The sequence below is a fragment of the Amphiprion ocellaris genome, chromosome 20, assembly GCF_022539595.1.
Source record: "Amphiprion ocellaris isolate individual 3 ecotype Okinawa chromosome 20, ASM2253959v1, whole genome shotgun sequence".
NCBI classification, from domain to species: Eukaryota; Metazoa; Chordata; class Actinopteri; family Pomacentridae; genus Amphiprion; species Amphiprion ocellaris.
In genome coordinates this window covers 11,055,009-11,181,119 of record NC_072785.1, presented here as the reverse complement: position 1 = coordinate 11,181,119, position 126,111 = coordinate 11,055,009, and the positions used below count along the sequence as shown (strand labels likewise).

Here is a 126,111-nt window from a genome sequence, read left to right as displayed (position 1 = left end):
GGCATGATGGGAAACGTATGGCTCTCACCTGATCTAACGGCTAATCAGTTTACATGTTGGCTTAACAATATGACTTTGATATAAAGCCTTCATTTTAGTTGAATTGGAAGAATTTAGATTTTGAACTTATTTTTGAAGGTGTAGTCTGTTTACGGAATAAAGCTTCAAAAACAAATCTAAAATCTAAATCCCTGCCAAGCAATATTAAACACTCAGCAAGACTAAATACATTTGGACCATAAACTGTAGACAATATATCAGTTTTTCTCTATTGCATATTAATGTTGGAAACACCAGAAGTTCTGACACATCAATGTGAGGATTCTTAAAATAACATATGAACAATATGAAGTCATGACAGTTTGACAATCTTGCAGATCAATAATGAAAGCTATTGTGTTCTATTTTTTTCCTCTGCATTTGACTATTTATTGATGTTTGCAAATTCTTTATGCAGTCTTAGAGAGACAGGTCTGCTCAACTGATTTCTACACAGTGACAAACTGATAAAATGCTGATTTTTATGACAATTCATAAATTGGAAAATGGATTCTGAACTATGAACAGAGAGCACAGATCACCTGTATGGCATTTTAAAAGGCTACCTTGTCAAAATCAAAACTGTCATAGACTTATACAGACTTATTTATCTTCACTCATGCTCCACTTTTCTTGCTCCTACTTGGCTTGGGTTTATAATTTTTGGAGTTACGTGGAGTTAAGCATTGCTGACAAGGTGAATACCCGAGCCACCACGTTTAATTTTAAAACTGTTCAGGAAACCTGTGGGGTGACGTTACGGAGGGTTCGCCTTTTTTTTTATTTTTATTTTTTTTATAAACAGTCAATGAGTAACATGGATGTAAGGAAGGAAATACAGTCAGCATGATTGTTAAGTCTAAATCATGGACACAGTGCGGTTTGATGGGAAACAATGAAGGTAAAATTACTTTGTTGGTTCACACGAAACTTACACAGAGCACTTTAAACTTGGTTTTTAAATATGTAGGCTTCCCTTCCTTGAGTGCTACTAGACATCAGTTTACCAAAAACATTATACTGGAGGTCACTGTACTTCAATTTATATGTTTAAGCATTTTTTTTTTAAAAAGCACTAATCTGACTGTGAAAACCAGATAAATTCCCCTTTACAATTCATCAGCTGCCACTTGGTAAACTCAAGTACCCCAGACTACACAATTCTATAAGTTTGTTAGCAGAATTAAGTGCCCTTTACTTTTATCTCCTCAAATCCCCTTATTTGGGTTTATATAAAAGCAAACTTGGAATCAGGCATTGCAGGGGGTTGTGGGAAGGGGTGGTGGGTGGTGTGGGGGGATGGGAGGCACTTAAAGAACTTAGTATTTAAATCCCTCAACATATGTAGTCTGGACCTCAGATCTGTGTCAGAGTTTGTTTGAATGTATTTAACTGATTAGCTCTTTTGTAATGTTATTAGCTCAGCATTACCATGTTGGCGGCTACAGTAAAGAGGTTTGGGTGCCCTTGTGTGCCCTAATGGTACAGTACATTCTATCCATATCCACCTGGAGCCGTCTGAGGTCAGCCGACTGGGACGGGTTTAGAGGAAAACCAGGACAAACACTTAAACAGAAAGACATTTTAATTACAGTTCAGGTTTCACTGTGCATCTGTCACTACAATATCAGGAAAAGCCTCTCTGGCGAACCAGTATAGCGTGGTGCATGTGAGGACGTGTGTTGGCATGTTATACTGTTGTTTGTTTCTTAATAGGAAGTCAATGAAGTCAACTAAGGTACTTTGGTGACCTCACTTTACCCTGTTCCTGTTCCTAGTATTAATACAGGTAATTATAGTCACTTAACCACAGTCTGACCACGTGGTTGTGGGGTATTATGTCGTACATGAAATAGGATTGCAGATTAAGATTTGCGGTCATGATTCTCACATTGAGCCCTAGAACAAAAATACTGATAAGGACGGATGTGGAAAACTGAAAAACAGCCACTCCAAATCTATAAATGACCTTGTCTGTGAAAGGAGAGAAGGTAATATTCAAATAGTGACGGGAAATGACAGAGTGGGAACAACAGGACATTTAAAGGAGGAACGAGATGGGAAAAAGTCGGGGGGTGTAAAGGGTGTGAGAGAAAGGCTTGCTTATTATCCCGATCATTGAGCGGAATAATAAGACAACAAAAAGCCTGAGTGTGCCCAAACCTACCAGCCAGCCTGCCTGCCTGCCAGTCGGCCCTGATGTGGTTAAAAAGAGTTTGGCTAATCGACTAAGCTCTTGCCGTTCCCACCCCAGTGACCCAGAACAGCCATCTTCCTCTCCCCGCGAGACCCCTACAGAGCAAACACTGCAGGGACATTAAACACTCATACACATTTTTAACCATTATCCTAAATGGCAAGGACTGTTCTTTTCTCCTTCCATAAGGTTTGAGCCATTGAATAAACTCAAATGATAATCCATCAATTTATTTCTACTTAGGTTGGTGAATAATGGCGCAATATCAGCCCTGGAAGGAGCGTTGGGGAGTACAGATAAGTTCCTGAAAAATTGACATCATTTGTTTCAGTAGGATTTTCTTTTTTAAACCTTTATAGCTTAAAAAAAAAAGAAAAACCAAGGATCTTAAATACTGTCTGGCAGCTACGTCTGCACCCTGGTTGTGTGTTTTCCTGCAGCCTCATTTCGCCCTCCTATAAACACTCACACATGGCTGCATGGCACTAACATGGGCAACATGCCAGACCCATTGTTAGAGTAAATACTCAAGGGCTAGTGTTTCCCCCAGAGGAATATCATTTGAATTGTAGCTATATCTTAACCACCTGTAACATGTGAACTAAGTTTGATCCCTCAAACACTTCCTGTCCCAGAAGAGAACATAAGCCTCGGTGGTGAAAGGAGGCTAAAATCCCCGTGTGTGGATTTCCTTCAATTACAATAACACTTGCAGTTAATTATATACAAAGTATTTTAACAGCACAGGTTGCTCGACCTTCTGTGTCATAAATTATTTAAGGACATGGAGCAAGTTAGAATAGAAAATGGAGATAAAACAGAACTGAATACACTACAGTAAAATAGATGTGACCATGAGGAAGTGTATCAAATAGGAAAGCCACCACCGTGTTACGTCTCCAAAAAGAAAAAAAAAACGCCACTATGAAGGTTTACTTGAGTATTTTCATTTTCTACTCACAACGTACCACATTTCAGATGTAAATACTGTGCTCTGTACCTCACTCCGGTTTTTTGTCAGTTATGTTGTTATTCTACACGTTAAGATTTTATGCATACACATAAAATAAGCTAACAATATGTACATCAATTAAACATCCACTGGCTACAACAATGTAACTCAGACACAAAATACCGTTTTCTATGTAAAAAGTATTTTTATATTGCAATATTGCTTAAGTTAAAGGATACATTGTGGATATTTGACCTCTGACAGTGTTGTTGAATAATGTTTATGCAAGTGGAGCCTGGACTGATTCTTGTTTAAAGCACAATTAATATAATTAATATTATTGACTTGTTTACAAGAAACAAAACAGACAAAATAACCAAAACCCCTACGTATCATTTAAGTAAAAAATAAAAATAAAATAAAATCTGTCAACCAACGGCTGCATGTCAGGTTGATGCATTTAACAACCCTGTTTCACCAAAATTAAGTTTCTGTACAACTAAATTGCATTCTCAGTTACATTTTTGAGGAAATGTATTTTTTGGACTACATTTGTTTCTGGTGTATCAAGTACAATCCAACATATATGTGCAATTTCTTTCATTGCTGTACTATTGTTCAATTTCAGCCAACTTATCATACGATAGACGGGGTGGGATTTGCTACCCTGATAGCCCAAGAAATGGATGAAAAGCTTTTGTGTCTTAACCCAACCTAAAGAATGAGTGAAAACAAGAATTAAATGAGTAAAAATTAAACTTAAGTCTAAAACTAATTGTCCCGTGCAGGACAGTAATCGTAGTCGTTTGGATGCCAATATTGTGCCAGCTTATGCCTCCATCCTCCCTTCCTGCCTAATTTCATGGATTTTTGTGATGCTTTCAAACTGGAAACCTTTCCCACAATGTCACAGGTGAGGAAATATGTTTCAGAACGTTATTTATTTTCAAATGTAAATAAGAATACAGTTTAGTTGGATAAGGATGTAATTTTTGGAGATGGGGTTGCATTCTAATCCATTAATCTCCTCTACGAGCTGATTGTTGTTGTGCGGGAACAAGTAAAATCTGTAAATCTGATCCACGGCAACTATCCACATTAGCTAACCAAATATTCTAGCTATCTGAATATCCATGGTTCTTCTCCAGAATCTAAAATTCCACCTTAAAATGCTGAAAGATCTTAAACTTAAAAGTTCTACCACGCAGCTAAGAAAGTGGCCCAATTTCATCAGATGCTCCTCTAATTCCCTATTGGCTCCAAGCAGGGGGAGCGAGTTGGCATGCCGACATCCTCCATGCATGTGTGTGAAAGAGTGTGTGTGCGAACAAGTTTGTGATAGCGAGGTGATTGTTAATTTACATCCGTTCATTGCCATCCCCTGGTTTTAATTCTGCCATTAGAGCATTAAAAGCGCGGCTGCCAGAGGCCCCATTACTCCGTTACGGGGGGATGTTGGAATGAAACAGTGTTATTATATAAATACCATTGCACTTTTGACTCCAGGAAGCTACTTCCTGAGGTGTAACCCTTAGTCATTCAGGGACCTGATTTACAGTAACTGGCCAGGGGTGGACATGCTTCTCTAACACTTTATTTCACCCCTCTGCGCTCCTTCCCTCCTTCTCCCTCCATCTCCTTCCCACCCTTCACAGACACCCAGGTTTCTCATCTAATTTTAGGAGTGGAAGTCTCACTCTTTGACATGTCCTGGGGTTGATTTTCACCTCGACCACCGGCACAGCTGTCCATCCATGTGACGTCCAGAGGCGAGATGTTCTGCTTTATTAAAAAGTGTGAATATATAAAAAAAAAAAACCTAGAGCAAGAGGAAAGCGAATGAGACATGCATCCACAAAAAGAGGTACGATGGCAGAGACTGTTAACATACATCTGCCCAATATGTGCGTGCAGAGACGCAGCCTTGCACAGGCTGGGGCCGAGTTGTGTTTGTTTGAATTATAACTGGCCGGCATGCGTGTTCTGTAGCGTACAAATCCATAGAAGAAAGGGTGCTGCTGTGGATCCATTCATCTGACAAACTTCTCAGGCAATTTGAGGTAAAAGACAATAACAATTTACATGACAGAGAGAGAGAGAGTGGAGGGAGAGAGAGAGTGGAGGGAGGGAAAAAAAAGATGCAAACTCCCCGCCAATCAAACTTGCTTTTGTGTACAGCGCAGCAGATAAAAAAAGAACCTGACTTTGGAATCAAAAGATTAAAACAAAAGCTCCCTTGTCGAGTGTCTGTAATAGCACCAACTCTCTGGCTACTGATTATATAGAAAACAACTGCAATTACATTTCTGGGCTCACAAGAGAGAGGCGAAGAAGCAAAACCAGACCCAAGAGAGATGATTAATATTCTTACTTTTATTCAGACGCAGCCAATGCACTGACAGCCACACCGTCTCACCAGTTCTCTCATCAGCTAAGCAGGGCTACAAGGAACACACCAAGAAAAAAAAAAAAGAAAAAAAGGCTGTGTTTTGCCTGGAACACAATCTCTAAAAAACACATAGGCATCACACTCTTTTTCGTCTAGTCTCACATTTGATGAGAGAGCAACAGTAGTGTTTTAATTTAAATGTGAAAATCCCAGTTCTCTGAAGGAGAATGATGCTATTTCCCCCCTAGTGAGTCTTTGGAGAAATCCTCAGCTCCCCTGCGCCTCTGTAACTCCTAATTTATTTCAAGAGTGTGTGTGATTAGAACCCCCCGCCCCCCCCTCAAATTACTGTATCGCATAAAACGGTATAATTAAATTAATATTGGATGTAATAATTACTTTGTGGATTCTCATTTTTCACACACACAGCTGCTTTGTTGCCTGAACCATTAGCATTTGTCTGCTGCAATTAACAAAGGCTCTAATGAGATTTCGGCGTATGCATGTGTGTGTACCTGAGCGTGACTTTATGGGGCCTTGTTTGAGTGTGTGCATGTCTGAGTGCTTATGCATGCAGATTTGACTGTACAGTGTGCCGGCGCACGTGCAAATATATAACAGCTCTGCATTTCATGACACGTTAAAAGGGTTTTGTCATCGCAGGTTTTTTACGAGTATCTCAGGACGGAGTAATTTAGCTTCAATGACAACATGAACTTTAAGGAAAAGGTGGAAAAGTTCCCACTTTTTAATGACTAAAGGTTGAAGAATCTCTGTGGTGCCAAGGAAGGTACATTACTCTCAATCTCAACTGTAATGTATTCCACTACTTGTGAAAAATAGCTACATTTGTCTAATGCATGTCATGGAACTGACTTAATTCTGAGTGATGACCCTGTCCACCGATTTCAGTCTCATTCTCACACTTACCAAGGACATGAGTCATTTTCTTTCAACTACGGAGCTAGAATTTTATATTAATGGCTACTTGTACAAAGAGTTTAACGCTAGTATTAAGGCTCAGTTTGGAGGTTCAAAATTCAGACACACTCTCAGAGTTTCAATTCTGCAACAAATAAATTCCATTACATTAATAAAACTTCTAAAAATGTCAGTTAGTCAATAACTGTCACATGCTGTTGGCAGGTTTGGGACCTGCTCAGTCTCCTCCAATGGTCTTTGAGATAACTCTGTCCATTTGTAATGACTTCAGCGGGTGTCACAGTTGTCTCTGTGTATTCTGACTGGCAGGTGAACCTCTCTTTTCTTCAAACAGGACAACAGTCTCCTTCTCCCTCCCTGTCTCTCTCTCTCTCTCTCTCTTCTTCTGTCTACTACAGACACACTTCTGTGCCAGTACTGTCACCACGGATGAAAATGTCCCCTAGTTATCTGCCTGTGTAATTGCTGTCTTGTTTGGTTAGGAGATTAGAGGGCTGAAACTCTTTGTGTGGTCTTGCAGATTGAACAAACAGGCACCAGTAAGAACCCCTGTCCAAAACCCACAAGACAGACTCTTGTCTGTGTGACGATAGCGAGCCAGATGGACTGGCGCAGGTGATAATTGTGGTGGTTGGTGTGTTGATGGGCCATGTTAGGATTTGACGATGTAGCCTCATTTGAAAGCCATTCTGCTTCGTGCTATAATGTTTCCAGATGAGAGCTGAAGTTTTTTTGTTTTTTTTTTCCCTGCAGGAGTGAGGAAGAGTATTTGGACAACTCTGCTCGTTAAAGCATACACAGTACACCTCCTGGTTTTGATCTGTTTAGGAAAAGAGGAAGAAATAGTGGCGTGGTTTAAATTTGTCAAACCATCTTTTGAGTTCCCACAGGGCCAAAGTGCCACTATTAACTGGCCTGCTCTCTTTAGGGTACCGTATACAACTGGTGCACCTCTGCAAGTGGTGAAGTCTGGTTTGGTCTTTTGTGCCCCGTCGCTAGTCAGAAGTGACAGCTTATATTTCAGCAGCCTGCACTTTTCCTCTCTGTCTCTGAGGGTGGTATCCCATCACCAGCACAGCCTCAGCCTCAGCCTCAGCCCTGTACAATACTACACTCAGGTCATCACTATTAAGGCAAATTTCCATCCCAAGCCCTCCAATCTTCTTTGGCCCGCACGCTTTTATTTCCCTCCTCTCGCTCCTTTTTTGCTTTTTCTTTTCGGCTGTCCTCCCTCCCATGAAAAGCGAAGGGAACGTCAGGCTCCTCTTGTCACGGTGGTTCCAATCAGTGGGGCAAAGCTCAGGGATCATGTTTGATACTGTCAGATGGCCTGGAAAATTAAAAACCCAATTAAAGTGGCAGTCCAGAGGTCAGCTCTTCTGCATATCAAAAGCTCTCCTCTGGCTATTCTGCACAAATTATATCCGTTAACAGCTCACTTTGCTTAGGCTGCAACAGCACAGCACTTAGGGAGTAATAAGTGCTTTCCCCTCTCTCTGTTCCATTTCAAATGTAAACCTCTGTGCCGGCACCGCCAGAGGAAATAGAGATGAACAAATCATTACCAAATAATTTTTCAATTTTTTTTCGTTTTCTTTGAGCAAGACACAAAGGTCTGTCACGGGTGTGTTATTAATGTAGCCAGAGAAAGAGAACTACAAGCAGGAGTTTATTTTTAGATATGTTGCCACCTTACTCTTTTTCTCCTCCTTTTGTCCACACATGACATGCTACGTTTCTGCTCATATTTATCTTTCGCTTTTGAGAAATAGCTACCAAGCAAGCTCCCCATTTCTCTTTCACTTTCTCTATCTCTCTTGTTCTTTTGTGTACCCTGTTTTACCCACGATTCATTAATTCCTGTACAGTGGTAGGGAAAGGACAGAGAGAAATGGCCAACCAAGCTTAATGGCATGCGTCTCGGGCCAGGCCATTAATATTCAGCTTAATGTTTCTGATAACAGGGCTGGGGGCCATGAGGAGCTGCTGGCCCAGACAGCCTTATTAAGCAGCTGGAGTGGAATGATGCTCGCTCACGTCGGGGATCAAATGCAAGAGTAAACACAAATGCACGCACACATTGATGCACACACACCCACTCGCAGTCAAGACGGTTGTCTTTGGGACTTCAGACAGCATCAGGATCTTCCCACTAATCGCTCCCACCATCCGCCCTCTCTTTATCTGCGTGTCAGTAGCAGCCTCAAAGGTTTGGTAAGTTACTGTTTGTAAATGTATCACAGCATCGTGTGACAGCGTTCTAGTTCATTGTCATAGGTTGGTCAGCTTATTAAATGTTTATATTCCAACAAATGAACATAGCCTTGATAGCCTTGACATTTTTCTTTTTTTTATCATAGTTTTTTTCTTTCTCTCCCCCTGCTCTCTCTTTGTACAGCAAGCCACAAGTCCTCCGCATTGGGTCTTTTAGCTCCATCTCATTTACATTTAATGACATGATAATACACATTAGCAGACTATTTCAAATAATTACAGCCTTTCAATCGCTTTTTACCCTCACCTCTCTCCCCCAAATGTTCTTCTACATCCTACATGCTGTTTTCTCTTTTTTTTTCCCTCTAATCTTTCATATTTCTAATGGAAATAAAAGAAAATGCTTTTGCTCAGAAACAATGTATAATAATATGTCACAGGGACAGGAGGAAAAAAGAAAGATTGGGCAATTTTCAAAGGGGTGCAGGGCAGAGGGGTGAATAGGCCATTAAGTTCTTTTCTCTAGGAGTCGTGGTGTTTCTTTTTTTTTCTTGTCATGGTGACAGCGTCTTGCATTGAAGCTAACAGCAGCCGGTTTGACAGGAAGGTATCAGCTTTCCTGTCAGGTTAGCCGTGGTCGATACTAACTAAAACCCACTGTAATTCTGTCTTAAGTTGGAAAAAAAATGCTAAAGATGCATTGTGTTGTGTTGTCTTATACCTTTCCTTGTTTCATAGTTGTCCTTAATTTGGTCACATAGTGTAAAGAAAGTCCTGCCTGCTTTGGACGGTTAGAGAGGCCAAAAAAAAACGAAGAATAAGATTCTGACTAGGAAACAGGTCTTATGAATTTACAAAATAAATAAATAGATAATGGTAAAATCCCCATGTAATTGAAATCTCAGAAACAATAAAGGAAAGTGTTTATGGTTCAATAAATACAATGTTGGACACTCACATCTCCCCTGAGACATTAATGAATGAGACCTCAAACACAGTTTTTATTACCAAAGTTTTTGCCAATTGAGATCCAAACACTCTCCTGTTCCCCATGATAATAATCCACTGTAGCTATCTATGATGACCCATGAGTTAAAGGTCAAGCACTATTTTAATTGATAATTAACGTTTGCAAGTTGTCCCAAATCACATTTTAATGGATACATTTAGCCTCAAGTTCAAGAAGTGCCATAAAGTAGATTGGAATATTCTGCAAAGAAACAAAAGAGAAGCTCTTTGATATTAAAATGATGGAGAGATAACTGATTGAAGCTTAATCTCCTCTCATTGTTCCTAAATGTCCAGTGTTTTTCATCATAAAACCCAAAATATCAGCATTCTTGGATCCAGAATTGTTAATCTTAAATTATGTTTTTCATCCTGGCATCGGTAAAACTGCCTTTAAATCCATTAAGCTGTGTGTTTGAGGGCCTTATCGGTTCTGGAAACATAATGAGGGAATAGTGTTGGCACCCACTGTTCCCCCTAGTCCTGTAAAATGGCCTCCAATTCCTTTGCAGTTATGGTACCCTGCAGAGTGATCACCGAACCTAATGACTCTGAAATGTTGGCTGACCATATCGTTCCACTCGTACACCCTGTTTAACAGATGACAACACTCACTGTGGGCCGAGCCACAAGTCCTTTGGATTTACATATAGTGCCTATAGACACAATACAGGTGGTTTCAGGCCATGTCACTTTTGTTTTTGTTTGGCAGATTTCATCATCATTTCTCAGACTGCTGCCTGTCACAGTGGAGTTAGTTTGCAGGCTTTTTTTTTTGACTTGACACGTCAGCGTTTTGGGATCAGGTGTGTTCAGGCTTTTGTTTCTTTGAAAGTGTGCAAATCAGAGTGATGATTGTCAGATGTTCTTGAGAGCTGACACATGAATAACTGACATTCGGTTTAATGCGACCCATCTGTGAAAGTGCCTTTTGTGATTGGGAAAGAGTTTTCATTTAACATGCACTGTTGTGTGCACCATCTCTGTAAATGTTCCAGCACCACATGTCACTTTGATCCAAAGACTTTCCAAACTACAAATCTGCACATGAAGCACATCTGATTGTTGATATTTTAATGCAAACCGTAGTCTGAACTCTCAACTTTATGTAGAACTACATCATCAAATACATTCATGTGAGCATCCTTGTAGTAATGTGCGCTGGAGTGGGGATGAAGAGAATGAAATCACGTTTTCTATAATGTCTCGATTGTTTTTTTTCGTAATATTGTGTGAAGGAATTAGCCATGTGGAAGAACAAGCAGAGCTCCCTCGTGGTGCCTGTATGAATCTATTCCTTGCAGTTGCACTGTACTGGTCAAACAAATTAAATTACTACACCAGTATGTAAGTAATTTTATGTAAATTATGATGTTAATGTTCTGTATCGTGCTGCTGATGATGGGCTGCTGTGTTCCTTGACTGGTGGCTCTTGTCTACAGGCCTGGCTGGAAATGAACATGTACATTTGCCAGGAAGAGTAAACAGTCTGCCCTATTTATTTTATAATTTTTTTTCTGTCGGTGCTTGTAAAAGAATTTAACATATCTTAGTTGGCTTGAGGCTAGAGCAGTAGTAGTTCTTTTAAAGAATAACTGACGAAGTGGTGATGATGCACATGCAGGCCTAGTTTTTATTAAAGGATATGTATATTTTGATAGTAATTTTATGACTAAGAAGAACATTTGTGTAGATGCATATACGTTGTCAGCATCCATCATATTGTAGATGTTTGTGGACAATAAATATTACATATAACACGTCATAATATAGAGCAGTATATCTTAATACCACATGTTTTCAAGACAGAACTTTTAATTCAGGAAATTTGCGATTGCAAAACACATTTTTGGACTTTTCAGACTGAGGTGCACCAAAGCTCCATCTCCGTTCTACCTCTACTCAAGTTCCTTCCTGCTGGCAACCACCCGCCTCCACTCCCTCCCTCCCTCCCTCCCTCCCTCCCTCCCTCCCTCATGTTTCCTCTCCTGGCTGCTACAATTTATGCCGCTACAGAGGAGTGCAGGATTTACACTGGATTTTTGTTTCAGCCATCTATGGAATTAAGAAGTGTATCCTTGCATTTCATTAAATCCTGCCTAATGAGATGACTGTCTCTCCCCAAAGAGCAGATGATAAAGTACCCTATGCCATGGTGCATAAATTAGAATGGTGAGGTTAAATGCTGGAACTGACTCATGTTTCACAAGAGGACCCTATCCAGCAGTTAAATCAACTCACATAAATACTGCCAACTGCAGGCTGAATTCACTTGCCTGCTCAGAGCTTCCATCCAAAATAATGGATCATTTGTTGGGTCATAATGAAATGAAAATGCAAAAGAATGAAGTTAAGTAGAAATTAGTAGCTTTCCCTGTGCACTACTTTGGAAACCCGCACAGTATTGCGTATTATGTTAGTAGATGTGTACTGTAAGGAGTAGAAACACACTTGCAACCTTACAGAATTTAAAAAAAAAAACAAATGTAACATCAAACACAATGTCTACTATTGTAAGAAATCAATTTTAACCACATGAAAAAAAGTACATTCAGGCAGGATTTGCAAGTAATTTTCACCTTTAACTTGATATCTTAAGAAACTGCTCTTCTAGTATCCCTAAACTGATACTTTGGCAGTTGTTTTTTGTTGGAAAATGTGTTGACATGATCTCAGTGCACTGGCAGATTTTGTCACCTCTTTGAAAAGAAAAAAATCTGACTCATAACTCCAAATTAAGAAGTGCTCGCTTAGATTGATAACTTTGCAACTTGTGCAGTTTTTTAAGTCTTAATGTGGCAAGTAGTTTCCATAACTGTCAGTTGAAAGCATAAAGAAGTAATTTTTCTTCGAGCTACAGATGTATTGTGTAGCATAAACTGGGAATGCCTCAATAAAGCACCTGAAAAATTCACTGATTACACTAATGTGTTCCTATAGGATCTAATATAAATATTATGCTAGTTCAATTTATTGTATTTTCCACTGTTACATCCCCTCTGCTTTTTCTGTGTATGTGGGCTTGAGAATACAGAAAGAGTGGTGATAATAACTTTGATATATTTCAGCCTAAATTATATTACTATAATGAGGTGCTCATGCACTTTGATGGAGGCATTTCGGATGTATTAGTATAATTACCAGTGATGAGAAAACTAACCAAATTTCCTTTCATGAGTTCATCTGAGCTGCAGCTACACAGCACACACACACACACACACACACACACACACACACACTCATTCACATACAGGTTTAAGGCAGAGAGAGGAAAACAGGGAGAACTGCTGGAGAAACTCAAGAGTGGTGCTCGTGTCTGATTTGATCATCACGTCTAATTGGAGGATAATTTTCATAAAGCCTTTCAAATAGCTGACAGCTTGTGCCCTCCGTTCCTGTCTATCTCTACAACTCTTTCACCATATTTTTCCATGCCTTCGGCAGAGGGAGAGTGATTTGAGGGGATGCTGGGAGTTTGCTGATATTCCAGGTATTTTAAGCTTTTGGGTCCACATGGGTGTAATGGACTTATTCTCAAGCAGTTCTTGTCTCTCTAATTAGTGGTCCCCCCTCGAGCCGTAACAAGGGCACTGACGAGAGAGGCTTTTTCCCAATGATAATGTGAATGGATACCTGCAGGGGGAGATTTCTGCACTGTTCCTCATCCTGTCAGCCACTCTGGGTAACACTGGGGCTTAATGAACCTGAAAACAAGACACTGTGTGTGGTGAGGAGAGTGTGTGTGTGTGTGTGTGTGTGTGTCTGCAAGTGCATGTGTCTGTGTGTGTGTGTGTATGTGCGCATAAATCCGCATGGATACAGAATAGTACCTCAGAGTTGGCTCTGGTACAGTATTTTTTTAAATTCAGGTGCATTTCTGGTGAGATACAGGCCGTCTGTGTTACGACGATGAAGTCAATTATTTGTCTGTGTGTTTTGGATTTAGGTCAACTGAAAAGGTGAAGCAGGCACTGGCACCTTGCCACCCTCGCAGAGACACAGTTTACCTTGTGTGAAAGTGCAAGAATCCGAGTCCAACCGTGCTGCAACACCAGAGCTGCTGAACATGTATTGTGATATGTATGTCCTGCCTGTGAGATGGCTTGACTGATAAGTTGACACCATGGAGATGCATATCTGGGATGCATGCAATGTCACAAATGTCACGTGTGATCGATCGGATGCCGCACTTGTCTGAGTGAGAGGTCATTGCTCTCCATATACAGCCGGGGGGAGGAACGGGACAGAGTGCCTGGTCAGCACATGGTCACATTTTGGATGCACCATTTTCCCCTCCGTGCCCTCCTGGGTGTGTAATGAGCTGAGTTGTTGTTGGTGGAGCACACGTCACTCCATGTGACATTAGGCTCAGTCAGGGCTGCCAGAGCAGACCCTGATGCTTTATCGTGGACACTCGGCCCTTCCAATGAGGGGCTGCAGCCACCCTCTCAAGCTTGCTGACATTGAATGATGTGTTTGTTTATTATGGCAGATAGGTGTCATGTTAGACATGCATTAAGTCCCTGCAAAGTCAGCCTTGCAATTTTTTTCTCCGGTAATAGCGCCGTCGACCAAAGTGAGGATGAAGTGATTGGGAAAGTCTATGACAGACTATAGACAATGGAAAAAAAAAATGAACGGAATAAAGGATGAGCTGGAGAATTATAGACAGGTTGCATTTGAAGAAGGCAGAAAAACAGAAAAGAGGGAAAGACGGAGAGACAGAGATGGAGGAAGGGAGCCACAGATGTGGCGGGGCCTCGGGCAATACAAGTCATTATGGTGTAAACTGCTCCAGTGGTGATGTTGTGGAGAGAGCATGGAGGTCACCATCTCAGGGTGTGTCAGACAATACATGCATACACATAAGTAGACACACATACACACACACACACACACACTTGCACACAGAGGAAATTGAGAGAACATCTGGATATGAGCCACCTGCCTAGAGGAAGTCATCTAGTTTACACGCAGTACAGGAGGGGGTTTGTCCCTTCCTGGATGTGCAACCTTCATGCTATCCTGCACCACTGGGAGAGGATGGAGGACAAAGTGGAGAGTGAAGAGCGTGCAAACCAAGTGACACACTTTGCGGGTATTAAGTGTTAAAGTAAACACGGATATCGTGAGTTTGGACAGGAAACGGGGAGAAATGCACACCGCCGTCTCCTCTGCAGACACGTATCATGTCACCGTAGTTGCTTGTTTTACTCAGCTGCAAATCCCTGGTCAGTGATGCCGGATGGATGCTTACTGACAGGTGACTACATCCACCAGCAAATCAGTTCAGAGATATGTTGAGAAAATTTTTTAATAAAACAGAAAAGGTAAAATTGCAATTAGAATATGGTTTCATTTGTAGGTTTTTCCTTTACTTCTGGAGCATAAAATCAAGAAAGAAAAGTAAGACAAGAGCCACAAAATCCAAAGCACTAAGTATTGACCATCTGGCTCTAGCCCAAGCTAGCGTGCCACAAAACAATTGCATTCATTAGCTTAATTTATCATGGTGGTAAGCTCAATTTACTTTTTGCTTGCGCGAGTGTGGCTCATTAAGATTCAGTCTGCCGTTTCCTCGGGCCGTCTTGTGATCATTCACACAGGGTTCACGCATTTTGGACCAGATAGGAAGCACTCCGGGGTTATCTGCCAGACCTAAACTGTTTAAATAAAGGCTGCAAAAGAAGAGGTGGAGAGAGGGATTATGGTGGCAAATGAGAGAATGAGAAAGGGATGGGGGGGAGTGTCAGCGGAGGAGTGATCTGAGGAAGAATGCCGTTGGAGAGAAGTGGGGAGAAAGAAAGGCTCAGCTCTCAGTTGACAGAATGGATGTTGCAGGGCCGTGATGGAAGAGGAATGGAGAAAGAGCGAGGGAAGGGAGGCACGTGACTAAATGTATTCTGATAACTGAACAGCAGATGTCTCGCATGGAGCTCCTTTGTTGCCTGAACAGCAGGACCCTGCACTTCAGTGGGCTCACTTCACACCGCATTCATTTGCCTGCCAGCTGCCAATTTAGGGTAGAGAGAGTGAAAAAGAAGGAGAAAGAGGGAGAGAGAGAGAGAGAAGGGAGGGTGGCTCACACCAGTCCGTCCCTCCCCTCCCTCGGCATGTCTTGCAGAGAGGCTGCCATTCCGTTCTCTCTTTCCCCGGTGGCCTGTACAATTAGTGATCTGCATAACCACCCACACCTCCACGCACTGCTCTCACAGAGCAGAGGGGGAGCTGCCTTTGTCTTTTGGCTGCTCTACAATGAGTCGCTTTGGACTTGGCTGGAAGCCAGAAGCCGTGGCACAAAACTGCATGTTCTTGATGGATGACGAATACTCCCGGAGTCTTGTTTCCTCATGCAGCTGATTTGGCAGGTCAGAGATGAACTGCAGCAGTGGCAACAGCCCTTTTGTTAAGACGCCGTCCAAGCTGTGGCGAGGGAGAAGTTTGTGAATTGCGAGCTCTTATTATACTCCGAGGTACCTTTTCTCAATAGAAGCACACTCTCATTAAGCCCGCAAAGCCCACAGTTCATTAACGCCTCGGTGAAAACAAATTCACACCCCTCTGCTAAGTGCTGCTGGCCAAGGCGCGATGGCACCTCCACTTAAAAAGTCTGCCCTTGATCCAGGTGTTTTAGCCACCTCTACACTTATATCCAACCTCGCCTTTACTTCTCTAGTGCTTGCAAACGCTGTCGCAAATCTAATACGTGACCGTTTGAACAGAAATGCTTTGTCTGAAGAGTTTCAGTCAGGATTTAGAAACACGAAAGCAGCTCTAGTGAAAGTTACCAACAATATTCCTGAACTCCTCTCCATCTCCACATGTTCTGCTAGATCTCAGTGCTTCACAACATTTTGCCATTGAGACTGAAGCATGTCTTTGGGATAAAAGGAAACACATTGGTCTAAAAAAACATTTATCAAACAGACCCCAGTTTGTTTCTTTCTGTGATGAATTTTCAAGTTCACAAAAGTTAGTCGCAGGGTTCCTCAGGCTTCCATGCTGAGCGATACTTTTCACCTTATGCATTCTTCTACTAAAAATGTGAGGAACCTTGATTTTTGACCCGAGTATGTTCTTTAACTCACACACACAAGCCACTGCTTTGTTTGACTAGGCCATGCATTTCAAGGCTCTAATATTGTAATGCGTTATTATCAGGAAATCCAAATAACTCTCTGCAAAGCCTCCAGTTGATCCACAATGCTGCAGCCAGAGCACAGACAGGCACTAGCAAGGGAGATCATGTTTCTCCCTTATTATCTTCTGTTCATTGGTTCCTTGTAAAATCCAGAATAAAATTTTAAATCCTTCTACTTACACGCAAAGACCTTAATGACCAGTCTTTGTCATATCTCAAAGACCTTGTAGCACCATTGTATCCCAATAGAAAACTTCTCTCTGAGATTTCAGGCTTACTTGTGGTTCCTAGAGTTTCCAGAAGTAGAATAGGAGGCAGAACTTTTAACTGTTCGGTTTCTCTGTGGAACCGGCACCCAGTTTGGGTTCAGGAGGCAGACATCGTCTCTGCTTTAAAGATTAGGTGACCCTGTAGCGTCCCATAGGTATGCAGCTCTAGCCGAGGCTGCTGGGGGATCTCACATGATGCACCGAGCACCTTTTCCTCTTCTCTCCTCTCTTTCAGTCACCATGGATTTATATGTCACTATTTCATGTCATTAACTTTGTGTTTTCTCTCTCCTGTAGTTTATAATTCTTTCTTTCTGTCCTCTTTCTACCTTTTTGAAGTTATTTTTGGCTCTGGAGCTGCAGGATCCTGATCTGCATTTGCTTGTCCCATCAACCTCTCAGTGTTTGTTGTTGCTCATCTTTTACCGTCTGCTTTCCCCCCACCCCAGCTGGTTGAGGCAGATTGCCACCCTTCCTGAGCCTGGTTGTGTACTGGATTACTTTCTTTTCTTTTCCCCACTGTCACCAAGTGTTGTTTCTCTCTATTATACTTTTAGGTCTTAACCTTAACATGTAAAGTGCCCCTAGATGACCTATGTTATGATTTGACAGTACGTAAATAGACTTGAATTGAGTTTAATGGAATTAGGGCTTTGGTGATCCTGGCTTTGTTAGGCGTGACTCAAGAGATTACAACTTCACAGTTCACCTGATGCTTGTGATCCCACTGAGAGCCAAATTACATCTCACTTTGTGCTTCATATTTCCACCTTATGAGCAAGAGTAATAAAAGCAATGGGAGTTCATGTTTAGGTAATATAATCAGTTCTGGACACCTGAGCCACAAAGCCTTATTTTCTATAAACTCCATTTATGCTGCAGGACCATGAACTTCTGCTCTGTTCGATGTTCACCGTGTTATTACCTTAATTTTAAAGGCCATTCAGAGATAAGGATGCTATGAGAGCTTTGTAGGGATTGCTAACCCCATTATTAAGCCTTGTGTGTTGCCCCATATATGAGATAATACATGTATTGATCGACGACCACCAGCTCATCTAAATTGTACTCAGTTGTTACAGTACAAAAGACAGCAAGAGCAGATCCCTCTCATCACCCACCTCAATGTCAATTCACAGGACGAGCAATGGAAAGAGCATTATCCCCACTTCCTGAGTTGGAGGAGGGAGATGATAAAAACTTTTTGATTAAGGGAAGAGAATCTTCTATTTCATTCTGATTCAGGAAGCAGGAAAAAGAGCGGAGGATTAATCTTAAGGCCGTCGTTTTACTGCCTATCCCCACTCCTGTCTCGGAGCTGAAGAAGCGCGAGTGAATAATGGGGTGTCCATCAGCCGTGGGCTCAAGCCCAGATTGGGATTTTCTCTGGGGATAATACAAAGCAGGGCGACAATTGATGATTCATAATGTACAGTTTTAGCCTGGCGATAGCGCCAGCTATTGTGGTGGGGCTGGCATTAGTATTACAGTATCTCCCAGTGAGGTGTTCCTGTCTGACAGCAATCTTTGCAAGTGTTCTGCTGAGGATGGGAGAATCGTGAGTTTATAAATATGGATATAGAAAATCATGTATTCTGTAATTCAGATGACAAATTGCACTTTTAAGTCGTCTGAAGAAACATCCTCATTCAGTCACACATGCACAGTGTAATATTTAAGAATCCTTTGAAAGAAAGAGAGGATCCAGCTATGGCAGGAACCAGTGACGAATAATGGCGCCTTGTTGCGTTCACTTGCTTTCTTCCCTTATTTTGTACACAGCAGCTTTTACACTGAACCAAGAATAATCCTGCTAACAAAGTTGTCTGGCTCTCCAGTCATGTGAGCAGCACCTGTCGTGTCAGGGAGTGGAGGCTGAGGCGGTGCTGGGGATCCATGGAAGGGACGCTATCCATCAGTGGTTCCATTTGGTATTTAATTTAGACTTTTATGAGCCTTAGAGGATGGGCCATGTCATTTTTCTCTCCCAGCCTCTCTCTATAGGGATGGAGGATAAATTCCTTCCATCCGTGCAGCAGCCTAACCAAGGCTCCTACAGATTTATAACTGTATGTGGTGCTGGTGATGCGGGTGGCGGGCAATGAGTGGCCTACATACTGCACGTGGCACACGGCTCTCTGTCCACGTCATACCTGCTCTAACTCCTGGAAAATCTGCTCCAACTTGAATAGAAAGTCTGCAAAAGTTGAGCTGATTCATAGAACAGTTTATTAGTTGCCATAAAAGTTGAGCATGGACATGATTACACTGGCATTATATTAGTACGAAGGAACTGTTATGATGATTTCATATGTGGCATCTTGAGAAGAACCATACTCCCGTTTTAAAGCAGCCGAACAAAATCAATTAATTTAGCATTAATCAACTCAGTTAGTGATATTATGCATACATGTTTTTTTCCATGAGTTATGGATGAGGTAAAATAGACGCTATTCTGAGAGGGTAATTTTACAGAGCAGCAACGAGTTTTATAAACTAATTCTCCCCTAATGGTCTGTTTTAACATAATTTATAGCTTCATTCATTACCCCTTTTGTATTAGTAATTATTTCTAAAATACCAAAGAGCCATCTTTTCATTCCTGCTTCTTCTCAGGCTCTGATTTATCGCCACAGCTCTGGCCTGATGCTGTCTTCCCAAGGTGTGACATTTCAAAATATTTATAGCTCTGGCACATTAAAGGCCTTCCTTTGAAGGTGACCGACCGCTCTTCCACACCAGTGTAATTAATAGAATCCCAGCTTGTTCGCCTTGTGTTATTTATCCACTGCATTCTGTTGAAACACTATGGAAAACGGCAAGGTGTTGGCTCAGCTACTTCAGCTCATAAACAGGCATTTTATACCCGCCGGTACCAGGATGCATTGCACCAGGGGTGACAGGGAGATCATTCCACGTCAAAGCCCCAAAAGTTTAATATTTTATTGATTACATCTAAACCCTCTGTCCAAGGCGGCAATTAAAATTCAATTGAACTGACTGAAAGCATCATATTAAATTTCATCTCTTTATGAGCTCCAAGATAATGCTGGAGGACAAGACTTGGAATATAATCACACCCTTTTTAGATTACATTATCCTGTTCGTTCACTATAAAAGTGACATTTTTAGGTATACTTTCAATATTTCTTAACTATAACCTTCTAATGAACACTTTTTATAGCCATTAAATCAACTGTTATTGGGCGTTGCAATAAAGAGAGATTGCTGATTTTTGTTCTTCACTCCGCATAGAAATGAGTGAATTGCGTCCACTTTTTGCATAGGTAAATTAAATGTCAACCGACCTGTAAAATATACACAATTTGATTTAGGTCATTTATTAAAACTTCCATAATGCTTACTACCATTACACACAGTGGTAATAAAGTATATTTAATATCGGTGTTCGTAGATCAATAATCAATGTTGTTCTAATGTACACATCAATATTATAAATAATATGCCATATTTGTCCAGTAATGTTTCATCTTCACATGCAAATTACTGTGCAGCCTGAACAAATGTGTTAAAAAGTCAGTTATGTGTTTAATTACATCTTGTGCAGGCAACCACGAAACAAGACAGGAGTCTACACCTATGTTTATCTTTAGCTGTGTAAAGTCCTACTTATACTGAATCCATCATGCTAACATGTGTGCTCATAGCAAGAGTCTCAACTTGTGGATTTTTAAAAGAATTTTTAAGTTGTTTTTTTTTTTTTTTGGCCATTTTGCCTCTTATTATATAGGACAGTGGAGAGAGAGACAGGAAACGCGGGCAGAAGAGTGGGGGAATGACATGCAGTAAATGGCCATGGGCTGGACTCAAACCCATGACCTCTGCATCATGGACTATAGCTGCTGTTTATAAGGGTCCTCCGCTCAGCCAGCTGAGCTTTCTGGGTGCCCCAACTCGCTGATTTTAAATGTTGGCAAAATTTACAGTGTGACTTTTGTGTGGTAGCACATTAACATTTGCTATTTTAGCACAAAATACTGATTTTAAAAAAGTCATTAGTGTTGTCAAGTGGTGGCACTGGAATTCACAGGAAAACCAAAATGGTTGCAATGTTTACCCTGAGGAAATATATTTTTAAAAAAATGTATACATCAAATATCATGGCAGTACATCTAATAGTTGTTGAAGTATTTTACTCTAAGGCAAAAATGTCTACCTCATCGCTGCACAAGAGGAAGAGACAAAGTATCACCCAAATCATCCCCTGAGGTACCATAAATTAATTTGCAATCCATACAGTTACTGTTGAGATATTTCACTTAAAAAAGCAAAAATGGCAACACCATAGTGATACCAAAAGACAAGTCATGGTACTACTAATGTCACTGGATGTTTGTACAAAATTTTATTGTAATCTCTCCAGTAGTTCTTGAAATATTTCTTTATGAACCAAAGTGGTGAACCGACAGACTTGAGGTGCTAATTGCAACAAAAACATTTGCACTTGTGTTTTATTTGTTGATCAAAAATAATTTCAGGGCTTGTCATCACTTCACTATATCCCTTCTCCTGTGTTCTCACCAAAGGTCTCAGGTCAGCAGTAAGCCACAGCAAAGCCATTGATCCCGCAGCATCCACGGCAGTAAGCAGGCTAGTAAGCAGGCTATTTAGATGTACACAGAGAGCAGTGTGAGAGACTGAGAGAGGTTGTTATTACTGAGTGCCTCTCTGTTTCCCCCAAGACTGTTTGCTCTGTGTGATTATTCTCTCCAGCTCCCCGAGCATCCCGGCTCCTGCCTCTGTGATAAAGATATTCATTTACCTGATATGAAAATCTTGTTCATGCCGATCCCAAATGACTCTCGATAGAAGAGGAGGAAAGTGGGGAGGTGAGAGACAGCGGAGGTGGATGGAGGAGGTGATAGGCTGGGAGGGAGGGTGGCTCAAAAGAATGACATGAAATATTAATATAATACGAGCCGATGTGACACCTAGAGTTTGCATGATAACAAAAATAAGGGTTTGCATCAAATGTGGACATTGATTTGTCGAGAAACTATTGCTAAATCATGCAAGTCGGTTAAAGTGGATGTCTGGTAGTGATTCTGGAAAATGCATGAATGAATGGAGGCAGTGTGTAGATGTGTGTTTGCACAGGCTTATATTTTAGGTGTGAATGTGCATTTCTGTGTTTTGCGTGTTCTTGATAACACCAAGGAGCGTCTCAGATTACCTCCCCTTTGTGCTAACGATGAGATTCATCTGAATGAGGATTCTTTGCATGTAGTGAGAGACTAGATATTGTAGTGAGAGAAAACTAAATGCGTCCTCGTGGTTAAAAGGGTAAAAATGAGATGTCGGGGTATGATAGTCACTTCCCCCTCATCATGTTGCCAGCCCATCTTCCCTTCCTTTATTTTGTTTGAGTATATGGCTCTCTCATCTCAGGTTTTATTGTCTCTATCTTGGGAGTGCTGCTTTTCCCTATAACACAGTCACCATCCGCAGCACATCAGGCAAGTTCTTGATTCTGTACTCAGTAATTTAAAGCCTTTATGGAATTGCAATTTCAGGGCTCAGTGCTTGTTTTTCTAAAATGTACTCAAGGAATTAGCTACTCCAGCCACAAATCAGTTGAATTTATGCCCAGTTGTAATACACTTTATGGGCTCATGGTACATTGCTTCAAAAACAGCAGATGTGAAATTATGATAAATATAATGAGGGTTTTTTTTTTCCTCCTCGCTTGCTTCTTTCTGTCCCTCACCCTCCTTCCTTCACTCTCTCCCTCCACTGCGAGAGAAGGATGTGAAGCGTGTTTACTTACCCCATACAATACATTTAATGTCTTAGTAAGGGCCGCCAACAAAACCTGATTAATGTCCTCATCTCTTTTATTAAAGATAAGAGTGGCACTGCAGTCAGGAGATAGAGAGAGTGCCATAAATCTCAGGCAAAATGAGCAGTCAAATAATCACTCATCAGAAATGAAATCTACATACATTAACACTCGCAGACATTCTGCTGTGAATATAAACACGGGGCTACGGGCGATGAAGCCGCCTCCATTTATCCACATACTCGCAGTTAGGGGGAGGTAAAGGTGTCTGAAGAGGGTAAGCTCTCAGCTGGTGATGATGTTTAAGGGGGTCCTGTCCTGCTAAGCTACAGTCCGCCAGACTAACCATGTGTCCACGGAAGCAGACACACAATCATTAGGGCAATGGATGAGTTGGATGGTGGAGGCAATTAAGCATCTCCCTGAATAGGACATAATGTTGATCCATCCCTGCGATTAATCAAGGCATGCATTAGACAGTGATGGGCGACCCTGTGCCTTTGTGACAAAATGATTCTTCATCCCGTGTTTGGGGATTGGGATCCTGAGGTCCCTAATGCGCCTTAGAGGTGCCCCAATGAAATCCCATCATCTATTTTGTTTCTGTCCCTGACAGCTATCAACCTGTCTTCTGCCAGCCAAGGAACATTATCTGAACTCCCAAGGCGGTTAGCGACAGGGACTAAGCTTATGAGTGGTGGTAGCAGACAGGCAGATATGTAAAGCAATGATAATGCTACCTTGCTTTTGTACTATCAGCATCAACCCAGGTACATGTTCCCATATGTACCGCTGACAGACATAAGGACCTCATAGACGCATGTATTTACATGTGCAGGCTGCTGTATGCACACATGCACAAAGCCATATATAAACACGCTGTTATGCATCCATCACAAACACAGCCACATGTGCGTTTTCCATCTGACTCATATCACAGAGGCCTCCCTGTGACAGATGTCATATGTTGTGATTAAAAACTTGCGGAAAATTAAAAACAAATGCACAATGCACTATGACTGCGCTTTGTTTTGGTGTCAATCATATCTTAATAATCAAAATGAGTTCCTTTTTTTCCTCTTCACTCATTCGCCACTACAGTGGCATCTGCTAGGGACAGGCTGACAAGGTGTCTTTACAGCGGAAATTACAAGAAATGGATTTTCAATGCCTGATAAAAGTCACACACAATTAGTGGGAGTGTCAAACCACTTCATATGGAGTTGTGCAAAGTACTGAAGCTCCACTCAAAATATTGACAGGGATGCGTAACAACGTCAGTGGTCTTACTGTGATAATGACTTGCTTGCAAGCTGATACTGTACATGTGCCTCATAGACACAATGACAAAGCACATTTATGATAGTTAATTACTTGCTATTAGTCACTCCTGATCTAAATGTCACGTCTTATGTGTTATTTTTAAATTTAACTTTGTAGTAGTTTTTTTGTTTAACTGAGCACCATTTAAAAAATATTTACCATATAAAAATCTTATACCATTTAATGCAATTTAGGACTATATCACTCAATTCCAATCAAAATGCACCTTTACACATTATTTGAATGCATTAAGTGTCCAATTGTTCTGCTGTGCACATTTTTTGCCCTTGTCTTTCCTCTTTGTCCATATGTCTACCTATTCACCTGTATTGCTGGATCATGAGATCATTACCTCCGTCATTGAGCCCAGGCATCTGAGAGCCTGTTAACCTGGAACAGACCTGGCTGTGGAGCCCTGCGCTGATGGTACAATATGCTCCTTGTTATTCTAGGATCATTGACGCTAAATCCCTGGCAATCAAGTCAGTTTTGTTGAAGCTCATTGGCTCAGTGGGGTCTCATCTCATCTGCGAGCTTGGAATGAAGAAAGGAGTGTTCGGGCTGGTTGGGTCGTTAGGTAGAAATTCTTTGATAATGGCGCATGTTACATTAGACCCTTACAAACCAAGGATAAGTGTTTCCGAGAGTCTGTGTAATGTAATTTACGGAATGGTTATGGTAGATAAGAAATACTCCTGAGGTGTGAAGTGTGGAGATGAATAGTTCCTTATTAATCTAAACTCATCACATGCCATACAGTCAATACACACTAGTTATAGATTAATCTGAGGCACTTTTATTGCAGATGATGCACGGCTTAAAGTGTCTTTTTAAACTGCAGATCCAACACAGTTAGGAGACGGCTGTGCTGGTTGGTGCTATCATCTTTTGGTTTAAAACAATAGTCTAAATAAATGGCCAATTTCATGTAGCATTAATAAGACATTCATAAATGGACATTAGCTGTGAGCAATCTTTCAGCATTAACAGCCTGATGAAATTTACACCCGTGATGAAATGGAAACAGCTGAAGCAGCCACAAGATTCTCCTCAGAATAAACAATGTGTCATGTGACAGTTTTTCATTTGTGCTCAGTCAGACCACCATCATGGGAAACTCTTTGGTGCAGCTTCCTGCAGCCAAAGTTGCACTGTAATATCATGCTATTGCAGGGATGCAATCATGCATTGCAATATTCATATTGTAATTTATATTTAAATATACATGTTTAAGATATTTATATAATAATGGCATTAATGTTTTTGTGACATTCAGTTTCTTTTTTTAAAATTTTGAGAATACTTGCTTTTCAGACTACCCTGAAAAGTTAAAGATATAGCTATTTTCCACAATATAGAATAGTATTTTAAAGCCTCTGTAGTATGTATTTGACTGTCTGTATTGTATTTTCCACTCCTACGTATAGATTACCTTAAATGTTACATGCATCTTAATTTTTCCATATTCGGAGTTTCCATATTCTTCCCACAATGGCACATTATATCACATTACTCCTATATACATTTATATAAATATGCATTTTTGTTATACTGCACATTTTAAATGATTCACAAATAAACCATAGCTTTCAGTTCCTGCATGTAACACTTACAGTGAAAGACAAGCAAAAAACAAACTACAATAACCTTTATCTTAGCCTACATAAAAATGTTGTTTTTAGTACTATGCTACTTGAAGTTGAATGTTTTTTGTACATCAGCTTCAAGCACCATGCAGCTAACCACCACCATCGGGTTGTTATACAGTGTTACCTTCTAACTAAAGCATATTATCAGCTCCATGCCATATCGCTCAGACTGTAATTACGAGGAACTGAGTTGGAAAAGTGTCCACGCCAGCTTCTGAGTTGCAATTCTGAGCCAGAGATATGTGGAATTTCTGACAGTGATGATGATATCTCCCACTTGGTGAGAAGAATTTGCAGAAGTGTCAACAAACCTGTAGCAAAAATGGCTGCAAAGCCACAATTGCTGGCCGGTAATCTAAATAAAATCCAACATTACCACTAACGTAATGGATTCAGCCAATCTGAAAGAAGGTGTACATAGTTGGGTTTTATCTGCTTTCACTTGCTAATGAACTACTTGAAATGTAACACAGCAAAAGTAGCTAATTTACAGAAATGATACACGAGAACAAATGCCGCATTTTATCAGCTTTTATGTTGGATATGCTGGCAAACCACAACTTTTACAAGTAAAATAAGGTCAGTACTCTACAGTGATTATTAGTATTCAGTGCTGGGCTGCCCTGAACTCTTGATCTTACACAATTTCCCCTCAGAAGATTCTCAGAAGCATCTCCAGTTTATCCCTCTCCCTTTGGGATGTCAGCCTTTCAGAGGAAGAGCAGGCCATGTTTGAGGAGGTGGCATCACACATCTGCCATAGCCCAGCAAAGCTCCTCCAGGAAAGACACGTTGTCAGTGCGCATTAATCATCGCGGCCCACCATCGGAAACAGATTCCCCTCATAAGCAATTTCACTCATTAGAGTTACGGTGCTGATTTGCTGATTGGAGTTGCGCTGAGGCTACTACACTGTGAGGGAAAGGAGAGGAGAGGGGAGGAGGGAGGAGAGGAGAGGAGGAGGAGGAGGAGGGGAGAGGGTCTGACACATTTACAGTGATGTGAAAGCTGAGATGTTGATTAATGTGCATTGTTCCTGTCACATAAACTGAATAAATAAATATCAAACAAAAGCAGAGGGAGAGACTCATTTACAAACCAGGAAATGAAAGTTCCATTTAGTTAGGGAGCGAGACAGACTGGGCTGACAGTCTGTAGGTAGACATGACTGTAAACAAGAAATCACCACGGTGCAAGTCAAGGCTGTGTGTGCCCACATAGTCAAAACACCTGGTGTGGCTGCTCCAAGCATTCCTTAAACCGATGCAGTTCACGTCTTGTGTCATAGACAAAACATTAGGAGGAGAGCCCCACAGCCCTGCCAGCTCCTCTGAAGTCCACCCCTGTGATAAGTGGCCTTCCTGGTTAGCATTACACGCTGCAGTCTGCTCTCCAAAGCCCCTCGGGCCGTGACTGGTCTCAAAACAATCTAACAGCTCACAGTTGTAGCGGGGTATAAAATAAATACATTTTACAGAATTTAAAAGCCCATCCTACACGCTGCAAGTGATGCATGATGATAACAGAATATTCCGCAGCGGCACATCCCTGTTTAGGTCATTTAGGAGAGGCTGTTTATATTGATCTCCATATCCCATCCACAAACATCCTTGTTTACATAAATAAACAATATTATGTTTGCTGCCATGGAAACGGAGTTTGCGCAGGCCACAAAATCATCGTTTAATGGAGTAAGATGTTTACATGCCTGGGAATGCTGGCTAATAATGGCATATCTCAGCTGTCATATTCTGTACTCTCATAACTGGGTATAGCCAAGCTGTTCAGAGTGGATTTTCAAGCCGAAACTCTTCAACTTAACACTAAGAATTTTCAGCATATTAATGTAAACATCACTTCTCTGTTAATCTTCTCGCAGGATTAAATTTTGATTTTCGAAGACTACATTTTTCATTTTTATTCTAAATTCTATTTCAGTTTATTTGGAGCAATATGTAGATACAGCAGTTGCAGAATCTCATTAATTTAAACTTTTTGAGAACCAATGACAGACTGGATCCATTGTTAAACGTTGCCAGCACTGCGCCGTGTTTTGATTTGATCCCATCCATTACACCCTCTCAGTCAGTTCTCTGCGTGACCCATTTACCAGTCATTAGATCATTACTTCGTTTTAGGGAGCAGCAAACATCCGAGGCCGTCTGAACTTTTCCCGTGGAGCGGAGCCAAGAACCACACAGCTTAATAAACGGTGACAAACATAAGCCAGCGCTCACATCACCAACATTACTTTATAAAAGAGACGTGAGGCGAGTTCAGCCAAATCAAGTCACTGCAGGTTTTGTATGTGTGTGTGTGTGTGTGTGTGTGTGTGTGTGTGTGTGTGTGTGTGTGTGTGTGTGTGTGTGTGTGTGTGGATATTAGCTCCTTCCTTTAAACTCAGCGTCATATTTGCACTTTATTAAATTTCAAGTCATCTTTGACACATGATTCTCCTCTGAACGTGTGCGGATGCGCTCTCGGTGCTAATTAGCAATTATTTTTGTCAGGTCAACGACGGCTCCTGAAACACCCCTCCGTCATTTTCTTCATGAGAAAACGCAGTCGTGCAGGAATTCCTCCGCTTGCTTCCCTCAGCTCCTTTTTTCTCCTTGCTTTTGCAGATTCCTCCCTTCTGCCCAGGCATCTTGGGAGAAGTCGTTTTACAGTTCAATCAGGAATTCTAATAAACTGACCTGTGCTTTAATGACTAATTCATTGTCTCCTTTACTACCTTCATGGATATAAAGCAGATTAATGACTTGAGCAAGGTTAAAAACAGTACCACTGTGCTTTTCCTTCAACTGTTATCAATCATCCTTTAGATTCTTAAGAGAGCAACGGAAATTGAAGGAAAATTAGTAATCCTTTTGATGGATGATAGCATAGGTAGGAGTGTACACGTAAGATATAAGTATGGCTATAGCATTAAATGGAAATCGGCTGATAGGTAGCATCAAACGAGGAGCTTGCATTTCAGGATATGCCATATATATATGGAACAAACTGTAATGCTGTATGACAGGAGAATTATCATTCTGTGACAACAAAGCCACCGCAGTTTTAGTTTAACCCAAGCGACGACAAGAAGCCACATTTTTGATTATCCTCTCAACAGTGGGCTCCTAAATACCTGTTATCAAAATGGACCAGAGGCATAATCTTATACATTGCACTGCACATTTTCTTCCCAATGTTTACAACAAAGGGCTTTTAGGAAAAACTCCAAGGAGAAACTCCACGGCTGTTTGGAGAGTGAAAGCTAAGAATTTCACGTGAGTTGCTAAACTTCTTTGACAGTTTCTTTACTTTTCCTCATACTGTACTTATTTTTTATTCGGAAATCCCATGGAAGAGGAAAGAAATGGAAAAAAAAAACAACAAAAAAACTAAACAAAGAGGAGGCAAAGGGGAATGGCAAGGAAAAGGGAAGACCGGGTATAAGGCTGTGTCTTTGTTTACCATTCTATATTCCCATCACACGTATGTACGCCTCTGCTGCGTCTCTGGGCTCTTCCCACTCTTGGCCCAGTCATTTCTGACAATGTTAATGATTTAGTGGAGAGCCCTCCACAACGGATGATTTGTGACATGTAGGAAGGCTGGAAACGGGGGAGGACTAGGCAGGTTTCTGTGGGGAGTGTTTGGGATCCAGGGATGCCTTGAAGATAGTGATTCATTATATTTAAGACAAGTGTGACATCCTACTTCAAGGAAGCAGCACACATATGTATGGAGGGGGAGATTTTCGGGTGGCCAAAGTGGGGAGGGGGTAGGTAAGTACAAAGGAATGCCTTAGTGTTTTTGGAGATGACATAGGAATAGGAGGCAGGCATATGGAGACGGCAGACTGGAAAATAATGGGTAATGGAGGAATTTAGCCTCAGGCTATATGCCTGCTTTGCCTACTTCTGTATAACTAGTATATTTATAATTCAAATACATACCTTTAATAATTAACCACCAGTGAATATTAAAGGACAATGTGGGATATCTTTTCTATGGATGGAGTCAGGTGAAAACAGTATTAAATTTCAAATTTGACAACAACACAGAACAAAGGACTGGAGAGCGAAAACAAAAAAAAAGTTGTCTGCCATTTTTGGGCCAATTTCTTATTTCGTGTTCACACAAAAAGCGATCTTGTATAAATGTGACTTTTATTTTTTATGCATGTTACTGGGTTTCTGTGTACATGATTTATATTAGTATTTCTGGGTTAAAAAATACTTTATTCACCACACTTACATTTTAGTTAAAGGGCTCTCAGTTGCCGTCTGCTTGTACAGCACAGTAGGCTTATTGTTTCTTGGTTTCGTACTGTAAGTTAGCCGAGGGGCAACTCCCTGGAAACGTAAGTGTACAGTTACACAAGCAAACATCGCACTGATTTTCCTGGAGTGTGTCATTCAGTGTTTGATTGTTGTCTGTAGTCGCTGTGAACTTTTGCTCTGCTCTAATCATCAGCATAACAGCGCCAGAAGTGTTGACACCCTTTTGTCTGGGCAAAATATGAAACTGCAGCCTGACAAACACACATCGTATATGACATCCATGTGACTGAGTGATAATAATCGCCTCGCATTAAACGCGCAGCCTGCTTTACATACAATTACATAATTTCACACACGTTTAAGCTGCTGCAATTTGGAAATGAGAAGTGCGTTACCGAGTGCACTGAAATTTGGTGTATTTATGCAGAGCTCTGAGTGTGCCTTTTAAAATAAAATATCCCAAAGGACAGTGTGTTTTGTAGTCTGTACACAAGTGGCACAGAAAAGCTCTCATAGACTGTGTCAACCGATGTTATGCAAACACCAGAGTTCAACAAGAACCGGCGCGTTTGCATATTCTGGATCCTAAATGTGTTCCGCTTTTGTGCAAGGCCCCATTTCTATCTGTGCTCTTTGATGTAGCTCATACATATTGACGAAGGCGCCGAAGAAACCAGCCACGTTAACTAAAGCAAGAGCTCAATTTGTGCATCCACTTTAAAAAGGGTGCATTATTTTGTCCCATTTATATTTCCAGGGTTAATTAGCAAGTGAGAGATTGGACAATTAGTTCATCCATGCTAATTGATTATAATACTACAACTTGATGATGATAGGATGAACATAGAGTCTCCGTTCCATATTCCTCCGAGGGATTTGATAATATATACAATGCTTTTGTGTAATGAGGGTTTTAAAAGAGCACATCAGCTAGGGGAAATTGTTAATTCAGTTCCACTCAGATGATACAGAGTTTTTCAGGGCACAAATGAATTGAATGGCAGGGATGTGGGGATCTTACAGAATGGCAGTGTCCTTTTTGATTTTGATGATACGGATCACTGGTTAATTTCTGTCAATGACGCAGTAGGATATGAACTCTCAAAGATTTGATCGTATCGAGGTCATTTTTTTCCTTCTGCTCATTATTGAAAAGCCCTTTGTTTCATATCTGCAGTGGAAATATATTCCTCATACTGGATTTTGCTTTATGCAACTAAATGTTTTTCTCCAGAAGCTAATGTATCTGTGGTGTGTGTAGAATTACTGTTTCTTTACTTCCTGCGTCTCTTCCCCAACCTCGCAGTCATACAGGACCAGCTCCCTCCTTAGTTGTCAAATGTCTGCAGTGTGAAGCTCGGGTATGGACCTCTAACCACCTCTCGTTGGTGGCCCCACTCGAGCTCCATCACAGTGTGACAGACTGTCATGAGCCGCAGGCCGCAAAGCCGTGCAGAGGGGAGAAAAAAAAAAAAGCTGCAGGAATGTGTGCCGATGTAGTTCACCTGGAAAGTTACACAGGAAGTGCTCAAACTTCCACGGTATTCATGAAATGCCAAATGAAAGTAACATTTACATTTTTTTAAGCCATTACTTTTGATATAAGCTTTTGTGCTCTGCTGTGATCATCAACTTCTCTTGCCTTTTACCTCTCATCTTAATTATGCATATTCTTGCATATTGCTCACGCTGTAGTCGATAATTATTCCTCTATTTTTTAAAAAGTCATCATTGAGATCATTTTTCAGCCTCGCCTTCCCAACCATTTTTCACCTCAAAATGTTCATCCTCAGGTGCGGCAAATAAAAAACAAGATTCATGCGTTAATGCTGAAGTATTACACTTCTTAACTGTGCTTAATAATTAATAGCCCGTCCCATCAGTCTATGAATATTTACATGCAAAGTGTCCCTGGGAGCCATCCATATGCCAGAGGGAGGGAAGTCTGTGTGTTTATAGCATTAAACACTCAAATATCGTGGCAAACCCCATTTCGCCTCCAACCATGAAAAACACTCACTAAAGCATCACAAGCATTTTATTTGTTGTTGCACAATGTAACCTATTCAACTTCCATTTAGACGTGGCAAGTCAAATTACAGGTAGTCTTTCTGTGCTGAACTGAAGTCCCAGGACGCCGCTTGTCTAGTTCGAACGTGAAGGGATCAGAAATGAGTTTTTTTTTTTTCTTCTTTTGGGTGTTGTTTCCAGAGCAGTGACATTGTTCACTGAGATCACCATCCACTTACTGTGTCAAGGTGTCAAAGGTCTTGTTGTCAGTGCCGCTCGAATCAAGGTGTCATTACGCAGGAGAAGAAGAAATTACACAGTGTATTAAATTATGTCAGAGAAGCTGAGTAGTGCAAGTGAAGTAGGAGGAAAAGAACGCGTTCTGATTTCAAAAGTTTATTCGAGACTGCACTTTAAGCAAGTGGAAAATCAAATGCAAACGCCGCACGTTATAAATGATCGTGTGGTTTGTGCAGCTAATTTGGCTAAAGACTTGTGCTGCCAAACAATAATGCGCTACTCAATTCTAATCCTAGCCTCTCTCTATTCCTCTCTTTGTGTTTCATCTACGAATATAGAATAAACGCTGCAGGAGAAGATTCGAAACGCTGCCTGCGACTCCTCCAGGCTGCAGTCACATTCATAAATTTCCAACCTTTGACCTTTGAGAGAGACTCAGCAGGAAGCACATCAGGAGGGTCCAGGAATCTAGCAAAAAATCCTTCTTGTTAAAGCTGCACTGTGGCCACTTTAAAGGATGCACAAGCTAATAATGGATAAGTAGGATATGTAATACAAATAAATATGTTGTTACTAGTGAACTTGGGCATGTTTGGCTCTGTTGCTCCCATTGGTGATATTTATCTAGGAAAGGAAGGCTGAGTGTTGTTGTTGCCTCCCTGCAGGTCCCCGAGCTCTCAGATCTCCTCTCTGTCTCCTGTGTGGATAAGTAGTGGCTGCAAAGGCAATGCTGGTCTTTGATATTTCACTCCTCATTTGAATCAGTGGTCGCTTTATTTGACAATGCAAGGTAATTACCTGGGTACCTTGCTTGATCATGTGAACTCCTGCAGAACCAGAGTAGAGGGAGAAAGGGAGGGAGTAAAAAAAAAAAAAAAAAGACGGAGGGGGGAGGAGAGAGAGGGAGAGAGAGTGAGTTGGGCTGTGGGTATCGGAGAGAAGATGGAAATGGGAGCACATAAGCAGCAAAAAAAAAAAAAAAAAACAAGCAGAGGGATGCAAACAAAACACACAAACAAAACCATCTACATTTGTTTACCTGCATTGTTTCCTGAGAGTATTTCAAACATGGGATGGGGGGAGTCGTGAGTAGCAGAGTGTTGTGTTGTGGTGTTTTTAAAATGCTCTGTGGTGGTTTTTCTGCTGGGACTGTCCCATGCTGTGGAGGGAGTAAAGCATGAGGTCACACAGTGAAGGTTAGCACAGAAATGCATGGACAGGAAAGGAGATACACTAAAGTGCACGTTTATTATAATTCAAATGAATAGCTTTTGTCTCCTGGGTTGAGTCATTTGATTAACTTATAGTCACTGGTGTGTGTGTGTGTGTGTGTGTGTGTGTGTGTGTGTGTGTGAGTGTGTGTGAGGGGAGAGAGAGAGAAATGGTTCAATGAAACCTTCCTAATGAGCTTGTGTGTTTCACTTGTGCCAAAAGCAGAAATAAATGAAAGAGAAGAAACCTAAAGACAGTTTTAAAAATGTTTTATTGCATTTACATTCAAGGATTACACAATTTTACAGTAAATTTTCAGAATTCAAAAAATAGAATTTCTTACAACATCCTCATGGTGCAGATTCTCTTAACTTTATGTTTAAACAGGCAAGAAAAAACAACTCTTCTTTCATTTACTTTTTTTTTTTTTTTTTTTAAAGAAAGTGCTGATCCTCAGTGGGGTTAGGTTCAGTATTTCAAATGGCTGGATATGTTTCCTTATCGATGATGTTTATTGAATAGGAGAGCAGTGTTTACTCTGTTGTGTGACTAGAATATCAAAATCCGTCGCTCCACGTGAATGCAGCTGCGTTCAGGCTGACTAACTGAGCTCTCCTTGGAGGAAACCAGCAGACAACTGAGGCATGGACCTGAAGTTTAATTGAAACACTGTGCCAGCATTTCTAAAATAAAAATAAAAAACATATTCCTCGTATGTAGCCAAAAATAAATCAGAATTCTACCGTTAAAAACTTATTTATAAAAGCATTTTTACGCACAAAAAACAACTTTAAACACTGACCTAATTAAGACAGCAGCTGATTTAATAGTCTGCCTATAAAGGAAGTGTATTAATTAATTAAAAGCAATCTACAAATAAGAAAGAAGTCACGTTTGATGAGCTAAATATAGCTTAAAATCTTCGCAGGGGAAGTTTCGCCTCTTTTTCCTCACCTGTGATTAAAACATTTCCCCCAATTAAAAAGCGTCCACTTGCACACATAGTTTGCGTGGTATCCTCAGCATAAGTTGGGGTTTAAAAAAAAAAAAAAAACAAGCTCTATTTTTACAGCCTCCCTGAATGCCTCTGACACTTTGAGTTTTAACGCTGCATGCATTATTCCGGATCTGGACAAGTGTGCAATCACTCGGAGGCAGCATTCTTGAACAATGCGCAATTTTTAGTCCCTTTTACTAATCACATTTGAAACCATGAAGACCTCCGCACTTCGATTTCTGCCGCTTTTCGCGATGGACAAACAACAGAAGAGCAGAATTTATTTTCAAAGTAGAGCGGGGGAATTAAGGCAGTTTAATAAAGGCTTAGAACCGCTGGGGTTGTCTCCGCAGCGCCTAAAGACATATTTCCTCTGATCAGCGGAGGAGGGCGACTTTATTGGACATGTTTCTATTTCCAAATCCGCATAACAGGCAACGATGCATGTATTTCCTATAATGTAGATAAGGGAGAGAGGGTTTGATATGTAATAAAAGGTGGGTCTGTGCTGCCTGTTTAAGCCCCTTAAGCCTGATAAATGATGAGCGACAGAAGCACAGCAAGAGGGTCACTGCTATTAACTCCTCGGTTTCCCGGCCTCCACTTAAACTTCTCTCAATTACATCTGGTAATGTGGCTGGATACGGGCCTTATAGGCTTCGACCTGTTCAATCTAACCGAAATAAAAAAAAGAAGAAAAAAAAAGAAACCATACTCAAAATCTGCGCAGTGCTTTAGGCTGTCCCTAAAGCCACGTGTTCAGGGGGGAAACACAGGGATTATAGTGTGTGGCGTTCCTAACGCATGCACACCAGGTATTCTGGGACAAACACCCAATGCAAGCTCATTAAATCAGCATTTGGTGTATCTGAGCAGGCGTTAACGACGGGCTGTAATCTCGGCGGTGACCTCAAACTGTGTCACACAGCCGAGCAGCGCTGAGACTCCGCGGAGAGCCAAGCAGGAAAAGTTTAATATCACAAATGCAAGACTTTTGGTGCTTTTACGCGCTAGAAAAATTCACTGGATGTTGGAATTGAATCGGAGAAAATTGCAGCAGCATGTAGTTTTGTTATTATTATTTATCAGAGAGGATTTTATCGATATTTAGAGCAATTTGAAATTAGTTTTTCACGCTTTAATTCGTCATTGTAATGAAGCTGATTATTTTTACGCGCTGATTTTCAAAATACAAATTAAACCAATGTAATGTTCTTTTGTTATTTTAGGCTTCGTTTGTATTAAAACTCTTAAAAAAAATTTCCAAAACGCTTCTGATAGACAATAAAACATTTTCACATTATATCAATATTAAAATAATCATATTAACATTAATCAGTTTTGGATTCGATATATAGCTGCTGTTTTAATTTTAAATAGATTTGTTTAAATGCAGATTTATATTCATAATAAAGTTTAAAAATTCGCACAAATTACCGAATTCAAAATGCATCTTGTACATTTAAATTAAAGACAAGCTACGACTAATAAAGGCCACGTTTTTCTCGTTTGTGTGACACACTCACAGTCTTGTAGCAACATCCACTGTGAAGGGTGTAAACAGTTAAAGCGAATTTATGGTCGAGGCACCGCCAGCAAATAAATTAAAAATGATAAACAAATTAGAGAGAGTCATTAAAAAAAACTAAATCTGCATTTTTAGAATAAAATCACTTTTTAGATTTGTATTTCTAGGTTGGGAAAAACGAAACAATTTGATTGCGAGGCGTTTCATCTTAATTTTAGAACACGTTTAGGTTGTTTTTTTATGGATATGTTTCGTGTGAATTTAGGTTTAGTGTATTTTTGCAGGCCTTTTCTTCATTTGTGCCAAAGCTCTCGACAGCTCGGCTTCTGCTGCGGCCGCCAGGTGTCGCTAGAGGGCCGCATATTCCCCAACGAGTGCATGAAAGGAAGGAAAAAAGCCACAGTTACATTTTCTGTTGGCCTCCCCTCTCCTCTCTCTCTCTCTCTGTCTCCCTCCTCCCTTTACTAACCCTCTGACACCAGACTCTGAGAATCGGTGGAGGGGAAAATGAGGCTTTGGAGCTGAAGAATTTACAGTTAGTCGCGAAACTTTTACAAGTATTTGAGTTGCTCACTCCACTTTCTGAAACCCTATAGTCACATTTCACTCGGGTCAAAAAGAGTTCAGATGCAGGGGACTGAGGTAATGCGTTCTGCAAGAGGAAAACACAGAAAAGCCAAATTCTTACAAACAAATCTCGAATAAAATAATCTAAAATTTTGTCAAGAAATAAAGAAACTAATTTGTGGAGCTGGTGGATAGGAATGAATTGTTTTTCTTCGTTGGCTGCATTGCTTTTGCTGCGCGTTAAACTAAGAATTTAAGTGAAATTACGCACCAACGCTTATTTTATTTTACATTTTTTGCGGAAAAAATGAACAAGCTGCAAGTTTGTTTTTTGTTTTTTTATTTTTTTTACTTCCAGCGCCTCTCTTCTGCAGTCAGTCTATGATCCAGTCTTATCTCTGCCTCTCTATACATTAGCTTTGCTAATTTACATAATCTCAAATACTGAAGAGGGCCAAAGAAGAACAAAGTTACAAACAAGATTAGGGCGATTTTATTTGTTCCTGCGGTTGAGCCCCAATTGTTTCTCCAGGAGTGTTTAAGGTCACTAAGAGGATTTGAAGCTCGTTTCATATCAGTGATCTTTTTGAGGGAATTAAATCAACAATGCATTTCTCTCCATATTTAGCAACAGGCTTGTGTGTGTGAACAACCGAGCCCTGGAGGGCAACAGAGGGAGAGAGATGGGGGGAGAGAGGAGAAGAAGGGGAATTGTAAGTCCTGCAAAGAGTAAACAGAGGAGTGGAAGTTCAGTTGCTGGTTGCTCATGCAGGCAGTCCTGGTGCACCTTTAGGATGTGACATGCTGTGGATCTTTAAGCCTGGTGACTGTCCCAGTAGTGTTTTCCTTGAAATGGATCCTCTCTCCCTCCCCTAATGAATCCAAACGCAGCTGGCCATGTCCCACACGGACACCGAGAGCTTTAACCCTAAACTGACCTCAATTTGACACCACCAGATGAAATTTTACCGCCTGTTAATGCCATCTACTGATTTTTTTTTCTTCTTCATACGCGCAAGAGTTGCACCTGAAAAGAGCCGCTATACGTGAAGAAATATAAAACTACTTTCAAAAATTGTCTCTGATAGGTGTCCCTCCTGGAATTGTCTTCCCTTGTAAACGCGGTCAGGTTATAAGCAGAGGGAGTTTAAGTTGGCACATGTCTTGTTTATGAGGAAAATTAATTTTAATTAACTATTGAATGAGTGATGATTAAAATGAAATTAGGAAATTAAACACCGATTTGGGGCTGCACAGTGGCGTAGTGGTTAGCACTTTCGCCTTGCAGCAAGAAGGTCCCTGGTTCGCGTCCCGGCTTTCCCGGGATCTTTCTGCATGGAGTTTGCATGTTCTCCCTGTGCATGCGTGGGTTCTCTCCGGGTACTCCGGCTTCCTCCCACAGTCCAAAAATATGCTGAGGTTGATTGATTATTCTAAATTGCCCGTAGGTGTGAATGTGAGAGTGCTTGTTTGTCTTTGTATGTAGCCCTGCGACAGACTGGCGACCTGTCCAGGGTGTCCCCTGCCTTCGCCCGAGTCAGCTGGGATAGGCTCCAGCCCCCCCCCGCGACCCTAGTGAGGATTAAGCGGTGTATAGATAATGGATGGATGGAAACACCGATTTGTGTAATGTCACATAAAAAAAGGCGGATTTAACCTAAATATTGTCACTTGTGAAGCCTCGTGTTTATTGCTTCCATTAATTACTCAAATAAATAGTTCACAAAAGAAAAAAAATCACGTCGTTAGGAGTCGTTGCTGGAAGTTTTATAGGGAAGGATATGTTTCTGTGGAGCCGTACATTGGACACGCATAATTAGCCTCTCCTGTTTTCACATGCTCTTCTGGTGTTTACATCACTCTCCTCCGGGGCAAGTCGCACATTTCCACCATAAAATGTTGGAAAAAATGTCGATATAATCGTTAAGATCTAGAAGTATATCAAATTAAAAAATTCGCTCGATCATCTGGATTTTTAGGACACTTCACTGCGCGCTGTAACGGAAGATTAACAATGCGTACGAAAATATTGTTTTCTTTTATTACAGACCAGCCTCAAAACTTTTCCCTCAGTGCGCAATGGAAGGACGCGCGTTCACAACAAAAGCGGTAGATACAGTATAAGGTTTATGCTACTTACCATGGTTGTCCAAAAGGAGGAGGATGAAAAAAAAAGTCAAGCGTTAGTGCACAAATCAATGGGAACGACAGTATTTAGCTTATGAAAATATCAGTCTTCAATAGCAGAGTCTGCCGGGCTGGTTGTGTTTACAGAGTGTAAGAGAGACTTGGAGACGGTGAATGCCTTGGCTCTCTGCGCACCGCTCTGCAGCTCCTTCCCGGGGTATTGCACGTTGAAATGTCCACACAGCCGTTTGTCAAACCCTGCAGTCCTACACTTCCCACCCCCCTTTATGCCAACAAACATAACTGTTGTCACGGTTTCATTTATTAAATCTATTTTTCCCCCTTAAAAAAAACAATAATAAAACCCTCTCTGCTGTTTCTGTAATCGACCCTCTTAGCAACTCTGCTTAGTATTTTGTTTGTTGGGAGAGTTTATTGACCCTCCAACGGTAGCCACAGCCCATCTCCCTGAGCGTGTCTACCTTAATCCTAACCTGTGAATAATTAATTTCCACCATCAAAAATGTCACGGAGCTGTAAAGGGAGCCTTTATGTGAGCACCTATCAATACAGCTATGATGCCATATTAGCACTGATGGAGCTAAATATTAAAGGGGATAGATGGCCTTGCTTCTGTTTTTGTGCGTAAAAATGCTCAGGCTCCAAAAAGGGCTTCACTGCAATCGATGGCCGGAGCGTTGCTCCTCCTCTAAACTTCAATCTCCTCACATGATTGATGATCTTGGGGAGCTTTGATAATTGACTACTCTGAGGTAAGGTACGGGTTTCTATCAAGAGAGGGGATTGGACGAAAGAAACGTACAAAATTACTTTCTCCACAAAAGCTTTTTTTCCCCTTGGAAAAGTTCATTCTGGGCTTAGAGGGGTGCTGCGCGCCGTTTAATTTGCTAAAAAAGACGAGAGCAATAATCAGCGGTGAGATTAGGAGGCATTACTGAGATATTAAGTATGCACACCGGCTTATAACCACAAACAGATAACAAGTAAGCGTCATGCTGACATATTAAACTCAGCATTCATAAGATGTCTTGTTAATTTTTGCTGAAGATGACTTATAATCTCTTGTTTTTCTCATGATACGTGCAAGTTAAAATATTGAGACATATTTATCGCAAACATTTCCCGTGCGTAAAAGTTTGGATGCGTAATGCGTAAATCTGCGTTAAAATGCACTTTTTAAAAAAAAACCTCTAAATCCTAATTCATGCAGTTTAGTTCAGTGCGGTGTTGTGTTTAATTCAACTCGGAGCGGTTGCAGCCGAAGTGTCCGCTCCGGTAAAACCTCGCTCATTCAACCCTTTCTGCTTTTTTTTTTTTTTCTTTAGGACTCTGCTCGGCGAAAAGGAATTGGGTGGGAGTTGGAGCTGTGTTGCTTAGGCTTTTTACCCCCAGTGTGGAGTAGAAGCCGTCCCTGTGCCTCGCATATACTCTGCATATCACAAGATTTGGTCTCTCCTCTCTCTTTTCTGGAGCTGCTGTAGGACTGGCTATGGCCACCACTACTTCCGGGATCCGTCATTTCATTCGCCCACCGCTCAGCGCTGCGAACTGACTCTGTTTCTATAAGCAAGCTAGCAGCCAACCTGCCAACACTCGCTGACACTCACTCATCTCAGTCTCGCCAGATAGACGAAATACCTACGGGGGAAAGAAAGGAAAGATCCGAATCGCAATCTCTTAATTTCTACTGCTTTTTTTCTTTTTTTTACAGTGATAATAAAACAAGATAGCGATCTGGAGGCATTAAAGGAGACGCGGACTTGCGGGATGAAAACGGACTAAAAAGATTCGCCCTTCTCTTGAACATCATCACCAACCGTCATTCATTCATTACCTTGACAACCTCTGGCTTTGATTGACAGCTGGAGTGGCAAAAAGCCATGAGACACGACAGTTTAGTTACATGCAGGTTGTTGATGGGCCGATTGTAACCTTCACTTTGGCGCATTTTTTTCTTTTTTTTTCCGTGGCAAGAGGGAAAACAAGAAAAATTGCAAAACTCCCTGATGCTACGATTTCAACTGAACCACACTGGCGAATAGGAGAATTCGCAAAGTTGGTTGAAACAGGAATCTTTGCCACTAAATCACTTTCTAACCGGGACTGGGATATTAAATATACGACAGATTCAGGAGTTTATTGGAGCGCAGCCTGATGGCGCAAAGGGTAGGTTTTAAATCTCCTACTCTTACCTGTTCAAATCCACTGTAGGGAGGCCCTCGTATCGCTAACCTCTTGTCGGGTGGTGGCAAATTTACAAAGTATTCCTATCAAAGCCGCTGTATTTGACATTTCTGCAGCGCTCTCACTCTTCAAGCAAAGTGACAGCCTCTGCTTTTACCGACAAGCCTCCTCGACAGTCGTGGAGCAGTTTCACAGGAGACTCCAAACTAATTCGCTCTTTTCAGCCACCAAACTCTTCTGTCGGGGAGCAGCCAAGTTATAATGTTTTTGGTAATGACAAACCGTGTAGCAAATATAATATATGACCCTTTTCTGCTCTGGCTGCAGCAGCAACAGCTTATTAGTTTCTCCTTTGCGTGTGTTCAGAATAAGACGGCATGCTCTTCTCTTTTTTTTGTACTTTTCACATTTGTTTCAAAAAAGTAACCGGGAATTCCGCTCACTTTTGCTCTAATCTTATTCCCAGTACGATGAGCTGGCCCATTACGGTGGGATGGACGGAGTCCCGGCGTCGATGTACGGGGTGTAATGTCACATAAAAAAAGGCGGATTTAACCTAAATATTGTCACTTGTGAAGCCTCGTGTTTATTGCTTCCATTAATTACTCAAATAAATAGTTCACAAAAGAAAAAAAATCACGTCGTTAGGAGTCGTTGCTGGAAGTTTTATAGGGAAGGATATGTTTCTGTGGAGCCGTACATTGGACACGCATAATTAGCCTCTCCTGTTTTCACATGCTCTTCTGGTGTTTACATCACTCTCCTCCGGGGCAAGTCGCACATTTCCACCATAAAATGTTGGAAAAAATGTCGATATAATCGTTAAGATCTAGAAGTATATCAAATTAAAAAATTCGCTCGATCATCTGGATTTTTAGGACACTTCACTGCGCGCTGTAACGGAAGATTAACAATGCGTACGAAAATATTGTTTTCTTTTATTACAGACCAGCCTCAAAACTTTTCCCTCAGTGCGCAATGGAAGGACGCGCGTTCACAACAAAAGCGGTAGATACAGTATAAGGTTTATGCTACTTACCATGGTTGTCCAAAAGGAGGAGGATGAAAAAAAAAAGTCAAGCGTTAGTGCACAAATCAATGGGAACGACAGTATTTAGCTTATGAAAATATCAGTCTTCAATAGCAGAGTCTGCCGGGCTGGTTGTGTTTACAGAGTGTAAGAGAGACTTGGAGACGGTGAATGCCTTGGCTCTCTGCGCACCGCTCTGCAGCTCCTTCCCGGGGTATTGCACGTTGAAATGTCCACACAGCCGTTTGTCAAACCCTGCAGTCCTACACTTCCCACCCCCCTTTATGCCAACAAACATAACTGTTGTCACGGTTTCATTTATTAAATCTATTTTTCCCCCTTAAAAAAAACAATAATAAAACCCTCTCTGCTGTTTCTGTAATCGACCCTCTTAGCAACTCTGCTTAGTATTTTGTTTGTTGGGAGAGTTTATTGACCCTCCAACGGTAGCCACAGCCCATCTCCCTGAGCGTGTCTACCTTAATCCTAACCTGTGAATAATTAATTTCCACCATCAAAAATGTCACGGAGCTGTAAAGGGAGCCTTTATGTGAGCACCTATCAATACAGCTATGATGCCATATTAGCACTGATGGAGCTAAATATTAAAGGGGATAGATGGCCTTGCTTCTGTTTTTGTGCGTAAAAATGCTCAGGCTCCAAAAAGGGCTTCACTGCAATCGATGGCCGGAGCGTTGCTCCTCCTCTAAACTTCAATCTCCTCACATGATTGATGATCTTGGGGAGCTTTGATAATTGACTACTCTGAGGTAAGGTACGGGTTTCTATCAAGAGAGGGGATTGGACGAAAGAAACGTACAAAATTACTTTCTCCACAAAAGCTTTTTTTCCCCTTGGAAAAGTTCATTCTGGGCTTAGAGGGGTGCTGCGCGCCGTTTAATTTGCTAAAAAAGACGAGAGCAATAATCAGCGGTGAGATTAGGAGGCATTACTGAGATATTAAGTATGCACACCGGCTTATAACCACAAACAGATAACAAGTAAGCGTCATGCTGACATATTAAACTCAGCATTCATAAGATGTCTTGTTAATTTTTGCTGAAGATGACTTATAATCTCTTGTTTTTCTCATGATACGTGCAAGTTAAAATATTGAGACATATTTATCGCAAACATTTCCCGTGCGTAAAAGTTTGGATGCGTAATGCGTAAATCTGCGTTAAAATGCACTTTTTAAAAAAAACCTCTAAATCCTAATTCATGCAGTTTAGTTCAGTGCGGTGTTGTGTTTAATTCAACTCGGAGCGGTTGCAGCCGAAGTGTCCGCTCCGGTAAAACCTCGCTCATTCAACCCTTTCTGCTTTTTTTTTTTTTCTTTAGGACTCTGCTCGGCGAAAAGGAATTGGGTGGGAGTTGGAGCTGTGTTGCTTAGGCTTTTTACCCCCAGTGTGGAGTAGAAGCCGTCCCTGTGCCTCGCATATACTCTGCATATCACAAGATTTGGTCTCTCCTCTCTCTTTTCTGGAGCTGCTGTAGGACTGGCTATGGCCACCACTACTTCCGGGATCCGTCATTTCATTCGCCCACCGCTCAGCGCTGCGAACTGACTCTGTTTCTATAAGCAAGCTAGCAGCCAACCTGCCAACACTCGCTGACACTCACTCATCTCAGTCTCGCCAGATAGACGAAATACCTACGGGGGAAAGAAAGGAAAGATCCGAATCGCAATCTCTTAATTTCTACTGCTTTTTTTCTTTTTTTTACAGTGATAATAAAACAAGATAGCGATCTGGAGGCATTAAAGGAGACGCGGACTTGCGGGATGAAAACGGACTAAAAAGATTCGCCCTTCTCTTGAACATCATCACCAACCGTCATTCATTCATTACCTTGACAACCTCTGGCTTTGATTGACAGCTGGAGTGGCAAAAAGCCATGAGACACGACAGTTTAGTTACATGCAGGTTGTTGATGGGCCGATTGTAACCTTCACTTTGGCGCATTTTTTTCTTTTTTTTTCCGTGGCAAGAGGGAAAACAAGAAAAATTGCAAAACTCCCTGATGCTACGATTTCAACTGAACCACACTGGCGAATAGGAGAATTCGCAAAGTTGGTTGAAACAGGAATCTTTGCCACTAAATCACTTTCTAACCGGGACTGGGATATTAAATATACGACAGATTCAGGAGTTTATTGGAGCGCAGCCTGATGGCGCAAAGGGTAGGTTTTAAATCTCCTACTCTTACCTGTTCAAATCCACTGTAGGGAGGCCCTCGTATCGCTAACCTCTTGTCGGGTGGTGGCAAATTTACAAAGTATTCCTATCAAAGCCGCTGTATTTGACATTTCTGCAGCGCTCTCACTCTTCAAGCAAAGTGACAGCCTCTGCTTTTACCGACAAGCCTCCTCGACAGTCGTGGAGCAGTTTCACAGGAGACTCCAAACTAATTCGCTCTTTTCAGCCACCAAACTCTTCTGTCGGGGAGCAGCCAAGTTATAATGTTTTTGGTAATGACAAACCGTGTAGCAAATATAATATATGACCCTTTTCTGCTCTGGCTGCAGCAGCAACAGCTTATTAGTTTCTCCTTTGCGTGTGTTCAGAATAAGACGGCATGCTCTTCTCTTTTTTTTGTACTTTTCACATTTGTTTCAAAAAAGTAACCGGGAATTCCGCTCACTTTTGCTCTAATCTTATTCCCAGTACGATGAGCTGGCCCATTACGGTGGGATGGACGGAGTCCCGGCGTCGATGTACGGGGACCCGCATGCTCCCCGGCCGCTTCCCCAGGTCCACCACCTGAACCACGGACCGCCGCTGCACGCCAGCCAGCACTACGGAGCCCACGCTCCTCATCCAAACGTTATGCCCACCAGCATGGGCTCTGCTGTCAACGACGTTTTAAAGAGGGATAAAGATCAAATTTATGGGTAAGGTTTTGCATGAAGCAAATACGCGCTCAAGTAGTTTTTAATTTTTCCAAGTTTTTTCAGCTTTTCTCCAGTGTGTTTTGTTGGAGTTTCTCTCCCACCACTTAATTTAAATAGTGTTTTGTGCAGGTTTGACCGCACTTTAGGAGCTCTATTGTAGGTTAGGGGAGTTTTGTTGATGTGTAATTTTACACTCATTGTACGAGGCATCGTCAAGCCTGCAGTAAATAAGAGTATGAACCTGAAATACAAGCTATAAAATAATATGGAAGCTCGCTGTTCACAGCTCAGCCTCGAACGATGCAGACTACGAGGAAGTATAATTTTTAAAAAAATAGATTTTCAACGTCATAATTCTTCCGTGTTGTCAAGCTTGTCTTAAAATGCTTTCCACTATTATTTATCCATCTTAAAAAAAAAATAGCCTTGACCCATTTAAACGCTCTTCTTGCCTTCAAAAACTTCTGAAATGTTTTCCAAAAAAATTGCTCTAACACACACACTCATATATACAACAGGCAGAGCGTGTTTAAACGCACCGTGTCTTTATTACTGTAGTTTTATTATATTATTCTCAAAAAATCTAAGAAAACGTATGATCTCGGTGATGAGTGCCAAACCAAAAATATAATTACGCATATTGCGCACTAATACGCACAGAGAAAGTGCTATAATCCACACATATAATCTGGGATGTGGTGCAGAGTAAATCCATCTCATCTCTTTTCTTCACGTTTTCATATGGAGTGAAGAGTTTAACCTCATTTTTAAACTGACACAAATCAAAATGTTACAAATCAAGACCCCAATGCCAGTTTTATGAAATGATCGCTTGGGATAGAAATAGACATTTTCCTGAAATTCTAACCCACTTTTCAAAATTATTTTAATGATTATCTCATGTTGTTGACAGTTTACTTATTTGATTCCCCTCTGATTTACTGTTCAAGCAATAGGGCCTATTAAAGAAGAAATCTAAAACTCCTCGGTGCCTCGGTCTGTAGTGTAAATATGCAAAGTAATTAATTTCATTTTTTTTCCGCCGTCTGTATAATTTCTAAAATTCCAGTGACATGTATCGACTGTGTCACTTTTGTTTTTTGCTTGAGTTTTGACAACTTCTCACTCGGGTTTTTGTTTGCACTGTAAGAAATGTCAGTCTCAACAAATTGATTTATATCCTATTAAGCTTGAAATGCTAAAACATCAGGATAAAGGAGTAAAATATCCCGGTAGTCTTAATTGTAAACTAAAAACAGCTGTTATAAGGAAAAAGCTTGACGCAAAAAAATGCAGTTTTAGTTGCTGTCTGGATTTTAAGAAGCTGCAAGTTGGTTAAACAGACGTGCGTAAAAACTACCCAGCGTCAGAAAAAGTAGAATTTTCTTGTGTGGGTGTGTTTTATTTTTTGTTTGCAGTAAGAAAGGAGTCATTGTAGGAGCAGGGTACCGACAGATATGCAGGTTGATTGGACATTTTTTGCAGTGGGCATTGTGGAGCCGGTGTGCTGCTTGTACTCAGGCTGTGTTTCTCCCCTTGCAGTCACCCTTTATTCCCACTGCTCGCACTGGTTTTTGAGAAGTGCGAGTTGGCGACGTGTACTCCGAGGGAGCCCGGCGTAGCAGGCGGCGATGTCTGCTCCTCTGACTCCTTCAATGAGGACATTGCAGTCTTTGCCAAACAGGTCAATTTTGCCATTTCAAAAAAATTAAATAAAATAGATGTTTTGGATGTTGTGGCTGCGTCATGGCGCATAGTTTTCTGCTTGCTTCATGCTTTTTTTTTTGCAATAAGAAAAGTTCTTCCTGATATGATTTTTTGAAAAAACAAATAACACTGTTCACTGTAGATTTAACACACATATTTGAAGTTGTATTATCCAGGATGAAAATAGACGAACATTCCACACATTTCGTGCCAAACTAACTTTGACATTTGGTGTATTATTTTAGGTCCGAGCAGAAAAACCTTTATTTTCATCAAATCCAGAGTTGGACAATTTGGTAAGCGCACCCCTCTGTCTCTCAAATAATTCTTCGGTGCGGTTTTAGCCTCCGCCGATACTCTCAAGTGTCCACAGCATCACTCAGTAAATATGTGAACATATGATTTAAACCTCCGCACAGATGTCAGATCAGTTTTGTAGTGAAGCTGTGCGACCACATTTGCCGCTGTCACTGTGCAGTCCTCCCGTCTAACTGACCCAACTGACCAGTGTGTAATTACTTATTAGATTGTGCAACTTTCTTTTTAGAGTTAAAACATACACATATTTTTTCGCTCTTGCTGGCTTTAGTGCACTGATGACGGGTGGATTTTAATTTGTACAACTCTGCACACATGTAAAGAAGATTAATCCTGTCATATTTTTTTGTCATATGAATTGTGTTTACTTTTGCTCTTTTTTTTGCAGATGATACAAGCCATACAAGTATTACGGTTTCACCTCTTGGAATTAGAAAAGGTACATGTTATAAATTCTCTTTTCAAATCATGGCACCTGCACAAAAAGCAATGTATGTAATTGATATTACTAAACGTGCAGTGCTGTAGCTGTTTTTTTTTTTTAAACTGAGCCAGAATCCACTAAGAGAAGGTTTAAGGATTTTCATAAAAATCTGCTATTTAATTTGATGCAGGGGAAGTGACTATTGGTAAAACAGGGGCTTTGAGCCTTCTTTTTGCGCATCGTTATTGATCCGCAGATTTAGTTTCAGCTGCTCATTATTTCGCCAGCTTACCGCATGCTGTTTATTTTTTTGTCGTTCAACTTGTTGCTCGGGTCTCAAGAGAATAATAAGCTCTGCAACAATTTCACTATTGTTTCCTCGCCGCCGATAATGCCTCTTAATTGAAGTTATTCTTGGACTGACTGAAGCGTTTCTTCGCCCCCCACCACCACCACCTTTCCATCCTGAAATAAAGGTGTTCTCTTCCTATTTTTTGTTCTCCTATAGGTGCATGAGCTCTGCGACAATTTTTGCCACCGGTACATCAGTTGTTTGAAAGGAAAAATGCCAATAGATCTAGTTATTGACGAGCGGGATGGCAGCTCAAAATCAGATCACGAAGAGCTCTCGGGATCGTCGACTAACCTCGCAGATCACGTAAGTAACTTCTTCTATTTGCTTTTGTTTGCATGCGTCCCTGCTGCTGTTGCTGGGAGAGGAAACCTGTGTATATTTTTTTAAAAAGACAATGCACGTAAAAGAAAAAAAAACTCAAAAACAATCCTATTGTTGGATGTTTCTCCCAACTTTTGGGCTCCTTGGCTCCTGCTCGGAACGTGTGTGTGACCCTGTTGTCCCATCAGTAAATAGAGCATGCTCTGTTCTGCAAGGAAAATCTGCCGATCGATGTTCTAAGGTCAAAAGCTACATGTGATACAATAGACTGAGTTATTGTTTTAGTCTTTTGATTAGGGGCAGTCATGTGTGCATAATGCGTCCGTGCTTGCTGGGGGTTTGAGTGGGTGTGTGCGTGTGTGTATTAGTGCGTGCGCGTGTGCGTAAAATCGCTGCCCTGCATTATGGAGCGCTTGGAAAAAAAAGGAGAAAAAAAACGTGAGGCAATTATCTGTTACGCAGGTTTAACGTTAAAGCAGGGTATCAGCGGTAAGCTTCAGCTTTAGGCCAATATTTAAAAAGAAAAGGGCTTTATATTTGGGGGCTGTGGGAGCTGGATATGGCCTGTGCATAAAGCTGTGGATTTTTGCTGCAGAGGTGGAGAAAGTGGTAGCGCATTGAAAGAGATCTCAGAGCTAAAGGCTTACCATCAATGTCAAGTTCACAAGGCATATGATGGTTCGTCTGCAGGCCTTCCATTGCTGTTGATGTTAATGTGTTTAATTGTTTCGTATTGATTGCCGTGTGGTTTGCTCTGCAGTTGCTTTTCTCCGCTGCCTCTCCGCTTTATGGCTGCAGGCTCCATAATGCTGAATTCAATTATATGCACCTGAAGTACAGTAGCTTTAAATTTGAAGATCGATTCTCTGGTTTAAATCGTGCATTTTCGGCGTAATAAACACAGAATCTCTCCTCCTCTCCTCCCTCCCCACACACTATGGATTGAGCTGACAGTGTAGTATTGAGTTGATATCTGTGAATTACTGCGTCTTGCATGCCTGAGATAAAGCTAATGTTTTGGGTAGGGGGGACGAGACAGAGAGAGAGAGAGAGAGAGAAATGAGCGGCTAGTCTAACAAAGTGACTAGTTAATATCAGTGCAGCACAAGGCCAAGCCTATTAGGAATTAAAGCAGATTTAAGTGTTATGCAAAGTCTCTGCGCTACATCTGTTGGGTCTGGCTATTGGCCTAATAGCAGTGGATTCCCTTTGAAAGCCCGTCGCCTTTTTTTCTGAGAGCCACGCAGCGCGCAGTACAAGGTGAACGGTGCGTAGTTGAAGCAACAACAACAAAAAAAAAAAACAGATCGCCGATTGTTGGTCTCAGAAAACGGTCAAAACGGCGATATTGTGGTGCTTCAACACAAGTGCAGAAATGAGGCATGCTGTTGTTTATATTGTGGAGATTAGATAAACTAGCCTGTTTAGTTTCATGGCAGATGGTTGACACTCAAGCCAATTTCCAATGGTGCCTCCAGTGCTCAGACACCAGCTTTGTCATCAGGCCACTTGTAAGAAATATTTTGATAATTAGAAAATTAAATATGCCAATAAAGCAAATCAGGAACAGCAATAAACAATGAAGGTTGCACGACAAGCCATTTATCTTGGAGTCATTTGGAGTGACCACCTCATTAGGTATTTAAGTTTTGAGGGATTTATTTCACTTTTGTGGCACCAGTGAACTTTTTATTATACCTAACTGCTGGGCTGAATTTCACTAAAGCAGAAGAGAGGTTTTTTTCCCCCCTTGTTTGCTTTCAGTTGTGCTTTTCAGCTCAGAAGGGGTTTTAATAATGTCTACACTTCACATGCTCCAGCTTATAGCTACATTTTAATAAATAAAAGTGTGTGAGAGCATGTGTGAGCACCTCCGGATGCTTGAGTGGAAATAATATCTGCAGAAAGGGAAACTGTTGAGGTGAAAATGTGCACAGTGCAGTCGTGATCTTTATAAATAGTTAACCAGTAATTTCCATATCTATATATAAAGAGTCCAGCTTCACATGCCTAAAAAATTGTTTGGAATATGGAAAAGAATACACAGAAATTGCAGTTGGCTGCAAAACTGTGCCGCTAGATGGAAAAAGCAAATTGTGTCCTACTTGTCTTGATTTATTTATTTAATTTATTCACTTGTATTTGGCTGTATTTTATTATTCATTTCTGTCCTCGCGTCTCATTGAGGAGAGGAAGGCGGTTTGATAGTTAGATATGCTAATTTATTTAGTTAGAATCTCTCACGTCCATTTTTCTTTGCTTTGATATGCATTTTTAATATATAGCCCTGGGCTACATCTCATTTGGTGAAAGTTGGTTTTTCTGGAGATGATGAGGCTCTTCACTTAGAAGGAGGCAGCCCGTTGAGCTTGTTTTTTCGTGTGTGTGTGTGTGTCTTCTTCCTTTTTTACCCCTTTCTTTGACCCTCCTCCCCCCCTCCTCTTACCTGACAGTGGAGCATAATAAGCGCAGTTTTATTTACACTTGAATGCAGCATTGTCTTAGAGATGATTGGATTATAGAATAGTGAGAGCAGGATGAGGCCTTGCTGACACTGTTGATTTCCCTTATTTGCTTGCGGTGACTATCTCAACCATGTAGCCCACCCAAGGCTTCCTTACTCATTGCTCCTCCGCACATCAACTCCATCCTATTTTAAAGAAAGGGAAAAAAAGATATTGTATTACGTACGGAGGCAGATAAGGAAAAGACAGAGCTGTGTAGTTTTTGCAAATGGCTGGTGTGTGTGTACTTGTCAATGGTTCGCTCTCTTGTCTTTTAATTAATGAATAAAATTTCTGTCTCTTCTGTGCTACATCCAATTAGGGAGACAAATAGAATTAACAGTGTCTGAGTATTATCTGTTCTAATGAATTAGCCTTTGTGTCTTCTTGTGCCATTGTGCCGCTTCTTCAGTCAAGCTTGCATATTAGCAGAAGGCTTTTTCATTTTCTTTATGCATATGTATAATATTGTTGGAACTGTCTTTGAATTTCTACATAGTTTTACAGAATTGTTATAGAATAATTCTGTAGGATTTGCAGGTCCCGCTGCTTTGTTTTGGAGAGCTTTCCTCAGGGAGTGATAGTAGTTCCCGTAGTTATGGTGCAGCTTATCTTGACTCTGCATGGCTGGAAAGAGGAAAAAAAAAGGGAAACAAGCCTTTTCTGCTCAGATCTGATTCTCGTGTACAGGCTCTGGGCGCTGTAGACCACTGGTCAGATATGGTGATGTCACAGGTTCAATCAAGTAATGCAATAGTTCAGCTTGAGTCTGCGCAGTGATTTAGTGTGTATCAGCGACGATGGGTGCTCAGTAATGTCCTGTCCTATTTCTGTATATCACTATGCACAGTGCAGGCCTCTGCCTGTGGACAGCGAGCCCTCGGGGCCGAGCTGGCCTGCTGAACCGTGGAATTTCTCAGTTTTGGAGGTGTTCTAATTCTACTAGCTTTGTTCTCCTCAGGGACCGACTACGTTTGGGTCTCATGAAAACACTGCATTGTTGACTTGGGCTGCTCTGTCTGTTCCACACAATTGTTTTTGTGATGGTGTGATGTCTGGTCTTACATTTCCTATTTGATTAGTGCTCAGAGACAGGGTCCTGTTGGCAGGCATGTCTAATCATCGCTACTGTGGCTCAAGAGAAGCCATGCTCACTTGTTGCATCTCCCACTCTCCCGTTTCTTTAACTGTGCTGTAAATGACTGCAATAAACAGTTGCTCAGCAGCCCTTTTGGGTCATGAGATTACATGTGTGTTTACTTGCACTGAAATGCAACATATACAGGTAATAATAGTGCAGACATACAAGTAAATACTGTTTTCAAAGTTAGAGTTATTTGTCATGAGGAATAAATACAAGCTGAATTATCCATATTGAACTGTCATTTTTATATTGTCATTTATATGCCAAAGCCATGAATCTCAAGTTTTTAATGTGAGCTTTTTCTTTCTGAAGACATATTTGCGTATATAATGTGACAACAATTCAGTGAGTAAGATTGTTTTTGCCTCGGAGAAAGTTTTCAGGCATAAATACAATCAGTCAGTCCCGCTTGTCTGTTAAAACATGCTGTGGTGAATTATTAGCTGCTAAATTAAGGACTCTTTATATTCTGGATAATTGAGGGTGTTGTAAATACTCAGCTGTTCAATAGAGGTGCACCTACACTTTTCTAAAGGGGCTGTATATAATTATGAGCTCGACGTGACAAAAAAACGTGAGGAGTTTTTCCTCTTTCTCTGTTTATGCCATGTGGCAAGATGTGTCTTGAAATGTCAGCTTGCCTTATGATTTACGGCCCTGTGTTTCTGGCGCGTCAGCGATTCTGTACATGTTCTGCACAAGATCCCTGTAGCTGCTCTTCGCAGTCATACTACAACACACACACACACACACACACACACACACACACACACACACACACACACACACACACACACACACACACAGTCATTCTCAGCCTTCCCTTACAGTGCTACTACACCGACAGATTTCTTCCCTTCCCTCCAGGTTTCAAGGGAATTTGAGGGAAATTCAATGATGCTGCTAAATCAATTTTATTTGAAATTCCTAGGGATGTAGGCAGAGTGCAGGGAGGGAAGTGAGATTGTGCCAGGCAGGTGTTTGTAAATGAGAAACAGGGGACAGGAGCAAAGGAGATGGCGGCATTCTCCTGCTCTCCTGTGGCCTGGCTGCACTACAAGCCTTCCTTCCCATATTGTCTCCTGCTTTTATATTAATTACAACTTGTGTTATCAGCCGCCAGTTGCTAACCCCAGCAAATAGAAAAGGCTGCCCCTTAGAGATCACGCTTCTTTTGTATCTTATTCTCTATCTAGTCCTATTGTGTGCGTTGGTGTGTGTGCTCCCGCCTGCACATGTATGTGTATTTGCTTGCTGGCATTCTCCTCCTCCTCCTGGTAACACTGCTCTTTAACACAATTAGTGAAGAGCATGGAGTGAACCATGTTTGACTCCTAATTATGCTCAGCTTCAGGGAATAGTCACATGGGCCAGAGGCTTTTTTTTTTTCTCTTTCGCTTCTTCCTCAATTTTTTTCCCGAAATCTCCTTGTGTAGGTTGAAGGTGACTGTTTGGGTGACATGATTTTTTTTTACAACTTGTTTGAACTTTATCAGACCCACGGGGGTTGTGACAAAATGGTTGTGTGTGTTTGTGTTGCGCAGTGCAGTGTCTGATGATGCACCCTCCATAGCTCAGAGAGGCCCACTAAATTATTCATAGGGAGGAAAGGCTGTTGCTTTTGTCGCCTTGTTGAGCGTGGAAAGTTAACACTGTTGTTTTGATATTCGTTGTCTTGTGTTGCAGACATGATTATGAATGAGTGCTGTCTAACAGGTATTAAAAGAGGAGTGTGTACGACATTGCATATGCACTGCTCCTAGTAACCACTATAGTGTTATTATTATTATTATTATTATTATTATTATTATTATTAGGCTACATAAATTGCTGCGGTCTTATTTTTCTTCTGTAAGGGCCAAACTAACAAAGCTTTATCTATATTCATGCATACAGGTCCATTAAATCTACAGGGTAGCAAATCACAGCAAAATATCATTCCCTTTAACACCATTAGCTGAGGTGTCTTTGAATTTAATTTAGTACCAGCGCCATTAAAAATGACACATTACTCTGCAATGATAGCTAAATTAAGTCCTATCGATTCCGCTGTTGCATTAAAACCATGCTGTGGCCATAGCTGGCAAGTGTTGGAGAGAGAGATAGAATAAGAGAGCAAATGTGTGTGAGAGCAGCATAGTTTTTCAGGCCTGTCTTGCGTCTCGTCGGCAGTGGGTGTCTCATTGTGAGGAAGCAGAACCCAGTCATTTTCTTCTCTTGGAACAACAACAGCCAGTTCTGAGAGTACAGAGCCCTGCTTTGCTTAAATACATTATACACTCTGGGCGTCTGGGATTTTTACCTTCTCTTTCTTTCTCAGCCCCATGTGGCATATGGCAAAAACAAAATTAGACTGTTTTCAGCGGGTTGATGGGCTTTTCCCACATTAGTGATTTTACTCAGCCTGTGCCGTGTTGACAATAACAGAAAATTACTATAACAACAGACCTCGTTCCCATGAAGTGTACCATGTGTTGATCAGTGGCACAGGGAGTGAACACATCACATTCATCCATCCCTCTCAGAGCAGGGACACTTTTCCCTCCGCTCACTCTGGAGGGCTAAAACCCACGCATGGGCTATTGTTCACCCTGTCTTCTTATCCCTCTTCTGAGTAATTCTCCGAGCTCTTTATCTGATTGCCATCCGGTGAACAGCTGACGCTGAGAGGGCCTTGAGTGGAGTGCAGGGTCTGAAGGGTCTTGTGTGTTTCTGTCTGCTGTTTTCAGCTCCGAGCTGTTTGAGAAAACAGCCCGCCTTCCCCAAAAAACTTAGCAGATAAAAGGGCCTCGCTCGCAGGCATAGCAGCAGCCTCGCCTCCGCAGCAGAACAAGCAGCAGCACATCAGGACTGTGTGCCCAGGGGAGCTCGGCAGCGGCTTGTCTTATAGCCTCTGTTTCCCTGCAAACCTCCATTAGTCTCCAGGCTCTATCCTGTCTGTCCTCCTCCAGTACAGCTCACTCTGACTGGGGCACCAAAGCAGGCAGGCAGGCTCCTCTGTGGCGGGAGCTGAGGGAAAAGAAGTTCATCCGGAACTCTCCTCAAGTTGGACAAAATGGTAAAAATGGTCTGTTTCTTGGAATATTCTGCGGCGTGTACATTTTCCCTCTGCTTTCGTATGTATGTATATGTGTTTATGTGTGTTTGAGGGAGAAAGAAAAAACACATAGCGGGAACTGAGAAGTGGGTTGAGGTTTGTGGGAAGCCTTGGTGCAGGCCTGTGTTTGTTTGGCTTGGGCTCCGCTCAAGGGGGCTGCTTCTCTCCGGGCCCCAGACAACGTTGGGGCTTAAGTTTGCCAACATTTTGTCATCGTGCTCAGGTGACATGTTAAATTGGGAAAGACTAGCTTGGGTTGAGTGAGCTATGAGGCTGTATCAACTCAGGCTGTGTGTTTGATTGAGCCTGTGTGTTTGCGGGCACAAGTGTAGTAAATTACGTGATCAGTCTGTCTCTGTATTGCCAGAATGGCAAAGGAAATTCCACCTCTAGCCTGCCTTCATGTGGCACTGATAAAGCCTTTCCTGTACAGTAGAAAATCCTGTTTCCCCGTGTGCACTGACAGGGCAGGGGGAATGACCAGGAAAGAGAGGAGGAGGAGGAGGAGGAGGAGGAGGAGGAGAGAGAATGAGCTGTAGGGAGGGCAGAAGAGAAGCAAGTCGCCTTAAAAGCTACACATTTGTTTATGGGTATTTCTTTGAAGCTAGCCAGTAGAGATTTAACACTTTTTTTTCAGCATGTCTTTGTATACATGAAAATGAGTGCGTGCGCATGTGTGTTTATGCTTCTTGCTCGATTATGTCATTAGCATGTGTGCACAAGTGTATTTCTGCAAGCCTCTGTGGGTGTGTGTGTGTGTGTGTCAGTGTGGGCGTGGACGCATTTTTGGCAGATTAGCAGGAGAATCACTGTCATATCTTATTTTCATTTCTGACAGTGGTAATGATTAATGGTGGCTGTGGTGTGTTTGGACTTTTTACCTCAGTATTTCTCACTTGACACGGAAGTCTCAATTGGTTATGGTATAAATGAACTCCACTGGGCTCTGCCATATGTGTTTAGACAATTACTCACAAGTGCTCCACTACAGAATCAAACACCACATTAACAGTGCTGTGTCTCGCTGTCATGCATTAATGAAACATTTTGATTACAGTGTTTTGACTTATCGCCAGCTGCATTAGTGCTTTGGTTTCTTCCTATTCATCCACGATTACTGTAGCTTCTTTGACTGTCTGCTAGCTGGATATAAGGAGCTCTCTGCCTTGCCAAGAGTCCATAAGCAGGCCAAGGACCCTCACAGTGTGTGTAGACTTACAGATGTCACGCTCACGTTTTTCAACATACTCATATGGACTCTTTCTGTGTTTCTCCCTCTCTACCTTCTTCTTCTTCTCCTCCTCCCCTTTCCTGCTCTCTCTGCTCCTGGTTTGTGGTTTGGATGGGGAATGTGGTTGGATGCACGGATGGATGGATGGATGGATCCCACGCTCGCTTTCTCCCTTTTCAAACCTCAGAACCCAGCTTCCTGGAGAGACCACGATGACGCCACCTCCACACACTCGGCCGGCACACCGGGGCCCTCCAGCGGGGGACACGCTTCACAGAGCGGCGACAACAGCAGCGAACAAGGTAAGCAAGTACAGAAACGGGCATGCACGTGCAGTCAGACACTCGTATAAATGGGTGCGCTCAAGCACCGACACATAAACATACATAGATCCATGCAGGACATATTAATCATCACGCATGGATAGAGTTGCCAACACATCACTTTAACACTGTCTAATGTGAGATATACAGTGAATGGGTGGCACATCTCTCCTCACACATGTCCCAGTCCTTCTTTTTTGCACTTTGGATTATCCTGTTTTTTGACTGGCGTCCATGTAAACACGGTCACACCTAAAAATGAACACGCTTATCCACTGTTACACTCACGCACAAATGCAAGCAACAAGCCACTGTAATACACCACCCTGGTAAAAGGCTTTCCAAAATGCTGCTATTTGGAGCACGGAACAAAAGCTGGTGATTAATAGTATATTTCTGCCAGTTCTTGCTTGAAATTTCAAACCATATTAACTTTGCCTGCACAACAGCCTCTAATTATGTCTCACTGAGCCTTGTGTTATCTAGTACACGACCTGCCAAACCCTAATAATGCATTTCAAAACAAATGTATTTAAATTTATTACAGATAGTGTGTTTAAGTCACAGCTATCTGCCTTATATTTTTGTCACGGTTAGTATCCGTTTTGACATATACATTTTCAGAAGCACAATCCACTAAGTCGACGTAAAACCAAATATTAACATATTGTGAGATAAAAGTTAGTTATGAAGTGAACTAAGAGATACAGATGTTGAGCTACTACCCCTTGTTTTCTTGTCCTCTGCTTAGTTTCAATGCGCCAAGATCTCCTTTCACTAGCAGCAGTGTGTGTGTGTGTGTGTGTTTCTTTCTGTATCCATGTGTGCCCTCTGGCAGCGTCCAGAGTTTTTCATGAAATTTCATCACACTGTCTACACACACACAGAAATGCTCTTGGATGCGCGCTTCCACCGTCTCGCTCGCAGACCGAAGCTGCTTGTTGTGTCTGTTCGAGGCTATCGGTTTGCCAATAAGCGATCAAATGTATTGAAGGGATGTGCACCCTGTGGTGGGGCTGTTTAAATCATTCTCGCATCTTTAGACAGAAGCAGCAGTTGCAGCTTCCCAAGCATTACTGACCACAGACTGAGGGCCGCAGCCGACCTCTGTGGTTAGCTGTCTCAGGACTAGTTGAATCGCAGGCTGTTGTCAGGGTAGTCGGAGAGAGAGGAAGACAATGACAGCTAAGAATTGGTTAAGAAACATGTCTGTCTGATTGTATAAGCATAAAGAAGGAATGATGTGACACTTACTAGCTCTTGATTGAGGTAGTTCTCCTTTAGTTTTCCCTCTTTAGTATAGACGGAGTGCATTGACAGATAGAGAATAGCAGTGCAGATGACATGAAACTTACTCTCACCACAGACTATATGCAGAGCATTCTTGTTAAATCCAAGGCATTAACAGTGAACAAGAATCATAAAAGTTTACAAAAGAAGAATCTGAGAAATTGCATGTGGATTTTTTCTGCTTTGAAGTAATCGGTTTAGTCAAAACACAGCATAACAGCAGATCAGAAGACAAAGCACAGGTAGAGTGTTTGCACGCTTCCTTTGCGGCTGCAAGTAGCATGCGAGATGAAGAGCAACAGAAAGAGGAGGGGGGATGAGAGAAAAGAAATGCACTGCCTATTGATTATCTTACACACATAAGTACAAGTGACCTGTAATCCACAGAGCACTTATCGACTCCTTTCCCCACCGTATCCAGTAACAGCAGATCAATACGGGCCAAAGACAGTTACGGTACAGCACCATGCACTGGGCCAAGACAGACCTCAACTAGATCAGGGCCAGCCAGAGCCTGACCTACAATGAGGAGCGCTAAATGCAAGATCTACAAGCTCAGAACATTTCATGCTAAAAACAAAGTAAGCAGCTTAGAGCAGAAGCGGAGATTTAAAAGAAGGTGAAGGAAGAGCCATTGAAGTACGAGAGGTGAAAGGGTGGAGAAGGTGAAAAAGTAGGCACAGCGAGAAACAGGAGAGAGAGGGAGAAAAGGGAAAGAGACCAAGGGCAGCTGATTTAATGGTCTAATGAGGCCGTCCTCTAGCCAGTTGTTTTGTGTGAGGCATGCTCTGACCTTTCGCTTCGCTCGGGAGCCCCGCCGCCTCATTTTTCACATTCTTGCAATTACGTTAACGCTTGAAGCGCTCACTGACTCCCGACTCTGGCCCTTCCATTCTGACAGAGCCTTCCCTCTCCAACCTCTCCACCTTTTCCCTCCTCTCCTCCACTCCACTCCACTTCACTCCACTCCACGCATGAACTCGCCTCCTATCTCAATACATTTCAACATAAAATTTGTAGTCCGCACTCTGGAGTCCACAGAGAAAATGTGAAATGTGCGCTTCACTTCAGTAATGGGGTCTTTAACAGCTTGGCCCCTGTTAAAAGGGGTGACAATGTGGATCAGTTGAGGAAGACGGAATAGATGGCAGAGAGGTAGAGAGGGAGAGAGCCGGAGAGTGCATGAGACCCATGCTGATTTTTGGCCTTAGCTGCCAAGAAAAACGTCAACTTTTTTTTTCCCGAAAGGTGTATCGCACCTGTGGCTTGAAAAACATTTAGCTCCAATAATGACCCGGAAGCACCCCTGTGTTAAATATATGCCTCTCAGAAACACTGAAGCCTTACTGACAGTGACCAAGTCCAGTGTTCTTTGAGAGTAACTTTGGCTGATGTTAGGGAATGTACAAGCAACTGAATTTCATTACACCTCGTGACTTAAAAAAAAAAAAAAAAAGTTTTGTAAGTGTAGTCATACAGGACTCAAGATGGTCGCTGTGCACAGAGTTCACTCCAACAATCTCTGGCTTGTATCTCTACGCAGAGCATTGTTCTGAACGCGTGCCAAAAAACAATTTAACAAGAGCGCAAATATGTGTTATCCCTCTTGTGGAATAATTTATTGTCATGCAGTAAACTAAGGTGATGCATGTTCATAGATGTCAGTAAAGATTGCCAGTCAAAGTTCTGACAAATAGGAAAAAGGTTTCACTACAATACTCAGATCTACAACCTCTCCCTAATCCCTGTTCTTAACAGACAACTTTTCTCAGAATTTCCCTCTGAAAAAGAAAATATGAATTATCACCTTCAGGGCAAATTCTGCGCTCTCACTTACTGGCTCTTAGAGAGTGACTCCCTATGTTCTGACTAGATAAACAAACATCAGTGGTTAGGGGAAGATGGTTCAGAAGGTAATACACAATAACTTCGTTGGCTCTGCATGCGCATTATTTTGATTAACAGTCCTTTGGAGCTCCTCCAAGCTTATCTAGAAACATCAGAGACATCAGTTGCAGGGAGTTAAACTTGATGAATGTGCATGCCTTAAGATAGCACTCGTTTCCAAGCAGGTGTCTGTAATATGTTAAGCACCCAAAGTGTGATGGAGCAGTGTGATGAAATACTCTGCTCGCTTGCCCACACCAAACACAGTAAAGTCAAATGCACTCAGTCATGAACTGTAAATCCCCAACACTGATTCAGCATGGTAGGTAATGTTCCCCCCCCTTGCTGTATGTGCATATGTGTGACTGTGAGTGAGTGTGCACATGCCTCATCTCCAGTCCACACTTGTAATTATTAGCTATGCATGAAGACCAAATCCACGTTGACATCTAGAGTGCTGAGCAAAGGGGGCTTTCTGTACAATTCTACTGCAGATGGAAAAGGCTCAACAGAAGAGAGGAGAAAGCATTTTGTACATTTTCTCAGCAATTGAACAATCCCCACACTCTGCGGATAGACAGACTCCCCAGAGAGACTGAGAGAGGCAGAGATGGAGAGAAAGGGAGGAAGAGAGGGAGAGCTTGAGTGTTCGGCTCCAAGGGAGCATGCTGCGCTTGATGGTGTTGTGGTACATTTGTGTGCATGTGTTTGTGTGGAGAGTGTGGTGGTGAGCTCCCTTGGCCCTGGCTAGGGGCCCCACTCAGCAAGGTCTTTGTGGTTGAGCTCACTGGAGGGGGGTCATTCCTGTTGGGGACACGACTCTTGGTGTCCCAGCATGAACAAGGCCTGATGTATCCTGCAATTTCAGGACCGTTGGCAATGCTTTTTAAAAAAATTCTTTTGTTTGTTTTTACAGCTATGCTTAGCACTCAAAAAGACAAAAAAAAGCATGTAGAGAAGGAAAGAAACAAAGTTGCAACCACAATAGACATGAGACCACAATCTCTGCTAAACACAAGATGGAAGCCTTGTTGCATTTTAGTAGCCTATACTCCAGCTCTGGAGTGATCGGTGAGGTGTGCCTGTGTATATAAAATATACGGTTTGTGTGTGTGTGGGGGCACGCACATGCATGTGTTAGCTGGTTCCCTCTAAGTGCCTGTTAGAGTTTAATTTAGTGTAGTAATTAAAGCTGAACACTGGCCCATAAACAACAGATAAACAATAAAGCAGACCCAAGCCCTGCTGTTTCATGGCTCTCACTCCCAGCTGTTGGAGCACTGATAATTTTTACACAGTGCCCCCACCTCACCACAACACAATGCTGAAGCAACAAGGGTGTGTGTGTGTGTGTGTGTGTGTGTGTGTGTGTGTGTGTTGTAAAAGTGTGCCTATTTGTATTCTAGTGTGTGATGGCAGACACTGAACAAAAAAAAGGCCAAAAAAACGCATAAACACACAGGATATGTCCACTTCCCTTCTTGAAAGAAAACACAGAGAGCCACAGTGGAGTGATCAGAAAGTGTAAGCGGACCCTCAGCAGCCACTTCCAACTCAGAAATCACATAAATGTTAAACAAAGTGTTGCCGTGATGTGCATTCAACTTATAACTTGCAATATCTCTCTCAGTAGCAGCAAGTGGAATCGCAGTTAATGGAAGACGAGCTTAGATGTTACCTGCTTAATGAGGATAACAACGCAACAGGGTTTCTCAATAAGCCACCGGGTGCAACTTTAGCCTTGCCACTACATGTCGGGCCCATGTTAGTCAGGTGTCTGTTGTGGAAACAGTGCAGTATGTCTGTCTGATGGTTTGTTGGGAAGGGGCAGGGCAATTGTTGAAAGCCGAGAAGAGTTGCTATGGAGGGGGAGAAAACATGGTACGGAGGGGATACTTTCATGATCCCATTAGCATAAAAGAGGCTAAATTATTCATGTGGAGTGCTTAATCTATGGGGAAAAGTATAGTTAATGCACATAGTTTTAAAATGGATCTCTCCCTGCCTCTGCTCTAACACCAGATTCTTGCTGGATTCAGCATTCGCGGACATTTACGGGAACGGCTGTCACTCTGGCTCTCGTACACGCCCACACACATGAGTACGTGCAGCCATACGTGCACACTTGCTTAAGCACTGCCGCAAATTCAAGCTGTTTCAAGGGGCTCTGCTCTCAGGCTCATCCCCTCTCTCCCACTCTCCATAAGTCCCTTTTCCCATCCTCTCTCTCTCTCCATTCATTCCTCCATCTCTCTCTTCTTCTTCTTCTCTCTCTCTCTCACCCCCCTTCCTCTGTTACCGTCTCCCTCACACTCCTCTCCTCACTCACCCCTCTCCGTCTCGCTCTCAGTACCGCAGACTACCTGGCCCTCGTCCAAAATGTGATTAAAGAGAATGATCAGCTCCCTCAGCTCCCTCTTTCCTTCCTCCCTTCCGCTCTCTCTTCCTTTTTTTTTGTTTTTTTTTTTGGTCTCTCTGTCTTTCTTCTGACCCCGTGTTACAGCTTGAAAACAGCAAAAAGAATAGGTGCTGTAAAGGGATGAAGGCTGCCGATACATTCGGCTCCACTTCCAGTAACGGTCTCCCCACAACATCGCCACCACCCCTCACTCTTCATCCGTCCAAAGTGCAGCTCAAGGTTTCCCACTTTTCCTCTTATCGTCTCCTTTCCACTCCTTCTGTCTCCCCCCTCTTCTCCCCTCTGCCTCAGCTCTAGATGGGGCCTGGTCCCTCTGGTCCATAATCATGAACAGGCCCCTGGCGCGACCTGGCCCAGCCCAGCCTGGCCTAGCTTGGCCAGGAACTGGGCCCTACACAGCAGGAAAAGCACATTAACTGGGTCAGCCTAATGTGCAAACTAATGTTTGGAGAACATAGGGAAAAAATTACCCAGATTATTCTGACAGCAGCTGAGGAGAATGTCTGTTTTGCGCCATTATGGGAAAGCTTGGGGGAAATGGTTTTTTTTTCCTCCCTTTTCTTCGCTTTCTGTCTTTCTCTGAGAAGTAGATGAAGACCAGCTTATCTGGGAGGGAGTTGAGTATGGTTAAAAAGCACAGAGGAAACGGTGTTGCAGGGAAGTAATCAGGATTGAACTACAATGAAGGGAGGCAAGTGACTTTTTCTTGCTTTTACCCAAAGGCTGTGGCCAAAAACAAAGACAGAGTGCAGTGCTGCTGTATCAGTTCATTATACGGTGGGTTTACACACCCATGTTCCACTGCTGATTACACCAGTGCATGTGCTGATGATGTGGAGTGCACAGGGGTCTGATGTAATATGGCTAAAAGGGATTTGAGCGCATGCCCCAAAGGACATTTCCGTGTCCATTAATGCTGCCGCCGCTGCATTTTCACAAGGATGACAGTGCTTCAGTTCTTTAAAGGGAGAGAGTGTTTTCCCAGGAAATTTTCTGTCTTGTTTCAGCGGGCTAGCCTGAAGGGGGTCAGCCAAGAAGTCACCCTTAAGAGGTGATAATCCAATTGCTCTAGTCCTCACCAGATTTGTTTTCCCCTCGTCTGGCAGTGTGTTGGTGTGTGTGTTTATAGGGAATGTAAGCATGCGTGTGTGTGTGGGAGTGTGTGTGTGTGTGTAATAGACATAGAATGGGAGGCAGAGACAGCAAGATGCCACTGGTTTCTGTGTCTAACCCCGGGCCCCATTCTAGATCAGAGAGAGGTTATGCAGGCCAAGTCTGTCAAAGGCACACCTGCAGGGAAACTCCAAAAAACCCCGACTGCCAGCTTACACAGGCCCGTTTAAGGTGTGCTTATTTGGAGTTTAACCCTGACTTCAAATGTCCTTTCCCTCTCTTCCCTTTTGTGTTTGACCAATGGGCCTTGTGCTCTTTTACTTTCTTTTCTTTCTTCTGCCTCCCTTGGCTCTTTAATCTCTTCCACCACCCCCACCCTCCCAATTCTCCTCCCCCTAATGTCCGAACCCCACATCACAGCGAAGGTCCCTCCGAAAGACAGCACGCGGTTGAGTTGGAGTGGCTTAGCAAAGCTAGCTGTAGCTTGTTCACTTGCTGTGTGGTTTTTCTCTTGTGTAAACCAGGGTTTACACACTGAAGCATATTTGGAAATGAGCAAAGCATCTATACCCTACAGGTAGTGCTTTAACCATGCTGCCACCGTCCAAGAGAGTGGGAGGATGATAAAGGAAGTGTGTTACAATCCGAGTTCTTCCTCTCTGCTGCTGATTTTCACGCGCACATCTTTCACGTTTATGCAAAGCTTTTGAGGGCATTATGCAAGATAAGCTCATTTTCTAGTCTGATTCCCACTCTAGTACATGCTTTAATGACTCTTAAAGCCAAGGGCTGCTTTTTTAGGCATAATAGCAGTCCCGTGGTCTCTCAGTTTCCACATAGCCAGGGTGCTTTTTCCACACCTGATCACTTTTGTTCACCCATTTTATGGCTATTGGGGAGCAGGCGGAGGTGAGCGATTTGACAGTGGTTAGTGCCATGAGCCCTAATGTTTATTGGAAGCAAGCGTCTAATAATTTTTGATTACCCCAGAGGAGGTATTAGCCATGTTAGTCAGCAAGGATAATTTCTTATTTACATGCCCCAAGCAGTGAACACTCTGAAGGAACACTGGGGCTAAATGCGCAACAAAACGAATCAAACATGCCAAACGAGATGCTCCATCCTGGCTGGCTGCAGGGCTGAAGCTGAGAAAACCTTCATTATGCGTTTACCATAATTCATTTAGAGGGTTATCAATTTGCAGAATACAGAAGAGATGTTTGGAGGGGGAAGCAAGAGCACCATATCAAACGGAGGAAGAGAAAAAGGAACAAGGGAAAGCGAGATGAAAAGGAGGAAGATATTCAAGGATAGCTCAGCGCCTGGGTTTTTTAAAATGTTGTTCCAATTACACACTTTCCCATGTTCTGAGGCAGAACTTGCATGTTAAATGGTGCAATCTCTTCTCTTTTACCACTGTCACGCTCCACCCCCTAAAAAAAAAAAGCAGAAGCTGATTTCCCTTTAATGAAAGCTGTTTGGCTCAGGAATCCTCATGCTCTACGATTTTTGTTGAGATTGAGGCTGCGCAGAGATGTTCTAGTTCAAATATTGCCTTTCTGTTCATTTAGGGTCGCTCTTTGTTTGGCTCCGACCCTGCTTACTCAAGGGTTTTTTGTATCTGTCTCTGTGTGGATTTCAGGACAGTTACTACATGTTTTCATTTTTCTCTCCTGGCAACACATACTGAGAGAAGAAAAAGATCTTTAAAAGCATCTTTCCCTTTGCCATCAGGCAAGGATGACTAAGGCCCCATTAGAACAATTGGAGGAAACTTAGGGAGACGGGGAGTGTTTAAAGGAATGAAAGCAGCAAGAAAACACCACTATCTTGTGATAACCAGTGCTTTCTTTCATTATCTCAACACAAAAACCTCCACCTCGGAAAAATTGCAGTCACTCTATTGCTTCATTCAAAAATAAAACAATGAAAACAGAAAGGTAGGAAAAAAGCGAGACAAGAAAAAAGAAAAAAAAAACATTTAACATTTTCCAAAGTGAGGGGGAAAGCTGCATTGTTTAGTACGAATGCTTACTCCCAGGGATGCAGTCCTTAGACAACTGTGTGTCTGCAGGAGACATCTGTGAAGCCTGACCTTGTGACCCCGGAAAGAATGTTCTTAAGGTGGGGGGAAAACTGCCTTTTCCACTGCATCATGGCCTACAGGACGGCCCAGCAGCAGCACAACAAACACAACCACTACAGAAAATAACAACACAACAGACAGTCAATGGGAAAAAAAAATGAGAATGAGCCAGAAAAAAAGCAGAGTTATATTAAGGCCAGCAAACAAGTGAGGAAGTGATAAATGTACAGAGAGAGAGAATTTAAGGGTAAGGGAAGGGTGATTATAGTAATGCAATCGAGAGAGATGAAAAAGAAGGAGTGAAAGAAAAAGGAGGTAACACACAACAGAAAACACAGACGGACTTGGTCTGAGTTTTGCCTCACAGGCCTGGCTGTCTCTTACTCCTTTGGCCCCCCATGAGATCATTTTCATCCTTTATGAGTCAAAAGGAAGCCTGGTTGAAAATGAAAGGTTACACAAGCCAGAGCCCAAGCCCTCGGAGTGAGAGAGGAGAAGATCCCTGCTGCAAGGGCCCTGCTGCTATTCAAAGCACCTGCCATTGTGTGGGCGCTCATCCAGGCCCATTGTTGTGCAGAAATTAGTCGTGCTCCCTTTGGCTCCCTTCGGCTCCCTTCGGCTCCAGAGGCATGCGGCAGACCCCCTTGTTGTTTCGGGTTCAGATACGTGGTTGGATAGATGCGTGGCCCTGGCTACCATCACCACTGGCTGTGGCCCTTTGCCCTCTCTCCCACAGCACAGTATCGTTCTGTTTTTCTTCTCATCCACTCTCTGTTGTTCACCTCTCAAGAACACTTTTGGGCCAACATTCCTATAGTTTTCTCTCTCTTCCTTTTGTACTCCTACTCTCCTTTGGTGTATATGCTTATTGTTCTTTGGAGCACCCTCATTATACCCATGGTTATATTTTAAGGGCCTCTCTCTTTGATTTTGGTCTCGTGGGGAGTGAGTGGTGGGCTGGTGGGAGCTGTAGGGCTGGCCCAGCTCTCAGGGCTCCCCAGCCAGCGTCTCGGAGAGTGGGCTTGGGGGTATTGTTGTTGGGCTGGGTACCACTGTAGAAGCACTGGTGCTACTGCTAGTGCAGGGGGTGGATGTGAGGGGAAAATTGAAAAGTCAATAGCAAAGGCCGCACAAAAAAAAAAGAGAGGGTGAAACAAAAGGAGACGGAGAGCTTCAAAAAGCTGAGAGCTATGGAGCACTGCTAATTAATAGCATCAGAAGAAGAGCTGTTTTTTTTCTTGCTTCTGGAACTTTAATGCTGCATATTAACTTGCAAGGCAGGGTGATTAGGAGCTCATACTGTTAGTTAGGTCCATCTAGCTGCCAGACCAACTTAAAATAACTATGGTATATATGGGGAAGGACTGGTAATTTCAGCTTTAGAAAAAAACAAACAAGAAATACATTGTCCAATTAAATGGCAGCACATTTTCTCACTTAAAATAACCATAAAAGTAAAGTAAAAAGTAAAGTAGTTGATGTGTTTCTATTCTTTGGTCTCTTAGAGTAAAATTACACTATTAGTGTGTTTATATTTGTTTATTTCCATTTGTTTGGCTTCTTTTTCCAAAATAGATTGCCGTTTATTCTCACTCCTTGTTTTCATGCAGCTAATCAAAAGTAAAGGTCTGAGGACGTGATGAAATATGACTGATGGTGGGTCAGTGAGGCAGATTGGCAGTAATTTGAACCAAGGCTTTGCAATTTGTGTTTTTCACAGCAGTAATAGGCTCCTCTCTCGCTGATCCTGCCATCGCAATTTCCACTGCCAACAGCTGTCAAGCCCCTAAAATCAAAATTAGTGCGATGGAATTGGGCTTTAATGAAATGACCTGCTGGATTTACCTTAAGGAGCGGGGCGGACAGTCAATACTAGCCTCGTCAAAACCCTCTCTCTGCATGCTGCAGTCCCATTAACGAAAGGAAATAGTCTCGAGTAAATGTATTAAGCACTACTTCCACCTTCTAATTATATTTTTCCTCTCTCCCTTCATAATTCATTCACTCTTTCATTAGTTCTTAATATTGAAAAAGGCTTTTAACTGTCTCTTTTGTCTTCATGGGGTCACCGATTATTTGTCATGTTGTATTACAGGAATGTCAGAGGAGACCTTGTTATACATTGGGAATAAATGTAGCTGAGGATAGTGAAATTATATTTCTGCATGTGCTGGGTTTTCATAGAAGAAAATGTAGCATTATTTCCATAATAACATGTAAAATAATGTAGGATCAAAGGTTACACAGTGGATCCAAAACGCTGGGCTTACCCTTCTTCGGCCTCCTATAGGAAGAGGTGAATGTGTGCCAAGGCCCAGTGGAGGACGCTGGTCCGCGGTTATTGACTTGTAAAGGAGCGGGTAGGTGAGGGGTCTTGACAAGACAAGAGCGGCTGACTCTCTTCTAAAGCTGTATCTGATTTCTCTGCTAGTTGGCTCCCCGGAGAGACCCACTCTACCCTCTGTTGATCAGACTTGCACTCACAGCTATATGGAAAAACGGCAGTGATAAAAAGAATGAAAGAGTAGTTTTGTGAAGAGAGACGCTCTCGTTCTGTAAGGCGTGATTCCCTGTTAGGGTGAGAGTGAGAGCGAGCAAAGAGGTTGAAGGAAGCAAAAGGAGTCAGCAGCTTAGGTGAAAGAATTGCGTCCATGAGTGCATGCAGTATCTCAGTAAAGCCAGAACAAAACAGCTCAAATGAATGTTTTAGTGGGTTGTGTAATGCAAACTCGTCAATAAGGGGCATCTGCATTTGTGTAGGCACGACTGTGTAAAAATAGCAGTGAAATACACCAGCAAGAGGGCAGACAAAGCAAGTATCAGCTAAGCAAGATCCTCACTCCACACAGATCTGACTAATTTATGAGGGTAAACTGCACTGACAGAGAGAGAGAGGGAGAGATGCAGGTGAAGGGAGGAAGTTTTCATTGACTCTCTAGAGCAGGCCAACCCAAAGCCCTGGAGGGATCTCTCTCAGTTTGAACTTTATCAGGGGCTACGCTTAATCAATACGCTATCGGAAAAAGAATTAATTACTAAAGCAGAATAAAACAGCTGCATTTTAAACCAAGGATTCATCAATTCTGTAATCTCTTGGTTACAGCTCAGGCGCCAGGAGGATCATTTCAGCTCCATGTAATGAGGAACTGTGGGAGTTTACCCCAACCCTCTGCTGTCCTCCTCCTCCACCTCTCTATTTCTGACCCCTCCTTCCAACCTTCTTTTTTTAGTCTCATTTCCTACCTTCTCAGCTGTTTGTCATATAACTATAATATAAATTTTTTTCTTTCCTTTGGCCCGTTCTTAATACACCAACTGTATTCCACTCCTTTAACCCCCCAGCCCCCCAATACATTCCCTTCCCACCAAATTCCTGTCTTTGCAGGGATGGGACGAAAGGGTATTAAACTTGAAATCTCTGGTGCGAAAGCTGACTAGAACGGGACATTCCCGCTGCTGCAGCCATCAAGCCGGACATTCCTCCGCTCAGGCTGGGACACCGCTGGTATTGCAAAATTAGGGGGGCATAGGAGATAGGGGGAGGCTGGTGTAAGACTTAGAAAGCAACCTGCCATGCTCAAGTAATAAATACAAATGAATGCATAAAACCAATGGAGTACAACAATCAAAGTATAGCATTAGTTGGAATGGAACGAGTGGTGTATGGTGAACACATTTCTGCACTGGGGGACAGACGAGCCACATAGGAAGGATCCCTTGTGTCAAAATAACCTTGTTGTCACGGCCACTGCCATCCACAGCCCTTGACCCCAGCCCAAAGTCTGTAAACGGACTGTCCTTGACTCCCCATAATGGGGGATTTCAAGGCAGGTTGAGAAGGGGTTATGGGTGATGAATTGGGTTTTTAGTGAGCTCATTAGGAAGCCAAACAGAGTTTAGACTGGCGGAGCGGAGCAACAGTGCAGTAATCAGTTCTGCTCGCTTTGTTCCCTGCCTTCAGGACATTTGTGTGAAAAAAAAAAAGAGAGCGAGGAGAAAAAAAAAAACTTCATGGCATTTGGCTGATGAGAGGGCTGCTGAGCAGAGGCTACAATCTGATGGTTGACTTGTTGATTTATAAACCTTTTAATTCATTTACTCTACCAACCCTCCAGGTCTGTGTAGAAACTCCCCAAACTCCTCTTTGATGCCACTGTCCATCAGGTGTGGCAAAGATGTCCGTAATAAATCCAAGTTGTCCTCCGCTCTCGGTATAAAAACAGCAAGTTTGTTTGTTTGGTTTTAAATTGTAATTGAGGGTAGAGAATCACTGCTCATGCTGTTATCATACATTGCCTCAAACATTGTAAGCTGTTCTGAATCAAGAAACCGCACTTGGTTAGAACTGGCAACCAGCATACAGCTGCTCTTTCTAGTGGTTTAGGTGGAAGACTTTGATATACAATAGTTCCTAGCGGGGATTATAAAGCCATTTTCTTTACGGATCCATATGATGCATCCACGCGGCTTCCATCTCGATATTTTCATTTCGCCCTGTCTCATCTCTTTATTCCCAGCTTTCACAACATTATCATTCCAAAGTAGAGCGACTTTTCTGGGAAACATGTAATGTAGAAGCAGCTTGTTTTACTAATGATCATGCTCAATTCAACATAGCCCCAATTACTTTGGGAAATACCTGCTCTTTGATATTTAATGCAGTATCAAACCTCAAGATTTAGGCAATGCTTCTGTGGAAGTACTCAGCCCTGTTTTTTTTATTGTAACAGTTATAAATTATGGAATGAGAAGTGTCGATATATGCAGTTTTAACCACTAAAAATAGCTGCATTGTACTACATTAAAGGAAGAAAGAAGAGTGAAGTCATGGTAGATAGAAGTAAAAGGTTTGGACTGCTACCCTGGTAGGTTTGTAAATTTGTTTATAAAGAACCAAGTGATGAACCGAGATTACCTGTGAGACCAATTAGCCCCATTCGATTGTGAATGTAAGGGATGAGCAGCGGCAGTTTCTTCTACAGTGTTCGAGTGCAGGGGGAGCAGGGTGGAGTTGTCAGGGAGGCAGAGAGTGTGAAATGTCTGGTGGAGACCCAAAGCCCTTCATTAGCCACTGATCCCTGTCTGCTGAGTGAGGGGCAGTCATGGGCATCACAACTCCCTTTTAGTTTCCCTCCACCCTCCAAAAAAAAAAAAAAAAAGCTGGGTGAGGGGGTGGAGGGTAGCTCCCCCATCCCCTGCAATTTAGCCCTTTGCCATTCATGCAAATTGGGTCCTGACATCTGCAACAGCCTGCCTCCTTTCTTTTATACATCTTTATTCCATCTCTTTTCTTCGGATCTTTTACCCTCCTCAAATAAAGCCCCCTTTAGATGGCAAGGCCTTGTTGCAGCTGCATTCTTTTATATGTATAATCCACATCTGTGTAAAAGCAGCACTTTTCCGTGTGTTTATATACACACATATATGTGTATAAAACTGCAGGAAAGTATTAGAAAAATAAAGATCCCAGGAGGCAAAAGTAATCATTGTATGATCCTGAAAGTCCCAATTTATGATGTAATAAGGTAATTGTTGTTGCAGGTTGCAGGTTAATTGCGCTCGTATTTTAAGTTCTTGGCAGATTATAATCTTATGAAAAGATCAAGAGAGGTGTAAGCACTGACTCTGGAGAAAAGGCAGTAACCAGCCAGCTCCCCCCCCTTTCCTTCCTCCCTCTTGCTTCTGGACGAACTACTCTTCTTTGGCTCTGGGGGAGAAGCTGAAAGGGGAGAGTGGCTTTGCTCCAGCCCATATTTTGGGTTAAAAGGTAAAATAGTCTAACTGGCTGTTAAAAAACAAGTTTTACCTCCAACCCTACACCATCACCCCTCCCCTCTCTTTCTCTCTCTCTCTCTTCCCTCCACTCCAACCTCACCCTCTATGGTAGGGATGTGCACAGTGGGGTCAGCACTGTGCCTGTGAGTGGAGAGAGGCCTTGTATTGGTGGAGAGGCGATAGTTATCTACAGCATTCCAGGGATGACAGAGAGATATCTGCCTGATGGCAGGGTTAGGGGGCTTAGAGAAGGGGCGGAGAAGGGAGGGAGGAGAAGAGGTACAGGAGTTGTTGAGCAACTGCCCCCCTCCCCTCCCACGCCTCCCTCCTTCCTTCCCTCCATGCCTTTCTTGCTGCCTGACTGCCTCGCTTCCCCACACATAGAAAAAAACCATCTAATTAGAAGCTCTTATTCCACTTCATTTAAGGGAACACTTAATGATGTGTTTTTGGGGGGAGACAACTACACATTATTTCTCATGCAAAAGGAACCACTCAGTTGTAGCCCCCAGGATGCAGATACAGCTGTGTTTGAGATGGAGGTTTGTCCTCATTTCTCTGGGGTGTCATGGCTATTGGAGGAGAGAGGGGAAAAATGGTAGTTTTCTCATTCACCTTTAGCCAGTGTCCTGGTTGTAAGGAGGGGGTGGCGGTAAAGAGGAGGCGGGTAGTGACATCTGAGTTTGGCAGGGAGACTTGCTGAAGGAGAGAGTTTGTTGTAATTGCTCTGACAGGTTTTAAGGCTGTTAATGACTCCGGCCTGAACGCTACCAATTTGTCAGCATGCTTGCTGTTTACTAAGCTGTTGTTTTATGGTCCAGTGCAAGGGGCTGCTGCTTGTTTAAGCACAGATCAGGAAATAATCAGCGTAAAACACTGGCAGCAGTGGTGCAGCCACACTAAAACAGTTCCGTTTAGAGCCCTCATCTACTGTATGGATCTGAATGAGTGCAGTAAACCATATGGCGTGGTCACACAGAGACTCACAAACACACTGATGGCTTACTTACTGTTAGAAATTGGATGCTCAAGTGTGTGCTTTATCATTAAAGGGATTATGTTCTACTCGTTAGTACTTTGCCTATGTTGTATGTTATGGGAGTGCGAAGCATATTGCTAGCATGCGGTTATACCAAGAAGACCTGTAATCCCCAGTCGGCGTAGAGCAACACAGGGCTAGCCGTCCCACTAGTGTGAATAGAGCCTCTGCGTGTTTGTGTATGTGTGTATGTGAGAAAGATTGTGTGTGTGTCAAGAGCATGTGGTCCCAGAGCCGGCAAAGACCCCTTCGTAAATCCAGAGTAAATAAAAGGGGTAACCAGACGGACAAAAGAGGAGCCCCCACTGCTTCTCTCATTCGCTGCCATTTGGGGGACTGAATGTGCTAAACGCCGCTTATGTTGGCTGAAAAGTTGAGGAGAAAAAGAGGGAAAAGGGAGGCTCTAAATCCCCCCTCTTCTTTTCTCTTCATTCTCTGCGGCCAAGCCTGCAGGGATAGAGGTGGTGTAATAGGAGGGTGTTGGAGGGAGAGGTGGAGGGCCCGGTCACTATGGTGTACTAAGGTAGAGAGAGGGCCAAAGAAGCTCATGCAACTTCTGTTCTCCATCTATTCCTCTTTTTTCCTTCTAACTCTCCTCACGAGTTTTTCTCTTCTCCCGTTTTTTGGGTGAGCTTGGTTGAACATGCCTGAGTAGTTGGGGCTGACAGGGGGCGTGGGGGGTCTGTTGTAATTAGTCACTTTAACCACAGCTTCCATAAGCCACTGCTTCTACACTCTTGCTTCATTACCCTGAAACAAACGCTGGGGCCTCCCAGTGCAAAATCACTGCACAGCCTTTAGAATAATACACACAATATCTGAAGCTTGTCTAGAGGCTCTTCAGTATATGTATTAAGAGTATAGGGACCAGTCTGGAGTGTTATTTGATAACTAACCATGACTGCGTTTGAATGTGTTTTCCAGCTATTGACAAGTCATTATTTATTCACGCTTGAGTATATGAGAATGGTAGAGCAACAGAGGGAGGGCATTCTTGGTGTACTGATAGCTGTAATATGTGTTACTCGTGGTCATATCCATAATACTTCCCGGGCTGACTAGACCTTAGTGGCTCCCTTAGGGGCAGGGTACCTCCTAGACATAAAGCATGAGCTCTGGAGTCATTAAGACTCCCCTGAAGTCCCCCATACTCTCAGCAGAGACTGTAGGACACCTTGTACTAAACAATTTTTTTGTGCAAGAAATCCTGGAGCGACCCTGAATGTGCCAACATTAGATAAGCAGAGTTGCAATGTGTTTACAGTCCTATCCCAACCCGTTAATGAGCTCAGCCCTGAGACCAATTTACTCACAAGGAGATATATCTGAATGCATTTTTAATAACCACCCACTGGTGATGAGAGAGGGAATGTATGTGAGCGTAATGTGCTCTCGGACTTGTGCTTGTTTGTTTGCTAGTGCACTCATTCACTCTCTCTCACCCTCATTGCGTTCGGTCATTGTCTTCCATCTTGCCTGATTACACCTTCTCGACTTCTGTGCATATAAAATATGTGCAGAAACTTTCATTGCAAGCACTTTAAGTCAAGATCGTGATAGAGTGAACGGGGGAGGAGGAGGAAAGGTTGAGGGAAGACAGAAGAGAATGAGGAGAGTGGGAGAGAGGAGGGGGGCTGTCTTTTTTCCGTCTCCAAGGGCGCTGCTTTTCCAAAAGTGCCTGGGGCTACACTCCAGCACCTCGGCTCCCCTAGGCCTTTAGACTGCCTCCTAATAGCCAACCCCCATCTGTGTCACATGGCCAGATGATGGGACGCTTCCCCCTGCTCTGCCCTGCACTTTTTTTTTCTTTCTCGATTTTTTTTCAGAGTGCACATCCACACAGGTTAGAATGGCAGAGTTGCCAGGGAACAGTCAGAAGCCATTAGCGTTTGGGACAATTTGCCCTGCAGCGTTCCTTCTCTCGCTCATAAGAAAGGAGTGGGGGTGGATGCAAAGCACCAGCTCTCCTTTAGATGTAATGAGGTTGTGCAAGTTGGATCTTCTTTATTCTATTTCTACTCCTTCTTTATTGGCCCTGCTTCGCCTTGTTTCTGTTCTTTCTTTCTTTGTTTCTGTCTTTCTTTTCATGTTATGTCCACATGTGATTTTTCTTTATTCTCTATTTAGAATATGTCTGCGTATATATGTAATGTATATGAAACTAATTCCAAGCAATTATTAAAACTGTACACAGAATTAATGCTCAAATGCCCCACATGTCTGATCTGTGGACACATGTCAGTATCCATGTGCATGTTAGAGCAAGAGGAGCTGAAAAGCACTGGAGTCTGGTTTCATCCTTGCGGGCTAGGGCAGGAGGCAGCGAGCATGCTGGGTAATGAAGTGACAGGTCAGTCTGTAAATACGCACGGGTCGCTCCGGCCCTGGCCAGGGGGAAGGCTATCGCATTGCAGTGAAAATGGAAACGTCAATAAAATTAATCTGCCAGCCTTTTGGCCACTGTGTGGTTCTATTGGATGAGCCTGACTGCTCACAGCAGGAGAGGGATTTGGAGACTAGCTTGAAAATCAACACAAAACCTAGCGGCATACAAACAAACACCAAACTGTGTATCAACATTATTCAGTGAAGCTCAAAAGCAGAGAAACAAAGGAGGGGTGGTTAAAATTCACAGCTCACTAGTTGTGTTTTTATTGAAGTTTGGAAGCAAACTGAGGGAGTTAGACTTAGCTTCCGTCTGGGTCCCATTTCTCAGGAAGCCCCTCACAGTCAGGGTAGGGCTACAGCCAGACCAAAGTTTATTGTTTTAGGCTTTCCTGAACAAGGATTCGTACTTAGCCTGGGATTTATGGTATTTGCCACTAATGAATGCCCATTCTACGATTACAACATCCCTAGTCTGTGTCCCCATTCCCATATGTCCTTCAGAAGGGCTGTTGCTTCTTTAACTTCACACAGGGAGCGCAAAGTCGGCACTTCTCTGTTTTCCTCTTTCGTGTGGCTCCGCACTAATGATGTGGAAGGAAAACACTGTGCACAGACAGAAAAGAAAGACAGAGAAGAAAAAGAGAGGGAAAAACAAGGGGGAGGAAAAAGAAAGTGGCAAAAGTAGTTAGAAGTGCGGGCCCCTGCTGTCCTTGTATTCTTCATTTATTTTGCATTTGATTACGCCACCAGTCGGATCCTTTTTCTTTCCCCCTTTTTAATGTTATTAGTTCAAATATTTATGCGAGATTAAGGCTTGTATAGGTGGTTGTGATTGATGCCTCCCTAAAAACAGGAGGACATGCGAGTCTGAATTTTGAGAATGTCAGGGTCCTTCTCTTCCTTAGTGGAGGAGTTTTTCAGATACATAATTTAGATGCCCTCAAGGAAGGCTTTCAAGGCATTTGTGCCCGGGGGCAAGAAAAAATAACTATGACTGTTAAAAGTAAATCATTTTTGCTAATGCACAATTAATGCCGGGGAAGAGGAACAAGAAAAAGGCAAGGGACAAAGATGGAAACTTCAATTTAAAGGAGAAATCGTGCCAGGGCATATGCATGTTTTCCTCATGAAATCAAACGCTGATGGACATTAATGCAGGCAAAGCCGCCGCTTGCCTGTCATGCTAATTTTGTGGCGGAATGGGGGGTGAGGGGGATGGACCGGGGGGGGTGAGTGTTCAGGGTTTTGTTGGGAGGGGGGAGAAGTGGACGAGTGCATTATGTGCATCGAAGTGCAACAATGAACCACCCCGAATCACATATCTGCTCTAACACTCGTGCACCTCAAACTGGATGTTGTGAATTCATGAATGTCTGTGTACTACTATACATATCTGCATAACTCTGTCCTGTCCCCTTTGGCTCTCTTCAAAAGATGAAAAAATGCTCTACATTATGTCAAGCATGCAAATTTAATTGAATTAATGACATGAGTCCTTGTCTCTACTGTACTTGAAGGCTCCTTGTCCATTTTATTTCTTTCCTCCTCCTCCTAATGTAGAAATGGAATGAGGAACCTAGTGTTTCAGCGTCCAACCATAACATTAGAGTCATTAACCCTTATTCCCCTCTCTCGTGCTCTGGGGTATAAAGCAGCTCCACTTGGCCTCTTTGTAAACCCCTCACTCTGTGTACAGGCCTTCGTTTAAGGCCATCTAAATCCCCCAACCTCCATATCTTCCCTTCACAAAACTAGCTTTACTGTAGGAGTTTTTTTGGCCTAAGTGCTGCACTTTTAAATTCCTCCATAGGTATCTGTGGTATTTGTCCATTTATCCATCTTTCATGAGCCCTAAGCTCAGCTTTGACTGTCTGTACTCCTGTTTCAGCTTTGAGAATTTTTTACATCATTTTTCTATTGTATTCGGAGCCGGTGGTGTGATCTGGGATGTTATTTAACCCTGGGTTTGGTTTCCGTCCAGGAGATGGCTTAGACAACAGCGTTGCATCGCCTGGAACAGGGGATGATGATGATCCAGACAAGGATAAGAAGAGGCAGAAAAAGCGTGGCATTTTCCCTAAGGTGGCCACTAACATCATGAGGGCATGGCTGTTCCAGCATCTCACGGTAAGCTAATTTTGATGATATGCATGTACTGACACCACCCAGCATACATTAGTGCATGCACACCTGACAAATAGTAAGTACTGAGGGAGCAAGTGAAGGCAGCGCTGTGATGCTCACCTGTCAGCCACCTGTCAGAGGGACACAGTGACCAGGTCAATCTAATCAGTCTGGACTGTTTACTCTGCTCAGCACAGTCTGGGTAAGAGGCAAATGGCCCAACAATCCCTGATATTTACTCCAGTATGAGCTGGACTGTTTGTCTGGCCTGGCTTTTCAGCAGATTAAGAGAGGGAATGATAGTTACTGGAGAATGATTGTGAGGTGTGTAAAGATTTCGGGTGCAGAAGTGGAGGCCTGCAGCTATGTCATGCGAAGACAAAATCAATTCATCTCCTGATCAGTTTCACAGTTTTAAATTCAATTGACTTGGTGCTATTCTAGCTTGTGTTTGAGGTTGAGATGGCGTAATGCATATTTATTTCTGCTCCATAGCTGGGGGGGAAATTGTTTGTTTGCCAAACGGTTCATTCAAGACAACTCTGACACTGGTTCATTCACTTCACTAAACACAGCGATGCTACACGACTTGGATTCAGTATTCGGATGCCACAGTAATGTTTGTGTCAGTCTGCTTTTCTATCTGTGTGTACGTCTTAGTTAAAAGGGGGTGGTCTGCATGTCCCCTCACCCTCGCTAATGTCAGGACATTATCAGAACATCAGGCCGTATTGATTTTGCAACACAGGTCAGATTTCAGAAGGAGGTGGACACGCCGGGACACATAAGCTGCCTGAGCTTGTGGCTCCCTGTCCCAAAGATGGAAGGACAATGCAGGGGGATGGGTGAAGTGAAAGAAAAGAGAGAAAGTAGAAGAGTCTTAGCTTCAAGCTCCAGTATTAAAGATTGTCCACGCATTTAAGAGGGTCAGGTGCCCCCTGTGCACCCTGTAGCTCCCACTGCCACCACAGTGCCCACTCCCTGCTCAAAGCCCCTGTACCCTGATTACCTAACCAAAAGCCCAAGTAATAAGCGGCCAGCAAATACAGCCTAATTGAAAGGGCTGTAAATCCATTACATATTGGTCAGGGATAATCAGGAGTGCTTTAATCACTTTTATCTATTCAGGAGCAGTGAAGCTGCAACAGCAAAGCCCTGAGCCTCGCAGGCCTTAGCGGCTCCACCACGCCAGTCTGCACGCTTATTATTCTCATCATTATCAAAATGACTTCACAGCTGTTCACAGCTCCATCGCTCCCTGACTGGAGACCTCTCACCAAACCAGACCAAGCCATATTCAGAGGCTTAGGGCAGGAGGGAGGCCAAACTTTTTTTATTATTATGAATTTGAGAGAACATTTTTTTCCTGCTTTTTCCTGCCCTGGGCTTAAAGAATGCTTGGTAAAATGCCTTGTTTGTTTATGAGTGGAACAAACAAAAAAGCCAAATGGTTTTATTGGAGTGGAATTTACTGTATGTTCATACACGCGTGCACAAACTACATAAACACACCTTATGTTTAGACTAGAAATTTCCTCACGATTTGGCATTTTTCCTGGCAAGAGCCTCACAGCTCCAGCTCTCCCTTCTGTGCAGACCTGTGGGACAAGTTGCCGGCAATTTTCTTTAGAATTGTTTTAAAATTGAATTGAAAGACTGGTAAGGAGAGGAGAGGAGGGGGGGAAGCTCAAAGTTGGGCACATTTTTCAGAGAACTGGTTAATTCAGACAGAGCAGAGCTTTCAAAGCCCTCTTTTTCTCTATCCCGCTCTCCTTTATTGCATCCCTTGCTTGTAGATGTTCTCCAATCTTTATTTGTTTCTTTTGTGTAAAGCCCTGGCCAGTCTTGTACAAATAATAATCCCTCCCTTTTAACCTGCCTTCATTTCTCTGCTGAGGAAGAGGACTAATTGAATTATCCCCCTTCTCTTCTCACCATCCAGTTCTCCCACCCATAAACTCTCTCTCTCTGTCTCTCTCTCTCACACACACACCCATTAACCATTCTCCTTTCTTTTAATTTGTTAAGCAAATGTATTTGCCATAGCTGGATGCGTTTGTGCAAGGGTGAATTCTTGGGGACTTTGGCCCCTGAATGGCCTATAGCGGCATTCTGCCATTCACGCATTCATTAACTGAGGGGTGAGGAGTGAAAGGAGCGGCCTTGTATTTTCTCAAACTGAGGGGCCAGCATGGAGCTCCTCTTCCATGAGCCACAGGGGTCTCTCTACATATGTTCTCAACATCCAGCCATTGTCACATCTTCTGAAAAGCTCAAAAGGACAGGACCCCCCTTCACACACAAAAAAACAACACAGGCCAATGGTAACAACTGTTGGCTTTTAGATTCAGTATAACAAAATTGCCCTCTCCCCTCCCATCCTCCCTTGCTTTACGCTGACCTCACACTCTCTTGGGAGAAATCACAAGATTGTTTTTGTCGTGATTGTCACATACAGAAAGTAACCTCACTTCAACCCATATTTACCGACCCATCCTATCACGTCGACGTTCCAGCCGAAGGGGGGAAATAGTTTTTTTGCACCATATTGATCTCAGCACAACATGAAAAGACTCCACCGTGGCTCTGCGGGGAAGCTGTGATAACCCTGACCTCTTTTATGTCGGGGCCATATGCACATGCACTGGAGAGCACGTGAGCTGGCAACCTTAAATGTCCCATATGTAGTTGCCAAACGGTTGGACAGATCAGCTGGTGTTAGCTGGCAGAAGAGGGTCAGACTGTCTCTGCACTCCCATCTTCTATCCTCACTCCAACCCCTTTCTCTCTAATACCCCCACTGCCACCACCTCCCCTCCACCCCTCGCCATGAGTTTCTGGATGTCTTCCAGCCACATTAGGGGAAGGGAAATCCCAGACTGTTGGTATAAGCTTTTCAATACTACAGGGAGATTATGTTATCAGAAAGGTAAACTTCACTGTTAGGGGTAAAATGTTCTGCTGCACTTCAAAAGCATAGGAATTCAGGATAAGAGGAGAGAGCAGGATAGGTAGATAGAGGAAATGTGAGTTAAAGAAATTTTTTAAAAAAAGGTCACTGATGGGAGTTTTTTTCTTCGTGTGGCAAAAGAGGTGCCATTTTGTGTTGGGCAAAAGCAAACTCTAAAATTTACAATTAGCCCCTCGGTGCCCCTGGCCTTCCTTCCCTCTCACCCCTTGCTAGCCCCCTGCTAGCCTTTACTCACCCCTGTAAAGACAAGGGTCGGCCTCGCAATGAAAACAGGAAGCACTCAGATACAAAGATACCACTCTGGGCTCATGGCCTTGTCTTTTGACTAGTGTAAACCCTCAAACACCTATGAAAATAAATAGGGGACTTCAGGAGCAAACCGGGCCAGTTGAAGGTTTGCATAAGTGTGTGTGGGTGAGCCCGAAGGAAGGAGAGAAGGATTGTGTGCGAGAGGGAGAGTGGTCAGTCAGATGAGTAAGTAGGTAGCCTTCTCAAGCATCAAGCGTCTCAGGTTCTGTGCCGGGCCACCCTTTGGCCTGGGTGTTTGGGGAAATGCTGTTAAGCTGCTAAGCCAGGTGTATTGGTCCCCTGGGCTCCTTGAAAGGGAAGTGATATATCCTTTGGTCATTTAGAGAGTCCTTGGACTGTGAAGTAGAACTGAATGTTCAGATGAGAAATGTTTACGTGTGATTAGGTGGTATTTAAATGTAGTTCATTGTGTGATCAACAACTGGCTCCACTGCTTTTTGACTGGTAAGGAAATGACTGTGCACCTCTTGTGTACCTGAGAGAACATGTTGCAGCAGAGCTCAGAAACGCATCAATATGAACCCTGCTAATAAAGGCGTTCACCAACTAAAGTGAGACCCTTTGTGAGGAGTTGAGTGCATTGTGTTGCAAACATCATTAGATACACGAGTGACAGTGCCTACCCCCCTACTCCACTCTCACACACACACACACACACACACACACTCCCAATCCAAGCCCAACATAGCATTAGTCTCCATGACAACAGGGTGTCATCGTCAGGTCGAGCCCTCCTATGGGAGCTGCTCTCTCCACCACCCTTTATAGACGCACATAAAAGAGCCAGCTCGGGTCATTCACAAGACATGGGCGCAGGCAAGGCCAAACCCTGGCAACGGATGTTTGTTCCATACGATAAACAAGTGTACAAGTCCATCCCTCAAAAAGAGAGGGCATGTTGTTTGAGTAGACTAAACAGTCAGCCCTGTAGTATCCCCAGTTTTGTTTAAGCTCCTCTAGTCCTTCTAATCCTTGTGTGTTGTTCCAGTACAAGCAGCATTTAACTGGTAGAGACACACATCTGCAAACAGTTTGAAATGCCCGGGCCCTTCCTCCTTTTACACTCAACTGCCGAAAGCTGTTTATTCCATATTTGTTGGTTGCGTACTTTTTTTCCAGTATGACACAATAGTTTTTGTTTTTTAAATAAATACATACTTTACTTACTTGTTCATCTGTAGATTTTTTTTAAATCATATTGCTGTTTGGAAATAGTTTACACTTCAAAAAAAAACTTTTAAAGCCAGAAATAATATTAAAAAAGTTACTTTAATCAGTGTTTCAACAAGAATCAGTTTGTTTTTCCACCTGCTTAAGTTGTTGTGAGTTTGGCTAAAGGGAGGATAAAGACAAAGGGGAAGGCAGGGGAGTGGGTTTAGGGCTAAGAGCAAGGGTGAGGAGGGGGTAAACAGGGGGCTCCTAAGGGTCACAGAGGTGGAAGCCTGGAGGAGGCCCACACACTAATCTGTCATGTGCTTGTTTGCTTCAGGAGCCCAAAAGTCAGTTCTCCAGTCACCCGTAGCAACCCAGGCGACAGTTTGGTTCACTGCCGCTGCCCAAATGTGTGGCTATCAGTGAGAAGACACAGGAAAAAAGAGTCATCATGTTGCGTCCGTGACAATACCTGCTGCTTTGTGACTGTTTGCAAAACAGATGTTAGTGACAATATGACAGGATAGTTCTGTGAAGTCTAGCGCAGGAGTCATTGAAAGTCACTGGTAATGAGTGCAGAGGAGACCTTTGAGGGGGGTTGAAGTTTGGTGCCTAGCTATTGTCTAGTCCCTGTGTTCTAACGTTGGCTGCTCAGCGACCCTGGAAAACAGAGACACAAGCCACCTCAGTCTGCCATCTGTTCTCCCCCAGCCAGGCCACCACGGAGGGGCTACCACAGCAATGTCAGATCCTCAAAGGGAAGGACACTCAAAAAATACACTACAGTGAAATGATACTCCAGAAATAAAAAGTATTTCATATTCCTTGTCAGAATTCATTAACAAATCACCCTTACATAGTCAACAAGATGTTTTTTCCTAACAGACAACGCAGAATGTTTAGAAGGCAGATCCAGTGACTTCCCATTTTCACAGGCTGTATAGTTATATGAGCTGCGCTATCTCATTGCAGAGTAATGTTGTATTTTCCAAGTGTTAGTGTGTTACAGCTCTATGACTGACAAAAAGCCTTGTTTACAGTGCGCTTTGGCATAGATGGTAGCTGTTCCAGAGATTTAGTGCTGTATTAGAATGTAATAAGCCCTAATTCGTTTCATGCTCCGACATCAGACCTTTACACTTTGCCCCCTAATCCAGATCTGTCACAGTTCCACTTCAAAGCCAACAAACCCCACATGGAATCCACTGACATATAAAGCATGGCACATTAACCTTGCGTACACTATGCAAAGTATGTGCAAAAACTGCTGGTGTGTTGGGTGTTTTGTTTCGTGTTTTTTTTTACTGTTCATTCCAGTGGGCTTGTTTATCCTATGAGCATCATATTATTGTGCATTCAGAAATGCAAGGATACCTGCATAAGCCCACCATTTCTCCACCACCTTCATGTTTCCTCTCGTTCATCCCTCCCTGTTAATTTTCATCCCTGCTGTTTGCATCTTAATGCAGGTTGTTTAATGAAGTAGCAGAAATGAGTGCTTTCGCTGAGGGACTGTTTACGGCACATTCCCACTGCATGGAGGTGATTAAGCTGTGTGAAACTCCACACTGTTTGCCAAAGAGAGAGAGAAAAAAAAGAGCAACCCGCAACATATCCTCCACTAAGACAACAATGCATGAAAAATGAAAGAGGGGAGCTTTCCTGACACAGTGTACATTACTTTAAATGATGGCTTTACAATGGGGGTGTGCTCGTGGAAGACCAGGAGTGCAGCGTGAGTTTGACTGCCCCCTGCAGAGGTGACTGCACATGCCCTGACCACAGCAGACTACAAACAGAGCTGGGCCTGTGAGGGGCAGCCAGATTTATAAACTCCCAGCTCAGAGCAGTGAGAGACTCTTACAAGAACACACATGCACAAAGATGGGGAAACTTGTTTAGGGCCCACTGAGAATACACCCTGCCTTCAGCACTGTCCATTGCTTCTGTAGTCATAACACTGATCAAGGCTGGGACCTGACTGTATGGGAAATAGGACTTAATGACGTCATTTGTAATAAGAGACCCCATGTGGCAGTCTGTGATAGCATACTTGCCCCTGGTGGAAAAAAAAACCCAGGGTTATTAAGATGGTGATAGCTGATGCTGTGCCGTTTTCCGTTTTCTACACTTTTGGGGTTATCTTACTCATAACAAAATGTGTAAGAGGATTTTGGTTTCACATCTTTGAGCTAGTTCCCTTAAATTACCCCTTACCCTTCCAGGGGTTCCACCCTGCAGGCTAGTCTCATTGCCCCCTAGGTTGATTGCAGGGCTGTGGCAAGAGCTGCTAGAACGGTGGCGGCTGCTGCTGCTTGCTGGGGACCAGGGAGGCCAATGAGATTCTGCTGCAGGCCTCCGAGCTGCCCCAGCATTGCTTTGATATTCATCTCACACCAAGAGAAGAAAATGCAAAAGGGAAAAGGAGCGGCACAAGCGTGGAAATGGCAAACTGGGCTAAAAGAAGGGAGGGAGGCAAAGGAAAGAGAAAAGGTTGAGGGATGGAGGCACTGAGTAGAAATCAAAAACAGACTACGTGTTTCACTGTTTGGTTTGTCATGGGACCCTAGCTGCACCAAATCCCACTCCTGCCATTTTGTGTGATTTTTCTCCCCTCCCTTCCTACTCTACTCAAATGCGTGCTTTTGTTTTGCCGAGCGCTCAGTCCAGGGGCAGGCAGTGGGATTCCTGCACAGTGGGGTCCTTATAACTGGGAGCCATGTCTCTTGTTCTCACCTCTCCCCCCTCACTTCCTCACCTTTTCATTTTTTTCCCTATTGATATCCTCTCTCTTTCCATCCCTGAACATATGGACTGGTTTTTAAGAGAGAGCCCAGTCCACATCAAAGACTGAGGCTGAGCGGGTCAATTTGTTGCTCCTTTCCACGACTCTTCCCCCTCTGCTAGCCACAGTGGACCCTCCCTGCACCGCAGCCATTTACCCAGAATGCTTCATTGCTCAAGCATTTCGGCCGAGTGTATATATTGAGCCATGTGTTGTTGGTGTCAGTTCTCCGCAGAGCAGACCTAGTTCACTTCAGACCTCTGGATTTCTCCGTAGCCACATCCCCCTAAGATCATGTAAGGCTATACAAATGAGCATGTGTGAATGATAGAAATCTCGGTATCAAAAATAGCCGCACCACACAGTGATAAGAAAAAGCAGATGGATAGAGGAAGAGAGGAGAACCAATGAAAATCAAATAAAAAAGAAAAAAAATATATAAATCCAAATCTAAGCAGAGCAGGTCTTGGCTGCAGATGTGAATCTCTCTGAATATTGATCGTGGGGAAAGCTAGTCCCCCATATCCCCAGGGCTGCAGCGGCTGACACACAAAGCACCTCTCTAAAGCCCATAAACCAGCTTGTACAATTATTTAGATAAAGAGGGCGACAACAGCAGTGTATGCCTCCCAACCCAGAACCTCCTCTTTGGCTCTCATCCTCCTACTACCACTCCTGCTCCTCCTTTTCCTCTTTTACAGACAGCATGAAGATGAAGAAATGTAAAAGGGGGGCAAATGTGTAATTAGCCACACATTTCTGAATCCTCCTTAATGTTCATTACTGAAACCAGGGGCAATTACAAGTTCAAAGGGGTTTAGGGCACCCGCAGCCCGCATAATCAGTCACAAATTAAGCACTGCTCATTTGTCATAGCACAGCATGCACTCTGGTACATGCACGCAGCAACACACATGCATGCATATTGTCAGAGTTGAGTCATAGACAGGCTGACAGGCATCAATTTCTATACAGGCACAAATCTCAGCTACCCCAAGGCACCGGGTTAGGACGCCCAATCCGCTTATGCTCTGATGCTTTGTTTTCGCTAGACAAACAGCAAACACCACTGACACCTTCACCTTGGCTTGCTCAACATTATACTGCATCCAGCTTGCATTCATCCTCTTATAAGTGTCCTGTTTGCACTTACAATCCCTGCCACCACCTGTCTCATCCTGTCTCCATTTTACAGCTTCTGTCTTTTTAAACCTCTATCTTCCTCTGTGTCTGTCTCCCCACCTGGCTGTGTCTCTGCAACACGTGACAGTGTGTGTTTCATGTCTGTCCCCGGAGGTGTATCTCAGTTACCTCTGGGGCTGGGTCACAATGGCTAATCCTGTCTTCAGGTGGCTGTTTAGCGCACTGAGAGGAGAGCTTGCAGAACCGGAGGTGAGCTCCTGTTACAGGACTCCCTGACCAGGGGTCACCTCCGACACTGTCAGGATACACACAGTCACACACACACACACACACACACAGAAACATGTACACATGTCCGGACAGATAGGCCACAATGCTTGTGCATACATACATACAATCTGGTATACACACCACAGTTTTCACACACAAAGCCTCCTTATCTACCCCAGGTGGCTCAGCCTTCATCTCCCTCCATCCTTGTTCCTCTTTATCTGTCTACTGTACTGCTGCTCATCTAGTCTTTCTGTGTCCTCTCTCATTCCCAGATCAGTCTGAGTCTTGTTCACATTAGGATTCACTGATATGATCTCCATGAAGACTTGCTCCAGTGGCCATGCGTTGCCTGTCCTGCCCGGCACCTTTATTGTTTAAGCTGCTCTCACACAGGGGCACAGTCAGGTCTCTAGTGAACTGAATGGAGCCCTATCATGTGTGGCTCTGCCTCAGCATAGTGGGAGAGAGAACTCATTTTTCACTGGGGGAACGACATCCATCTCAGCAGCCAAATGCTGGCTGTTTCATTAAGTAGCCCATCCAGGCAGACAGATGTGTTCACCACACAGCCATGTTTGCCTATGCAAGAGCGTGTATTAACCCACAATCCTTTGGGGGAGATTAATAGGCTACCAGCCCCTTTCCATTGATTATCTCCATGCCATTTTCCCCTCCTTTCCTTGGCTAGATATTAAAAACTAATGAAGCCTATTGAAAACGGGAACCGCAAGCCTCTTCACGGATCATTTTAGCTTATTTGGACTCAAACAGAGAGGGATCTCTTTAAGGCACAGTTTGAGTCGAATTAAGAAAATAAATGTGGAGAGCAGTGTTGAAGAAACAGGAGGAAAGAAGAAGAGAGAGTGTGAGACTGTAAAAAGATGTGTGTTTAAGAAACGCCAACTCTACTCTGACACATGGAGCGGAGACACGGCAGATGTTAGCAATTCCAGAACATAGCAGAGCATTCCTAGTGTTGGAACCATGTCCTAATTGCCATAATGGAGGTGGTAAGCGCTGACAGTAATGGAGTCGTGGGGATCCATCCCCAGCAACCTGAATTAGGGGCCGCTTGGCAGATCCACTTCAAGATGGCCTGTGCTTTTTTGCCAAGAATGACTTGTTTTCACTATTCTGCAAACCTTTTAATCTTGCTTTTTCTGACAGAATTGCCCCGACTTTCTCACCCCTTCCATGGTGTTAGAAGTAAGGGAGCTCAGGGATCTCAGCTGGATGGAGAGGGTAGTGTGGAGTTGAGGTGCGGTAGATGGGTCCGAGAGACCTGGGCGGCGGGTGAGCAAAGAGTTAAAAGCGTCCATGTGATGGGCTCACCTCTGCACCAGGCCTGGTGAAAGGCGGCGGGGTGCTGTCGGGGAAAATGACTTCCTGAGACATTACCATCAATCACCAGACAGGTCAGGCCCCCCAATCCCGCCATGAGGATGGAGGAGAGAAGAGGGGGATGGGAATGGAGGATTAGACTAGAGGGGTCGAAAACAGAGAGGAAGACTGTTGGGGAATCGACTATTAACAATCTCTTCCTCTCACTGTCTGACTGTTTTATGCCCTACTCTCCCTCTGCCTATCTGTCTCTTCGTGTCTTTCACTGTTTCTATTTTCCGGTCCTCCATAAAACGGCTACCCAGGCATTCAGGAATGGCCCATGCTGGTCAGAGTCCTCTCCTCGGCTCAATTGCATCATTAATTATTCCACAGGCAGTGGGCTAGAAGCAAATCTAAAGAGAAGAAGAGAAAATAGAGAGGGAGCAAGAGTTAGATGGGGAGACGGGGGACAGCTGTCTAACACCCCCAGTTGGTCTTGCTCTCACTCTCTGTCTCTCTTTCTTTTTCTGTAAATGAAGGATGGGATAGGGGAGGGGCTTGGGTTACCTCAGTGAGCGGTTGTGTTACATTCCTGAGAAGGGAAGGGGTAAGGGGGGTGGTTCAATGAGTTGTTGAAAAGAACACAGACGCTTGTCAACAGCCTCAGAGCCAGGGAGCCATCATGCCTTGCGTTAGGCCCGTAGGTCAATGACCTTCTGTTGCACCCAGACAGGGAGAGGTAGAAGGAAACAGTGCAGGACAGAAACCTAAAAAAATAAAAAATAACTATACCATATGGTATGTGTCACCACTTGTCTGTGGCAAAGGTCGGTCAAAAGTCTGAAAAATCGCCAAAGCCTTTTCTTTGTCTCTTCACCCATATAACAGTGTACGTGAGCGGCGGCTGAGTGTCTGTAGACTTTCTTTCTCGAGAGGCAGAGAGAGAAAGAGAATACGGCAAACGCTGGCAGTCATGCTAAAATGGCCCATTAGATTTAAGGAGTAAAAGTTCATCAGCTTTATTAATGGGAAGGTATATAAATGAAGTATGAATTACCTGACTTTTATGGAGTGGTGAGAGTGAAACTGGAGTGTCTTATGATATAATGTTTTAGTGAGCTGTTCTGAGCGCTCTGATGAGCAGGCTGCAGAGAGGAGGAGGAGGAGGAGGAGGATAGAAAGAGTGGATAGAGAGAGAGAGAGAGAGAGAGAGACTGAAGTGTGCTGGGGTCCCATGAGTCCAGTGGCTGGAAGGTTGCCTGATTGTTGCTAACATGCGTAGCTGATCTGGTTAGCTTGGAGACAGGGACGTTTGTAGCTTCCAGGCTTATTCTTTGCATGTCATTAGCTAGCATAGTAAAAATTGCCAGCACAAAAAAAAAAAAAAAAGGTCAGCCACATTTCTGATTTTGTTGCTCCTTTTTACACATGTGCAGCCACGCTTGACTCAAACATGTCTGCAGATGCATATGCACAAGCACATTTCTAAACATACATGCATGCAGGCATACAGTAGGTGCATAAGCACAAACACAGAGTACAGACAGACACACACACACAAACACATGCTCCCCACCATCCTGTAATAAGCGGTAAGCTGAGCTAGCTGATGGTCATCCTCCCATGGGGCTGCTGGGTGGCTGCCAACTTCCTGCCTGCTTTGTCAGTGGATAAAGCGCCTAACAAACGAGAGGGCTGTAGCTAGGCAGGCCAGCCAGGTCAGAGGTCATGTCGGCCCCCGGGCAGGATTGAGCCTAAGAGCACTACAAGGAGAGAGAAAGAGAGAATAGAAGAATGCACTTAAAGACTGCTGCTATTAACCAGGTCTAAAAGCTACGTAAGCCATACCAATTCTTTCTCTTCTCTTCTCTTCTCTTCTCTTCTCTTCTCTTCTCTTTCTCTTCTCTTCTCTTCTCTTCTCTTCTCTTCTCTTCTCTTCTCTTCTCTTCTCTTCTCCTTTTCCTTTTCCCTTCTTCTTGGCAGCACTTCATAAAGACATTTTAACTCCTCTGAGGAACATTAAGAAAGTGAAAGATCCTGAGGGCATTTGTCAGTCCACACAGCCCCATGCAACTAGTCGCCCCTGGGTGTTGAGCAATGACAGGAGATATCTCCTTGACTCGTGCACTCCCAGATGAAAGGGGAGCTCAGAAGACTTGCATTTCTGAGAGGCAAAAACTGTATTCAGTTAAAGAGAAAAGAAACAACAGGTAGGGACCGGGTGGTGACTGATCAGGGCTAGGCCACCTTTGTTCCATGAAAGTACTTGTGACCTCACATGAATGCATCTATGGTTACCATCAGCCATGCTCCTCTGTCTCACTGACAAGGGACATGATCTGAAGTGCCTGTCTGTCTGTCTGTCTGTCTGTCTGTCTGTCATGGACCCTAAGAGCTTCTCTCACTGGCAGAGAAAAGGGGAGACGGTGGAGGAGAGGAGAGAAAATGTTTCTTTCCACCCCAGCTGTCCATTCACAGGGGGAGAAAATTTGACATGGTTGACTTGAACACATTTAGCATCATTAGCAAACAGGAAGTGTCCCCTGCAGCTGTTTTTTAGCGGAGGAGGGGGGTGTTCCTGCCTGCGATTTAATGGACAAATGTTACCGACCATGTTTGCCTTTGATTTTTGACCTGAAAAACAAAAAATTGACATTACAAATGTCCTATGATATCTTTCAAATTGGCTTGACATTCCATAGTTGGCCTTGGGGGCTTCTTGTTTGTCCTCTGTAAGTGGTTGTGCTCTTGTTGCTGTGTCCTGAGGCTCACTGTTAGAACGTACTGGCCTTTCTCTCGAGAATGCAAAGTCTTAAAGACACGGGGGGAGAAACTGGAAAGAGACAGGGAGAGAGCTAAAAGAGGTGCTGCTTGTGTATTTGAATACTTATTCTCATTAAGTTAGTGCACAATGAAAGGGAGAACCGTCAAGTGGAAACTCTCAGAAGCTTCTATTTGAAGAGCGAACAACCCCCCCTTTTTCTCTTGCTCAGTCTGTCCATCTTTGCACAAATGAATCTGTTTCTATTTCAATTGAAGATCAGCCCCACTTTACTTTGACTTAGGAAGTTAAACAAAGTCTAAGGAACACAATAGAGAAAGAGGATAAACTTAGAGTGACTCTGTATGTTAATATTAAGTACTTTTTCCAACAGACTTTATCAACAGGCTCTTAGTTGTAAGTGCTTTACTGTCTTGTCATTGGTCACTGTGCTTCCAGCATTTTGAGCAGTTTGTAAGCTTCTGTATGCCTGAATAGTGTCTAATCCCCTATCAATACAAAACATATCTAATTATTTGAGTAAGTACCGGTATACATTTTCCAGGGAATGGAAACAATAAGAACTAAAAAAGGGATTAAAAATCATGGAAAAAATGTGGTTTTGCTTTTTGTATTCTAGTCTCTCAACTCATATCAAAGGTTTTCTTAGGTAAAGTCTCTCAGTTTAACTTAAAAAAAACCACTGCTTTTTTACAATGTGTACATACGTCATTAAACCAGTGCTGCTGTTTATTCAAAGGCTTAGTTTGTTCACTGCAGTTTAGCTACAGAGTGAGCTCCCAATGACTTTATGGCTGGCAACAGTGACAAGTGGTGTGGCAATGCGATTGTCCCATGCAGGCAAAGTGGGTGGGTCCTCTGCTTTGACGGGCCCACCAGGCCTCTAATGATTTGCTTATAGGTCTTAAAAGTAGCTCGCAAAGGCAAGACACCAGTTACTTCACACTTCCAACAAGCAGAGTCGTTTTAGAGAATATTTTTTTTAAAAAAAGATAATGAAATCTATTCAAGACTAACTGAAATTTAATATGAACAAAGCCCTTTGTAGGAGGATGATCCTTTTTTGCCTCAGCTGTAGTCATTGCAACAAGATGTTTTAAAGAGTTCTTGAAAGCAAATAGTGAGCGTGGCTGTGTGTTGACATCAGGCGAGCTAGAAAGGAGAGCAGAACAGAGCTGGGTGCCCCTGAGCAGCCAGTTACCACAACAAAGCCAGCAGACTGGTCTGAAAAACCAGGCCAAATTCCTGCCCTCTAGGACCTGGCTTAAAGCTTGAGCGGAAACTTTGAAAAAGGGGGATGAGATGAGGAGAAGAGAGGAGAAGGGAAGAGGTGGAGTGAGGAGGATACGAGACGAGGGCAGAGGGGTTAGTGAGCAGTGAGAAAGGGATGGCTGCTGGGGCCTGTAGAGTATGGCGGGAGAAGGAAAGATCGGCGGAAACGAGAGAGAGGAGGCAGAGAGAGGAGACCAGGCCCCCACTGTAAGGATGGAGGGATCGTGTTCCTCCTCTTGAAAGCGGCGGGGCAGCCATGTGGTGAAAAAAGAAGCCATGAACTCGATCTGACGATTAAATAGGCACATCTCTATGGCTGCAGGCCACAAACGGGACCAGGTCCGCAACACAGCACTTTTTGTAGATGTAACTGTTGGCAAACTCCAGTAAATCTCTAGGTTGAGCTCAACTGATACTCATTTGGGAGTCTTTTTCAGATTTCTATGTATATAATGAACAGGGTTCTTACAGTTTTGTTTTCTTTATTGGATAAAAGTGATTTCTTATCATTTCATTATGCATGATAGCATTTGGAAATGTTCCCCTAAAACATCTCTCTCTTTTTGTTGGTCGATCGCTAAGTCTGGAGGTGCATTGGGATTGTGTGGGAGTGATTGCTATTTAGCCTCATGGAGCTTGGTACAATCAGATGCCTATATCTTGCACATCCTCCAGGGCTCCTTCCTCACCCTCTCCTTCCATTCATTCCTCCCTCCTTCTGACTCCCCTCACCCACTTTCCTCTTGCTGTAGCTTGGCAGGCAAGCGGGGCAGTTATGCCGTAGAGCTTCTCTACAACCTTGCACTGTCTCCAGTGAACATAAATTAATGGTGTAGAGCAAACAGGCTGCTGGCTGGGGTCCAGGAGCTAGCTTCAGGAGCCCAGCCAGCGATTGTTGTGGGGGGCCGTGGCAGCAACAGCAGTAGTAGTACTGATGCACTGCCAACCAGCCAACCAGCCAACCAGCCAGCCAGTCAGAGAGGCAGACAGACAGACTGGGGGCCCTTTTGCTCTATAATAGATGCCGCAGGCCTCGCCAGTCCGCCTTGTATTTGCAATCATCACTGTTTTACTGTCAGAGGGCAGTCCACTGAGAGCCCTTATACTTAGTGTGGAAGCTTTGGAGTTTGGAGTGAGAGAGACAGAAGTGTAGTGGTATGTTCTGAATGCAGATCGTATGAGGTGTAGATATGGATGTGCTTTCATTTGCTGTTATCAGAGGTTGGCATGCAGTGCGTGCGGTTTGTTGTTTGGCATCATGTGAGCTGTGTTTATAAGTTGGCTGTATCTACTGTGTGTGTGCAATCAAGAGAGGGAGTAAAAGAGAAAAGGAGAGCAGCAGGGTTGAGTCATTGAGTCATGTGGCATTCTTGCCTGTTTTCAGACTGTTGTCAGGAAGCAGTGTAGTTCCCAGTAAAATAAAACAAACAGCCAAATAACCCTGTGCTACCTCCAACCTCCACCTAACAAAAAATCACTGAAAGAGTAGGGAAAAGACAGAGCATTGCAGAGTGCAGAGGGAGAATAAGTTGAATATAGAAGAAAAAACGGACATGGATATGAATATAGTAAAGCAACAACAATAGCATTTTTACGCAACTTTACGTACTTTAACTCCATCTGATTTAACCGTATTTGCCATCCTTAGTTTGGACTCAGTCAAAAGCCAAACACTGGGTAACAATCGATTAAATACAAAGCTCATCATAGCTATAATTCAACATAAGCGTTTCTTTGCGGTTTATACTGAATTCGAAAAATTGTAGTCAGACATAAGAAGCGCTTCTTTTTTAAAATTGTCAAGTGTCAGTCTATTTGATGTTTTGAGATGGAAGTAATTAACTGCATTCTTCAATTTAAATGACAAAATCTGTCAGAAAACCTGCAGCTAAAAAGCCAAGCATTAGGTAGGCTCTGTGCATAGTAAACACTCATGATGGATTCAAAAACTCCAACTGGATTTATTTGTCATATCTGTTTGATCTCACAGGGATGCCGATATGCATCCAATCTCATTGTCATTTGTCAAAGAAGCCAATTGTAACGTTATTAGCAACGGCAACTTGATATTTAAAATGTGCCAATCTTACCCTCAGCTCAATGCAGAATCCATATTAAAATGTCATTCCTATATTTGATTGCATTTATTTCTGACAGTGAATATTATTATCATCCTGCAGCCACTTTGATTAAAAACAAATACGATTCCAATCAATGCAGAAATATTGTATCCCAGTATTTCCTTTCATATACGCCATATGAAAGGAAATACTGGGATACAATATTTCTGTAAAATTAGACACTAAAAAGTCACAATAAAGCCCATCACTGCTGCCAACACATGAAAGCATCATGATGAAAAAAAAAGTTAGAGAATTATGTCTGTTTAACAATTTTTAATATTTAAAAAGTGAATAAACACTCCATATGAGTGAAAAAAAATGAGACAGATTATCTAAAATCCCTATCCAAGAGACAAAATAACTAGGCCCGAATCACACCAGTCATCCTGAGCAAATCCTTTGTGTTGCCATGGCGCTGGGGGTAAACAGCCAATGCCCTGTGATTTCCTGGGAGTCATTAGCATGGAATAGGTTTGCAAGCCACTGCAACCTTGTGACCTGGCTCTATAACTCATGTCACACACTGATGATGTAATTCATCAATGGGCTCCACCAGCAGCTCGGGCAAAAGGGGCTGCAGGTTCAGTGGGTGGAGAGGAAGCGGCAGAGCGGGAAAAAGCGGCGGGGGGATGCATGGAACAGTCGGGATAATGATCAGGCTGTGGGATTTGATGACGGCTGCAAATAGGTGTCAGGAGAGTAGGAAAGTGATATATAGCAAACTGGATGTTGAATGAGTAGATAGAAGTCGGTGTGGGCGAAAGGTGTGGTGTGAAGTAAGAGTGGTCCACCAGTAGTTGTGGTTATTGTGCGTGGTGAAATGCCAAGCTGGGCTCAGGGGGGGTTTAAGGACCATACACAGCAGATGATAGAGCTACCTCAGCTTGTAATGTTCAGCCACCACAGGGGCCATTACATCCAGTACTATCAGAGAGCAAAGAGCACATCAAACCCTGTAATTTAGCCAGCAAGTCGCTCACACATACACACATGCACACTGAGCTCGATTCCCGATAAATGGCAGAATCTAATCCACCTGTGTTTGTGTTGATGTTTGGCAGAGCTTTTTTAGGTCAGATTGTAGGAACTGGACAACATGCCTGCATCAGAATAGCGCGCCCTTCTGCCATTAACGGGTTTCACCATAATTAACGGAGCTGTTTCGATCGGAGACCGACGCTGCCCAGACGACAAATTGAAACTGCTCATTTCGGGCTCTAATTATTTATAGACTGTTTTACGTTTTGCGGTCAATCCTCTTTTAAGGATATTGGCCTCGGTGTTTGTAACTGAACATATTGAGTGAATCCAAAGCTAGTGGGGGAGATTATCAATACCATCTTTGATCTTGGGTTGTGTTTGTGTTTCATCCATTAAATAACCATGTCGTACTGTCTCCCGAGGGCACAGAAGGACATCTCCAGGAAGAAACGCATTAGAACAAACTCAGACTGTGTGATTTTTGTTTAATAGTTAATCGCTTTCCCTCTTTTCATGTCAGATTTTTTGGGTGATTTACCAACATGTATGTTTTTTTTCTTTACTGTGGCAATTAACATTAAGAGGTTACTGAGAGGTCTAAACAGTCATTCTCCAATTTCACGGCTGCTGCAGCCTTGTAACCACTAGGCCCACCATGTCGGCTCGCTTCTCATGTCTGTGTGTGTGTGTGTGTGTGTGTGTGTGTGTGTGTGTGTGTGTGTGTGTGTGTGTGTGTGTGTGTGTGTGTGTGTGTGTGTGTGTGTGTGTGTGTGTGTGTGTGTGTCACCATTGCCACCACACACCATTTTCTGGAGCTGGGATTTCAGAGTGCCATGCTTTTGAGAAAACTGCCACAACGTAAAGTGTGGGTGGCCTGCAGTTGTAGTCATAAAAAATATGTGTGTATGTCTGGGGAGGGAGGGTCAGCAAGAGAAAGAGTTGAGGATGAGGAAAGGTTATATACAGTGTATATGTGAGTGAAGTCTCTGTGTGCATGCTTGACTGTGCATGTGTGCAAATGCATCCTGAGGTTGCAGGGGGGTGATCATCCGATACAGGGAGGCAGGGCGTAGGGGGAATGAGCGAGGGCTAGAAGAGGTATGAGCTGCACAAAATAGGATTTTTTTTAGTGTCGTGTCTATGTGGTCAGAGTAAATCTCCTTACTCAGGGGTTTTGTGTGCGAGGGGGGCTTTAATGTCCCCACTCTCCTTGATGAGACATCTTTCTTGTTTGTTCAAACCATTCATTACGTGGTGGCTGTTGGACGAGCTGTGCCGCTGGCCGGCGTATTTATCACCGGGCTAGAGCGCGCTTTGGCTGACAGTAGGCGATTGATGACCGGGTCTGGGCCTGAGAGGCTGAGGAAGCCTTAATACAATGTAAATGACCCACTCCCATTTCCAATCTAGGCTGCTCCTATCCCCACACTTCCATACCACATCATCTTCAGCCAAGTCTCTATTTGTGTATGTTGCTGTGCACGTGTGCATGAGTTTGTGTAGTATGTGTACATTAAGAAAAAAAGAGTGGGAGGCAGTGTGTGTTCTGTTAAATTTGCTAGTGTGTTTTGATGGTGGCCAAGGTCATGTGAAAACACAAAGGAAGCCCAGGAGTGTAAGAGGGAGGGAATGAGAGGTTTGCACTCTTATTACATGTTGTCCAGAGAACATACACAAACCCACATATACATGAAGATGTAGATATGCATATATTTTCCTTTTGACATTGTGCACACTGTGCCTTTTCTGGGGCATATTTCTACACACATTTATATCTGCATGCATACACACACACACACACACACACACACACACACACACACACACACACACACACACACACACACACACACACACACACACACACAGTAACTCTGTAACTCTGTCTTCTCCAGCCAAGGAAATGTCAGCACCTGGCAATCAAAAAATGTATTTCTATGCAAGCATTATCATCTTTCCTTTGTTAATGATTTTAGCATATTAAAAGGGACTAAGTACACAAGTACAAATCTGATTAATCCTTCTCTGCAGCCGGGAGTCATTATTTGTCCAATCTTAGCCTTGTTTGTTATTAATTGTGCACATTCCTCAAACCATTTTTTCATCTCTCCTTTAATTAAAACAGACTACATTTAAACAGGCAGGGCTACCTGAAAGGAGAAATCCTCCTCTCTGCTGATATGAATTTTCAATTACACCAATTATTTCAGCAGTAAATGAGAAAATGCTTCTTGAGCAACTGTTATCATTTCAAGTTAAAACTGAATTCAATTAATACAAGCCAGGCGTGCATTACCAGCTATGAAATTTGCTCCCTCAATAAGTATGGGTAAGGGAAGGAGCCGAAAGCAAAAGTTTTTGAAGACTGAAGGCATTTTCCTCAGGGTGCAGTATGTTTTAATGGAGCTTGAAACCACCTGAAATAGAGGAGGATTTAACCATCACCTTTGAAAAGGGATTTTTCTGTGTTTTGATTTGCAAGTGTCACGTCTATGAATATTTCTATGTGTCTGTGTGCATTTCTCTTTGCACATGCTTGTGAGCATGTGCAGCTCCGTGTGCACGCATGCTCTCTGTTTTCAGCGGCTGAATGAAACACATAGTGTCTCATTTGTTTCGTTTGCGTGCGCCCCGACTCCTAATCTGGCCCTTAAAGACATCTGTCACCAGCGATCACTGTTGTTTTGTCATGCTTCATAGCAGGCCCAGGGGGAGCAAGGCAGCCCAAGGTCTGCCATTTATATCAGCCAATGTTGTCTAGATTGAACCTGACACAAATAGTATCATTGCAGTCCTTGTTGGAGAATTACATTTTAAAGGTAAAAATCTTGGCGAAGGTGCGGACGAGATTTCACAGCATTCTGTTCTTTTAGCATTAGTCCGTATTCAGCTGCTCTCTATGAAAGAGCCACCACCAGGATACATGTCAGACATTCAAGGAAAGATAAATGTATTCACTGCAAATCTGCACCCACTCATTCTGTTGCTTGGCATTATAAAAGGATTCGCAGACACCACAGTATCTGCGTTAGGCCTACTGGAAAGTCTTCTTGTCAAAGTGTACGTGATCGTAAGTGTCTTTTCTTTTCTATTCGCGGCGCATATGCTCAGTAGGTACACTATATGTTGTTTTTGTGTGGGCGGGGTGGGAATAGGGATGGGGGTTATCACAGTTGACAGTTTTGACAAACTTGTTTGGCCAGTTCCGACAGGTTTAGCATTGAATTGTGTGTGTGTGGGTGGGTGGGTGGACACGTGTATGCTATGAGTGTCTATACTGTGCAAGGGAGAGGCAGGGTTGGGTGGAGGTCAGGAGAAGGTGCAGTCTTGGGTTACACAATGTAACAAACACAGGAACATATTGAATGCATACAGTAATAGACAGCAGCCAAGAACCTGACTCAGAGCATGTGCTCCCTTTCCAGCGCTTCTCTTTATGAGCGTTTACATGCGTGAATATTTATGTTAATCTGCGTGTCCAAGACTCTCACGTGTTTCTCTCTCTGTTTGTTCCTGCAGCACCCATACCCTTCTGAAGAGCAGAAGAAGCAGCTAGCCCAAGACACAGGCCTCACCATCTTACAAGTAAACAACTGGTGAGTCAAGATTTCCGCTTGCCCTATCTCCACCACCAGCATCGCTCTGCCTTTTATTTTCAAAAGCCTTCGCCTCCCTCTCCCCACCAGCCAAGACGGCTAATACTCCTAAACTGTGAAAACCGTTTATGTGCATCCCTCCCCGTCGCGTATAGACACACACGGTGGTGCACGCGTGGATGTACACACAGACAACCTTTGTAACATTATTATATGTAAGCTACCAGGATGTTCCGGTGTTATCGGTAGAGTGTTCTGCGGCTAAGTCAGTGGTCTTTGTGGTTTGATGCACATGTATTCAGTGGGATATATTTAAGGAAGACAGGCAGATATCATAAGCTACCCCTACAGCCCCCGTGCCCACCCCACCCCTTCATCCAAAAACCATACCTACTACCGCCACTGGTGTCCCCACAAAAAGCAAAAACTGCCTTCCACCCCCTCCCCGTTCTACACAAGCTATATGGTGGATTAAGGTTTCGGTGGCCTGGCCAGCAGGGCCTTTGTAGATGGCTTAGCACATAACTGGGGGTGGTGGATTAAATAAAATGATCACAGAAGCAAAGAAATGATACAGGAATTACTTATCAAAATACTAGCCCAGGTTTTATCTGCGGCTTAATTTTGTTCAGTACATTCTCAGGGTGATGTTCAGATTAATTGAACTGACAGCTTCCTTTCAAAATTCTGGGAAGGTATTTGCACGGATTTCAGGTCTTACACAAACTTAATTATATGGAACCCCATTTTATCATTCTAATTCCATGTAGCGGGGTTTCTATTTACAAATGACAAGTCTGTGCCTTTTATTCACAGCTTTCCTTAATATATTTATCAAAGCGGGTTCATTTACAAAGTGCTCTATCTGTTGGGTACAGGCAGGCCGACATTAACGAAGCTTTTAGGTTTATCAGACTCGCAGCCTGACAAGCCACCCGAGGGTCAATTGATTTTTTGGTTCTGTGATTCATTTTTTTCTCATTTTTCCTGGATCACAATGAGAAACATGCCTGGAGAATTAGCCTGGTTTGTCGGCCTTATCTATCAGCCCCCTCCCTCGTCCTCCCCCCTTCCAACCTGACATACTCTGTCTCTTTCTGTCTCTCTCGCTCTCCCTCTCTCTCACCCTTTGCTTTATTCCCTTCTAGCCAGGGGAAGTCAAGCTACTTAAATTGGCCACAGGAACCGCTGTTATCAGACTTTAATGCACCCTACAGTGTGGATAGCATTTCAATTACACCAGTAACCAAAGATTAGCCCCCGCTTGCCTGTTTCATGCCTCGTGCCACCGTTTCGGGACGCCATGCACCTTACCTACAGGAGCAGAAAATTGAGTTGCCTTGCCTGTGTCATGGTGATTAATGCAGAAATACCCTGCTAACCTGGGAGGAGAGGGAGAGAGAAATAGACATAGACAGAGATAGATATAGGAAGAGTCCCTAGTCTTCTCATTGGCTGTGAAATCCAAGCCCGGCACTGAAATGCCTCTGATCCATTTGGACCGAAAGAATCTTGCACTGGATGTGTAACATCCTCATGAGCCTTGTTTTCCATCCACACATGCAGCACATGCACATAAACATAGATGGTCATGGAGCTGTGTATAACCATTACACCCGCCATGTCAACAAAAACTCACCGGGAATCAGTTTTCACAAATAAAGTCATTGAAGAGGCTTGGACTGTGCGAGTCTATCTGTGGTATGTTTTGGATGTTGTCAACACGCCCAGAGGATGCTGCCATGTTATTGGCTGCGTTACAGTGAGGGAAAGATGAGAAGGCGAGGGGATGCAGAAGTTTTCCACTTTTCACTCTCCAGACAGAACAGCTAAATGCATCTTTGTTTGCTTTTTCTCTTTGATTTGTGGATTTGAGTGGCCGCTGACACGGTCCACCCCGGATATGACAGAACACTGAAATTCCTGATTTAAAAAAAAAAAAACAAAAAAAACAGCTCTTCAAATTCCTGGCTGGCCCCTTGCATTGTTCTGTAGCTCCCTTTGATGCAAGGTCTCTGCCATGTTACCGGCCAAAGAGAGGGAGAGAGACATAGAGACAGACGGAGGGAGAGACAGAAGCAGAGGATGAGTGAGGAGGGGTGAGGAAAGGGAGGGGACGGCTGCCGTCTTCGGTTTCCAGAGCTCTCCCTCGGGGAAAGGATGTGCTGAATCAGGGCTTTGTCCGCCGGCACAATCGCAGCCCAGCGAGGGCACAACGGTGCTCTGTGTGATAGTCAATAGACAGTGCATCTTGCTCTCTCCCTTTTTGCCCAATCAACCCTCCCCGAGCCGAACCCTCCAACTGACACCTCCCTTAACGTTTACCTGCAGCTCACCTGTACACACAGAAAAAACAAAGCTCAGCCGGTTCGCCTCAGAACCTCAGACATGGGCGCTCCACCTGGTTGTACGTGTCGTCTGTATCATTAGCCGACAGCCTCACCTGTTTGTAGCCCACACCCCATTAGCTGGCTGATGTTAATAAGGAGCAAAGGAAAAGGTTAAAGTCCACAATCTCAGTGCACTGGTGTTGAGCAGATGAGGTGGAGGACTTGATTATCCTGTTAATAGTATCCCCTGTGTTCAAAAGTGTGTGTACATGTGCACGCTTTGCACATTATTACTAATGGGAAACCGTACACTGAGATGTCGTGTGTACAGTGTGTCAGGACGCCATTAGTTGACCATTAGGTAGTGTGGAGCTTTGTTTGCTCTGCTTACATTTGAGACGGCGGGCGTCATGCTAACAGAATCGGGGAGTGGTCTGACATGTAATTGCATTTGTTTGAGATTGCAGGTAAAGGTGAGGGCCGTGTCACACATGGCATTCTGGGAAAGTGAAGTAGGTGAAACGGCAGACTCAGGTGTTCATACGCCGAAGAAGCGTTTATAGTTTACAGTATCTAGCGGGATATTTGCCTGCCTCAGCAGCTCCTGGTGTCCTGCTATCAGTCTGGGCTAAATGGAGCCTGACCGAATCCTTTTATGTCTCAGCGTCAGACCCAGCACGATGTGCCCTCACTCACTGCCATAAACACACACAGCAACTATCCTGCCGTTATTTACCACTGCAGCAATGCTTACACACATGCTCATACATGCATATAACCGCACACACAGGGTTGTTACATGGGCCGGGGAGATGACGCCGATGACAGATGACTGAGAGAAACAGCATCTAAAAAAAGGAAGGAAATCGTCCCGTCATTATTCCCTCATCTCACAGGCAGCCAGTTGGTCATTTCCATGGCAGAGAGAGAGGAGCGAGGCAGAGCAAGTTGGAGAACGAATGTGTCAGTTCTTGGCATCTATGATGACTGACTGCTGTGCCACTGGAGCACTAATAACAATAAAGAGGGCACTAAGCCACACTCTATTTTTACTTCTCTGCCTCCTCTCTACAGCCCAGGGGGGACTACATGCACAGACCCGTGCACACACATACACAGACACACACTGGGGAGAGGCTCTAATTAGCGGCAGAAAGGAATACAATGAGTGAGTTATTAAGACACAGGGGCGGATCGCAGCCAACCTTTGCCCCGTGTCAGAGCACAGGTCACATGATAAGGGAAGGATATCCGCCAGACGACGGCGCCAAGCAGCCTGTGCCCACTGAGGAGATGAAATAGGCTCAATCTCGGCGGCCGCTCAGAGCAGGGCACGGTGCATTGATTTTTTTTTTTTTTCTGTTCGGCTTTCTTTTTTCTTTTTTCTTTGGATCTATCCTCACTAGGAGGACAAACTCCACTTGGAGTTACAGTCCTCATATCACTCAATAGACGTTTAGATAGAACTATAGTAAATGCAGCCGATCTGTGTCCAGTAAGTGGCCAATAAGACGACAGCTATATTGGGGAAATGAGACCAAAGCAGAGATGTTAAAAGGATACTACAGCTAAAAAAAGACGTGTTTCGACAGTCATTACTTTCATATGCCTTTCTCACTTTAGCCCATCTATGTAGAATCCTGCCTCTCCCTCAGATTGTGCCCTGCTCAGCATGCAGATAAACTGCATTTAGATAACTTTAAACTGACTGCTCTGTAACTCTCTTCACAGCAGGTTCCCCATTCCCATTCAGATCTTCTCTTTCCCCTCTTATGTTCCTTTGCATGGAGTTTTTATTGCTTACAACAGAGGTACAAAGAAGCCGTACTGCAGGTTCACGTGCAAACGATAATGCACATTTGTTTGTAGCTGGTATCTGAGAACAAGAAAGAAAGAAAAAAAAAACGTCAAATTTGTTCCTCCACTTAGAAAAGCATTTTCCACTCCCTTTCTCAGTCCAATGAGACACTTAGGAACACAGGCTTTTATGATTTTTTTATGATTCTCTGGTTTGGCAGACGAGTCCATTATGAAATGCAAAATAATAACTAATATTTTCCAAATGTAACATAAAGTTATGAGACTGGCTTAGCCGCCCGCTTTTTTCCCACATTCTTTATAAGTATTTAAATCTCATGAATCTCGTGCAGAGGCTTTTGAGGTCCTTTTTCCCTCTCCATACTCTGCTCCATATCTCTGCCTGTTCCCTCGCTTTTTCTGTCTCGTCCTTTCTGCCACATTGGTGGGCTAGTTGACTGAGTTGCTGGTTATCTGTCTAACTTTGACCCAGATGGAAATGTCATGCCTTTTTTTGGCTGCAACCAGGGACTCCCAGCAGTGGCCATCTCGTGCCCCTAGCATTCTAAATATACAGCTGGAGTGTGGAGAGGTTGCGACTGTGTGTGCGTCTGTGTGTGCGTCTGTGTGTGCGCCTCTCTGGTGTGTCTGCGTGCGCAAGCTTGAGTGTATATGTGCGTCTAACTAAAAAGAGAGACTATCAGGGCGCTGCCAACACAGGCATCATGATCCCTCTCATTTAGGGACCGCTAATTGGCAGTTAATTAGCAGAATTGACTCTGTTGTCAGATCCCAAGTGCCAGCCCCCCTACCAACACCCTCCACCCGCTAAGTTCATTTGATCTGGCTGCTTTCTTGATGCTGTAATAATAATCCCATTTTATCTGTTTTGGAGGGAGAAACCCATTTGGAAAAACATATTCTCATTATTGGCACAGTAGAATAGAACAGACTCCCTGTTGTAGCAGGTTTCATTTTGTTTTTCATTTTGTTCGTCACTTGTTACGGATCCAAATATCTGTTCACGGCGCAATCGAGACACATGCTTTACTCACAGGATAAGCCATGGGAGTCTTAAACAGCTGATGCTAATGTGTGCCACTGTGTTTATGTGCACTCTCACAGTATATGTGCTGTGTGTGAGTACATGAGCCCTGTAGAAATGCTTGGTGTGATTAACAGGGCCCACTCCCACTTTATCAGGCACTGGGGGCACATTGGGTCATAGCGTGGCATGGACACCCACCGAGGCTATGGAGCAACCCGGTGCCCACCTCTGTGTGAGTCTGGAGTTATGAAAAACAGGTGGTGCTTTAATAAAACTGGCAATGTTGGGCGATCATGCACAAAAACGAATGCCTTTTTACTTGTTTTCCCATTACAAGCTCAAGACTCTCCAAGGCTGTGGAATTCTCCCAGCAAAGACGGCATGCAAGGAGAACGAAGCCAGACGAGGCAAGATAGAGAGGCAAGGAGCTGAAAGAGGCATTACAGAGAGAGCATTAGAGAGAGATGGGAGGAGGGAGGTCTTTGTACTTCTCTGCTCCTTTTGGCTCTTTTATTCCTCAACGGCTTGGTTTTATTGGTGGGTCGTTTAATAACAAGGGCTCTGCGTTTGAAATGAAGTCGAGCTGCGTTTGCAGGGGCGAGCCTCCTTTTTTTATTTTAAGATGGTAATTTCTGTACTAGGGGTGAGAACTGGAGAGAGATCGAGAGAGAACGGGAAAGAGAATACACCAGAGAGAGAAAGGAGAGAGAGAGCATGAGGGTGAGAGTGTGGGAGAGGGAGAATTCAAGGAGAATGCAAGGGAGGAAAGTAGGTTAATTTATTTCATTTGTAAGAAGAGAGAGAACTTAAAAAGAAAAAAAAGGTTGGTGATAGTGAGAAAGAAAGTGTAGGATGCTGTTTTCATGAACAAGCAGCTTAATGCACACGGGCAGCCACAGTAAGCCTGCTAGAATCTCCCTGTGCCTGAGGCCATCTGTGAGCAGAATAGCAATTTTATTACTTTGTCATTAAACCAATTTCACAGCAGTATTGTTTGTTAATGAGCAGCCGCAAACGAGCAAAGATGTCACGTACAAGAATAGCAGCAAGATTTGTGACCCCGGTACTCCTCTATCTCATTCTCCCAACCTGTACCTCATTCTTATTCTTCTGCTCTTTCTGCCATCATCTTCTTTCTTAACATCCTTGCTGTCATCCTTTCTCTCTGCCATCCTCCCATCTTGCTCATCCCTCCCTTCCTCCCCCCGTTATAGAGGTCCCCGGCTCATAAAAAGGGGAAACTGCTGAAAGATAAAATGCAAAGTCTATACAGTCAAGTCTCTGTTTATGAGCTTCCATTTGCCTTTAGAGCTCATTGGGACGAATGGTTTCTCCACAGGCTTTCAGGGTGTGCAGTTGGAAAGCCCAGCATATTGGCCTGTTATTTAGCTCTAAAACCTGACATGAGTGCCAACGGCAAGTGCCAACAGAGGGACTAAGCATCTGAATAGGTGCATAAGTCCTCTGGATTGTATGCTAGATGATGTCATGCATTTTTGGGGGATTTTTCAAAGTTGTTTAGAATGGTGGGCTTCATCGCTGTTTTTCTTTTTTTTTTTTTTAAGTATATTTGATTAGTGATGTAGTCATGCGCTTTAAAAAAAATCTAGCTTCAGTTTGGAATTTTCTGTTTTCACAAAGAAAGTCAGCTGCCACGATGCTATATGTGTCTTTACAGCTAGTTGTTCTGTTTATGCTTTTACTCTGGAGGTCAGTTGGCGCAGATTCTTGGTCTTTTTGCGGTTTATGACTGAGAGAGAAGCCGTGACAGAGAGAGAGGGGAAGAATTAAACTGAGGCCCCAGAGGATCAGACAACCTGACAGAGTAGATTTGGAATAATTAGTTTTATCTGCTGAGGGAGATAGCCAGGAGCTGTGCGTTAGCCACAGGGTGCTGCTGTGTGTGTGTCTTTGGTAGTGATGTGAATCGGGTGACTGGATGTTGTGTGTGTGTGTGTGTGTGTGTGTGTGTGTGTGTGTGTGTGTGTGTGTGTGTGTGTGTGTGTGTGTGTGTGTGTGTGTGTGTGTGTGTGTGTGTGTGTGTGTGTGTGTGTGTGTGTGTGTGTGTGTTTGTGCATGGTTTTGGAAGGAGGGGTGGGGTGTGGAGGACTAAAAGGGATAAAGGTGACCAGGTGTAACTGAATGGCCTTGAGGCTATGTATGTGTGTGTTTGTGTGTATGTTGGAGCCAGAGAGGACAGGAGCTCCTTCTTTGGCTGAGCTCTTTAAACTCTGTGAACCTCCACAAGGTATTTTCTCTCTGTCCAGGCATGCTCATTCTCTCACTCTTTGTGTTGCTCTCTGTTTCCCTTTACCTCCGTCTTACGCACTTCACGTTCCCTCAGTCTGCATGTTTGGATATACAGTAACACCGTGTAAAAAAGACTTCTGTCTTTGCTTTGTTTGTGTGGTGTCACATTCAAAAGAGCCTCCAATGACCCCCTCTCCCCTCCTCCAAGACACCATGAAAGTGAGTGTTTTGGGATATAAAAGGAGAGAGAGTTGTAATCACATCCTTAACAACACTACAGTGTATTATTATTACCTGTTGTGTGTGTGTTTTCTGAAGCTGTGATTCATGGCCCCGTGCCCTCTGTGGCTTTGAGGTGTAGGCCAATAAGCCCATCATGGAAGACCCTATAAATCAATACAGTCTTTTGTTGGTTTAAGCCACGCTCTGCCCCAGTTCAGGCCTGTTATGGATGAGATATCAGTGGAGTTGGTGCCAAGCAGAGAAAGAACAGGGAAGGGAGGGAGTCACAGGGTCTCTCCACAAAAACAATCCAATCTTAATTGGAACGTGGCCCGAACTCTTGCACATATCAAACCCGGTAATTCGCAGTTTGGGAGAGGTGAGAAATAAACGGTGCAGCTTGCTGCCATGTTCCCTGCATGCAGATGGAAACATGCACTTTGATGAAGTTATCAGAGGTAGCTGGAGGAATTAGCCACCATTAGCCAACAGTATAACATGCATAACAAGATGAAGAGATACAGGAGGAAAAGCTGGGGAAAGGAAGGAGGGGAGAACAATGAGGAGTATATTACCCTAATCTAGGGTTTCTTTATTCCCAGCCTTATGAATATTTATTCCCCCCATTACTGATGATGATGTTTCAATTGGGAGTCTCTGTGAGCATGTGAGGTAGAAGGGAGGGCGGCGGGAATGCCTTTTCCCTAGTGGGGGTATAGAGGGTGTCGGCCTGTAGCCATGGAAGATATATCTGCTTTATCATCCTCTTGTTAGACTGTTTCAGAGACTCTCAAAGTAGGAGGGGAAGAACATGGAAAGTCTCTGCCATTTGATTAAAAGTTATGCTTTGTTCAAAAACAATGTCAGATGTCTATATAAAATTCATCTGGATTATTTAATCCTTAAAAAAATGAAACATTTTAGAGAATTGGGTCTTCTGTATTTTGGGGTTTACTGCTAGACCCTTTGCACGAGGAATCAGTCATGACAATTCACAGACTTAAATTCAAGGACCATATGACATTCTGCAGTGTATGCTGAATTGAACATAGCCTTTCTGTATTTGTTTCAGGCTGTCACATATGAAGGAGGCCAGTCAAAGCTGTACACAGTCAGTGGTAGAGCTGATCTGAGAGGCAGAATGCTCGCTTCAGGCCACCAGGCACATCAGAGTCCCTGTGGTCTCCTCCACAGTGTCAGTGCTGTTTCTGCCAGCCGTCCCCTCCACAAACAACAGCTATTTATATCACTAGCCTGCTGCTGGGCTTTTAAGCCCTAAACCCTGCTTCTGACCATGCTGGCACATGTGTGTTTGTGTGCCTGTGTGCTCACGCGTATGTATTTCAAAGCAATTATGTGCAATTGAAGCTCAGATTAATTATTCAATAGGGAAGTCAGAGGCAAGCTGACAGCATTTAACCGATGACTCTCGTGGTCACTAATATGTGCGGGACGCAAAACTCACTCATTCAGACACATCATGGAAACGTGCTTGATGGAAACACTCACTCACACGCCAGAGACACAGTGATGAGAAGATGATGACATCCCAGTGGGAGGGAGAATCCCTTTCCAAACAGACACACATACACACACTTGCACAAACACACACACTGAGTCCTGTACTCCCCAGGAGTCTGGCTTTAAAAGACTCCAAGTGCAGCAGCACATAAACCCAGGCATTAGAGAATCTCTGCCATCTATCCACTAGGTTTAGGTGTCACTTTTTAATTGCTCAAACTGCTGTGCATTTTTACTGCTCTAAATTCATGGTTAATAGCACACCAGTGTAAGGAGGAAATAGGAAAGTGGCAACAGGAGGGAGAGCATGTACATGTATACACACTGTATGTTTCGGGTAGGGTGGCGTCTTTTGTGCAGCCTCTCATTGGCTCCTCTTTTCTAACTTCTGCTACTGCATTTTTAGATTCAGGAGCTTCAACTGTTTAAAAATGTGTATGTACATGTACGACACATGCATGCTCACAAATGTACCCAAGCATGTATGTGTGTTGCGTAAGGATGTAACTGTTGCTCTTGGCAGGCCCCCTCTTCTTCTCTTTGAGCTGAACCCATTACAGTCTTATAAAGGAGGGAGAAGAGAGACGTTTGATATGAAGCAAAGGAAATAGATTGGCCTTATTTCCTGCCTGGCTGCTGCAACGCAGACACTTGTGTTGCCTAGACGATGCAGGCAATTGACACTCAATTTTGTTTGAAATATCACGCCTCTATCATGTCATTATCAGCTTCCCCTGGTAATCCACAAAGCCGCCCTGTTTGATATCTGACAATAAGGGGGAGTCACAGAGTCATGGAATCTCTCACTCGATTACCAGGCAGACAGAAAAAGGGTTGAGAATGAAAGGGAGCCGAAGACGATAGAGCAGGAGACAAAAAGAGGGTGAAAGGAATAGAGATAGAAAGATAATGCAGGAGGGAGATGGGGAAGCTAAAAAAAGCTGCACATTTGTATGATAGCAGTGAGAAGTGGATGGAAACTGAGATTATACCTCCCCTCACCACAAAGACATACAAGAGGAGCCCAGCAGGTCTGGCATTGTGGGGGGAAAAAAGCAAATCTGGGCAATAGGGGTGGCACTCTTCACCGCTGAGAAATTGGGGTGATCTTGTAAGCACACCCACTCATCTCAGGAGGGCTGATGGGTAGGCTGGGGTCATGATCGTGCTGGATTTATACTTGCTCTCTCCTCTGTAAGTTGCTTGAGTGTGTGTGTGTGTGTGTGTGTGTGTGTGTGTGTGTGTGTGTGTGTGTGTGTGTGTGTGTGTGTGTGTGTGTGTGTGTGTGTGTGTGTGTGTGTGTGTGTGTGTGTGTGTGTGTGTGTGTGTGTGTGTGTGTGTGAGCCAGCCTGCCTGTATGTCTCTGTTCTATTTCTTGCTGGCCCTGCATGAAAGCAGGAAGCCCTCACCCACCCATAGGTGAGAAACTGCCTTATGAGGAATGAGCATTACCTTCCAGCGCTGACGGCCTCTGTCATGCGCTATGTGCTGGAGCCTTTGACGGGGGCTAATATTGACCTACGTTTGTTGGTTGTTTTCAGGCGCTCTTCAAACAACGGAAAACACAGCTGTTGGTCCCTTGGCTCCTAGGCAGACAGAAAATACCTTTTGTGCACCTATGCACATTAATAAGGTGTTGTCTTAAGGGAGGAGGTGCAAGAGTAAGAGAAAAGGGCCTTGCTAACAAGGGAGGTGTGGATCCACACTTTCTGTAAATCCCACTGTCTAGTGGTGATGCTCAAAAACAATAATATAATGATAAAAACAATCGAGGGTGGGGGGGGCGACCTCTGAGGAAAGGGAGGTTAATGAAGGGAAACATTGCGGGATTGTCTGGGAGAAAGAGAAAGGAAAACAAAGAAGAGATGATTCCTTCTTTCCTCAGAACATCAGAAAACTGGTAGAGTTGGGGCAGGTTAGCCATGCTGGGTTGCTACAATAAGGTCTCTTTCATACAGGTGTGTTGACGCCTGGGGCAGGCTTGGCCTCAGTCCATTCCATTCACCCTGGCTGATTTGAACAATAACTATCATATCTCTTAAAAGAGAAGGGTGGGTGAAGCGTCAAGAAGGAGATGCCTGAGAGCTGTGTCGGGGCCAAGAAAAACCCCCGCTGCCGTTGTCAGAGCTTGTTGATGTTGTATGGAGGAAATTTTTTTATTTTTTTTTAACCCCCACCCCCATAACCCCCACTTTTTTTTTTTGACTCTTCTTCTTTCTCTCCCTTCACTTCGGTACTAGAGTCAGTGTTTTTGTGCCGTAGGACAGAGTGTGGTGAGGAGACAGAGGAACAAAGTGCTGCTGTGTGGAGCAGCAGCTGCTGCTTGCCGGATCAAAGGGGCAACAAGCGTGGTCTTCCTGGCCCAACGCTGCTCTGGAGGTGTTTGACGGACAGTCAGCAGCTGGGGCCGCACAGCCCGCCCTGTAGGGGTCAGGCTGCTGGACTGTGAGGCCCAGAGGTGACATGCCCTCACTGGACAGGGGGAAGAGGGGAGAAGGTGTTAGATGGGAGGGCAAATAGTGGATGAGATGTCTATGTTTGTTTCTTTTGTTGTTTGTCTTGCTGTTGTAGTTTGGAGACTTTCTTCTGGAATTATTTCTCTGTATTTATAACAGATGTTTACTCTTTGGAGATGAAAGCGTGAGTGAGCTCTCACTTATTTATCATAATTCATACTTTGTAGTCGAAGCTTTTAAGATTTTAAGGCTAAACCATCACTAGCCTAGCATTGCGATCCAGTATACTGCAGTATTCCACCTCTTTGGTGCCGACAGAGAATCAGAGCGAGGAAAAGAGAGACAGAGAGCAAGCATGCCGCAGTGCTATTGATTTATTTTAATTAGCTGCTCGTTAAATCTTGTCAGTTTGCAACACAAATATATAATTCTTTGTCTGATTTTCCACTGGAGTCTTAATGACTCTCACTCCGCGGGTTTCAGAGAGAAATGACTTCTGCAGCTAGACTGACAGAGCAATGCAAATGTTAGTCATATAGGGCTGAGGGGGGGATGCCACAAATGGGCAATGAGTGGAGTAATAAAATGGGAAAGAAAAACAGGTCAGTGAAAGTCCATGGAGGAGAGGTGAAACAGTCCCCCTTTCAGAGGCAGACAAAAGAGTGTGTGTAGGGGGGGTTATGGAGGCACTGTGGATGAGAGAAAGAGAGAGGGAGAGATAGACAGAGGTAAAACTATGTAAACACAGTGGCTGCCCTAAACGTGGGCCCTCTCTGACGTTCCTTAAAAAACGATCCTGCCTTGCTCCGCTTCACATCTGCACTAAATCAAACACGGGGGTGAGGTAATGTTCGCCCGGCGTATGTTTCTTGACTCCTGTTTTAACTTAAAGAAGGCAAAACTCTGTCTTCGATAGGACGAGCTTGAGGAAGTTTCCTCGTTCCTTCCCTATCTCTTTGTCCTTTATCTCCATCCTGGAGGAGTGGAGCCCGTGAAAAGCTCCATTGTGATAGTTTACGATAAATCCACAGATACAGTAAGTTCAGTCTGGTGGCAAAACTATGTATAAACTGTTACACGGGGGCCTGCCTGGACCACGTGAGCTGATTAAATCACTGTTGTTGACACTACAGTAGATCAGTGTTGGAGGTTCAGTAGCCCCAGACTGCCCCACTGTCTGACCGGACCATAATTAGTGTTTGCTTATACTAAACACACCCTACTCATGGGGTTAATTTGCATGCACTTCCTGGTCAAAGGACATGGAGTGTTTTTACTCCACTCTCTGTGTCTTTCTTTTTCGGGGGAGAGGATCAAACTAAAGCTTTCCTCCTTTGATTCCAGTGAAGTTGTGACTCAGTTGCTGGGGGTTTGGAATCTTTATTTCTGTCTGAAGCGGAAGTATGGAAGCAATGAGCTTTAATAGGAACCAGAGGACAGTCGTGTTTGCAAGCAGTGATCGTGGACTGAGTTCAGCACGTTCTTGTTCAGATTGTGTTGCATCTAATCTTCCTACAAAGACAGACAGACAGGGGCCCAGGAATTTCACTGACAAACGGAAACTTGCCCCCTTCTCCTTGGCATATGAGCTTCCTAAATGGGCATGTGCAGGTCAGCCATGAAGGCAATAAACTCTCAACGATTTCTGTGTCACAATTTCAAAGCCACGTCCTTCGTTTTTTTGCACGCTCTATAGGGCTACATTTGGAGCAGCCTGGTGTTTATTTCTTCAGAGGACATGTTTAGTGTTTCTCTGTTTCTCTCTGCTGTCTCGCTCTGGCTCGGTTTCTTTCTTTCATCACAAACTCGTCAAACGAGTGACCCCACTCCTGATTGGCTGGGTTTCCTCCGATCTCCGCAGCAATTGGCTGGCCAAGTAGCGAGGCTCTCTCCATCTCGTCTCCCTCCCTCTCGCTCTCTCGCTGTCTCTTGGCCGTGCTCCAGGGTAGGGTGGTTTGGCATGACAATTTCTCAGGGAAGGAATGCTGACAACAGGAGTGAGTTACCAGGTGTGGCTGCAAGTCAGTTAACCAGAAACAAGGCCTTTCTGACAGATTGAGATGAGGAAGTCGGAAAAAAAAAACCTGAATAAAGACAAGCACTGAGTCAGACAGACTGGTTTGTTGTGATTACATCTACAAACTTCCAGTAACCTTCCATAGAAAATGTCAACATATGTCGCTGTTTCTTTCTTTATGTCTATGCAGTTGCATAGTTGTTTCATTAAAGGGGAATCTTACAAAAATGAGACACTTCTTAAAATAGAAGTACTTGGTATGTTTCAGGATTATGCGAGTTCCTTATTAAATCTGAGAGTCTTCTTCTGTGTCTGACCACCTCTTAACCCCAGTTCCCCCAACACTCACATAGATACTAGGTATAGCATAACATCATATGCCAGCCAGGGTATTTAACACCAAAGAGTCACTCTATGAAGCTCCCTCCCTTGTGTGAGAGTTGATATTAGTAACCCGGGATGCTGTGTTGATCCAGCCTAGTGGAGACCCGATGTCAAGTGGACTCCTGCTGCCCTGGCTCCATCATTCATATCTGCCTGTTATTTTGCTCTGCGACCTGCACGGCCACAACACCCCGAACTCCAGTAAACTTACCAGTTTTTGTCATCGAGGAGCTGGATTCTCAGTCTTCCAGCGGAGATGCATATTATATCTGCACATGTGTTTGTACACATGCATCGCTCGCACCATTTCAGGGCATGTCAGTGGGAAGTGCTACTGTGGGCCAGTTGGCAGTAGTGTGTGAAGAATGTGCTGACATGCACAATACACACATATTGACTGACACGTGCATACATATTCACATGCATGCTCCAAAGCGTACTTAGCACTGTGAGCGTAGTTTTTGATACGCCACTTGAAAATGTGTTTAAGGTTTATTGGCTGGACGAAGCCAGTTGTGCACATTAAACAGCAGTGGACTGCTGCCCCCAGCAGCCCGCTTTTTCTCCAGGGGTATTGTGCACATTCTGTGCCGTATCCCAACGAATGACCTCCACACGACCCCCTAACCTTGCCTTTAATTATTTGTTTGAAGACAGCATGGAGTTCCCATGCTGAGAGGTACTCTGTGTACTGTGTGTGCATGTGTGTGTGTGTGTGTGTTGGTGTTTCTGTGCTCTAACACTGAGCAGAGGCAGGCCATAATAAGCTAGACCACCAGATGTAGATAATAAAACACGGGCTTTGGGTTGGAGGTTTTTTAGCTAGTGTCCCCTGTGAGCCTCCTGTGTTCTGGTTAGCCTATGGACACACTGGCGGTGGTTGTGGTCATGTCTGTGGTGTCGATGTGTAGATTTACAGCATGCATGTATGTTTTAGCAAGTCGTTTAGGAATTCGGAGTCCCTGTGGTCAACTTCTATGTCTCTCCCAGGGCTTTGGGTCCTCAGATCCATCCATCTGACTGTCCATCTGAGTTGACTGGCCTTCATCTCCGGAGGATTCCTTTTTGTGTTGTTCCAAGCACACTCCATTAGCAGCTCACGGGTCGAGGGAAAACACTGTTATCAGTCCTGGCTCTGATAATCTCAATTGGCTTTACTCAGACTGATAAAAGGTGCTCTGAGGCCACAAGAGGGGCCCTTGGTCAACACCCCCCTACTCTTTCCAGTATACCTCATCATCAGCCTGTTACTGTGGCAACTTGTTTAGCGTGCAAAAACAGAGCTAATGTGAGTATGTGGTGTGATATGATGGTAGTTAGCCAAATGGGAATCCTGACAAGAAACAGACCCATCTCAGAAGCAGCCTGTAGATAAATATTAGAATATCCATATGCTTGTCTCCACAGCAATAAGCTGTTTTTATACTTAAGAAAAAATTACCATTTCAATGAGAGCAAACACTCTGTTAGCTAAAATGTTTCCTGTCTACTTTATTTCTTCAAGAAATTGGGGAAAAAAAACACCTTATGAAGAACGTTGTTTTTAAATGAACTTGCAGAGGGGGAGAAAGAGAAACCGAAAATGGCACTTTGATCAGGCAGCAGTACTCCAGTAAGTTAGAGTATTTCCTTTGCAGTCACTGGAAACCGTATGGTCAAATTTAACACCTGGGAAGAACATTCCTAATATTATGTGTTTATGGTTATGACCCAGAATAGGTAAGAATGCACATGGTTGTGATTTTGAGCCCCTTGGTGCACCTAGAAAGGGAGAAAGCAGGACATATATTTTGGTGAGACTTGCACTCAGCGCTTAAAGAGGGAGTGTAACACAAGGAATGTCTTACTGTTTACTTGCTCAGCTGGTTTTGATGCTGGAACTGTCTTTCTCTCTAAAGCACTGAAGGCATTTCTAACAGCATAGCTTTCTAACAGTGCTTTGTCCCCTTTGTCCTATCAAAAAATGCTTTCACAGTTAATTAAATCTAATCCTCATTCCTCCCTTAAATCACAAATCATGCATTACAATCATATAATTTCCAATGCAACTCTCTCGTTCAGGCACTCACCTCTTTTCCTCCTCTTTGGTGCGCTCTTATTCTCATATGGATGTGTTTCATCTTTTTCTCTCTGGGGCCCGTAGCACCCCTGCGTACCTGCACTCTGGATGCCCCCTGGCAAATGAGCACCACGTCTCTCTTTTCCCAACCGTGCATTTTGTACGTTTAACCATGTCACTTTGAGCCGGGCAGATTACAGGCATTTAAGTTCATTGGAGAAGGTAAGGGCAGGTATCAGGGCTTCATGGGGGATTAGGAGCCCAAATTGGTTCCAGCTCTCCCTTCCTTCTAATGACCAGTTCTTTAGCCGTATTGATGGTGCCGTGGTCCGTATGTTAAGAGAGGGCGGTGAGGCCTTCTTTTTTTTTTTTTTCTCCTCCTTTGCTTTTTTGGAACCAGCAAAAGGACTCCATGCTGGACAGCTCCAACGTGATTTGAAACCCCTCTTTAATATCAACCACATGGTGGTACATGTAGCGCTATGTCCACGCTACATTTTTAAGTTTATGAAAGTGAACGAGGGAACGCCAGAAAGAGTGGGGGTAAAAGGGAAAGGTGGGGCGCTCGCTTGGCCTGAGTGGCCAGCTTGCGTTTGACACAGCCCAAGGCATGCCATTCTGAGTTAAAAAGGTTGCCCCTGGCTGGCAGTCACCTCCAGCTGACCTCCGGCACTACACTGGAAAAGCCACAGGAGCAAGGCTGGCTGGGGAGGCTTTGTAGAGCTGCACTTATTCGCTGCTGTGGCGGTGATAAAACTTCAGACAGCCTAATTGATGGGCTCACTGACATAACAATACCTTGTGAAAGGACGGAGTGGCCCATGCCTGGTCCTCATTTCTAGACAGCTGGAAGGGGAGCAGAACCCCCTACAATGCAAGCCAGAGTGGGGGTCCCACAGAGGGGGGAGGGTGGAGGTGGGGCCGGAGAGGTGGGGTGCAATGAAAGGAACCATTTGTGTGCCGCGTTTTGCTAACTTACAGCCTACTCCGAGGCATCAGTGCATGATAACCCTGCAAAAAAGTCATGCTTCGGTGTGAGACAGGATACTGTACACAACGTATAGAGCTGCTGTGTGCCGCTGACTGCAGGAGTAACTAAGGCAGGGAGAAAGGGATGTGCCATGTCGAGGGTTCTTCTGTGCCCAAGCTGCACTTAATACTTGAGGAATGTCTCCCCGGTGCCCATAGCAACCAAACGTAATCAAAAGCTTTATTAAAAGAGGGGGGAATAGATCATAAGGAACATTAAAAGTATCCCTCGCTGGGTTCCCAAGTCACCACACAATCGCCCTTTTGTTTGTTGCTGTTTTGTTGTGTGCGCCTCTCTCAAGGACTCGGTGGCTAATGTTGCCATTAAGTCATGCAAAACTGTTTTGTCTTTGTGGTGGCTTGTGATGAATCTCTCTATGTGTGAATGCAGAGTGATTTAACGTTTGTTTTTCTCCTCTCTCTGTTTTTTCTCTCTTTCTCTCCCTCTGCCAGGTTTATTAATGCCAGGAGAAGAATAGTACAACCCATGATTGACCAGTCGAATCGAGCAGGTAAAAAAAAAAAAAAATGGCAAAAAAAGCAGACCAATCATGCCAATTTCCCATAAAGTACCGCTTCTTTGCCCTGCATGGTGACACCCTTTCCAGAAGCTCATCATGCTTGGCACCCAGAGTTTTTATTTTTTTAAAAGGGCATCCCACATCTACTGTTCCCCCAAATCCCTTCTTCTCCCTCCTCGCTCTCTGTTCATTCCCTTTTCCATTTTCTCAATGAGATGTGTTCAGCAGTGGTGCGGGCCGTTTGCTGATTGACTCTAATTGGAGATTTCCCAGTCTAAGTGGAGAGAGAGGTATATTAGCACTCTCTCTGTGAATTACTAATTGGACACAAGAGGAGTGCGAGAAATGCTAGCAGCAATTTATGAGTTATCTCCTTTTTTACTCTGTTTTGTTTTTCTTTTTTTCCCCAGTCGGGTTAGGGGGGTGGGTTCCCCTCACTTGTTTCCTGCTCCATTTTTATTTCATCCCCTCTAGAGTCACTCCTCTGAATTTTAATCTTAAATAGTCATTCAGCGCACTTCAATATCAGGACCTCTGCAAGCTACTTCATCAAATTTTTGGTTTGAAAGCATCAATTTTTGGCTGTGAAAACAACACTTAGGAGGGCGAATGAGTTTTATACGATTTCTTGATTAAATCAGATCTTGTTTTGATTTAACATCAATGCAGTGAGAGATTTACATCTTTTTAAAACAGATTATGGAAAGCTCCATACTGCCTGCTGATAACACTCTAATTTTCCATATCTATTGTGGTCAGATTACAAAAACCACAAACTGAGTAGTAAACACGCCACTCTGTGATCTTGTGGAATGATTCAGTCACCCTAAGCTTCATTGACTGGGGCATTACCAAAAAGAAGCCAAGTAATTTGTCTCAGGGAGGGCAAAGCTGTTTTTGTTGATTAGCGAGCTCACCGTCTTATAAAGATCCCTACGCACTGGGGTGGAGATTGTTCAAACAAACATGAGCTGTGATTAAAATGAGATGCACTTACAAATGTGGGCGACTGCTGCTGCAGTTATTGAGCTTTTGTGTGGAATATTTGACAGCACGCATCTAATGTGTGCCAATCACGCATCTCTACAAACACAGCATGACTAACATCTCCTCCTAATCTTTAAGAATTACAGATTATCCAAGATAATACTGTTACAGTCCTAGAATGCACTGTTTTCTACAGTCTCCAAAGAGCATTTGTTCATTTAGGGCTAATATTAAAGAGAACAAGATACAATTGATCAAATTGGTTGCTACTGTGTCTTCTGAATCATGATAGATAATCACGTAAATCATTCATAACATGGAATGAATTGGCAGTTTTGGGATTATCTACATGTCTAGAATTGTATGTTAAGAGCAGAAACACATTGATATGAGCTATGTTTACCTCCGAGTACTGACTCTGGGTGAATTGCCTACTGTGGCAGAAATTCTTCTCATCCTGTCAAACTGCATGCCTTTTTTCTCTCAGCTAGAGAACAATGTATCTCCTGTGAGCGTGGTTTTGAATGACACTGGCTGTGTGAACGCACAAATGTGTATGTGTGTGTGCTTGCATGCAAAAGGACCTACTGTATGCGTGTTTGCATGCCACGCGTCAGTCATTGCGGTCCACAAACATGAGCACAATGTCTTACAGTATGTTTGGGCTGGAGCTGGGACAATTGCTGATTGTCTGGTGTGTTTTCTCTTCTTCTTCCCCCCCCCCTCCCTTTTTCATGTCCACGTTTTGACTACAATCAGGTTTTCTTCTTGATCCTTCAGTGAGTCAAGGAGCAGCGTACAGTCCAGAGGGCCAGCCAATGGGCAGCTTCGTACTGGATGGTCAGCAACACATGGGGATCCGACCAGCTGGTGAGTCCGTCCACCTCTCCTCCTTCATCCCTCTGCCCCTCCATCATGCCTGCTTTACCAGACGCCAGTTTCATGCCTGGTTATCGCAGAGCTGATCAACACTGATCCCCTTGTCTGTCGCATGAGATTTAGTCACCTCAGCACGGAGCGGGTCCCTAAGTCAGTCACCCGAATCTAACACTAACTGTGCAGCATCACTACAGTAACACTTCTACTTAAAAGTCCCTTTATCATTTTCCCAACGGTCTCCTGCCTGTCTTGCTTGATTGTTTGTTTGTTTTTTCTTTCCTCTAACACATCTGGGAAAATCCCTCATGAATGGTCATTGCGATGGGATCTGTTGGATGCAATGCAAAATCTTAAGCCACTTCTTCACATTTTCCTCTTTCCCATCTAAAGCTAACTAACCTCATCTTCTCTGTCAGTGGCTCTTCTCTCACCTCTCTGTGATTCAAGCTCCTGCTGACCCTTTTTCCTGGCATTTATCTCCTCTTTCTAGGGCCTATGAGTGGAATGGGGATGAATATGGGCATGGATGGGCAATGGCACTACATGTAACCTCCATCTTGTAACGCAAAACGCAAAGAAAAAGGGGGAAGTAAGTACTGGGCTCTTTACCTTGTTTTTTACATTATGGGGCGGTGGGTTTTATTTTTATTTTTCACCCACAATTTCCTTTCACTTCACCAGCACAACCTCTTCTTACCCTGGCTATAATTTTACAACAGCTCCCCTACTCCCCAGCAACAACTGTAAGCTAGCCTGCAGGGCTGTTTTAGTAAGATGCTTTAAGAGTAGAAGGGGGGGAGCCCCGAGGATGAATTGAAGACTTGAGAAAAGAGGGAGCCATCCTGGGACAGAGAGGACCCGACTTGTGGCGCCAGACAACGGGAACGAAAACAGAAAGAAGGGGGGAAGAAACAACGCGGCGTGGCATGCACAAATTTATTTATCACAACAGCACCATCGCTCTCCCCATCTTGGACAGCCAATGCAAATGTTGGACATTTAGGGAAAAAATAACATCTCCTGGGGAAGGGGCTGACAGGGAGAAATTAAGCAGGCTCCAGTGAAGCGATAAAGAAGGAGAAGTGAAACTGTCCTCCGAGTGACATAAATCTGTCTGGGGAAGGATTGATGCCCAAATTATCTTATATGCAAAGACGGGAACACCGCAGTACATTACGGTCCCTGAGCGAGATATACGGGCCGTGGGTGACACGACCGATCCTTCACTGGGGGTTTGGTTTGAGCTGTGTAAAGGGAGGAATGAGTGTGTGGGGGGGCTGTGTGTTTTGATTATTTTTTACTGGATGGAGACGATTTAAGGGGGGGCGGGGGCCAGCGACTAGCCTGACCTGAGAATCGCACACAAGAGCGGGGAGACACCGAGATAAATTTATAAGGTTGTAGACACAAGCATGCATAGTGCGTCTAAAGGAGGGGATCTCTTTCACACATACAGATACAGTCTCTGTGTGTGTCACTGTTTTTGCTGCCTCTCTCTCTCTCACACACACACACACACACACACACACACACACACACACACACACACACACACACACACACACACACACACACACACACACACACACACACAATCCCTATACAGCTAAATAGCGGCAGTCTGATTAAGCTGGCCATTCTGCCACAGTGCTGACATTTGAAAAATCAAGACATATCACATCCCAAAGCCGGCAGGGCAGACGAGATTTTATTTAACACCTAAACTCCCTTGCCCAATGAGGCACAATATAATAACACTTACCTTGATTAAAAGAACCCTTTATATGTAAATGGAGACTGGATTTTCCAAAGGGTCACAGCGGCAATTCTGCCGACAGAGATCATTTCACCCCTCTAGTCTTTGCTTCCTCTCTCTCTCTCTCTCTCTCTCTCTCTCCATCTCTTCCCTTGTTTCTCACTGTCTCTCGCACGTTTTCTCTCATCCCCTCCTGTCTTTGCTAATGGCAGCAGAGAGGAGGAAAAAAAAGGAAAATCAGGAAGCAATGTTCCCTAAAACAGCCACACAGAGACAACATTTGCTCAGGTTGGCTAATTCTTAATATAGGGCTATATAATTTTGAGACTATTTAATTACGTAACATACTTTATGCTTCATGACCAATTACATTAATAGCTTAATACAGAGGAATATTATCCTCTGTTGATTTGATTACACAGCCACACAATATGGTATATTTGGTACTTAATTATGGCCAGCCATTGAGCAGGACTGCTGTGCCATAACAGAAGTAGCTAGGGAGGCAGGCATGCAGAGAGAGAGAGAGAGAGAGGCCCAGTCTGTCCTCAGTTATTGTCTTCAGATGGTTTTACCACTCTTGTTAATAAAGGAGGGGGGTCTCAGATCTACTTAACGGAATGACTGCAGCTTACAAGACTAGAGATTACCAGCTTACAGTGTCAAAAACATCTGCTGGGCCTTTTAACAGGAGCTGCTCTAGGTTATATGGAGGTGAGGGCACCCATCATACCCTAACACCCGGCATGATTTATTTATTTTATGACCCCAGTAGTGAGGTTTTAAGAGACCTGCTCTGACAAACACTTGCATTTCAAATGAACTGACATGGAAAGGGAGTATTAGAAAATGGCACAGCTTTCAACCAGTGAGACCGGTCATTAATCTTGGCCTTTGCTGTCCCTCTCTCCTTTCTGTCCTCCTCCTCTTCCCCTCACCGGGGCCCTCCAGTGTAATTTCTTAATTGCAGTGTACTAAGGTGGAGGAATGCAGAGAGTGAGCATGCCTAGTGACCTTGCAGCGACCTCTCCCCTCCTATTACAGCTTCTAATCCCCCAGGGGTTCACATTACAAAGCAGGCCAGCCCAGACCCAATCCCAGACCCAGGCCCCCTGGCTCCAGCGGGACCTCCTGCTCACTCCTCTCTCCCCAAGGTCCAGGCCCCTAGACCAGCCATGTTCCCATACTCCAGTCCCAGGCTCCAGGAACAACCCCCCCACATCTTCCTCTTTTCTTTCTGATTACAACAAACAGCCATGTGAAAAGCCAAACAGTGGTGCTGCTGAGCCAGCTGTGTGTCCTGGGTCCCGTCACAGTGTGAGAGATGCCAACATGCTGAGGTCTCTACACATATGAAGTGGAGTCCATCTTAAGGGACATCAACATACCCCACCTCCTTTTCCTTTCCTTTCTCTTTCTGCTTCCTTTTATCTTTGTCGCTCTGTCTTGCTGCTGCTCCTGTTTCCTCCTTCTTTTTCTTCCTCCCAAAAACCTACACTCCATCCATGAGCGGTGCTTTGTTTTGCTTAAAATGCTCTCATTCAGGGGTGGAAACAAGCCTTTAATGTTCACTGGCTTGGTGGTAGAACTAACCGAGTCCTAAATTATTTAACCACTTCTTTAAGAGATTCTAAATCAAATATGTTCACAGAGGCACGGCCCCATGAGAGAATGCCTGTTCGGTTTGTCACTACATTCAGCTGGGGAATTGACTGTTCCACTTGTAAAAGTATTAGCACTTCTCCACATCAATACGCCTGCTTGGTTTTCCTCACATCCTCCAGGACTACAGTGTCTCTGGATGACTTGGGATCATTTTCCAACCTGAGACCCGACCACAACGCTATTGGGCATTGTAAACCACTCACCATGGCCTAAAATAGCCGAGCGCAATAATGTCTCTCTTTACTTGTAGAAGCTAAAAGCTCTGTAGTCACAAACGCAGTGTCATAAAATCTGATAAGCTCTTTGTTGGTGAAGCTGAGTTTAAATTGAATTAAGGCCTGTTAATGGAGAGCCAGCATGTCAAAGCTGCAGCGAGAAAAACAGTTTTATTGACTGTGTAAATACATTTCGCTCTTTTTCTGTCTTTCTCCCAGGTCTGCCAGGCATGCCAGGGGAGTACGTACCTCAGAGTGGTCCTATGGGCATGAGCATGGCCCCACCCACCTACACCAACCCTCATCAGATGACTCCTCACCCTTCCCAGCTCAGACACGGACCCCCGCTCCACGCCTACCTGCCCGACCATCCCCGCGCCCACCCTCACCACCACCCTCACCACGCCATGCTGATGCACGGAGGACCCTCGTCGCACCCAGGAATGACCATGTCTGCACAGAGACCCCCTTTGCTCACTCCCATTGACCCCAGTACTGGAGGACAAGGCCTGGACATCCATGCCCAATAGTATGAGGGAACTTTGCTACCACGACAACAGCAGCTACTACAAGAAAACAGTCAAAAAAAGAAAAAGAAAAAGAAAGCAGCAGCCCACGATAAATCCTATTTTGAGACTATTTTTAAGAATAAAAAGCGAAACCCTTTTGACCAGAATTTGACACTAAAGAACCAGAATTCCAGATGAGCTGTGATAATTCTTTTTTTTTTTTTTTTTTTTTTTTTTTTTTTTTTTTTAAAAACTTGTCAATTTTGTTACTTTCATCCAAAACGGAGGACCAAGCTGACAAGAACACTTTGTAAAGTCTTGGGCTTTTGGTAAAGATCAACAGAGGATGTTTTGACGTACACGTGTGCGAAGAATGGACAGATGCACACACCCGAAAAACACACACTTTTTTCGCACACCCACTCACACATCATCATAAACATGTTCAGTACACTTTCATGTCACGCGCTCAAACGCTTCGAAAATAATATCACTCTGGAAGGTTTAAAAAAGAAACAACAGAAAGACTCCAAGAGTTATAACTACTGTAGTATAAAAAGTATAGATAAATAAGTTAAAACTTGTGCATTTTTTGTTGATCACATGGTTTATGTTTCCTGAGCTAGTTTTAGAATTAAAGGTTAACCTTTTCTCTCTCACACTGTGTGTGCTCCTTCCTGGAGGAGAAACTGTCTCGCAGCACAGCACTATAAAAGAAAAAAGGAAAAAAAAAAAAAACAATAAGAAGATGGAACATCTCAAAAAGGCTCCAAACCACAGAGGGCAATCAGGTCCTGTCCCCCATAAGAACAGGGCATGATGGGAAAAGGCTGCTAAATGACACCGGATCTCTCCAGAAGATTCAGTTTGAACATTTGTCATGCCCCTCTTTTTTTTTTTTTTTTGGTTCATGAATGAATGTTGCCCTGTAGGTTTTAAAGGAAAAAAAAGTTCTTTGTTTGAATTGCCCAAGCACTGGATTGTGTTGGTTTTATACATTTTTATTTTAATATTATTTTATTTTTTTTTTTGTACCCTGGACTCTCGTTGGTAAGAGCCTATTGAAGGAAGCTTAATAGTGGAAAAGCAACATCCTACGGCGCTTCTTTATCTGCGGATCAACATTCTTGCCATAAGGACAATACTGACACAAACGTTGATTCTGTGGCACTGGAGAAGCATTTGACGGTTGATGCACCAAAAAACCTAAAACGAAAAAACAAAAAAAAGGAAAAAAAAAACTTAAATTATGAACTCAATGCTTTTGGGGGGAAAAAAGCTGAGAGAATATTGTAACAAACTTCGTACAGAGTTCAGTCTATTAATTGTTTCATGTTAGATATTCTATGTGTTTACCTCAATTGAAAAAGAATGTTTTTGCTAGTTTCAGATCTGCTGTGGCATTGATATTGTATGTCCATGAATTCCTTCCTTTTTCAGCACGTGTTCCTCACTAGATGATAAGATGCCGTCTCCCTTAAGCTTTGTCAAAAATACATTAAATACTTGTATGAGGACTGTGACGTAATGTTTAAAAGGTGTTCAGTCACAAATGCTGTAATAAATATTTCATTTTTGATTTTTGTTAGATTTTTGTGTGATTAACTGTGTTACGTACAAAGTCTTGATTCACTTTCCCATTTGAACAAAACGCAATTAATTGATTCTTTAACATCATTAACCAGAAAACTAATTTTGAGGTAAATTGTTGCCTGTTAAATTTATTTTTGAAAAAAAATACAGCTCTCAGTTTGGTCCAGCACTCTGTTTGAAATTGCTTGTTTTAACCAACATTTAAGTGTTGAGTGCCCCCCCCCTTAAAATGACAATAACAAATGACGGTTGAAATTCATCTTGCCATGGCAATTTATTTAGGCCCACAAATATACCCTCTAAATGATAAATAACTGCCAAACGCAAATTAAGGGTGCAAATTACACAGAAAAGTCACCACTAAAGCAGCTTTAGACCACAAAGATAAACAGTATAGTGGTGGTAAATATAAAGAGTTAACTGCTAGCTGTGGTAAATGATTGACAAAAATGACAGAATAAAAAAAAAAATCCTCTAATGGACATTTATTTCATTCTTAATTTTACTGGAAACATAACCTAATTCAAGGAAACAAACATGGATCAAGGCAAAGAAATGCAATAATTTATACTTCTGCCTGTGCAAGAATAATAATTAACCTGAATTTAAATTTAAAAACAAAAAAACTCTGAATGCTTTAAGTGCATCTGTGGTCGTTTCAACACCACAGCAATGATTTGTCCCCACAGTAATTGCTCCTACAGGGAGAACCGGTTGCTGGCCCTTTCCGTGGATGCTCTGCTGCTTTCTGCCGTTTTGCAGCGCCGCCTGTCGGCCAGATGCGGCAGCGTCGTCCAGGAGAACACAGATGGGCTTTGATAGGCTATCTCCTCTCTCTTTTCTCTATCTCTTTGGCTGTGTTTGCCCGCGGCCATCCAAGTCATAGCCTTAAACCAGAAATGACAACATCACTCTGGCTGAAATATATTTCTGTCCTTCACACAGAAGTTCAAACTTTTGCTATGTTGGATTTAAGGTTTTAAATATATTTTTTCCTTCAGTTTTTTGTTCTTTGCAATTTTTATTACTAACACTGTTTATCACTGAATGATCCTTATGTGTGTGTATCAACAAATGTAGTAGTAGTAGTAGTAATAATAATAATAATAATAATAATAATAATAATAATAATAATAATAATAATAATAATAATAATAATAATAACATACAGATAATTAATTCATAGTATTTCAAGCGGAATTCATTTTTGAATTTAGTGCATTACATCTGAAACTTAGTTAAACTGGATTGGCCGGAATTTTCCTCATCTGTAAATTCGCTTTTCTTTTTTTAAAATTTTTTTTATTAATAATTCTCATGTGGCCTTTTCTTTTTTGTTTGTTTGTTTGTTTGATTGATTGATTTAATTGCAACGTGGGCTTTAAACACGGTCACATCCTTTATTTTATATTTTTTAATCTGCAATTATTTTTAACCGTCGTAAACTACTTTTACTACTTTAATATTCAATTTCTTTCAAACGCAGGTTTGTTTGTCAAGCAGCTGGAGGCCTAATGGTGTGTTTAGCTGTTGGTTTTTGTTGGTTTTTGTGTGTTTCTGTTTTTTAAAAGTGCGATTTAATTGTACTATTTAACGTGGGATATTTCCAGCATCAACCACCGCCTTTTTTAAAAAGAAAATTCTAAACTAACATTAACATTTTTTAATATATGTTTATTTAAGAATCCGTCCTTTTAGCTTGGATGATCTGCCTCCATGGTCTGCGTCCTTTTTGGGTTATTTGGTTTAAATGTTTCCCAGGTTGACTGTGATCCATTGATTGCTTAAAAAAAAGCGAACTTGCAAATTTCATCTTTGTTTAACTTCATTATTTGCATATTAAAGCTACAGAAGGATGTTGGGGCCTTAACCAGGTAGAAAACATTTTATCACTGGTTTTACACCAGAGTCTAGTTAACGGTGTATTTTCTCCTCCTCAACTATTTAAAACCTAAAAGAGCTTCTTTTCTTTCTCCTTTTTTTTTTTTTTTGTTTTTCTAGTGGTCTATTATTCTGCGGATAAAACGGAAGGAAGAAGCCCTCCGTTTTGTGCGGAGATTATCAGATGAAAAAGAGAGAAAACGTGAGGATTACTGTGGATGGAGAGGATTTTAATATTAATAGTTTTTTCTTTTCTTTTTTTTCTTCTTTCTTCCACCTCCCTCCCTCTCTCCCTCCCTCCCTCCTCCTCCTTCCCCCTTCCTCCCCCCGATGAGACAGAAGGTAGATTGCCTCTGCTGCTTTCCTTTTGCCGATTCGGTGTGACAGGGATGATGGATGATCCAGCCGAGCTAAACAACTCCTCCCCTTCATCTCCTCCCTGTCAAAGCCAGTCCGGGCTGCTGCTGCAGGAATAAAATAAGGAATATATTCCCTCTGCACTGCTGCACAACGCAGCCCCGTTCCTCTGGAAGACACTCTCCTCCCGTGCAACAATATTAAAAGTCCACACACACACACAGTCGAGACGTGTGTGCGCGCACACATGTTAATAATGCTTATGTTATTGGATCTCTGTGTTTTCTTTCTTTTCCGCAGAGCATCTGATAAAAAAAAAAGAAAGAATGAAAAAAGCGGGGTTTATGATGTGAGAGAGAAGAGAGAGAGGATTGCAAATGTGTATATTTTTCGATGCACGTAGCAGCAAATGGGGGACGCTGCAAAAAGTTTTGTTTTTCTTTCAAATTGCTGATTTGGATGGTGGTCATAAAAACGAACGCAGGGGCTGAGTGTCCTTCGCTGTGCAGCTGGCTCTCCCCAAAATGGCTTGCTCTGGGGGACAGTTTTTTGTTGTTTTTTTTGTAAGGTTTTGTGTATGTAGGCCTGTGTGAGTGTGTTGCCCTCCTTTTTTCTTCTTTTTTAAACATTTCAGCAGTTTTCTCTCCTCCTGCCATAAGGTGTTTCTATGACTACGTTATGTAGGCCTGTGTGCAGCGGGTCAGAGGCGGGGGTCCCTGGGAGAAAAGGGCCGCATTTGGCTGATCATTTATCAATGTCAACCGCATAATGATTCTCCCTGCAGTCCCCCTATTGATGAGGATAATTACATTAGCTCAGAGTGACTGATCAATAAAGCCCAGGGAAAATGGTTTATTATAGCACCACCGAAAAGGCTTTCTGGAAGAGGGGACTGGCTGCTTCTTTTTTTTTTTCTTTAAAGAGAAGGCAGGGTTGCCGTGTGCAATCCAAACTCTACAAAGACAATCGTGTTTGAGGCAAAACTTCATCTGGACGCAGTTTTCATGTTGTGATGTTTTTGTTTTTTGTTTTACTCTTTTTATTGTCTTCTAGCTACCCCCCACTTTTTTGTTTTTCATTGCTTTTAAGTGAAGCGTTTGTTTTTTTTTATAGTGTGGAATCCAAAATACACGCTCTATATGGGTTATTATCACGCCAGGAAATAGCTGGCCATTTTGGGGGCTGTTTTGAAGCCAGCGAGCAAAGTGAAAACGACTTTCAAGGCACATAAATTCACATTTTCTGTGACTTTTTTCAGAAGTGAAGGTGGAATTTACGCAGGAAACCAACCACCTTCTAGTTGAGCTGTGATTTCAAATATCCCTTCTCTCGTGTATTTTGATTGTTAACAAAAAAGAAAATTGCAGCAACACC

At 43.2% G+C, this 126,111-nt stretch overlaps 1 protein-coding gene and 2 long non-coding RNA genes across 11 annotated transcripts; 2 read left to right on the top strand and 1 right to left on the bottom strand.

The window, feature by feature from the left end:
• Positions 1-32,217: 32,217 nt before the first annotated feature.
• LOC118470790 (uncharacterized) lies at positions 32,218-43,459 on the bottom strand. Of its 2 annotated transcripts, none has more exons than XR_008599931.1 (3): positions 42,123-43,459; positions 33,487-33,606; positions 32,218-33,274 (listed from the first exon to the last, which is right to left on the bottom strand). It is a non-coding gene; the product is annotated as an uncharacterized LOC118470790 (long non-coding RNA). The 2 variants fall into 2 exon arrangements; XR_004847937.2 differs by lacking the exon at positions 42,123-43,459 and adding an exon at positions 38,892-39,628.
• On the top strand, positions 39,730-41,607 carry LOC129347703 (uncharacterized). The gene is made up of 3 exons (XR_008599930.1): positions 39,730-39,882; positions 40,225-41,065; positions 41,550-41,607. It is a non-coding gene; the product is annotated as an uncharacterized LOC129347703 (long non-coding RNA).
• Positions 42,971-122,485, top strand: meis2a (Meis homeobox 2a). 8 transcript variants are annotated; one of them, XM_023277344.3, is made up of 14 exons: positions 42,972-43,114; positions 43,455-44,295; positions 44,780-45,006; positions 46,549-46,690; positions 46,959-47,009; positions 47,420-47,470; positions 47,964-48,113; positions 56,295-56,409; positions 76,409-76,554; positions 97,185-97,261; positions 114,828-114,886; positions 116,663-116,752; positions 117,252-117,350; positions 120,617-120,757. In XM_023277344.3, exons 2-13 carry the CDS (start codon positions 44,284-44,286, stop codon positions 117,308-117,310), a joined length of 1,179 nt encoding a protein of 392 aa, XP_023133112.1. In that variant the 5' UTR covers positions 42,972-43,114; positions 43,455-44,283; the 3' UTR covers positions 117,311-117,350; positions 120,617-120,757. The 8 variants fall into 8 exon arrangements, with proteins under 8 accessions (XP_035807360.1, XP_023133113.1, XP_023133112.1 ...); XM_023277342.3 differs by having other exon boundaries at positions 116,642-116,752; XM_035951467.2 differs by lacking the exon at positions 117,252-117,350 and having other exon boundaries at positions 42,971-43,114; positions 76,412-76,554; positions 116,642-116,752; positions 120,617-122,485.
• The last annotated feature ends 3,626 nt before the right edge of the window (positions 122,486-126,111 follow it).

Coding starts and splice junctions, on each gene's coding strand:
- meis2a (XM_023277345.3), top strand. Junction 97,262..114,827: donor ATCTTACAAGTAAACAACTG/GTGAGTCAAGAT, acceptor TCCCTCTGCCAG/GTTTATTAATGCCAGGAGAA. Junction 116,753..120,616: donor CATGGGGATCCGACCAGCTG/GTGAGTCCGTCC, acceptor TCTTTCTCCCAG/GTCTGCCAGGCATGCCAGGG.